General features: G+C 38.5%; 1 long non-coding RNA gene across 1 annotated transcript; it reads left to right on the forward strand.

The window, feature by feature from the left end:
* The first annotated feature begins 77,758 nt into the window (after positions 1-77,758).
* Positions 77,759-118,579, forward strand: LOC130593665 (uncharacterized). The gene is made up of 3 exons (XR_008970854.1): positions 77,759-77,997; positions 102,071-102,250; positions 118,212-118,579. It is a non-coding gene; the product is annotated as an uncharacterized LOC130593665 (long non-coding RNA).
* The last annotated feature ends 25,600 nt before the right edge of the window (positions 118,580-144,179 follow it).

Consider the following 144,179-nt stretch of genomic DNA (forward strand, 5'->3'; position numbering starts at 1 on the left):
GTTCTTGCATAAAGACACATTCAGATAACACACTTGTTTTGATTGGGAATGTTCTTAGCAAATAATTAATTGAAGTAGAGATTGTTTCAAAATGTTTGTTACTAAGAGAATTTGGACCTCTCAGTGGATAATCAAACCAAGAACATATTAGAGCAAAAGGACCTGCCCTCTGTCCAGGACTGAACTGAGATGTAAGCACCCACGGAGAACCTGCCCTGAGAGGAAGATGGAGAAAGGAGACAGAGGAAGCCAGAACAAAAAAAAATTGAGTCTACACTAGCATCTTTGCAGAATCATTTTGTTTTCTGCCTAGTTTCATCTTTCTGATTGGATGATAGAACTTATCCTAAAAACAAAAAAAAAAAAGAAAAAGAAAAAGAAAAAAAGAATTCAAGGGAATCTCAAGAGGACAATGAGACATTTCTGTTGCAAACTTCATTGTGCCAGAACCACATGGTACACGTACATTTGCGTCTGTTTCTCTGCTTACCTTTAACTGACCACTTTCTTACTACTCTCATTGTTAGTGACTCACCAACATAAGTGATAGACTGACCTGGTTAGGTTGTTCAGGAAGTCTTTCTGCTTTTAAAGAATGCCTTTTTAGCTTCATAAAGCCCTGTACTTCTCTGCTTAACACTAGTTTTATTCTCACCATTTTACTTTGGTTTTGTTCTCAATGATACACAAACCATCTGTGCCTCTAACACAATGTTCTTGAATAGCCTCCAGGCTGTTTCTGTGGTTTTAAGTTTTTTACTTTGCCCTTCAGCCTGCTGTTAACCATTTTCCTCATAGTTTTAAAATCTGCCCTTTTAAAGTTTTTCACTTTGTTACTCCTGGGGGGAACTGTGTACTGGGTCTGCATGACAAGCTTTTGTTAGCAGGGAGATTACAGGTGTGGCTTCTATGAGAAGCTGCTAGAAGCTTCCCCTGTGCCTGGTAGAGGCAATGACAGCCAGCTTCAATATGAACCTACCAGTGGCCAAGGCCAAGCACATCAGTGACAGTGGTAGTGCCTCTGAGATAATATGTTTAAGAAGCAGGAAAAGTTGCTGTGTCACTGGAATTACAGCTGGAGAGAGGAGTGAGAATATGTAAGAAAGACAACTTTGCAGGCATCAAGGTCACTGAGGAGGGAGGAGAAGAGGTGCTCCAAGCCCTGGAGCAGAGATTCCCCTGCAGCCTGTGGGACAGACCGTGGTGAGGCAGCTGTGCCCTGCAGCACATGAAGGTCTACGGTGGACCCCACACTGTAGTAGGGGAATGTGCCAGAAGGAGGCTGTGACCCTGTGGGAAGGCTGTGCCGGTGCAGGTTCTTGGCAGGACCTGTGGCCCCATGAAGAGAGGAGCCCACTCTGAAGCAGGTTTGCTGCAGGACTTGTGACTCCATGGGGGTCACACGCTGGAGCAGTCTGTTCCTGAAGGACTGCACCCAACGGAAGAGACCCGTGCTGGAGCAGGAGAAGAGTGTAAGGAGTCCTCACCTGAGGAGGGAGGTACGGCAGAGACAACATGTGATGGACTGACCACCACCCTCATCCACTGCTCCCCTGCCCTGCTGCAGGAGAGGAGGTAAGGAAATCAGGAGTAAAGTTAAGCCCAGGAAGAAGGGAGGGATAGGTCAAGGTGGCTGAAGTTTTTTGTTGCTGTTTGGTGGTTGTTTTTTTTTTTTATTATCCTACTGCGATTTGATTGGTAATAAATTAATTTTCCCAAGTTGAGTCTCTTTTACGCATGACAGTAATTGGTGAGTGATCTCTGTCTGTCCTTATCTTGACACATAAGCCTTTCATTATATTTTCTCTTCCATGTCCAGCTGAGGATAGAGTGGCTTTGGTGGGCACCTTGTGTTCAGTCAGGGTCAAACCACCACAAATTGCCTTCTATTATGCAACAAAAGCTAATTGTCCAATGTTTGCTGTTACCTAGTGGAGCTCAATTTTGTAGAATTAGAAAGATATTGAACTTGAGATACTTAAATAATTAATCCCATATTTAGAACTCAGTTCAGTTTGATGTAGACTCCATCTAAGTTTTGATGCACTTTGTGACCATCCAAGAGGTCACAGAAAGTGCCCACTTGCAAATAGTAACAAGCTTTTGCCTTTCCATCAACCCCAGTATCTCAATAATGTGATTGGACAAAAAAAAAAAAAAAAAAAGAAAAAAGAAAAAACTGTCTAATGTTTACAGCATTTAACCTAGAATTCAAGAGTTTAAAGCTCAGCTTTTTACCCTGATGGAGATTTCTGGGTGACTGAGCAAGCAATAACTTTGTGGTTGTGTATGAATACAACACCACTTACCTGAAGTGACTCCCGGAGTGAGCCCTGATGTGCTCCTGGACTTTGCTCTTCATTGCCATGTGTTCGCTGAAAGTAGATTTAGCTTGCTCCAGCTCATTTTGTCTACAAAATTCAACTGCCCTGTCAGTAAGCAACGTCTGGAACTTACTGGGAAGCACTGTATGAAGGATTCATCTGCTGATCTTAAGCCCCATAACCACATGGCAAGAACAAAGGCCTCTACTTGAGGTTATTGAATCAGACCCAAAATAAAGTGGCATAAAGTGTGTATTCAAATACAGGGTTTTCCTGCCCTTTTCCCTTAGGAGACCAATTTGCTTTAGTCCAGAGCTGGCTTTGAGAATTGCAGAAGTGAAGTGGCTACTTTTGCTGCAGAACAGCACAGAAACAGCCCCAGCGAACATATTAGAGCAAAAGGACACAGGCAGGAAGTGAGAGTTCTCTCTGGAAACAGAAATCATAAAAGTCCTACTAAATGCAGGGGTCTCTTCATCTGTTGCAATCATGTAAACTGCTTTCCAATTTTAATTGTTTTAATGGTACAAATATATTGCTTCACTAAATCACATTGTAATGTGCCATAAGCAACTAATTAACCCCTCCCTTTCTCATTGTCTCCAAGTTTTGAAACTTGTAAGAGCAGGTTTTGTAACTTTCTTCCTAATCCCTGTGGATATCTTGTGGTCCTTCTTTTTCCTTCTGATAAGAGTAGTTGGGTTAGGACATGCTGATGTTTCTAGTTATTACTCTGCCTAGCTGAGGAATGAATTCACTAAGACAGTAGATTTGAGCAGCAGCACTGCCCTACAAATGCCATTCATTTAGGGCAATAGCAGCATGTACACATTTGTGAATAAAAGTCACCATAATAAATAAAGATTTCCAGATCACATTTAAGATAAATAGATCCTACTAGTTCTCCTTTACCAGTCGACAGTAATTAACAGTAAGATATAAGGTATAAGTAGGAAGAATCTAAATTGCAAAGACACCTGAGGCTATGTGGCAGACTCAGGAATGTGAATAGGAAGGAGCAGTTGTGCACAGTTAAGCAGTGACCCCAGAATGTGTTGACCACTATTGCATGATAAAGCATAAGCCATTTGTGTTCTCAAAATCATGTTATGTGCCTGGAATAAGGCAGCAAGCACCTGTATTTTAACAGCTATCTTTATTTAAGCAGAAGACAGGGCTAGAAAGCAGGAGATGAGGTGACATGAAGAGAGTTAGCATCACTGTATAGGAATGCTGACAGAGACAGTTGCCTCTGTTTTAATCCCTAGAGAAAATGCATGTGGGGACACTTGATCCAATTTTCAGCTATAAATCACTATCAATCAATACCCTGTAGTCAACACGTTCGTCATTTTCACTTGCTTTTGGTGGTTACTGGGGAAATTGGCTCAGTTTTCTTCTGAAAGCTCTTTGCATGAACCTTCCTATAAAAGTCTGTGTGTTGCACAGAAACAAAATAATTAGACGTGAAATACAAATTGAGAAATTGGGAAGAGAAAGAAAGAAGGAAAGATAAAAGCTGAAACAAAAAAAAAAAAGAAAGAAAGAAAATAGATAAACCAGAGAAGACTGTGTAAGACAAATCTAAAAGAAGATGTGTTTCCCAGAATCTTTGGCCTTGTTACGGCTGCAGCCACAACAAAGAAATCTGTAGGTTCTTTTGGCTTGATATGCAAAGACAAACCCCAGCCACTCCAAGCAGCTGTTGTAATGATGTTCAGAATTTACTGGGGGATTGCAGCCTGGGATGAAGAGAATGTTAGCCAGAAAGGAAAGATGGAATAGAAAAGAGAGAAAGAAGGGAAAGAGAACCTAGGTGCTATTAAGAAGGGAAAGCAGCAACTGAGACAAAAAAAAAGAGATGCATTTTTTTTATGTTATAGCCAATTCAGTATCATCATCTTTGTCAAATCCATACATAAATCTTACAGTATTCTACAGTAAAGCCTCTCTGAGTATGTGTGTGCATACTTTTCTGCATGGCTCTCTAATGGTGCTTTAAAATGAGAGACAACAGGAAAACTAGGGCTAAATAGCTGTTTTCCAGTGATTTTGAGCAATATCCTTGTTAGATTTCATGCCAACCACACTAACTAGATCAAAGGATTTGGTACCTAGTGTGTGAAGAAGAGGACAATACACTTGAGATCTGGAGTATGTGGGAGAAAAAAAGGACAAAAGAGGAAAACAATGGTAGGTATGATGTCAAGAACAGGTGGAAGGAGGATCTGTGCTCTTTTTTTTTTTTTTTGAGGAAGACAGTCATTCACAGTATTGAACAGTGAATTTGAGCTACTTTTCTATGAAGTATTCTGAAGAAAGCAAATAATGCCTTAATCTTCAAAAGAAAACCCCTAAAAGGGCAGAGTTTTTGCAGTTCAATACTCAAAAGTATCACCTTGTGTTGTTTCTGGCTGTCTCTTTTCCAGGGCAGGACATACTGTAGGTCTGTATAAGCAAACCAATTTACAAATATGAAAACATTTGTATTCCACATGACTGACCTCTTCCTCACTACGAAGCCAAGTTAGAAACAGCTGGGTATCTGTGGCTGCTGCACAATGAATCAGTGGTGTCAGAAGAAGCCACTGATATTGAAAGAAGCAGCAGCAATATTGTCACTTGCTGGAGGAAGAATTGACAAAACAACTGAAAAAGCAAGAGAGGAAGATTCTGAGTATAGCAAATACATACTTAGAGCACCGTCACATTATTTCTATCACATCATATCTCTCTCCTGCAGTTTTATATATTAATGCTTCCTTAGGTTGGGATTTTTAATCTGTTCTGCTCCATTGCACAGTTATATCCATCCTGAACTCTTGAGAGTATCTCTGGTTCCCTTAATGCCTAGTTTAATTCTCCATTTCCTTGAGACATAGCCAAACTTCTTCTCTAGTCTGTAGCAAAGGATCATTTCATCCAACTGATTTATGTTTTCCCACCCTGACTCTGTAGTCAGTTATATCAGACCTCTTTCGCCAAGCTCTCTCATTTTAAGTTTTAAAATGCTGATGGTAATGTACAGATGATTTAATATTTTTATTTTACAGCTAATAGTGATTATTAGCCTTTTTTAGGTAAAACTCCAAGGACCTGTGTTCTCCACTCTGAGACTCAGGTGCTAGTGATGCGACCTTGGGTAAATTCTTTAATATTTCTGGATTCTAGACTGGATTTTTATACTGCCAGGGTAACTCAGAAGGAGATCCAGTGAAATCTATGGAATTTCAGCAGCAAGAAATTTGAAAGGGGGAGACTTGCTCCTCTGTACTTAATTTTTCATTCCTTAAGCAGTTGTCATTTTTTCCTTCCATGTTTAATTTGTTTATAAAACATTGAAATTCTCTTGTGAATGGTACTCTACTGATACAAATTACTTTGTAGCTCATTGTTTCTGGAAAGCCATTTCTGCACCCCTTACACTTTCCTGATAATAATGTCCTGGAAACCCAGCACAATTCAGAACTTGTCATGATACCATCTTACTGCCAATGCCTGAGAGTTTCCTTAAGGACAATGCTTAGACAGAGGGCAGAATGACAGCTGTGCACTCAATATATTGAACTCTTTGGTACTCTATGATTGTATATTACTGTGTCATACGAGATCCATGCTGAGGCAGAGAAGATTCCTCTTCTGTCATACACCCTTGTCCACTAGCAGACAGTCTTCAACCTTAACAAAGAAATAAAAGATGAATGACATTGCCTTGCATTCATTAATGGTAGCATGATGGAATGAAAATGCCTTCATGATTTCACAGAAGTAGAAAATTAAGTGCTCTAGCTGGTAGGTCTTTGAAACTAAGAGTAAAAATGGTGGTTTCTTTCCTTACGCCTAACCAATTTTTTAGGTGAAAAGTTTTCTTTCATTGCATTGAACTGGTTCACTGGCAGTCACATATACAGAACTGAAAGGTGAAGTTAGATTTTATTAAAGGGAGAAAGGTTCCTCCATATTGTCAGTGATAATGTGGAGACAAGCTGGTCTGGTGGGCACAGTTGGCCATAAAGATTATTGAGATTGGCACTTGAATTTCTGTTTTCTGGAAGAGCTGCCAATTTTTCAATTATACAAAAAAAAAAAAAAAAACACCAACAAAAACCCAAACCCAAACAAAAGAAAAATGGGGGGGGGAGGGGGCTGTGAAAAACTTGGAAGATTTTATTTAATTTATTTTATCTCAAATGAAGCCCCTTAAAAACCCTTTAGCTCTGAAATCATAAAATGAACACTTGGGAGCTGGGATGGTTTGGTGGGTTTTTTTTATTTGTGTGGTTGGCTGGGGAGGGGGGAGAGGAGGAGGTTTGGGTGCTTTTTGTGTTGGTTTGGGTTTTTTGTGTTGTTTTTTCTTCCTAAAGATGTCTAAATTATATCCAAGAAAAGCCAAGCCTCATTTTAAAAAAATAGTGTGAACAGCAGCCTTTCAAATTTATTCAGACTAATGAGCTAGTCTAAATTTTGAGAATACTAATTCACAGAAGTCGGTTCTGTGGTGGGAGAAACACAACAAGGTTGTCACAGCCTGGGAACAAAGTGAATTGGTTATATGACTGACAGTAAAGATTTCTTTTAACATCAGTAAAAGGAGGCTGAAGTGACAGGTAAGAGGACAGATGCAGAATTCTGCAGCACTCAGAGTTTGTGTACTAAGAGACAAGTTGACTTGATACCAACTTAATAGGCTCAGCAGGGGCTAACGGAAAAGGGATGGGGACTGTAAGTGGGTGTAATAGGGCATCTATACTGTATCAACCTTAGCATGAAATCTAGCTGGTTTTGGATGAGGAAATTAATCACATTACCTTTAAAGTCAAGCTTGTCTTTTAATCTAGGACCTGCTCAGTATACAATAATTCACAGGAAACATGCACATAATTTTAGTCACTTTTACTCATCTCAGAAATGAGTTTAGCATCATCACAAGGCAGCTTAAATTCAGCATCATCTCTGAGGAAATGAAATACTGGAGCAAAATTATAAATCGGAATTTTGAAACCAAAGGGGTATAAGCAGGCATACAGCATTTAACATGCTGTATAATCTGCTAACAAGGATGCTTGCATAAAAAAGGTGAAGCTGCCACCCTTTTCTTGTGCTTACCAGGTCCAGTCTAATGAGCCCCTAAGACAGTGTTGGCTATTGCATTCAGTACTAGATGAATTAAGACAGGAGATGTCTTGCCATCAGAAATAATTCAACAGTGGAAAGAAATCCTGCTGTACCGAAAGTTGACCTCTTGGACAAACACACTGTAATAAAAAGTGCTATTTGCTACGAGAGCATTGGGAGTTTTAAATCATCAAACTAAAGTACCCCAGGCTCTGACAGTAAAATTTTCATTCAAAGAAGGGCTCAGCTTCACAACACAATAAATTATATATGACTAGGACATATAAAACATTTAAAGATATACAGAATTTCACTGTATTTGTGTTCAGTAGACGAGTTCAGCTCTTGAAGTATTTTTTTATGTAAGTCATGCCTATTCAGATGAAGGAGGGGGGATTCTTTTACTCAAAACAAGTAGAAGCAAAAGGAAGTGGCCATTTTCCACCAAGAGTCTGAATTTAATTGCTATATGGGAATTTATTGTGTAAGGTGTACAACTGGACATGGAAATTGTGAATAATATACACCTGTATGGGGAGATTTCATTGCACATTGTTGTAATAATAAATGAATGATGTCCAGTAATATTTAGGAATGTCTTGGAATTAAAAAACATAATCACAGTGGTGCACAGGGCTTGGGATATTACTGGGTGGGATATGCATAAGGAAATGATTCTCCAGTAGCTGTTGCATGAACCCAGTGACCTCCAAGTGCAGCTGATTTTAAGCATAACTGCCAAAGGAAGCAGACTGCTGGAGTCACTAAACTGTCACACAACCACTGTTCCCCTCATAGACAAAAGAAAAAACGTACTTGATGCCAATTCCACCACACATTAAAAAAAAATATATAAATAAATAAAAAAGATCAGGTTATCTGATGCAGCAGGTTTGGGGAAATGTTCCCTCTCATCCCCCTAATAGCAGCACGTACCAGACCTCCCATCATGCTGGCATGGCAGAAATAATTGCCGCTGAGAAGCCTTGAATTTCTAGGGAAATTAAGAGATAAATGTAAGAAAATAAAAAGATTTAAATCAGAAAAGGGTTAGAAATAAAGTATATGCAGGAGAAGAAAACGGTTTGGGACCAGTTCTCCACACACTGCAAAAACTTTCCTGGAGAAAAACCAACAAGATTTGGACAATAGATTCTTTCAGAGTGTAGATGAGCTCATGACTTGATTATAAATCAAGGGCGTGGTCCCTCTCCACTGCAAGTTCATGCATGGCATGTCTACATAAGGAAATGAAATGTCTTCCCATCTCATGTCCTGTAAGCCAGAAGCAGCTAGGACCATAGTGTGCTTCACTGTGCAGGACACACTTGCTATTGTGTTCCCAGCTGGAAATGTACCCAACCAAAATTTTCAGATACACTCTAGCCCTCTCTGCTTGGAGCAAAAATGGGAGTAAAATGGCTTTAGGCTTACCCTGAAGATGTAGGGTTAATGTTCAGGTTCCAAATTGTTATTAAGATATGGAATATACATGAAAAGTACCAAAATATGAAGAAAAAAGCCCAGGAAATACATTCAGAGCATAAGCTCTTTCATAACAAGTAGTAACTTTTGCCCCCTGACTATACTGTGCCCCACACAATCACATGCAGCTTTAGATCAGGCTAATAGACACTAAGACATAATCATTGTCTAGCCTTCCTAAGCCCATCAGCTACCTCCCAGGATTAATTTACATTAGCATGAAATGTAATTTATAGCTAGGATTTTAAAAGGGGCTTGTGAGTGTGAGGGTGTGTCTACACTGATCACATAACTGCAGCAGAAACAGTCTTTTATCAGTGTGCTGGTCTATTTTTCCACTTAGACAAACTGTCAGGTGCTCAGAAACCACTCACTTTCAGCTCCCCTAGGCTCTTGAAAATTTTGGATTTATGTTTAAACCACTGCATGTGTTATATTCAGTTTATGTATTAAGTGTCATTAATATATAGCCAGTTCTTCACTGCTGGTGTTGTTGGATTTGAGATATAAACTCAGGTGAATTTACATCAATAGACATTCATCACTTTACATCAAGAAGATCCACCTCCATTTCCAGGACGACCACTGATTTTTAGGAAGAAAGTTTGTTAGCTGCCATGCAGCCGAACATCTCCTTGCCTGCTGCTTCTCCTCTTCTTCCCAATCTCTCTTATATGTGTAGTATACTTGATGCTTCACTCTTCTTCTGAGGATGAGGAGCTTAAATCAAAATAGGGTCAAAATATATCCAACAACTTTGGAAATAGCATTTTTTATAAATGAAAAAGAAGTTTAACTGCAGTGTCTAAGTATGCAGACAGATTCATTCATGTATGCATAACCTCCTGCCAAACCAGCATTCCAGGGCAGGTATTCAGTTAATCACAGTTTGCACAGGGACTTCAGCCAACCCCTCAGGTAGCTTTGTTATGTTTTAGTCTTTTATTTGCTATAATTCAGTATCCTCCACCTGTGGTCTCCAGAACCTATCAATAATCAAACTGGGAGGCACAGTAAGCAAACCAGCTATTTACTCTCTGTTTTTTTTTTCTTCCATTCACCACATGAAATTTAATATTGTGTCCAATCCATATAAAACATGGGACATTGTAAATGGAGGAGAAGATATAGCACTCCAAAGAGATGGAGTTCAAAAATCAATCTTTATGGTGCTACAAATGATTTTTTTTTTCCTTACTTATTCCTTTTTTTTTTTTTTTTCCCCTTTGGAAGGGGGTAAGGGGAGATGTTATCAGCAGGGATTTCTGCACCTTGAACACCTACATTAGAATAAGTTGTAAAAAAATGTCTATGGCTAGCAGTATTTCAGTTAAGTCTTCAATCTGTTTTGTGGACAATACAAATAACAGTATTCTGAAGGCAGAGCAGGAGATAGAACAGGACAGAAGGATCTTTACTGATTGTATACTTCACATGACAATAAATTGTAAGGGTGCAAAATTAAGATTTAAGAAAGTTAAGATCTAGGAAAATAATGAAGTATCATGGAGAGATCATTTCACACACACAAATACTGACACACAAAGAGATACAGAGAAGAATTAAGCTTGAAATCCACTCTACTCACATTAAACCCATATGTTTGGACTCTGTGCAAGTGGAGTGTGGAGCAGCTGCAAAGAGGAAATCCAGTCTGAACCTGCAGCCAAGCTGCATGTGGGGCCTTCATGGAGCTCCAGTACTATTTCCTTTCAGATGAGAGGGGCAAAGGTAGACTGTCCCCACAGCCTCCAACTGGCATCTGTCTTCGTCTCCTATCAGTGCTGTACCAATTCCCTGTAGCTGCAGACACTGCATGGGTTTCAAGAAATCTCATGTAGGATATGTTACTCTGAACTGACTGTTTTTACCAGAATTAATTTCCAACATATGCATTCAGACTCAACCTTCATAAAACAGAATGAAAAGTTGTTCCATAATAATTTATCAGAAAGCAGATTGTTTATAAAATGTAATGAAGTATTTATCCAGTTTTTGTTTTGCATCTGAATTCTGAAGCAACATTAAAAACATGTCTTGCATCTCTTTTGAAAGGTTCAGTGTCTCCCCTATAACACATTCCAGACTGACAGAAAAGGATAAGGATATTTGTATACATAGATATAGGTGATATTGATATACAGCTGTACACACACACACACATATTGCATTGTTTACATAATTTCTTTCTCAGCTGAATCTCTTAAGGGTCCTGATACAATGCAATAACTCCTTTATTCAGAATTCTGCACACAATTTCTGACAAGTACTTAAACATGCTTTAATTTTATTCCTGGAAATCTTAAAAGCATTTAGAAAGCTGTTACTCTCTCTTAGAAGAGCCCACAATATGAATATGAATACTGGATTAACTATTAAGGCTAATGTAATGTGTTAATAATACAGCAGGTTCACACTGCTAGTTGCTTTTAATAACACTGAAATTCATGCTACCTGGCAGAAATTGTGTCCATAGTCTCATATAATCATATTTAGAAACTGCTTTCAAACTGCATTGACTCAATTCAAATTTGAGGGGAAAGAAAAAGAAATGCTTTATAGTTACATAGTATCTTACATCTGAAGGTCTTAAAGTACTTTAATTTCACATAGTATTAACATAATACAATAGTCTTTTCATATTCTCTTTTATTCGTATTTGACTTCTACCTTGCCTTTTGTCTTCTCTTTCTTATCCATTGCCTATTTACAATTATTCCTGCTTCTTTTATCTATACCTGTATAAATTAATTCCTTTTGATATGTCCATACTGCATGCACTTGTGTATCTAGAATGAGTTGTTGCCTTCAGATTTATATCAACTAAAGAAAAACAAATTCTAGAATTAAAAGAAAATGCACAAAACCTAGCAACATTGTTCTATATCTTAAATATGCTTCTTTGTAGTTTAAAACATCAAACCTCATTACCGAACAATGGTTGAGATTGCTGGTAATTATGGCTTAGAAGAAACATTTTAACTTTCCTGACACAGAAAGCTCTCTCATGTTTTTTTCATGGCCCAAAATGCAATTGCTGTGGAGCCAAATGGTGGGGAAGTCCTGAGAACTGATTAGAGAGCAGAACTGACACCAGTTCTGGTTCTCCATTGAGCAGGGTCTTTCACTCAGGATGCTGTCTTCTGTAGCTGGGGATTTAGCTTATAGAAGATTCTCCATATCATCAGGCACCTGCCTGTGGTCAGAGGATTTGGACCCAACACTGAAGACACACCTGAATTGCCTGGAAGCGAAATGAAGCTCAAAAGGCAAGTTGCCCATTTTCAGTACAGAAGTACTAGGCAGTTCAGCTAGAAAAGCAATTGTCATTCTCAGCTGGTTATTTTATCAGGATAAAATAAACCCCCCAGATGTTAGAGGTTTTTAGAATAAGATCACACTGGAATAGTCTTGTTAGCTATATACATTGCATAATCATTTAAAAAAAATGTATTCTTGGCCGACTGTATCTCTAGTGGCATTAGATTTTGCTGTGTGATTGAGAATGATCTATTGTCAATTTTCTGTTGTCTCTCCTCAATAGCTTTGAAATAACTAACAAATAATAGCACTAAGACATTTTATTTGCTTTCGGTGGCAGGGAGTGTCATACACTATGTTACACAAGCAGTCACAGGTGTTGCATTAATTCCTATTAATGAAAAAAAAGGAATATGATGTCATTGAGAATCTGTTGTGAGAAGAATCTTAGAATTTGTCTTGAAATGAGAACCCATTTTGGAATGGTAAGCGAGGGGGCATAGCAAGGATACTTCAGATCAGAATATATATATTTAAATAAAGTATTAGGTTTTGTTGTGTGGTAGATCCAAAACCAAAAGAGGCCTATTTTTCTTATCCTGGTTTTCATATTGAAAAAATATTTCAATATTTTGAAATATTCTATTCTCATGAGGTTTTGGCCTAAGATGGCAGGAATCAGAATAAAAACAGATGATCTCACAAGACCTCTGACATCCAAAGTACAAAAAAATCTCACAAGTCAGTTTGTGCCACATGCCACTACTTAAGGCCAAAAATCTGCTAAGAACAGTACAGAAATGTGGTTTATTGAACCAAAAATAAAAATTCCAGACCTCTTTTAATCTCAGGCTTAATGTCTAAACCCAAATCTCACCACAGGATGGATATGGTCTTCTCAGAATAACTCTCACATCTGTTGCTGGTGACCAGCTCCCACATCTATTGTCAATGATCTCATCTAAGCAATCAATGAAAGAATATGTCAAAAGGAGCATCTTATTACAAGCAACTAGTATATTTTCATATCCTAATAGCTTTCATCATCAAATTACAAATGATGACATGAAGCACCCAGAATTTTATTGTGACAAGATGTCTGTGGAAGGAAGATGGCAGAAGACAGTTTGATTGTAGAGATACAGTGTGGTGGAGCTGACATTGAACAGCAGCTTTAGCTAGCTCAGAATACTACTATCTTGAGTTCTGTGATCAGTAAAGGTTGAAAGAATTAATAAATGCCACTTAATTTACATACCCACAATATTATGCACACAGTTGCATATGGATTCAGTTTAAACTATGTATTTACTTGTCTGTATTCATAAGTATAGTAGTTTTCATGTAGTTGACAATAAATACTATCACAGTTAGGTAGGTCTGAAAATTATAAAATGCTACAAAAGGCTTTTAGTACCATGTCCTCAAACCCAGAACTTCAATAGGTATAAACTGGCACATATCTGTTTATTTTAGTGTCAGTTTTATACCAGCTTTGAGCCTGGCTTTATACATTTATTATACACAATCACATTCCCTGATTATCTAAAAATAACACCTTATGATTGAGAGGCATTTTCAGTTTTGGAACAGGATTTTCTGTAACATTTTGAAATTTTACTAAGGTAAGGAAATAGAACATGGAATACTTTTTGCCAGATTTTTAACTTACGAGTAGATAGATGATCTTAGTAAAAAATAGTATATCAAGCTCATGAGTGCAAGACAGCTATTTATGACATGATTCACTTCAGCCTTGTAGAATGAAAGTGGGAGTAATAAAATGTGTGCAGAGGAGTGTGCAAACTGTTGCATCCTCTAATTCATTGACGATGACGTGAAAAAGTTGGATGCTTTATTATGTGTGGATATCCCATAAAAAATTCTAGTCTGGAAGTAAAAGTGGCTGGAGATAAAGATGAGCATGATGGCATTGACACTCCAATTAAACTTGAAAACCTCTTTTTATGTTACACATTAAAAATCATGTTTGAACCAATAAACAGAATGAATAAGCATAGTATCAATGTATGTGTATTATGCATCTATAAAAGTAGAACACAAGACTCAACCATAGTATTTCAGCAGTGTGTAGTTATTAGAAGAGATATGACTATTGCAGGAAAGCTTTGGGATAAGATAACCTTTAGGTTAACACGCACCATTAAATAAGTCAGTAGAGTCTCTAAAGTTCTCAGTTTAGCTTTATTAGGAGCACTTCATCCTCTTAAATGTATTACAAAAGAAAAAGAGATTAGGATGAAGAAAGGTCAATAAAGAACAGATAGACCTCTCCAGTAATTGAAGGAAAAACTCATTTGAGCTCCTGGGCACCACAGTCATTCAACCCTGTGTTGTCTGGTCCCCTTTTTTCTCCTATGACCTGCACAGAGTTCATTTGCTATCTCTCAGGACGTGTTTGCTCCACGCTTCTTTCCTGACTACCTAGGACATTGACACCGTTTCTCGAGAAGAAGCCAAAAGGGCAGTCTGAGAAGGACCTGGGCCTGAGACTTTAATATGGCTGAATTAAAGAGGGAAACACCCAACAGGACACAACCAAAATTACATGCAAAGTTATACTGCTTTGAATTACTTCAGGTGCAGTGTAGCCAGCATGTGAGATACTTAGCTGGGAAAACCCAGTTTAGTCCATGCAACAAAAAAGACATCTGCTTCCACCTTCTTCACCTGAAAGAACAGATGCCTCTGACTGCAACTCTGACTACAATTCTCTTTCAGTGGCATAAAAATATAGAGGCTGATTCTTTTATATAGCACAGACCAATTTTTCAGGTAGCCAACCTAATCTGGGACACCAGAAGGGCCAGTTTAGATTTTTTCCAGCTACAAATGTCCTGAGTGCAACAAAGATGGGAGCAGTATCCTCATTCTCCCTCTGCCCCCTGTCACTGCCCTGAGATGGTCAAATACCATGAGTTTCAGAATGGGGGCAGAATGTGATATACAATCAGGTATGTGTCTCTGTGTCATCATGGTCTTTTTGACCTACCAGAGTAAAAAAGGAATGTATGCAAACTTGGATAAGTGGGAGATACATTAAACTGCAGTACCAGAAGGCTGTGTAAATGAAATTATTTGCAAAGTTAATGGATTCATGCAATCTATTTTTGCATCTACTGCTCACATAATTTTGTCAGAAAATATTTTTTGTACCAACTGAAAATTATTAGTAAATTGTCTTTTTTTATTGTTTACTGTTTTCCTTTAAAATTTCTCCATCTGTATTGAAACTATCCTTAGTCTTTTAGCAGAATTTGGTAATTTTAAACAAAAAGCAATCTTATAAAACAAAACAAAGATCGAATTCAATGGAAATCTATCATCTGAGAGAGAAAAAAAAAATGCTTCAGCATCTCTTGACTGGCTTCAGCCATTACATGACTATTATTATTAATGCTTTAGTTATTATTAGTCTTCGTTGTTTCAAACAAGCAAACACTTCCTAAACCGATATCATAGAAAAATAATTTGTTAAATTACAATCACTAAAATCTCTGTTAAAAATCCTATAATTGGCAATTATGAGAGAACAGGAACGCTGGGAAGGCTCACACTGAATTTTAAAGCCCATCTGACTGTTGTGAGACATGTAAGCACATTGTGTTGTATGCAGCACTTTTACCTTACACAATGATTTAAAAATATTGTGTTTGAGCTTTTTTCTTCCATTAAAAATTTCATACAACGTCATGCACGTTATTTGAAGTGGCTGTGAGTGAAATGCAACCTTTGGATTTTATTATGTGAATTTAATTCTGGTAAAGGAGGGGGAGGGAGAGGGGAAAAAGACGGATCAACAAATTGTCGTGGATTTATTTTCTTCATTTATATTAGGTTACCCAGAATGAAAAGCTGCCCAATGGATGTTAGATATAATAGCTAGAGAGTTTAACATGATTTCTCTGGCAAGAAAAACTGGACTAGATAAAAAAATCTATATCTTAATGATAGGTAAATAATCCTTTAGTATCTCAGATATATACATGCTACAGGCAGGAACTCTCTGTTCATGAAAAGTCTTTTATTCTTGTATGCCATTGCTGCAGAGATATTGCTGTATTGGTAGATATATTCCTACACTGATAAATAGACTGCATAAACAATATGCCCCCCCATAAGCAAGATAATGCTAGTACATTCTAGCAATAATAGCTCCCCTGCAGGAGGCTAGATTTTTTTCCCTTTTTCTAAATGCTAACAAGAACTGCTCTAAGGTTATCCACGTAATGAAAAACAGGGGAAAAATAAGTGTGCTGTATAGAAGACTCTTTCCCTCACCTCTTCTCTCTCAGGTGATAATGTCATAGATTTCTTTGTCCCCATGTGCTCTGATGACATGTGTATGTGCATGTGTCCATGTCATGTGTATAAGACATTTTCTTATTTAATAAATAAATGCTTGCACTTCTCCAATGTCAATAAAGTTTTAGCTGCCTGTGAGATCCCTGTGTATATTGGATAGCTGCTTCATTTCAAACTCTGATGAAGTCCATAATCCAGGGGAATGTAGCACAAGTCCCTGCATGAGGTACTGTAGGGTAAGCTTCTAAAACTCACTTGCAGCTCTGCATGGAGCCACATAGTTCTCTTTGATAAGTTGCCTGACCTGAGAAAGCTGAAAATATGTCCATTATTGTGAAGACTGTTGAAAGAATATTGGATTATTAGTCTGGCTAGTGACAAGATCTTGGAGACTGATTTTGTTAATGCATGTTGATGATCACGCTCTTCAAAAGAAAGACTGTATAATTTTTTAAGTTATTAAAAGATTCAGATTTTTGGATGGTAGTTTTTTAGTATCAGAATTTACATCTTTTTCAGAATAATTATCTGGTTTCTGAAGGACCTGCCTTCAGACGCAATATATAGGTATAAAGAGTACCACATATACAGCTGTTTCTCTGTTCATATACACACAGGCTGTGACCCCACACCAAGCTAGCCCTGGCCCAGAGATACTCCTAGTATTTGTGTGAACTGATGAAGGGATAGTCAAAACTGTTGTTGTTTTATTGCTTCACCATTCTTTGTTCTGGAGAAGATGGGGTAGAAAAGCATGGTCCCATATGCAACTCTCACATTAGTTTAATGGCTGTATGGAGAATGACTTTGAGGGCCTGGGACAGGCAGAGGACTTCAATATAGTGTACTTGAACCATTGCTTGGCTTTGCATACCTGTATTGTTGCCTGAAAGATGTGGTTCTTGCTGTGTTGTGAAAGCCCAGTGCACAGCTCTCCTTTTTCCTTGTGGTAAACAGTCTCCATACTCAGTATTGCTTTGTGTTCACACCATGCAGATGGCTGTTAAGTCTGGATTTTACTGTGGGCTTTGAGACGTGTTTAATACATAGTGTAGCCATATCTAATCACACTCTGAGACCAATAAAATTTCGCAAGGTGGGAAAATTAGTTTTTTTCTGCTGTGGAGGGTCTCACATTTTGTCATGAATCAAGAGGAAAGAGGAAAGAGGAAGAGTTGGTGGAGAAAACAGCTACCAATCTCAGTATTGGTTTGGAAATGCTTTGCTTTAGGAGTGCTCACACTGCTGTCCATCTGCCTGTTCTCTCACAGAAACCACAGAAAGGAACATAACAATGCATTAGCTTAGAGGTTTTTAAGGAAATTAATCTCATTTTCCTTAAGCATTTTCCATTCTCTGCTCATAAAGAAACAGAGATTGAGAGGAATAATGCAGGCAAATAAGTCTTTTCAAGTGTCATCTTTCACAACACAATGTAACTTCATTTTTATAAGACCTATCACATAAAGGCTATCCTAAAAGGCTTTACTGTGTTAAATAACATATTTACACAGGAAAAATAATTAAGAACAGGTTGGAGAGGAAATTGATAAAGTTAGAAGACAAAGCTTTTTCCTTTTTTTTTTTTCAAGTTATTTTTTTCAGGAAAAAGGTGGAGATTCAGGTAGGCAAAGAAAGAGGGAGGTCTGCTCCAGATGGCAGCAGGTGGAAGGAGAAGGTTCTTTCACCCAGCCATGGGAAATGCACCAGTGTCGGGTACCACTACCAGAAAGGAGACCTAGAGGAAGACAAAGAGACAAGTGGAAAACCAAGGACAGCAAAATCAGACCTGATTAAATTCCACACAGTGTAAACAAATTTTTACCTCTGGGCTTAGAAACCAAAGCACCTGAATGGATATGGTATGTAATACAAAACTTGCTTTCACATAAACTTCTTATAAGGTTACAAAAGGAATCCAAAACTTGGACAGAGTTTGTCATAAAATGTGACCAAATTCATAAAATTTTTCATTGAGACAAATTTAAGTTCTCTTCTGTGCATCTCATTATCCTGACAAACAAGTTACAAAGGGTCTGGTATCCCCTACTTGAATGGCTCTCCACTGATAAAACTTCGGAAGCACAATTGCTCTGTTCTCCTATTCATCAGATTTTGACAATTCCCCTTTCGTAACATCAGCACCATGTAGAAAAATGACATTCTACTTCACAAAGAACTTTAAGAATCCAACATTGAGTTCTGTCTTTTAGTAAAAATTAAGTTGTTTTCAAGTCCTCTATAAAGTAGAATAATTAAAAAGTAATAAATTCAGGACATTCAAAATATTGGATTTTCTTAATATTAATCTTTAATATTGATACATTTAATATCTGAATTTAATAAAAGATACTACTTTTTCAAGTGAATAGTCTGAGTGCTTCATTCCAAAACCATAGGAATGGGATATTTTTACATCATCCAACAGTTTCCTGCTTTTTCCTCTAAATGAAATTACTGCAAAACCTGCCCAGTTTCTCAAAGCTTTTAACTTGTGAGAGAATCTTAGATTTCAAAATAACATAGTTCTGTTGAATTTTGTTCAGCGTGCAATGAGCCAACAGCGTATTTCAGAATTTTAATATTACCTTATAAAACAAACCAACAGAAATAAAGATCTGGCTGTTACTTCTGCTTCTTCCTGTGATTTTCCTCCCTATAGTTGTTAGCAGCAGCAGTGGTGAGATGTCTCTTCTTGCAGGGCTATATGCAGGACACCCTTGGATTTGCTAGCCCCCGCTCAGCCCAGTGGGTTGTTTGCATGTATAGTGTTATAGTGTTGATGGGAAAACTGGGTGAGATGTAGTTCACTGAAAATGAACCAGACGTGGGGTTTTGGGAAGTGAGAAGAGCATTTTTTGTCTCCTATTATTACAGGGAATAACAATCCTCAAGATGACATTATCTTTCTGAGATGTAAGTGGGACTTATTTCAGACAGGGCTGATGAAGAGAAACACAAGGTAGAATATGGCCTGGTATTTTTAATGAGAATCATGTATCTTCTGTATCTGTCAGCTTCCTCATCTGCTTAGTGCCTGTCTAGTGGCCAGCAGGAGTTGATAGTTGCCATAGGCATCAGGTTGACTTCCTTGCCTCCATCTAGTGAAAAATGCCTTTAGCAGGAAAACTGAAGTCCCATGGCTCAGCAACAGTTGTATGACCCTACACAGGGGCAGTGGAAAAGCAGTCACCCCAAAGCCAGTTTCACTGTTCTCCACAATCATTCAGAGCAGCGTTCTTGGCCAGTTCGTTTGTTTGTTCATTTTTCTCCTCTTTCTCAGGACTTTCTTTCAGTTATAACCTTCCACATCAGAAGGAGCAGGTTAGGGTTTTTCAGGTCTTTAATACCAGCGTATGGGTTTTAGTATATATAAAACACTGCAAACTGGAATAGGAGAATAAGGAAGTGTGAGGTGATGATGAGAGAGACAAGGATGTGCTTGTTTAGAGGCACAGAATGTAAAAGAGTTAGAAGTTTTCTTGAAATCCTTGATAAATTATATGACATTATTATTACTATACACTTTGGAAGGAAATATAATTTAGGATTCATGATCTGTAATCAGCTAATTACTTTTCATGAGATTTTCCTTTGGAGTCTATAAGTAGTACTATGCCATCCCATTTTACAGGATATGAAACCATGTAAAACTTTCTCTAGGCAGTGCAACAAACTGTTGTTAGAGTTCAGAGTAGCAACTGAAAATTCTTTCCCTGTGCACCAGCAAAAACCACAAATAAAAATAATAAAATTATGGAACTGATGTATAATGAAAATTATATTCTATACTGGTGATGAATAAAATGCAAAAATAAAGCTTGGGACTGCCATTTCAAGTGGCAGAGGTTGTGCAAGGTGTCCTGGGTTCATTTTTTCTCCTACTTAGTAGCTGACGCAGTGCTGTGTTTTTGACTTTCAGCCTGGGAACACTGCTGATAACACCAATGTTTTTAGTTACTGCTCAAATGCTTCTGACCAAGGACTTTGTGAGTCTCATGTTCTGCCAGGGAGGAGGGGAGGCCAGGAGGAAGCAGAGACAGGACACCTGACCCAAGCTAGCCAAAGAGGTATTCCATACCACAGCATATCATGCCCGGGATGTAACTGGGAGTTACCCCAAAGGGCTGGTTCACTGCTTAGTCAGGCTGGGTATTATCGGTCGGCAGGTGGTATCATATTATCTTCCCTTGTTATTTCGCTTATTATTATTATTGGTGGTAGCAGTAGTGATTTGTGTCATACCTTAGTTACTGGGCTGCTCTTATCTCAACCCATGGGAGTTACATTCTTTCAATTCTCCTCCCCATCCCTCCGGGAGGGGGGGGGGGAGGGAAGAAGGGGGGGAGTGAGTGAGTGAGACTGCGTGGCTGACAGAGTTTAAACCACGACACAAGGAGACTGGATTGTGGCAGATCTCAACAACTTTCAAGCCTTGAATAACCTGAGAAACATTGCATTCTGATACTGCTGACTTTGCAACTGAGATAGCCTCAAAGCTATAAGGGAAACTAGACCTACACTGGTTCTGTGTACTATCTTTTCACTACATCATTACTGAAAAGAGAAGTTATATAGGAACTGAATTCTAGTCACCCACTGCCTGTGGCATGCACCACATACAAATCTCAATTACAACCCATTCTGTTCTTGGAATTTGGAAGAATATGATCCATCAGAACTAATAAATGCAGAGAAAGAATTGTTTAATTTAGGTCATCAGGTTACCTATAATATATTTCAATACTCACAAGAATTCAACACCCTCGTGTTTTTGTGAATTGCTAGGTGTTCTCTGTATTCCTGATACATTCTTGTTAGCATTTGAACATTCCCGGGCTCTTGTACCTTCTGCCCTCAATTACTTCAACAAGGAATAGCTCTTTCTTTGCTCTGTTACTACTTCTGCCTGCTAAGAAGGAGGGAAAAATCATCACTGTATAGGTACATGGGAGCTCTGAGATGTTTTCATTTACTGAAGGCTGGAAAACATCACAAATCTCTGCTTCTTGAAAGGTCTTGAAAACGTGGTTGTAGAAATTGCATCAGATTTTGAGACATTCAGATTCCACATACAAAAGCTTATTAATTTTGAAACAGAGTAGACTGGTGCAGTAACCACATGGCTGGAGTCAGTAACTCCTGGGGTATCACCTGCTTTCCATCTCTGTCTCACTGATTGGTCTTGGGCAAAGCTTTGCTTCATGTTTGGGAAAGCTTCTGTCCCAGCTTCCACACCTGTAAAACAGGCTAGACTGATAAATACTTCTCCAGGGCAGCTCCTTGGGCTTTGTGGGGTTCTCTTGTTCATGCTTGTAAATGTAAATGAGTTCCGTGAATGTCAAAAGTTCTTACATGTCATAACTTTGCATACAGTTCAGGAGCTTTATTCACAGATCTTTTGGCAGGCCTCAGCATAGGTAATGGAAGAGCTGGAGGAAAAATTGGAGCAAGCAGGCAAAGATGCTTAAATGGGAAAAGGGAAATTACTTGTGGGGGAGAGAGCACCATGGAGAGTTTCTGCTGTCAGCAGTCTTACCCAAAATAACCTTCTGTACTGACATTCCAGCCAGAAACAGGTTGCAGACTCATACAAGCACGCAGAACTGGGGCTTAAAGAAAACAGAAATAGCACACAACTTTTGTGGGAAAGAGTCTAGCTGTTGGAAGCACTATTCACTTTATTGTGGAGAGGACACAGTGGAGTCTGGGAGAGCCATAGTGCCCTGTGTGGGAGTCCTCAAATTAAAAACCCCTTTACAATCTGTTTCATCTGAGTCATTCGTCTTTTGAATCATGAAGTTGATTGTATTTGCCTTTAGCACTTTACTAACCTGTGATAAAGATGTAGCTTGAAATCCCCTTGACTCCTCCTCTGGCTGGTTTTATTGAGCATATTTGAGTAGACAAAATCCTAAACTGCCCAAATGTATTCTTTGTTGCGGATTTAGACACTTACCCTGACTCAGACTGAAAGGACATTTCCAGACAGTGACTGTCCACTCTAAGTTGTCATTTTCCACAAGTCCCTCCTACCCTGGAAATGTCTCTGTAATGCCTCAAGACTCCTGCCTGATGTAACTGTGAGGGGACATACTGTAGGAAATGAAGCTGGAAGGACAGAAAGACTGACAATAGTTATATAGGTTTTATCTATTATTGTCAGTATAGCTTTATGAAAAAGCACCATCAGCCATGCCTCTCATTGCTGTTTTTTAACATTTGCTTGCTTATTTATAGAACCACCCCCCCTTTTTACCTGGATTCAGGAGTAAAAGAAGGGAGGAAATTTATAAAGCTGGAGTGTTCCCATAGATTTGCTATGGGAGAACTGATGTTTCTTTTTGCTGAAAATAAAGGTCCAATTAGAAAACAGTATCTACAGTGAGGTGTGCACAGTTGATGGAAATTTTTGATGGTTTCAGTGGGAATTGAGCACCTCTTAAAATCATTTTCATAAAACTGTAATCATATAAAAATGCATAAGATGTACACTTAACCTTGGAAATTTCCTTTTATATATCACCTGAGGAAAGGATTAATCTTAAATTTGAGACATATGCATCTCCCATCTGTAACCATGAGGATAATATTTAATATCTAAGGAGGAATTGAATATCTTACCATTTTTAATAAAGAATTAGAAAATGTTCTAACAAATATCTTCTACTTTGCTAAAAGAAAATGTGATTCTTACATAACAGAAGTGAAATAAAGCCAGATCAAGTATAATGATTTCAAATGTGGCAGAGAGCAGAGCATGCAAATACTCTGGGATGTGACAAGAGAGCTGCATGACCTTGTATCAGTAGGTTCATAGTACTGACAGCTATAGTTCAGGTTGTAAAACAATTTCCAGTGGAAATTTGGTTTCATTTTCTCACATCTTTTTTTGCCTCTTCCCCTTTCATGTAGAATTTTTAAAGTCTTGATTTGAAAATTTATATTCAAACAGAATTAAGACTAAAAATGAAATGTTTAAAAATAAGCATATGTTCATTGTCTGCAACATCAGTATCTGTGATTTTGTCATGAGTGAAAGGGCTTTGAACAGTACATATATGCCCACAGGCTGGTCTGTCTAGGTCATCTGCCATTTTACATTGTGGCCCAGATCAGCGTCCAAATCTTAGAGATGAGGCTTTAGACCAGGGACACAGGTATTCTCCTCTATAATTTCATTATTGTCTGCACAGCACCATGGTCATCAAATTTGGAACACCAGAGGTGGGGCTTTTGTCAGGAGTTGATACCCATCCTTCAGCATATTAGATATAGCAGACATAGGATCTTCTGGGGAAAAGCTTTCAGGGAGCTGGACCTGAACTACAGATCACATTAAAGACAGAAATAGAAAGCATGGAGGTCCTGCAGCTCAGCTCCTGAGATCTCTCTAAAAACCTGCTTTGAGCTCAGCACCATAGAAGTCAGTCAATGAATCTGATTGTGTTGTTTGATCACTTACTTATCCTGCATAAGTCATGGCCTGTTCAGAAGTCTGGAGGGTCCCAGAAATGCTTCCTTTCTGCAACAGATTTCCTAAATTTCCTCATTGTGCATAGTTCTTGCCTATTTGCAGAAGCTCTTAACTGGACAAAAATGAGGTTTCTTCCCTGTCCTGGGTTCAGCAGTAGCAGTCATGTTTCTCCTTCTTGGTGGCTGGTGCAGTGCTGTGTTTTGACTTTTGGCCTGGGAACAGAACTGATAGAGATGTTTTGGTTTGGCCAAGGACTTTGTGAGCCTCATGCTCTGCCAGGGAGGAGGGGAAGCCGGGAGGAAGCAGAGACAGGACACCTGACCCAAACTGACCAAAGAGGTATTCCATACCACAGCACGTCATGCCCAGGATGTAACTGGGAGTTAGCCGGAAGGGCTGGGAGACTGCAGGGTTGGAGGAGGTATCGGTCGGAGCTTGGTCGGGCTTGGGGGGCGAGTTGTCGGTCGGCTGGTGCTGAGGTGTTGTATTCTCTTCCCTTGTTATTTCCTTTATCATTATTATCATTGGTGGTAGCAGTAGTGATCTGTGTTATACCCTAGTTACTAAACTGTTCTTATCTCAACCCGTGGGAGTTGCATTCTTTTCGATTCTCCTCTCCGTCCCTCCGGGAGCAGGGGGAGGGCAAGAAAGGGGGGGAAGTGAGTGAACGAATTACCTGACTGGGTTTAAACCACGACATTCCCCAATGATAGTTTTAGGTTTCATCAAGTAACTTAATTTTTATATAGGATCTAAGAACGACATCATAAAAGACTAAAAAGTGTTCATGTACATGACCTGAAAGAGGATGCTTCTCAACAGATGACCATATTACACCTTCTAATCTAATTTGGAAGATTTTTGTATAATTTGGGAGAGAGGGAAAAGACATTATCTTGGTTTAAGACTTTTCTGTTCTGAGTGATTTTTATCTTTTGATGGCCTTTGTCATTTATGCTGCATTGGTTTAAGGATTTCTGATATTTGTTTCCTAATTGTCATTTTAAGACAATACTAGACGTTTTCCTTTCAATAGCTTTTGCTTTTAGTTTTTCCTTTCATTGATCATCTCTAGACAGAAGAAGCTTGATTATCTTACTCTGTTCTTTCTCATTCAGTTTATGACTGTTTTGTGGCTTGGGTACAATACTGAGACACACAAACATGAATGTACTTGACATCAGATGCTAACCATGCTTAGGTGTTCCTGATGGGCAGATGAATATCATCTTTATTTGTTTGAAGTGGTTTTTCTGAGGAGATCACCATAAGATAGATATATTCAAAATACAGCAGACATTAGTAAAAGAAGAAGGTAGAATAGCAAGTGGATATACCTTGATAAGTGAGCTGTTTTTTTTCTGTGACAGGAGTTTAAGCAAGTCACTAAATATCTGAATGAACATTTCAGTGCTTTCTATGTAACATCAATACAATTAATTGTCTGTTCACAGAGGCAAGTCTAAAGGCTTCATTAGGACTTACAGATATCTTTGAGACCCTTGAAACTAAAGTGAATTTTTATGGGTAGGTCAATGTATAATACAGAATCATAGAATCATAGAATGGTTAGAGTTGTAAAGGACCTTAAGATCATCTAGTTCCAATGCTCCTGCCATGGGCAGGGACACGTCACACTAAACCATGCCACCCAAGACTCTGTCCACCCTGGCCTTAAACACTGCTAGGGATGGAGAATTCACAGCCTCCTTGGGCAACCCATTCCACTCCCTCACCACCCTAACAGGTGTGAGGATTTCCTCCTTATAGACAACCTAAACTTCCCCTGTTTAAGTTTAACCCATTACCACTTGTCCTATCACTACAGTCTCTAATGAAGAGTCCCTCCCCAGCATCCTTATAGGCCCCCTTCAGATACTGGAAGGCTGCTATGAGGTCTCCACACAGCCTTCTCTTCTCCAGGCTGAACAGCCCCAACTTCCTCAGCCTATCTTCATACGGGAGGTGCTCCAGCCCCCTGACCATCCTCATGGCCCTCCTCTGGACTTGTTCCAACAGTTCCATGTCCTTTTTGTGTTGAGGACACCAGAACTGCACACAATACTCCAAGTGAGGTCTCACCAGAGCAGAGTAGAGGGGCAGGATCACCTCCTTCGACCTGCTGGTCATGCTCCTTTTGATGCAGCCCAAGATACAGTTGGCTTTCTGGGCTGCAAGTGCACACTGCTGGCTCGTGTTCATTTTCTCATTGACCAACATCCCCAAGTCCTTCTCTGCAGGGCTGCTCTGAATCTCTTCTTTGCCCAACCTGTAGCTGTGCCTGGGATTGCTCTGACCCAGGTGTAGGACCTTGCACTTGTCATGGTTAAACTCCATAAGATTAAATTAGCAGATAAATATTACCAGATCATTGTGGCAGGAACAAGCAAACATCATTTACCCAGAAAAACAAGGTCCTAATCCTCTTCAGAGTTTAAGATCAGCAAATAATAATAATAAAAACTCTAAAATTAAAATAAAAACTTAACCACATGGTTAAAACTAGAATTTAGTGTCTTGTCAACATTTTAAAAATTCAATTAAATATTTTTTGGGGGTTTGGAGGTTTTGGTTTTGGGGGTTGAGTTGGGTTGGTTTCTGGTGTTTTTTTTTCATGTTGTTTTTTAAAGTTTATGTAGTGTGGAGAACAATTTAAGAGTATGACAGTCTTATGAACACTTGTCTTTTTATTGCAATAGCATAGCTACCCTCTAGCAACCACAGCATTGCATACCTGTAAAAATAACATGACAAAAGTATTTAATGTATTTTTAGCCACCTTTTAATGTTACTCCATAATTAATTTGTAGCATGTATTCAATATTAGTACATTGAGTTTGTGTTCTGATTTTTAATGACTTTTGAAAAGAACGACTAATAACAGAAAAATAACACTGTTAATTAACAGCATCATTTCAGAATGAAGTTAATGGCACTTTTTGCGTTACTAATGCAAGTAGGATTTGGCCCTTAGGAAGTCATTTCATATGGCAGTTACATGTTTATCTCTGAAGTACCACTACCAGCTGCCAGGTGGGCGGCTGACGGTGAAAATATGTAGGATTTTGATTGTTATGCCAATGAAACTTTCTGACTTGATATTATAGGATATTTCTTGTAGATGACTGGAAGATTCAGTTATACCTAAAGAATGCTTCAGCCATCTTTACACCATAGAGAGACGAGTTGTACCAAATGACCTCAGGAGTAGAAAAACAAGTTGGAACAGAAAGACCTGAAAAGGGAGATAAGCCCCCAGACAGTAATAAAGCAGATGAGTGAGACATGAGGGATAATGAAAAGGCAAAGGGTTTAGATAAAAGCTAGAGCTGAAAGTTACAGCAGAGTCGTAAGTTAAGCAGGTTAAGCCGCTATTCCTCATATCCCCCTTCTTCCTAAGTCATTCTTTATCTTCGGTCACATAGCTCTCTGGTTTGTGTTTCTCCAGCCTTTACCTATATCCTCAGTTCAGTGTAACTCGTTCCACCCATGACGATGGGCTTCGAAACAGAGCTTCAAAAGCAAGAGCAGTTATCACCTCACTCAGGAGGAACAAATATTGCTTTCACTGTTCCTATTTAAGAGTCTAAATGCTGAGTTTGCTCTTTGCTTTAAAGCATTGCGATCATTAAAATGATTTCTCAGGGGTGTAGTAGATCTACACAGTCACTAGCATAATGTAATATTTAAAAAACAACTGTGTTCTTAAAAAAAGATTTTTCTTCTTTTTCCTTCTTGTATAACTTCTGCATTGTGCAACACTGGAAATGCTGAATCCTGAAAGGATACCCCTAGCTGACAAGCAATCTTTATTGAAGGAAATGTGATACTTTTACAATATTATCTAGCTAAAGATTTTGAGGTCTTTTGGTAATGCCAATTAAATAATTCTCTCAACACCTCGCCTGAGGTACATTATAAGTCCCACATTTTAGATGAGTAAACTGGGTCTGTCTCGTCCAACCTCGAATATCAATCCCATGAATGCAGTGAGCAAAGAATAATGCTAAACTTTTTCATGCTTTTCAACACTTCAACGTATTTACTTTCAACCATGTTTCGTCTCTGTGCTATACAACATTCCTTAGGCTAATGGGGCCTGAGGGGAACTTTACCTTTAATATATTGGAAATTTAAAAAAAAAAAAACAACACTGCAATTTGGGCATTAGTGTTCTGAGGCTAACATATGAACACTTTCAATAAAATTGTAACTTAAAATGTCCATCTTACTTCAGTAAGGGACAAAAGAGTTCTTGAGAAACTGCCTGCTCCCATACTTTTCCTTAATGCTTTGGGCCAGAAACACCTGGAGACATCTCTAGATGCAATTGGCAGTCCTTGCCAGTCACAAACAACAGCAATCCTCGCCTATCAGACAAGTGGATGTCTACATTCCTCAGTACACAGGGATGTCCCAGCAATTCTTTGAAAGATGTTGGTTTTCAGAAACTGCAGGTGACATGTACTTTCTCTCCCTCCAGCCTGTGTGAAACCCCTGAAAATCAGTGGAGTAGATGAAAAAGGTCTGTGAGTTCCTCAGCTGCAGCAAGATGCTTGTTTAATTAACTGCTTGAAAACTTTGATGCCTAAATATACGTAGCAACTGTAGAATAAGGCCAACAATTTCACAGAAATGTCATTTTATTGCTCTTCCTCTTCTTGGGTCATCAGGAGTACAGGTCTCCCCCTTGTTATCTGGTATATACACATATAAAGGTAGAATTTGTGAGTTTCTGCTGGCAATATATGTTAATTTTGTTTTGTTTTTTTTTGTATTAAGATGCCATATGAAATTAAAAAAAGAAACTGTTTTAGACCAGTGTACATCACAGAAATGAATGCAAGGCTTGGTCTAATTTCTGAAGTAAATAGGACTTTTCAGTTTTTTTCCTGCCATTAAGCCATAGTATCTTTTGGCTGCCATATGAACCTCTCATTCCCCAAAAGACACTTTTATCATTTTCTGTTCCAATAAAATCTGCCTACTTCGTGAGCTCATTTCACTGTTCTTCATCTCAATCAAAAATTTAGGATAGATGAGCTTTTGAGAAGACACAGGAAAGCAGCTCTGAAAGTCTCACACCTCCACAAAGCCTCTTTTCTATAGGAAATGACAGAAGTACTTTTATAAGGTATCTTAAAAGGTGAAGTGGTTTACATTTTGTGGTCCATATTTTTCTCCAAATAAGATGAAGGACTCTTCCTACTTTTTGCCACAATTTGGATGCTAACAGAATGGACAGTCATACAAAACTTGAAGAGATACTGGTTCAACTTTTGCAAGAATAGGATATACAGGAGGTTGAATTCTCATCTGCATCCATTCTAACTGGGATGCTTGTGTACTTCCCCATAAACTTACATGAGAATGCTGCAGCTAAACCCCTTCCAAAATTAAAGGCGCCTCATTAAAATACCAATAGACTACTGCTTTGACTCCTGGCTTCCTCTCAGTTTTGCTGCTGTAGATTTTACGTTTTCCTTAATGAACCACATTCCTGAATCACCACCTGGAAGTAACTGCTCACTCTCCCCATCTTTCCCCCTAAAGGCTGAGAATAAGGATGTGTCCTCAAAGTACTGTGAAGGCTACATGAGATATATGAGACTTAAACTGGTTCACTCTAAGCCCCTCCAGTGTGCTACCAGCCTACAAAGAAAAAGGATAGAGCGAGAGACTGTTAAATTTTCCCAGTAATCTGATGAGAAGAGAGAGAAACACAAAGAGAGTTCACTTGGCTAATTTTCCAGCCAGCAGCTACAACAGTGCTTCTATTGGGAGATATGAAAAGAGACAAAGAGATACAATAGCTATAGATTGGCTTTGTTGGCCAGAAGGAGTTTTAACTATGCTGGGGGGATGATGACGTAGAGAGGCATGCTCTCGGGATATTTTTTTACTTTAATATCTTAAATTTGGTGCATCTCTAACTGCACATTCACTTAACACTGACTGAAAATTTAGTTTTTAACACCTCACACTGCCTGCATACATAGCTGAAATGAAAGCTGGAAAAATGCATTGACCTTGTGTTTTTCTCCATTGCACTGACTTTGTGATATTCAGATTCAAATTCTGTTGGCCCAGTGTTTTGGACAGAAACCTTCCTTCAGCAGATACATTTGTTTCATCTTCACTCTGTTCCTCCCCATCCCTTATTAAAAATGATGGGCACATGCTATCTTGCTTTATAGTCCGCCCAGTCCACTGTCATTAGATTATTCTCAAATTTGTTTGTCATATCCTTACCCAAGCCTTTCTTCTTGTACTAAGTCATTCTGAACAAGAAACTACACATCACTTCTTTCGTTCATTCTTAAACTGAATCAGTAGTCTCCCAAAGCACAAGCATTTGAGAGTTATTCTTTTTCACATTTCTCATCCATGTTAAATCCAAGATCATTTTGTTCCCCCTTACCACCTCCCTCTTCTCCTGACTGCTTGCCTAGATAAAAATAAAAATGCCTTAATCAAATCCTTTCATAAGCTTATATACTGGGATAGGTAGACCAGAGCTCCTAACATGAGAGAACACATTTCTAGGAATGGGTGTGTGCCTGAAAGCAAGAAACTAAACAGGACTGGGTATCCTGTTTTCATAAGCTAACTGACCTCCCTTTAAAAGACTAAATAATTTGACTTTATTTCCATGAGGTTCTGACCTTTGGAGAGAGAAGCTTGTGCACATTTATGTGACACCCAATAACCATTGTGTCAGTGATGTTTCTCCTTTCTAGATACATGCACATAGCAAAGAAAGTGGGATAACATAAATGAAGATCAGAGAGATGCAAATAAAAGGGGACTGGTATGTATACAGTTTTTTGAAAGTTCCATGAAATTTTGTACAAATCATAATTTTCTCATACCTTAGTTTACCCAGCTATAATGTTTACATTACTGATATCTACAGTATTATAGCAAGAGTGATGATTTGCTAATTAGATAGGTATGCTAAATTCAGTGGTCATCTAAGATTTCATTGCTACACTGCAGAGCTCAGAGACCTTCATTGTTACAGCCACTCCAGAACTTAAATCTAGCTAATTACAGGCTCCAAATATTGTGCTTTCTCAGCGTTAGGTCCACAGACAGATTTGGGGGAAATCAATCCAATTTTTAAGCATTGCAGAGATTCTTAACATCCCACTCATCTGCTGCCAAATTCTGAATCTTTAATCATATATATAGAGTGTTTAACTACACCAGGAGCAACGAAAACTCCATCCAGAATGCCAGATAACCAACTGGTTTGGCCACTGTTCCTGGATGAAAGGGGGAGGTAAGATGGGGGTGGACAAAAAAAGAAAAATACTTCAATCCCTGCTTCAGAACAAAAAAGATTAAAACTTAATACTGCTCCCTGGCTTTCTGGAGAGCAGTCTGAATGAAAGTGCTTAGTTTGCAGGTATATTTGTTCCTATAAACACAACTCATGAGGAGAGCCTAAACCAGAGCTAGGTGCCCAGCCCTACTGTGATTAAGAATCTCAAGAGACCACAGTCTCTGAGGGAGGAAGTTAGCTGCTTTTTGTGTGGTGTGAGCTTTATGACATGTCTAAAGCTTCCTGGTTTTTGAGCCTCCAGCCTCTATGATCCTCAGTCATTTTACGTGTCACCTGTGACACTTTGCATGGGAGCTTTGAGTTTAACTGAACTGCTACCCACCTAAAAATTATATGTTGTGAGACCCAGGTCCTTTTATGGATCCAGCCACCAGTTCACTGCATATTCCTATCTTAAGACTAAGTTCATCCTCACATACCTGGGCTCACTGCTTACAGTTTATTACATACAGCTGAGGTCATTCTAATTCCCTCTAGTAAAAAGTATGGGATACACATGCAGGAGGTAGTTCATTATGGTATGATAATCATGCACTGCTTATACCCCAAAGTCACTCACTTCCATTAAAGGTCAGGAGAGCAACTGTGAACTGAATCCCAAAGTGAGTAAGTAGCACTGTTTGGAGATAAGGTCGATGAGGTCATGGTGGTATTCATGGTGATGGCAGCCCTCATGAATTTGTCTGATATTTTTTATTTCATTGCTTTCCTAGAAATTTTTCTAAGCTTTAAATAATTACAACTTGTGACATTATTTGTTTAGGATTTTGTTTTGTTAACCAGAACATATTCCTACTCATTCTTAATTTTTCATAAATACAAATATTCGGTATTACATACAGGCTAAGAAGCTGGGCTAAGCTAGACTAGCAAAACAAGTGGATCTGAAAGAATGTCACAGTTTTTGCAAATCTTTTTGTACCATCAATACGGTAATGACTGCAAGGACTACCCAGTATGATCATTAGTATTTTCTTCTTTAGCTTGGGAAAAGGTGTATCTATGATTTCTGAAGGATATTGCCTGAAAGATATGAAAGTAGAAAAGACAATCACATGGACAAGTAAATATTAACATTTTAATACCTAGCTGTTTATTGTGTTGGTGGTTTGCACTGAACAATTTTTTTGCAGTTTGTGCAGGACAGAGGCCTTCCTTGTGGCTGTGTGCACCAGTGGGTACTCCCACATTTTCCTGAACTGGGGACTCACCAGTCACACTTCAGGTCATCAAGTGGAGAACCACCAAAGAAACAGCACAGAAAATCCAAACAGCCCTTATTCATCTGCTCAGGCTCAACTTGGTCTAGTTGACCAGGATATAAATTTGGGTCTGAATTCTTTCCTGAACTCATTGTCAAGGCCTAAAGAAAACCAAACTGAACTTAAAATCAGATTTTCTTCCTTTGGTATGAAAGAGAAAGCAAAGAAGGATTTCCTAAGAAGGAAATGTTTGGAAAGACTGTCCTATTTTTTATCCTCATCATGCTTTCTTCATGAGAAACACTGTAAAAGAGGAATAAAGTAGATGAAGTCTTTTAAATTACTATTGGCAGTTACACAAGTCAAGAATCAAAATGAAAAGTAAAAATCAAATACGTCACTCCCCTTCTGGCAGGATACATGTTTTTAAGTCGCAGATCCATTTCAAATACTTTGATATCTGCAATTCAGCATTTCCCCTGGGAAAACCAGGCAACCAACTCCTGAATATAGAGGCCAGAAGAACATTGTACTGTTTAACTTAACTGTCATATCTGTACATAGGAAGATAACACCACTCGCTATTAAAAAAGAAAACAACAAAGTGACATGCAGGATCTGTTTAGGGACACTACAGAGAAATGTTGTTTAATGGTGTAACACACAAGGTGAAAAGGAACCTTACCCAGGGACACTAGAGAAGCAGACCTGGCAGAGAGAATCTCCAAGATTGACTTGGCTGATATCAATCAGATTCAGTGACCACCAGTCAGAAGTATTCTTTTTACAGATTACAGTCAGCACTGCAGTCAGGCCTTGTGGCTAGTGTATTTATTTTTATGATATTTAATTTTTATGGCTGTAAGTGGTCAAGACCTCAATTTTATATCTGGTGGAACCTGGTACAACACAATGTCCTTAACATCATGCCTGGGCACTTGTTCAGTACCATCTGTTAAACAGAAGTGTTCCCTGACAGCCTGCCATTTAACTATTGGACTAGTCCAACACTGCTTAACTCATGAGTGTTGACAAGATCACAGTATAAACTGATATCATTTATTTATTATTATTAATATTGTTATCCCACCACTCTACATCCCCAATCACAAATAGAGCCACATTGTGCTGGGCACTGTAGAAACATTACATAAGATAATGTCCATAACTCAAGGGCATTACAAATGCAGAAATTAGGCAGGCATTGAAAATACTCTAGTTAGTGCCAAAAATATGAAGTGGTACCATAACTGTTATCTGCATCCCTGTTTGTCATTAAAATGTCAGCATTTGCCAACAATAATCTTACTGTATTATTCAACACAATCCTACAATGATCTTAGAGTATGAAATTATTAGAATTGCTGTAATTTGGGGAAGTAGGTCCTGTTATACCAGCCAGCTATTTCCATTTCCGCATATAGCCCCATTCTCAGTTTAGTCAGCCCAAGCTATTTGAATTAATGGACCAAACTCAACAAGGACAGACTTCACAGGAGCAAATCCACAAGCCCCAAGGAACTCTAGATTTCCCCAAGCACAAGATATGGGCCATCATACTCCTTCTCATTTTAAATCAAAACAAATCACAAAAAGCTGCAACCTGACTTTGTAAGAAAGTAATTCCGGATCATGTAGTGATGCATGTCAGAAAGACCAACTTGCCACCAGCCTATTATAGCAAAAGCAATAAGAACAACAATTTATAACAGAAGCAAAAATGAAGCTCTTCTCTTGTGTATGGTTTGATTCTTTAGTTTTTGGAGAGGGATTTTTTTTTTTTTTTTTTTGGTTTGGGTTTAAATCCTTTCTTTGGGACACACACACACAAACAGTTTAGCATTCTGAAATCTGTTTTGCTGAAAATAGGGACAGGAAAAGGGAAACTTACATCTTTAATTACTATCTTATTGTTGGTAGAATTTATAAATTATGATATGTTACCTGAGGGCTTGCTGACAGACTGCATCAGTTCTCCTCAGTCTGGCTCTAATCCCAGCTTTTTTTTTTTTTAAATCTTGGAATGCAGACAAAAAAAAGTTTCCCTTTAATAAACCAACTGTCTGAACCCAGATTACTGTGCTGTGTCACCAAAATAAAGGATCTAGCATTAATCTTCTCAGCTTTTAAAAACAATATAAAATATCTACAGTATTTGCTAGTTTCTTCCCCAGGTAATGGATTTTATTTGATACATCAATCTTTGTAAAACCAGAGTACAGCTCAGACTGAGACTGAAACAATTGATTTGCCTGAATATTTTTATCTACCCACCATCAGTTAGCTCTTTAAACCCTAGTCAGTAATTAGCCAAGCTTTGCCTGTCCAGCACTCAGTAAGATGGACAATTAAAGACTGGATGTTTAATGCTTGAGAAATGCATTGTAAAACCTACTTATCATAAGTCAGTTACAAGCCAGTGCTTTAAGAAAAGTACAAACACCTAAACATGAATGACTGGAACTACTGTCAGGAAAAAAGATGTTTTTCAGGGTAGGTTGAGAAGTAAGCAGAAGCCATTAAGGGAATCTTCTTCGAGTTCTTTCTTTTTTTGGCCTTCTGTACAGTCATCCATCTGCACTGCAGGGAAATAAATTCCGCCCCATAATGCAGTTCTGCTATTATGGATAACCCACAGGAGTCTCCAGATGTTGAGCTGAAGGAGTATGCAGAGCATGCAATTGTGGCTCCACTGTCGGAGCAGCATGAGACTTCCTGGTGGTTGACAGGAGATGCTTCACTTCAGCTTGGAGAATGACATTGTCCATGTACACACAATAAATATATTGGGTTTGGTTAGTGCTTGGATGACAAAATAGGAGTAAACCACATGTGCTTAAAGGCGTTCACACCTTTTGTTTGGCAAACAACTTATTTCATTCTAATTCAGTACTGTGGTAACCCAACATCAACCACCAGTTCTGTTAGAGATGTCTTCATTCAGATGAACTAAAACCAGCGACACATAGTCATTGAAGATGACATTGCTGTCAGTGGTAAGCCGAATAAAAAATTAAGAGAAATACTGCTTCCAACTATTTGCTGCAATCCTTCTTTTTACACAGAATGGAAAATATTAGTAACAAAGCCCCTTTTTTCACAGAAAACAATTCTATGGCACAGCAAAAAACTATGCAATGTGGCCCAAATTTTATGCTCTGGTCTTTGCTTTCCTACATTCGAATTTTAAACCTGGATGAAATCAAACTTGTTTAAAAGAACTAAGCAGCCAAATCAGTTAAACAGAGACAGAATCTGAACCTCACATTTACAGCATCACTTCATTCAATGCAGAGGAAATTAACTATATGCCTTTACAATTAAAAGTATCAACCTGACAAATTCAGAAAAAATTAGTTCCTCAGGGAAAAGTGAATGTAACTGTCTCTAGCTATATAGAAGCCACCATTTTCAGAAGATACAAAACAGTGGGGGGGGGGGGGAAATGTTCTTTTTTTTTTTTTTTTTTTTAATGGTCTTTGTTGCTACAAGCAGAGAGATGGGAATTTGGAATTCCCTGGGCCCCCGTGGAACTCAAATGTATCCATATTTCTGTAATGCAGTTGCTCTGTATAAATGTACTAACCTCCCACTAAGAAAATTAGCTCTTTAATCACTTGAATCCAAATAAAGCATTGTTATGTCCTAAAGGCGGTAAAGTTCTGCACTTTTTAAAAGAGTGTCTGAACATTTCCCAAACACACTTAGAAAGGGGGGTGGGGGGGAAGTTCTTTTATTTAATTTTCTGTAATTAAAGAACAAGTCAGGTAGAAACTAAAGCAGTATTTGTGATGTCGCTTGCTAAAAGCAGGCAGCCTGCCTTCCACAACTCTTATATTGAGTATAATAAACAACATCAAAAAGCAGGAAGGAAAGAGAACAAAAGACTGAGAACTCCCCAGTGTTATCCCAGATGAAGGAAACAATCTAGATGAAGACAGCAAAACATATCATACTCTGTCCACATTCAGTGATTTACAGGACTTCAGGTTACAAGTTTAGAGTTTTAGGTTTGTGTTGAATGCCTGGATTTTCCACAGAATAACTTTAATCAAATGGCTCCCTCATTCATAGTTAGAATGTGCTGACAGAAGCAATAAATTAGGCATGCAAAAGTGAGATACAAAGAGTAGTTTTCGAAGTCCTTAAGTGACCGCCTTCATTACCTACAAGCTCTGGAAGATCCTGCCATCAAATCATCTTCTTACCTCTCTTAAAATAATCACCCTGCTCAGAAAAGCATACCAGAGAGAGCATCCATTGTCCTTATATATTGATATGAAACTAGTAATGCAGGCACTGTCTTTTTTGATGGGTCCCTCACAAGTTCAGCTAGTGACAGAATTCACCACAATCTATTGTTTCCCACCCTTAATTTGACTTGATTCTCTTGGATTTTATTATCTCCTTGCTCCTACAATAGAAGCCTTCATCTTTTGAGCCTACTACATGAAAAATATCCCCCCAAGTCAGTGGACACAAAAGATTAATGCAATTTTGCTAACTTTGAGGCAGGCTGATTTCCTGCTGAATTGTTGCATGCATACTGCACAGACAACCCTGCAAGTCACCTCAGTTCAGAACAGCTTGGCAAGTTTAGTATGATTACAGTTAGGATCAAGGTTTCAATAAAGCATACTTAGTCTGCCAGGTGATTAATTCATTGTGCATATTAGACTATCCAAATTATCTTCATTAAGGTTGTATTTCACTAACCTGAAGCTTAATTTTTAAGCGTATGACTAGTATCCTTGAAATCTTGGGGCTCTTCATATACATAATGTTAAGCACATGCATAAGTGCTGTAATGAATGGGAGGACTGGCTCTTTCTTTTATACTTTTTTTTGTTTTAACTATGTCATTGTTTAAAACCTATTTGCAGACCATTTTAATTTGCCTTTTTTTTTTTTTGCTACACTGTTATTTGTGTCTTTGCTTTACTACCTTTATACTCTCTTTAGGCACTAACGCGAGGGCCCCTAATAAGAGAGAATAGGGCCTCATTCAGTGTCAGATGCTGTAGAAACACAGAACAAAAAAGTCCATGTTGAAGAGAGATTCTATCTAAATGCAACACATGGCTATAGCCAGATTATGAGCACAAGGCAACAATAAGAAAATGCACAATAACTGTCTTAAGAGCAATAAAATATTTCAGTCAGGAGCCCATGGTACATGACAGGATTGTTTGTTATATTAGACTGCAAAGTTAGGTTCTTCCTACCTGATGCCTGGATTACACTGTATTTAGAAACATAACATGTAAATATGTCACACAGCATATCCTGTGATAAAGACAACAAACTGGGGCTAAAAATCCTGGTTCACTTCTTAGTTCACCCAAATGTAACTGTAACTGTGTGATGCTACAAGCTGCAACAGACATAGTTATTTGGAAATAGAGTGGTACATAGCATGCACAGACCTGTGTACATGTGTACAGACTACAGCAACATACGTATTTAGTAGGGATAATAAAACAAATGAATGTTGTATGTTCATGTCTGCACACTTGAGACTCTTTAATCACAGTCTACCCAGTAGATGTATGCACCTTTATCACATGAGATTTCACCTGGTATCAGAAAGGCTTACATATCATGAGAGGATGATCAAAAGGAGCTTGTTACACTGGGTGAAGGTTAATTAAATGTCATACTCTATTTCCATATTGCAGAAATACCAGCTTACACCCTATGTACAGAGAACTAGAAGTTAATATCAAGTGAAGCCACCAGAAAGACTGACATTAGCTTCACTGGGATCTGGATGTACACCTTCAAGGGGCAGCTGAAAGTTCACTGCATGTGTTCTCAGATGTCACAGAGTAACAAGCAGCTGAGTATCCAACATAAAGGAATAAAAGTGTAAATATATACATACCACATTCACATACACACATACTTAGAATTGCCTACCACAATTGTTGATCTACCTTTTCCTTCCTTAACTTACAAAGGAGCCTAATTTCTTTATCTGGGTTTAGTTAAACATCCTACACTGGTTCTGGCATTTGTCAAAAATAAAAGAGTCAAATAGAAGGGGTGGAAATGCTAATTAGCCCTTGTCACAATTCATGCTGCTGTTGGAAGAACTCACAGTATGCAAAGCAGGTTCAACTATCCTAAGTGTCAGGCCCTTCTACAGCTAATAGAAATTGACAGTTCTTGGGTTGAAAGGCAAGAAAAATGCTTCATAGTCTCCATTTTACAGATAGAGTGTTTTTGCTTAGTCAGGCTTAAATTGCCTATTACAATAAGAAAAACAGGTGAAGGGTTATCTTAATAAGTGACTATAGTAGTAACAATAACAGGATACCTTTTGCACCACAGCAAAAATATAGTCTGCTATATTCAGGAAAAAAATAAGTACGTACCTAATGAAACTGCAATGCAACTTAGTATAAATGTCACAGAAGCAAATACAATATGGAGTTAATTCCACAATAAATGAGCAATTTAAGCATATCATCATTTAATCTAACAAGTTGCTGCTTATATAAATCAAGAGTAATTTAGAAATCCGAAGTAGAACAAAAAAAAATGAAAATTACTTTTTTTTGTAGTTACCTTTTAGCAATAGTTGTACACTCCTAACTACAGATAATTTTCCAAAGAACAGCTTGTTGCACATACTACAAAAAGTGCAATCTTTATTATACTCACTTATGCATTGCTCCATAAAGAAGTAACCTTAAAGTACTGAACGTAGTGTACTGGTTCACACAAACATATACTGAACCTTTACTGCTTACAGTGCTCATTCAAATGGAGAGGAACAAAGGCCTGACCATTTGTCCACACGAATGCTAAGAAGTTTGAGGGTAAACAGGAATTATTACTGGCAAGTAAATAAATATCTTCATCCAAGCCCAAGATTTTACATTTCCTTGGTCTTTCATAGAACTTCTTTTATTTCCAGAATGAGAACAGCAAGTGGCTTGGGAAATGGTGCTTAAAAGAAATTGATGCTCACAACTTTGTCGCCAGCAGGCGTGATTACCCTGCATAGGGCTTTCATAGACTCATAGAATAGCTAGGGTTGGAAAGGACCTTAAGATAATCTAGTTCCAACCCCCCTGCCATGGGCAGGAACACCTCACACTAAACCATCTCACCCAAGGCTCTGTCCAACCTGGCCTTAAACACTGCTAGGGATGGAGAATTCACAGCTTCCTTGGGCAACCCATTCCACTCCCTCACCACCTTAACAGGAAAGAACTTCTTCCTTAAATCCAATCTAAACTTCCCCTGTTGAAGTTTTAACCCATTACCCCTTGTCCTGTCACTACAGTCTCTAATGAAGAGTCCCTCCCCAGCATCCCTATAGCCCCTCTTCAGATACTGGAAGGCTGCTATGAGGTCTCCATGCAGCCTTCTCTTCTCCAGGCTGAACAGCCCCAACTTCCTCAGCCTATCTTCATACGGGAGGTGCACCAGTCCCTTGATCATCCTCGTGGCCCTCCTCTGGGCTTGTTCCAGCAGTTCCATGTCCTTTTTGTGTTGAGGACACCAGAACTGTACACAATACTCCAAGTGAGGTCTCACAAGAGCAGAGTAGAGGGGCAGGATCACCTCCTTCGACCTGCTGGTCACGCTCCTTTTGATGAAGCCTAGGATACAGTTGGCTTTCTGGGCTGCAAGTGCACACTGTGGCTCATGTTCATTTTCTCATTGACCAGCACCCCCAAGTCCTTCTCTGCAGGGCTGCTTTGAATCTCTTTTCTGCCCAACCTGTAGCTGTGCCTGGAATTGCTCCTACCCAGGTGTAGGGCCTTGCACTTGTCATGGCTAAACTTCATGAGGTTGGCATCAGCCCACCTCACAAGCGTGTCAAGGTCCCTCTGGATGGCATTCCTTCCCTCCAGCTTATCAACCGAAACACACAGCTTGGTGTCATTGGCAAACTTGCTGAGGGCACACTCAATCCCACTGTCCATGTCAGCGACAAAGATGTTAAACAAGACCGATCCCAACACTGATCCCTGAGGGACACCACTCATTACTGGTCTCCAGCCGGACATTGAGCCATTGACGACAACTCTTTGTGTTCGGCCATCCAGCCAGTTCTTTATCCACTGAGTGGTCCATCCATCAAATTGATGTCGCTCCAATTTAGAGACAAGGATTTCGTGTGGGACAGCATTGAACGCTTTGCACAAGTCCAGGCAGATGACATCAACTTCTCTACCCCTGTCCATCAGTTCTGTAGCCCCATCATAGAAGGCCAGGGATATATGTGTTATAACTGCATCACCACTGAGAGTGTACAAAATGACATCCTCCATTTTGAAAAGTGAGCATCTGGATTCCTGAATAAAAAACAAATTGGTGGGCTGAAACACACTACAATGTGTTACTGTTCTATTTATAAAAGCATTACATCAAATTAATGCAGCAGGTGAATATAAGCTTAGTATATGGCTTTAGAAGATGGCTGAAAAACTATTGATTTTTAAAATAGAGAACTTTGAAATCTTGCTGTAGGCTTCAGCGTTTTTAAATTTATGAACCTGTACTGCCTGCTCTACAAAATTATTTCTTTTGATTGGCTTCACTGAGTCTTACTTCATTTGGATCGACCTATAGGGGGAGACATATAACAGACTGGAAAAAATTACAGTGACCTGAGGTGTAGTTTAGGGAAAATTTTGGACTGGCACTATTCCCTCTCTGCAGATTTCTCAATGTATTATACTGAAAGGAGAGAATAGATTTCTTTACATTAGATGTTTCTACTGATGCCTCCCAGAACAATTACTGTCTTTGTATTAATTATGGAGCCACAACTCCTACCATAACCTACCCACACTGTTACTGCTCTCTCACTCCCTTCAGTGCACTGCTATCCAAGGTAAATTGGACCATCAATGCACAAACCAAAAATGTCTCAGAAGCTTTTACTGTACAAAGAGCCAAAGAGTTCAAAAAAAAATCAAGATAGACAAACTTTCTTAATATGTGGCTAAAACATCCTCATCACTTCTGGAGCTATTTTGCTGCTCAAGGATTTTCAATATGATGCTCTGATGATAGAAGAAGCACTTCTATCAAATATTAAGCTACTGTAATTTTGCTATAATTGAATAATTTGCCTCTTAGCTTTGGTTCACTAAAACTGTAGCAAGGTTCTCATCTCTAAGTGATCGTTCCACAGTCTGTTTCAATATATGTCATGTCAGACAAGGATCATATATAGTACCATTTGAGATTAGTAATTCCATAGCCAAGGGACCTTGTAAAAGATCTGGATGATTGACCATTAAGTATGTAAGTATTTAGTGAAATTAAATTGCAATTAAGTTTTTGAACTCCATATTTAAACACAAAATAGTTGGATAAATCCTTGCTACTTTAAAGAAGTGCTATCAATGAATTCAAATGAATAGAGCAAGTTCTACAGAGATTTTCACAAAAGGAATTAGGGGAATATTTGCAATTTACTGTGACCCCTTCTGTACAACAAAAGCATTTGTGTAGATTCTTCCATCCCTGAAGAAGAGAATAGTGAGTGGAGAGTAACTCCATAAGATCTCTTTCTCCATGAACTTGATATTGATTTTGAGTACCTTTTTAGTCTAATTTAACTCTATGAAAGTGAAGGGCTTGCATTTCCAGGAGCTGCTAGGCAAGACAGAAATGAGCCCAGGTTTTCCACAGATAACTTTTTCAGTACAAAGGTCAGCTGTTATCCTCACTCTCTGCAGAGTAAAAACTTTGAAATGCAGGTTCTTGAAGAGTCCAAGCATGCCAAGTAAACACCTAAAGACTCCGTGATCCCAGAGAGTTTCAGGTGTGCTATTGTTCTCCCTTATGCCCATTTTCTGATGAATCCTCAAGGCTAGACACTAACGCTCTTCCTATCCTGGTTTGGTTTAGGAGTGTTTTCGTTTTGGCTTTGTTTTCTTTTGTGGTTTTTTTTGTCTCAGTGAGTTTATGTAAAGGAAATAGTGTATAATGTTTCATAGAAACATAGAATAAGAGGTTGGAAAGCCCCTCAAGAATCACCTGGTCCAACCTTTCTTGGCAGAGCGTGACCTAGACTAGATGTCCCAGCACCCTGTCCAGCTGAATCTTAAAAGTGTCCAGTGCTGCGAAATCCACCACTTCCCTGGAGAGATTATTCCAATGAATGATTGTTCTCACTGCAAAAACATTTCTTTTACTCTCCGGCCAGAATCACCCCAGCAGTAACTTGTGCTACTGCTGGGTGTAACTACCCCTCATTTTTTCCATGTGAATCCTTGTAAAAAAGGAGTTTTCATCTTCTTTGTAGCCACCCTTTAAATACTGGGAGATAGTGATAAGGTCTCTCCTGATTCTTCTTTTCTCAAGGCTGAAAAAATCCAGCTCTCTTAGCCTTTACTTATCTGACAGGCTTCCTAGTCCTTTGGTAATCTTTGTGCCCCTTCTCTGGACCTTTTCTTCCTCCTGTCCATAACTTTTTTATATAGCAGGGACAAAAACTGAGCAAAGTAATCCAGGTGTGACCTGCCAAGAACTGAGTAGAGTGGGATGATGACTTCTGTATCTCTTCTGGTGATGCCCTGACAAATGCAACCCAGCATCCTGTTGGCTTTCTTTGCACACTGTTCACTCATGTTGAGTTTTTTGGCAACCAGAACCCACAGGTCCCTTTCCACAGAACTGCTTCCTAGCAGGGTAGATCCCAGCCTGTGCTGCACTCTTGGATTGTGGTTACCCTTGTGCATGACCTTACAATGTCCTTGTTGAACTTCATAAGGCTCTTGCTGGACCATTCAGGGTGGCTTTGCCTTCAAAATTGTCCACTTCCACACTCAGTTTGATAAACTTGGTCAGGTATACTTGATTCCATCTTCCAAATAATTTATGAAGATACTAAACAGTGGTGCACCCAGTATTGATCCCTGGAGGACCCCATTAGTGACAGGCTGCCAGTTATTAGAAATCATTAATAAGTAGCTTTTTTCAGGTGAATTTTTCATTCCAGGATGAAAAGAAGGGGCTTAAAATGTCAGAGAGGCTGTGTGGTATGTACCTACATACATACACAGCTTGTGTTCCCAAGAGGTCGTTTTAGAGGCTGAAGTGTAGGGACAGGAAAAGATCTCCCATTTCTCACAAGCATACCCCTACAACACATGGAATTCCTGCAGCTGTGCAAGCAGAATCTGTATCTTCAATTTGAGTCATTCCTGGAAGTTATTGCAGAACAGCTCCACAAATACTCACTTGGAGTTTTATATTAATTCATTCTGAAAGTCTGCATATCCCATATCTGCATATCCACATGCACTGTTAGGAGAACCGAACCAATACCAGCAAATTAATGTGAGTATTAGGAACATATTTGGAAAAGTCACTGCTGAATTGGTTAATAAGTGCGTAACACAAAGTTGGAAAGCATTTGCTCTTCCAATCAGAAAAACGGACTGTGTCCAATCAAAGATCACAATTTAAATACTGAAATGCAATCCAGCTGTAATCATGATCATTCTTTTCTGTGCCAGATCCATAAACTTTAAATGTTTTCATACTCTTGGGATATAAAGTAGTTTATTACTACTCTCGATCTCTTTTTATTTATCATAAACAGAATTGCTGTATTTAACTCCTAATCCTTCCAGTCTGAGGGTTAAATGAAGCTTATTCTACTACTAACATGTCAGGTTGGACAGAGTACAGCTGAGTACTGGAGAAAGTTCATTTACCAATGATGTCAATGACCTTTTTATTAGATTATAATTTTCTGACTGCTATTCAGTGATGTTAAACAGTTATCAGGTTATTTGCTTTGCTTTAGAAAAATATTTTTACATTTACCCATTCAAATTCTGCTTTTCACTTACTGCAGTTTCTTATAACCCATTTCTTGCTTCCTTTTTATCTTTACCTTTTTTAATGCAGGAGACTGGTTTTAAATGAGGTCATGGAGAGCACCAGTGCTGTTTCCATCAGAATCTTTCAGATCTCACAGCTGTGTTAAGTCAATGAAGCAGTCAGTCTTGTCTTAAGCAATTCTTGATGTAATCAAGAACTATGCTCTAACACCCTTGGCTGCACTTGTGCTTCTATCATGGCAACATTATGACTTTTTTTCTTTTGAAATATCCCATATGCTACTATGCACTGGAAAAGTCTTAAAAAAGCAGACAAAGTCCAAATTCTGCTGCCAGTGATGCTGCTGTAAATCTGGAATCACATCCATTGACTTCCAATAAAGTATGTCCAGATTCACACTAAGGTTCCTGAGAGCAGAAATTGGTGATATATGTACAGCATTTTGATAGGATGCAAGGTCCTGCTGACAGAGCCATTTCACTGAATTTTTACAGCAGGCAGATGGGACCATAGCCTCACATTATCAAAAAGAGGTAAATCCAGCACATTACTCTTAAGAGTGCCAAGTTCTTTTCTCATGCCTGTTAGAAAAAATCTGAAGCAACTGAAGTTATTGGACTTTTTTATTTTTTTCTGCAATTGGCAGTCCAAAAGACTAGAGGCTGCATACTAAATTTATCATTCCTAGGGGTTTAGAAAGAATCAAAGTGTTTGGACCCTGGCTTTTGGATCTTTCCCTGTACTTCCTTCCTTTTGGAATAAAGTGGAACAGAACACGGAGAACATCCATGTCCAACAGTGCACAGCCCAGTCTGCAGAACTCCCAAGAGTCCCATGCACCTGTGTGTAGACCTCAAAGCTCCTGATTCAGATCTTCATCTCTATTGTGAAAAATCTTGTGGTCAGACTCAAAAATGAACATAAGGGACTGACACAGGACTCAGCATTGAAGAACTGGAATTGTGATCTGAAAAGTTCTAGCTGAGCTATCACAGCCTTGACCTTAGAGACCTTGAGGCATTCTGAAACTTCTATTCTTCTATATATTTATAAATCCTTCCAGATATTATCTAGGAAAGATCACAGATCTGTGGGTGTCTATGGGTCTGGAGTCCTTCCCATCAGGCAAATACTAACACGTATCTCATTGTCTAACTTTAAAATAGTTAAACTCATTTCTTTAAAACATTTAAATCTTAGATTTAGTATTTTTTAATGTATATATTAGAATGGTTGCTTGATTAAGGATAAATATAACTCCGAAACTTTTCATAAACTGCAACGTACATAAATAAACATTTCTAACAAAAAAAACCCTTTTTCATTGAGTGATATTCTGCCTTCACTCTCCCTGTGAAACTCCTTTATTTTATGTGGGAATAATTAGACCACCAAAATTCCTGCTGCAGATCTTAGAAGAGCTTGTACTAAGATCTTGTTTGCTAGGCTTGTGTATTGTACTTCCACCAAGAAACTTACAACAGTAGCACCCATACTTGGTGTAATTCTGACCTGACACTGCAAAAATACCAGAATCTTCTTAGGTATAGTAAGTATAAAATATCAGAATCGTCTTAGGTATAATAAATATAAAATATCAGAATCTTCTTAGATATAATACTTAGAAGAAGTATTGTTGTATTCTGACCTGACACTGCAAAAATATCAGAATCTTCTTAGATATAATTTGGGGGTCAAATAGCTTCCATCAGCTGTGGGTAGGGGAGTTTCATAGGCAAAATCACACTTTGGGTTGCAGGTTATCACTGTAGTGTAATGAGTAAGCTGAAAACCATGTTCTGTTTTCAGTTGCACCAGTGCCAACCCAGTGCAATTCCATTTGAAACTATGGAGACAGCCCAGATTTCAACATGGTGTAACAGAGTTTTACTCTCTCCTTTTGTCCTATAATAAATATATACAGCTTTTACATGGTCATTCCTTTGGCTACTTACTTTGAGCCTTCTTAAAAAAAAAGTGGAGACAGGCAGGAAGGAAGGAAGGAAAGAAGGAAGGAAGGAAAAAAGGAAGGGAGAGAAAAGAAGAGAGGGAGGGGCAGAAAGCGGGAGAGAGTGGGGGAGAGAGAGAGAACTGACTGTAGGTACACACTGTACGTTTTAAAGGCTTAAGATTTTTGCATTTTCTCAAATGATCATTAGGTTTAAGTAGAGATCAGTATAAAAATCAAATATAAAAAATCTTTTAAGTCATCATTATAAAAAATTACAGATTAGAATTTAATTCTCCCACAAAGTGAAGCTATAATATTCAATTCTATTTTGATGTTGTGCAGAAGGACCATTGAGAAAGGATACTATTCTTTAGTATTTAAATTCTTGCACTGAAAAGGGTTAATTACCTATTTTATAAAGTTTTTGAGAGAATGTCATTCTTCTGTGTCAAATCTTATTTTCATTGCACTCAACCTTATTTTAATGACATAGAACTGGACAAATGGGGAAAAACACCCATGGCACAATTTCTGCCAATGAATATTTCAGCAGGTGCCTCTTGGCTAAAAGTCTAGATAAAAGCCTTGCTCCAGGCAAATTAAGAGTGGAAGAGAAGACTTCTAAGTACTGAGAGCTTATGAGAAAAGAACAAGCATAGAACCCGAGACATGATCCTTTCAATCAAAAATCTAGAGATCACAGCAAAAGGCAATTACAGTGGCTCCTCCCTTGTGTTATAGTCTATGTTTTGCTGCTGTGTACAGCAAAAGTTTCCAGCTAGGAAAAGTGCTTAGTTTCCTCTTTCATTGTAGTTGTTTAGTTTTAGCTGTTAACATAATTTCCTCTTTTTTTTGGAGCACAAGCAAATCTCTTACAGGACTCCCTATAAACACAGAGTGTAGGCTTGCACTTTTAAGCTACTCCGAGTTGGTTTATTCAGGAGACTATAGAAAGGATTGTGTAGCTGTAACACATTGACATGATAAAATGAATCCTGATAGGAACTAAAAAGCAGGCTTGAACCTGAAAACGCATAGCCCTAGGTAGCCTTTCTTCTCTCTGCTTTCTTTTGAACTCTGGCTTTGAGGAGTTTCTGAGCGCTGCCAAAAAGCACAAAGGTAGGATCAGAACTGGGGTAGCAGAGGATAGCTGATACAAAGGACAGCTGAAAGGGGCACGAGTTACATGTGAGGTAGCGGTGGGGTTCTCAAGGAAAACAAAAAGGAAAGGCACAGAAGGGTGGCAGCACCATAAAAAACTGTAGAGCAAAGCATGGTGAAGTTGGGAAAGTTTGGGCATGTGGTTACAACTTTTGAGTAAAACAAAAAAAAAACTCCTCAGCTTCAGGATTTCCCCTAGGCTTACAACTGCTCTGTAACTGTCTTCCCATGCCTTGTCTTGCTTCCTTGTACAGACTAAAATTTTGAAGGCCATGGTAAACTTCACATCCCCCAGGAGAGTGGGCATACACTGCATCCCAACTGTGCCTCAACTCTACTGAGCACCTGCTTTCTTCTTGACATTTTATATGCAGCCGTTAACTCTTTATTGACTTCAAAGATGGCTCCATTACAAAAAGCATAAATTGAAGCAAAACGATGAGCAGGATTAGCTGAAATTCTGAGTTTCTTGGCAGACTTAAATGTCAAAACCAAAACTTCTACTATATTCACCTGAAGGCACAAGAAAGACGACTTTTTGTTCATGTGTTTTTGCACAATCTTTTTTATTTATTTGCTTTTCTTGCTTCTTATTGTTTGTTCACAATATATCTACCTTTAGACTTTTTTTCATTGATCACTTTCCCATCCATGAAAATTTTCCTCTACATATTTCATCTCTCTTTTTCATATTTTCCTTTCCACCTCTGTACTCTGTCTTATTGTTCATCTTTTTAGCACCCTTCCCATTTTGTTTTTATCCTAACAAATAACAATAAATTATTTTGAAGTGAATAATCTTTTATTCCCATAAAAAGGTCTTTCTAAGAATTACATTATCTCCTTAAAACTGTCTTGCAGAAAAAAAAAAAAAAAGTTCAAATTTTCAGCTACCAAAATCTCTGTAGTTTGTTTTGTTGAAGTACATCAGCCATCTAAAATGTTCCCCCAAGTGACAAATCTTCTCATGAAAATTGTTGTTCTGTCAAAAGGTCATTGTCTCGGGAAGAAGATACTTGAGTGTGACATCTTTGACCAGCTCTATGGAAATACTCTTTCCACATCTCCCTATTTCAGGGTTCTTTCCCTTGCTTTAAATTTCTATCATACCCTTGGTATTCTCTGCATTTTGTCACATTCTTCTGTAACTCCATCATCCCCACATGAGCTTCTTTTCTATGCTGTCCTCTCAGCACTGATCTGCCACTCTGCAGTGGAATTGGGTAGGAATGGCTGTCTGAAAAAGAGAAAGGTCATGCATTCTTGTCTGATGACAGGGAGTATAAGCCTATTTTTCTTTATACTGCATTAACTTTGTGTTATCAAAGTTAAAACTTTCACACAAACAATGTCCAGTGAAACCTTTTGGCAGTGTTTTAATTCCTAAGGAATAAAGCTAGATTACAGAAGTTGTGTTATGATAGGTAGTGTGAGTCAGCTTTGGAGGAAACTTGATTTTTCTGGAAGCTGCTGATGCCAACATCATTTAGATGGACATTTAGCACTGCATAGCTGTAAGAATCAAAACAGTCCTTACTATTTTACTTTTAACAAAAGTCGAGATTATAACATCATTTTCAATGAAACATAACTAGGAACTAACCCACTGGGAGACAGTAGAGTAGCTGTTCTCAAATTTTAATTAGTTGAAAATGGTATTGTTGCTATTGTTAATATTCCACAAAAGAATCACTGAAGCTTCAAGACCAAGCTAAGGAGTGTCTACTTTAGCTTCCTCAGCAGTGCTCTTCAATTATGTCTTTATGAAAGTGAACCATAAAGTCTCCAGGAGTGTAGAAAACAACTGATGTTTCTAACTGTTATCAATAGCTTCTTTAATCACTTCCATAATAAATGGCCCCAAGATAGATAGCATGAGGGAAGTGTGCTAAGGAACAAAAAAAAAAAAACATTGCTAAACTTTAGCTGATATGAAGAATACTGATTTTTATAGATGTTTGTTTTTCAGAATTCCTTTTATTTTTAATAAGGTTATATACACTTAGAGGCTTGACCTTCAGCAGGAGGAGTAGTCTTGTTAACTTGTTAGTAGAGATACTAGCACAAGAATGAAGTTAAGCATTTCACTGACAGGTATTATTTGACATCTAGCCATTTCACTGGCAAACTATAGACTGCAGTGCTATAATAAAACTCCAGTCTCTTCATGACCACTCAGTCTACAGATCCGTGTGTATTCCATCAGCAACTGTGGATGTCTTTCCATTGACTATTAATATGCCCAAATAGAAACGCACAGGTTATCACCTGAAAATCGAGCCATGTACAGTCTGGCCCCTAAAGTAGTTTTGGTGCCATTGCCTCAGTCTGGGCATATTATTTGCCCCAGATGAAAAGCACTACCCACTGGCTATGAAACACTTCTCTGAGAATCGTGGTCTCCTCTCACAGCTCCAAAAGCATAAAGCTTCGCTATATCTCGTAACTGCTGCCTCAGGTCATCATCATATACTTTATGACACTATACTGAAACAAGCCAGAATGCATACATTAATTAACTGAGAGCAATCAGCACAGAGACAGCACAGTGCAAGCTCATGAGGGCAGAGCAGTTGTTGACTACATGGAGAACAGCTGCAATCAGAATTAAGACCTTAGTCAGTGACTATGCAAAGCAAAAACTGCAAATGGTTTGTGATGGAATTGCATGTATGACATATCAAGGTAGTATTGCAGTTTGTACTGCAGCTTTAAACGTGCAAAGCTTCCATTCCAGAATCAAAACGGTAAAAGGCATAATTTGAAACAGAATAACAAGTGATGGCTCTTGAGACAGAAAAATGATCAGAGATTTGAATATTTTTCTGGGTGCAATAAAAACTTCTGCTGTTGATGGAACTACCTTACATATAATAAAGAATAATGTCTTATTTCTTGGAAATAGATATAACTGGTCTTTCAGGTCCAGAAACAGAATGATAATTAGTGTTTGATTTCACAGAAGGCATTCCAAGCTAAATTTTCCACGTATGTAGGTACCTAAATTTTTAGTTAGATGCCTAAGCTGGTTAGGTATTTAGCATCAACTGATTACCATGCAATTTATGTATAAACTTTGAACAGGCACCTTTGCGATTCCTTCAATGTACTTGGCTGGATCTTTAATTCCTTTGAAACAAACAAAACAAACAAGAAAGATATTTTAAATACGTTCCTGTTTTAATTAGAAATAAAGATGCTTTATTGTCCAGTGTGCTAACATGCCTTGGCCATTCAAGGGTTAAAAGCTCTATCTACTGTCAGGTGTCCCTGCAGATGCTGTTGGGACTAAACACAGGAAATAGTCATGTTACCTTCTTCATGTAACTAGAGAGCAAGACTTCTGAAAGGAGAGTGTTAACAAGCCTAATTGTCAGCACCAGCCTGATTACCTACAAGGTGAGGTGATATAAAACAGAAGCAGAAAAATAAGTAGGAGAAATTGCAAAGGAAGGTTTAAATGAGGCTGGTAAGGTTGTTTCTAATATTTTTTTTCTTGCTACTATTTCCTCTATCAGTGCTGTTTGATGAGAGAAATGTTGTATTATTGGGGAATGGAGAGCATTAGCTGAGAAACCAAGCTTTGCCTTAAGACGTTTGACAGTTTGAACTAAAACTCATCTTTATCTTGTCAGGCAGCTGACAAGTGCTTGACCTGAAACCCCATTGTCCTGCTTGCATTCCTAGCATGAGTCAGCAACAGAGACTATAACTGGTGACTAATAATAATGGTATTGGAAAAACCTACTGAGAAGAATTTTCATTAATACTTTCTCATTATCTCTTCTCCTACCATTATGATTGCACAAATCAGCCCTCGCTTACCCCTGAGATTGGTGAAATGCATGACATGACTGCTTTCCTCTTACTGTCTCTACCTCAGCTGTAGAAACAGAGCATCACAGCCTCAGATAGGTATAATTTTTTTTCCTTAAACAAAGTCAGGTGAAACTTTTTCTGCGCTGTTTACTAAATCTGCTAAATGACAAAACGGTTCTGACACTCCAGCATACTTGTTCTGCAGCTGCGCACTACAGAAGCAATTACACTTAGGGGATAGAATAATTCTCTGATATTATGTATCTGGTCCATATGAGAAAGTTCCAGCTCTTCCTGTGGTGGAGGAGTCCGCAACAGTGTCCATTTCACTATTGTCTGCTCCACACTGTGAGTTAGATGAAGACTCAGAGTTTTTGATGAACCAATGTTTCTTATTCTGGCCTGTGTTACAGTAGCCAATGTAAGCTGTGATCAGCCATCTTTATGAAGTAATTTCTTTTGTTTATCCCAAAACAAGGAGCTTGTTTTCTTCATCTTATTTCCTATACCACTTCAGTTAAATCAGATTGCTTCAGCTGTCACATGTGAGTACTGTGGATCTTGGAACTCATTTGTGGTGAGCTGATGAAATGATGGGAATAGCTTGGGACCATGCAGGGCCAGGTACCTTACCTGCAGGAGGATACCTCCTCAGCCGCTCCATCACACTGAAATAAGTTGTAATGACCGTTTCTTGGCCAGTCATATGACAAGTAGGGAAATGGCTGTCCAGACAGGACAGCTGTTCCTTACCTCTTCAGTGGAAAAATCAGCAAACTGATTTTTGAGAAGTTGCCGTCTGGACCGTATTTGCTTAGAGTTTTTCCTCTTTGGTACTAACCCCAGCAGTGTGTATTTACAGGCACTAATCCTATCTTTCTTGGTCCTTCCTTGACTACATTCATTTCTTTTATTTTTTTTTCCCCTCCCCCAAGATGCTGTCATGGGGTTAGCTCTAGACTCTCTCTTCCACATCTGTTATGACTAAAACTGAACAGTGATGTTCCTACACTCTTGGAAAGGATCATCAGAATTCAGCACTGTATGTTGGACTGAGGTGTCTCAAAGGCAATGAAATCTCATGAAAAACTTAATACTTTCTTAGCTTTATTGGTTATACTTTTCCTGATTTATACCAGAACTGTACAAATGACCCTCATGGAGAGATTCAAGCCAGCCTGATTCATTGTCGGGGAAGGCAAAACCATTTTGGTCAACTGATCAGTGTCTGGTATGCTGAGTGAGGACTGGTTTGTGTGTGCCAAATGTAAACTTGTTTTGAATTAGACCAGTTGAAGAACAAGAAAGCAAGCAAAAATGTTGAAAAATGCCAGTTATTAGAGCTGGACAAATTTCTGCTATTAGATAATGTAATTATTCCCCAAACTATACTTAATTATCAGGTACACGGATAAATCAACATTTTTATTCCTTTTTTAAATATTGAAAATTAATTGAAAAAAGCTTTTTAAGAAAGATAATTAAACAAATATGCTATGAAACAAGGCCATGTGCAGTTTCATTTTATGTGTAAATTACATGTAGGCCCAAAGGGGATGCAGTCTTATTATACAGTTTATTCCTCTATTAGCATTTCAATAGAAAGACTTTTCCTCCTGGTTCAGAGGAAAACAAGGAAAGCAAAAGCTATATGCTGGAGCTACATACAGATAGAGGGCCTGGAAAAGCTCCATTATTTCTCCTCTCACCCCCAAAAAAGAATGAAAGAGAATAGGGTTGTGATCTCTACAGATGAGAGGAGATTGCAGAAGTGTGAAGTGCAACTTATTTCATTCTGTAGTAGACTGGACTGTAACTTGAATCAGGTCCTAAGTCTTGATACTGTAATGTTAGTTCCCTGTTGGAATCTGTTCATGGCAGGACCTCAGTACAGAGTACAAAAACCCAGCAGAAACAGTTATATTCAACTTCTTTGCTTTCCCAGCACTTACCTTCTTCTCATAAATAAATGCAGAAGTTGAGGAACTGTGGCTACTAATCTGAAATATTTCAATGCAGTGCGGAGCATTTGTATTTATAGAAAATCTGAGAAAATGAGCTTCTGAGGTTTTCAGCTTTTTCCCTCTCACTAGGAAGTTCCTGACATCTTCCCCAACCAACTGTAGTGTGTTTACCCACATAATCATTATCCCTTTGCTTTTTGTGCATTTGAGCTTCAAATATATAAATACTGTTATCTACAGAAACTAGCTATGTTGTGTTCTTTTTAAATTCACGCTGTCAAAGGGACATGCTGTGTGTGTGTGTCATGATGGAGACCTTATTTTGATCCTTGTTGTCTGTATGCTTTCTTAATGTTTGAGTAAGTAAACCCAAGAGAAATTGTCTACAACACTTGCCTAATATGACTTGGATGCCCTCTTTGTGAAATTAGAAATTGGACTGAAAATGTGTGATTGACATAGCATATCTTGACACCTGATAAACAACATAATACCAGGAGATGCAATTTAAAACTTTTCACAATACAGTGCAAATTGAGTATATATTGAGCATACCAAGCACAGCATATTGACAGGTCTGACAGGGTAGTTGTTAATATGAAACATCAGATGATTTTTAATATGAATTCAAGGTGATGTTTGCAGGCCTAAAGTTTTTCATATTTTTTATCAATGACCTGGAAATAAAGAAAAATAATTACTACTGAAAAAAGTAGCACCTTTGGGTTAATGATAAGAAGAGGACAAAGCAAGATATGCTCATTTGAGCAGTTTGTATTTTAACATAACAAAGCATGCTATAATCTAGAACAATGGGCATCATGCTGAGAAATGATCAGTGTATCCTGAGCCTAGTTTCTCACAAACAGACTTAGGAATCAGAGTGGGGAAGCAAGTTAAATTACATATATGATGCCATGGCAAAAAGGACTGAAGCATTCCTTGGTAAATAGCAACAAGCTAAAAAAAAGAGAGCATGGTGCAAGGTGGTGGTTATGTATCTGCATAACACATTGGTGAAAAGGATGATGGGGTATTGCATTATGCTCTCATGCTGCTGTCAGAGGGAAAAGTTGCCCAAAAGCTGAGGAGATATGAAAAATAAAATATATTCTGAAGCTAGGAAAAGTGTTCTTAACTGAGAATCTATTTATCCAAAAGCCAATTTAGAACTGCCCAGAATTACCTTCCTGGAAAATGATTCCAACATTTAAATCTAGCAGATTAGATCATAGCAATGACTAATGACTAGCAAGTGAGACAAGGTAAACTTAAACTAGAAAGTTTAAGAAACTGGAAGATAGCAAAATATTTAGCAGTCAGGATAGTTAGCCAGAACAATAAACTAGTGAAGGAAAATGAAGGATACTTCATGTACCAACCTCTGTGGATCAAAGGAGGATGACTCTTTGCTTTAATGGTATTAATGCAAAGATAACTGAAAGAAAATAAATTGCTGGAGATGTTTGGGAGGTCAGCCTAGGTGATCTGCTTGGCCCTTCCAGGCCCTAATATGTTGAAATATGTGAATTATTTTTGTTTATTTTTTTTCCTGCAGACAAAATATGAATTTTTCTATGTTTTTTGCATTGGGGAAAAACATTTTCCAAGTAGCTGTAAAGGACGCTGCTAGTTTACAGAAACTAAGACAGATCTAAAGCTAATGATTACTAGCCTTCCAGTTGTATTATATTTTACAAAGGTGTCTAAACAATGACTAAGTAATTGGTGACTGCTGTTTACTGCAATAATAATCACTGTCACACATCTCCTCTGCTCACATTTTATCTGCCTGTTGTCTTTCACTTTATATTTGGATTGAGAAGGGAATCTTTTTGCTATTTCATTTTTTTTTTAACTAAAATGTAGTCTTGATCTTTGCCTGCAACCTCTTGCCATTGTAAAAGTATAAACAATAATAAAAAAGTATATGATAATAGAGGAGAAAATTAGGTGTGAGGTCTCTTTTATACATAGCCTTAGATGTTGTTTCCTTTCCAATGTTTGAGGTTGCAGCCAGCAGCTGAATGATCTAAAAAGTACCGTTATATATTTGAGCCACCAAAGCTATTCAACTCTCAATTCTTTTCAAGTCCCCAGATCATCTTAATATGATTTACAGTTTGCTTGGCACCTTCTAGGAATACCTGTGCTCTCCAAACTTTGTCATTTGTAGCATTTATGTAATAACATAAAATGCAATAAAGTGAGGTAATATAATGTCCTGTCAAAAAGCAAAAGTGGCAGTAATGACACTTATAATAACAATAATGATGCCAAAAGTTTCTCCCTTCCCCAAGCATATAACAAAGAGCTGTATGAGAAAGCAGAACTTCTGTGACATCTTTCAACTTCACAAGGCACCGCAATTCAGTGATTTTTTTTTTCAATATAAAAATGAAGCATATTTTTCCATTGTTCAATTAGAATTTCACGTAGTTCTCTGCAACTAATTTGTGTGTATAAAGGTGGTTTATCTGGGTGTATATAAGCTGGCATATTTTTCCCTATCTCACTTTCCATTCGCCAAAGACTGAATTTAGCCCTTTATTTCAAAGGCTTTGTGATTTCAAACATGGAAATAAAGTACGGAATAAAGTCCCAGTGTATACATCCCTTCTCACTAACTACTATAATTTAAAGATCTAATAATTTTGCCTCACTAACTATTATAATTTAAAGATGTAATAATTTTGCATATAATGGATGACTGATTGAAGTCATACACCTTCTTTAGCTGAATAGTCAGGTACCTGCAATTCCACTCACTTTGTGGGTGTTTTCTTCATGAGGTATTTCACTGATCCAGATTCCGTCGTTTGTCACCTCTCTGGAGAAGGGTCATGTGTTAAAGATCTCAGATCCCCTATTCTCCCACATACACCTTTCTGTGGGCTTCTGAAAAAGGACAATGGTAGTAGACATGTTCATTTGTCAGTCTCACCGAAAGGTCCAAAGTTATTTCCTCCATTCTTTTTCTTTCCCTGTCTATCACAGGGTAGTGAAAGCTACAGGGTTTCCTTCATGATCAGGCTTCTAAAGAGTGAGAATGTGAGTTTGAGGCCAGTTCTTGTCAACATGCAAAATTAATCTTTTCATTATAAAATAAAAATTCAGAGTGAAGCATAATTAAAAAAAAGATATATGATAGTATTAAAGCTGAAAAGAGTAATAGAACACCTCCAGATATATATGTATACATATGCACATAGAGTTTGTTATAGTCTTTTCAGTGGAGAATCTGCCACTCCACGCCACATTATTAATTATAAATAGATCTTAACCAAAGGATGTATGTTGTGTCTAGTTTTAAAAGCATATGAAGTTCAGATATTTATGGGCAGAAGTTTCCACAGTCTGTGTGAGCAAGACAAAGCACTTTCAAACTGGGATTTGACACCTGCAATATGCATGTATGTCTCAGTTGCACAATAGTCAGGGGGGTAGGCATGCAGAGAGAGAATATTTTATAAGTCGATATCAGTAAACTTCAAAAGCAGACCCAATGATGGAAGGGAAAACTGTTCATAAGGTACAGTGAGCAAGAGCACACCTTTAAAATCTTGGCAAGCAAAAGCCAGAATGTGATAGATGCTGTAATTCAGAACCAGAGGCCAATGCAGCAGAGAGATAGCTGGAGTGATGTACTGCCTGTTTGTGCTGCCAAGGTCTCTGTGAATAAGATGAAGTTTGAAGATCACATTTCTAGGAGCTAGTTCAGCAATCACTTCTGGATCCCAGGCCAGATTAAACTGCCAAATAAATAAGTGATCTCTAGGTCTATTTTAATTTGAGTTTATTCTGTGCAAGACTCTAAAACAATTTAATTTATATTTTCATTTTATGTTATAGGACGCAAAAGCTACTTTTTGCCCCTTGAAACACTTACTATGAGAGATTGTTTTTCTGAATGTCCCCCAGGGCAAGTTACAGGTTGATTTAAGGGCATATGATTAAGAATACAGTCCATAGGAAAGGCTAGTTATGTGCAGTGTAGGGAGTGAATCAGGTAAATGTCCCATTATCTGACATTACCAATAGCAGAAAGTCACCAAAGAGCAAGGTTTCCTAAAGTTTCTAGATAAAATGAGTATACTTCAGTTGGAAATTTACCTAGCAATGTTAGAGGAAACGACAATGTGTTAGCCATTTTCAGAGGTGTAGTCACTGCAGTTCAATAGGAAGCTTGGTATCAATCATCCCCAAAAGAATGGATTCAAATCATTCTTACACAGGGAGATTTGTTTGCCTGCTGAAAGTTTCTTAGCGCAGTAGCTTCACTTTTTCTTCATTCTGTATACCACTGAATGTAAGCAGAAGGTCATCATCTTTAAGGACTATATCCTTGTTGTGTGAGGAAACCCAGATGGATGACTAACATTACATTAATTTTCATAAGAGCACTTCATATGACATTACTGGAAAGACTATGTTATTCATTCAGTAGATTTTTGGTGGTTTGATTTTCTTTATTTGTTTGGTTTTGTTGTTTTTTTTTTTCATCCAGCTTCTCATTTGTACTCAGGGCAGAAGTCTTTTAATCTAACTGTGTTTAACATCATAATATAAGTGGAAGAAACCAACAAGAGAATCATCCCCTTCTAAGACTGGTGGGATGAATCTTGCTCTAGAGGTGCCTGTCTCCCTTCACTGAATGCAGAGACAGCTGAGATAATTGGCTTAGACCAGGTGCCCAATTTTTAAATTATTAATGTTAGATGAGGTGAATCTTACCTTAAGAGGGTGTTTTTAAGGGCAGTCAGTGTATATACAAATGTAATCAGTAATGCCATTATGAAAGTCCTCCATTTAAACAGAGAGATTCAAATGTGATGCTTTTCAATAATAATCAGCGTTCAAAATCAAATACATTTTTTAGTATGCCAGATACTTTTTGCAGGGAAGTATGGACTGGGATCCGGTGTCAAGTCTTTCAACATTTTATTTACAGATAAAGAGATTCTTGTGTTCCACTGTTCCACTTCATCCAGCAGTGCCTTAAATGTAGCCATCAGTTGGTCTCCCAAGCTACAGTCTGATATCCAGGACTGTTTTACAAACCACAACTTTGAGAAAAGTAAATTGCTATATGCTGCAGCTGTATTAGAAAACATGCTCTGGTATTATGAATGAAACAGCTCATTCATCCTCTATTCAAGTTAATGCACCAAAGTGGTTGCTGTAAGAAAGGTGTAGTCTGAGGGCATTTTGAAAAAAATAGGTAACTGAGTACCTTTCACTGAAAAGAAACTAAAATTTATAACAGTTCCAAATACTCCCAAGCGTTAGGCTAGGACCCATGAGGATTTTAGTTTGCCCATCTTTCATGACGTAAATTGTATATCAACTGATCAGAATACCTCTACTAAGTTTTCCATCAGTTTATTTTACTGAGGATTAATCAAGTACACACGTACTTAAGAACTAAGAAGGCATTAGTCTTTCTTTTGATTCAATTTATTCAATTTACTCAATTACTGAATAGTGCAAAAAGTAATTTTGAAGTGATCAGGTTAAAAACCATGTGAGCTAAAACAAAAAGGTGGCTTAACTGAATAAGCACACTTAACTCATTAACCCTGTGCCACTGGGACTAATCAGTATGAACTCAGGGCTGTTAATAATCACAAAGGTAGTAAAGTTCTGCTTCTTGCTCTTGCACAGAAAAGAAGAGGTGTAGGAACAGGCAAAGGAAAACAAATGTGGTCTGTAGGTATTTCTGGAGTAAGAGAAGAGAAAAGGGCACAATATAAAGTTATTAGTTCTTTGTTTTCCAACAGAAAATCCTGCACTATTATAAAGCTTGTTTTCCCTCCCACTAAGAACTGAAGTTATTAGGAAGTGGAGCAGACAGCTGCTGCTTTCATCGTCATGAGTTATGGGAATGTGAGAAAGGCTGGGTAGTTTCAAACAAGAATAAAGAAATACAGTAGATCAAAGACCAGTGATCCCATCTGGCCTGGCTTAATATAGTGAGGCATTGGAAAAGGCTGGTGTGACAGGAGTCTCAGTTTCCACCATTGCTCAGGGTGCAGCAACTTGAGGGCTGAAGGAAGCAGTAGTGGGTCATCTGTAAATATTTGGAATTCTCAAGGGGATATTTAATGGGTTGGGAATAGGTCATATCTGCTCCTTGAAGCACCAGTAGGACCAAATAATTTCTTAACTCTCCCAAAACAGAGAATGCCTTACAAAGATCATCCCCTCTATTAAAGATGGAGGCAACATTATGAAATATTTCATAAGCTCTCCAAAGCTGCAAATGGGGATTGGTCTCAGTGGTATAACATTCATAGTCTGCAAAATAGTTTGGAATGCTGGGAGAAAAGGTATTATTTAAAGGATACATTTGAATATCTTCTACAGTCAAAGGAGTATTTTTTGTGTGTAGGGATGCTTAATGCTGATAACATCATTATCTCCTTGCTGTTCCAGGGCCTAAATGAGACCAGTGTTCACATGAACACTCTCTGGCTCAAGCTAAGTCTAAGCAAGATATTAGCAATGCTATTAGAAAAAGAGGTGGTTGCTAAAACCAAATCATTCTAGTCAGGTTAAAGGTTCTACTTCAGATTCTTAGAGGCCTCAGTAATCCATAAACTCAGTCCCTCTATGTGTGTGCTATACATACACAGGAGTAGGTTGTATGAATCCTAGATGAAAAGGCCCTATACTTTGTCACTGAATCCACTGAAATTCTGTATTCTGCAGTGATTAATATTAATTGTTATTTTACTAATTATGCACTTTATCTCACAATGTTTGATTGAATCAGATGTCATTCCTGGGAAAGAAATATTTTTGATAAACAATTTGACTTGAAAATATTTTAGGAAAAGATTTTGAAGTTGACCAGGTTCTATATTTTCTAAGAGAGAAATTGGGTGCTTAGAAAAATAATAAGAATTATAGAACTATTTTATGTCAAGATTAATTGAACATTTTAATTTTGAAAACAAAGCACTTGGAATGAATTAATTTTTCCAATTTTTTTTTAACAAAATCATTGTGATTTTCTTCTTTCACCTGGAGACACGACTGCAAAATCAGCACTGATATGCAGAGTTGCAGTACTAGTGAGTCACAAGAGATTGCCCTGTCCAAGATCATAGCTGACATACAGTCAGCTATGCCTATGCTATCCATTATTGTGATTTACTCTGAAAGACCAAGTAAGAAAGTCTGTAAACCATGAGTATGTGACCTGTTATTACATACCAGCAGACAAGTTTGTTGGGTTTGGGAGCTTTCTCCTAATGTTCACATCCCGCCTCCACTGTTGCAAAAGGAGCTGCTTGTTTCTTTCCCATCTCTAGTTCTGGAGCTATAGCTAAGGTAGGTTGAGAGGGGGTCAAAACAGTAATAAGGATTCTGCTAACATTGCTGTTGCTGAAGCCCAGGAAAAGGACAGTCCGGCAGCTGGTGTTCCAGATGCTAGGGTGGGTAAGTTGCTTTAGGTTGGACATGACCTACAAAACATGCCCTGTGATTGCTTTAAACTAGGAACTAAACATAAACTGAATTAGGAATAGAATGAATGCATTATGTTCCCCCTCTGCTCTCTCTTACCTAAGCAAACTTGCTTCCTACAAACTTTCTTCATGGGTAAAAATACCTTCAGTCTGTCTGTGTACTCCTGAAGTCTACATACTTTGATACACTCTCAAAAGTCGAGAAGCATCACTAATCTCAACCATAATCAAAGAATTACCTTCTGTGCCTTACACAGAGTAGATGCTAAAAAAAAATTCTCTTTGCAATGACATCACATTGTTAATTTTTTTTTTTTTGGATATCAGTTCTTAGTGCCATAAGAATATTCAGAACTCAAAAATAATTTCGTACCCAACTTCAGTCTAATTATCCAAGTATTTCTGCTGGCAGAACACAAGATTGATTAACTACAGCTTTTCCTGGACAGAATTGTACCTATGGTATATGGGTAAGAAATAGCTAGGGTAAGACTGATGAATTCAGTAAAGGGATATCACTTGATGTGTGACCTATGAGTTGCCATCCTCTAAGACTGGTCACAATTGCATCATCTTCAAGATGTAAGACTGTTCTGATCCCAGTGGTTTACTAATAAAGACAGTGAAATTATATTATTTTTAGATAATACTTGACATAGCACCAATAAGGGGACATATATTGCAGTAGAGAAACATGATAATTTCAAAAAGTCCTCAATAAAATACATTCCTTAAAGTGATTAAATTCATATGTTTCTTTGGATTAGAAGTAGAACAGTGTTTCTTGGACACTGCAGTACTCCATATTCTGGAGAATGACTGACAAGATATAAATAAGCCCAAATGTAGCGGAAAAAAATCCACCTGATTTTAAATTTGTGGAATATGTGCGTTAGTGCCTTTAATGGTCATTAGTAACTGAAAATATGGAATGTGATAATTCCTTATTCAGTAGAAGATGCATGTTACAAGTCAGATGCTGAATGAATGAGTGTGTGCAAAGAGAGTCCAGATAGATACAGTTGCATTTTAAAATTTTAAAGGAAAACATGCCATTAGTTATTTATTATCTTATTATTGAAAAATGTCAAGTGCATATTTCAGTAAAACTATTTTTTTGTTTTAAGACTGGCATGTTTAAAGAGACTCATCTTTGGCCAGTGTCAGTAAGTGTGCTAATAGGATGGTTGACAGCTCCTGTGGAACATTTTCAGGGCAGCTGCATTATTGGTTCATGAAGCATTCCCTCAAATATTATGAGTGACAACAAACCTGGAAACGGTGCAAGAAAGGCGCTTCCAATTTAGGAAGACAGCTCACGTTTGAATTCTGCAACACCAGACCATTATGCAATCTATCAGCACTCCATCTGTACTGTAACTGCATGTAACAGAACTGCATTGTCTTCCTGGAAAGTGAAATGCATAACTTCTTAGGACAAAAATAAACTGCCTTGAAACTAAGATGTTTGTTTTGTAGCTGGTATATCTTAAAGACAACATGGTGCGGGTTAATTAATTTTCCTTAGCTTACATGCCCTTGAGCTACACTGGACTTACTGAGCAGAATACCCAGAGGTCAAATCTGAGTTAGTTTCTCAATTTTCTTCAATTAATTCTAATATTAAAGTTATAACAGACTGTACTGAGCTTTCAAAGCAACTGCAGGCATAATGCACTGGAGTTGTTCTTAGTGTTGGCTGAATCTCTGGCATTTAATCTTTGCTAAGGAAACCTAGGTGGGTGCTTTATTCTTCTTCAGTACTTTGCATCTCCCACCCTTCTGCTTTCCTTGCAGAAAAACTGTTTAATGCTATATAACCCACCTGGTTTGTGAATCTGAGGGGGAATACTGTTTTCCTCAAATGGGATGACAAAATTAAAGTGAGCCCTGAACTGATGTGGTGTGGCAGTTTAGCACCTTAAGGCAGCTGTAGGAGGATTTGTGCCACCTATCAGTTACCATTACACAAGTGCCTTTAGGCACTCCAGTAAGGCAACAATTTTAGGGATTGAATCCATTTACCTTAGATTCCCTCTGGAGCTGGTGAGAGAGCAAGGCACCTTAGGAGGTCATCAGGAATGTGGGAGTAGTTACTCTGCTTAATATGCTGGAGTGCATCAGTATGTCAGCTGTACACCAAACAGGGAATCGCATCTTACTTTCAGAGCATACTATAGTGTACATCTCAAAACTGGACATAAACTGATCAGTCTCGGGAACCAGCAGTCCTCTTGCAGCTCTGCAGTTCATGTGAATGTTTATTTTCCTGCCTCTTTCAACTGCCATCTGCCCTTTAAACATTCAACATCAAAAGTTGTTACAGAAACAACTCTTCTGTCTTTATCTTACAGTGATCATTTTTACCACCAGAGTAACAGTGGGAGAGAGACAGAAACTATACATCGTGTATGATCTGTCCTCACAGCTGGTATATTTGCCCTTGAGAAAGTACCAAAGCAGAGGGTCACCCATGGAATCAAAATAACAGAGTAGCTAAGGTTGGCAAGGACCCTAGAGACCAGCTTGACCGTACCATTCAGAGCAGGATCAACTAGAACAGGTTGCCTAGAACCATGTTCATCTTTGAATCTCTCCAAGGATGGAGGCTACACCACCCCTCTGAGTAACTTGTTCCTGTGTTAGACCATCCTCAAGGTAGAAAATCTGCTTCTTGGGTTTAAATGTAATTTCATGTATTGTAATTTGTGCCTAGGATTTCACCATATTACCCAAACTCAGTTTCCCAGAAGATGTTTCTACAAGCAATAATGCACTGAAGAATGCATTTATCCACAGGTTTGTCCATAAGTCCATTTGTATACAGCTTCATAAACAATTATTTTGACTGAGATTGGTTACTTGCTCTGGGTACAGTTGGTTGGTGGCCCACTATCCCATTTAGGCTATTGATGCAGACAGACTATGTGCATTGTGGGCAGAGTAGACAAGGGACAGCTGATTACTGTAGAGTTAGTAAACTAAATCACAGTTATTACCTTGCTAGTATAATTTTGGGGGTGGCACCACCAGTAGGTACTCTCAGATTCATCCCTTGAAGAATCTATCTGATCTTCTGGCAAGAAAATCCCCTTTACCTTGTAGCTACAAATCTACAAATATAAGGTGGAGAGACACAAACTTTGGTAGGGTAGTTCTCCTTCTTCTCTGTAGAAGCCAAGGTTAAGATTCTTGGTTCTTTCTTCCTATTCTATGTGCTCCTGATTATTCAATGCCAACAACAAATGGGATTGTTCTGGGCTAACAGCGTACAAATTCTTCTTAATTCAGTAGGGACTCTCATAAAAGAAGAAAAAACCCAAACAACTATGTCCAAGAGTTAGTTATTTGTATGAGAGGACAGTATGCCTGTGCGCTTTTCTTTTGGAGGCTTGAGAAGGTGGTTATTGTGTGGTATCAGAGCCAAGGGTGTGGTGCTGAGCTCTGGCAAGGTTAAATAAGGAGAGAAATGATTCTCAGCCTAGAGGATAGGTGTGTGATGAAGGTTTCTGAGAAGCTGTTTGGCATAACTTAGAGGGAGATTTTGAACCATTTTAGGTTGGCAGAGTTTTAATTCAGGAAAGGAATGGAGACAACTGGTAAATGAGTTTGTGGGCGAATAGATGATATACTGGTGGTAAAAGGGCAATGGTAGACAGATTGGAAGAAGATTGATTGACTAGAGCTTCTTAGAAAAAATGGTAAGAGCCATGGCAGATTAATTACTGTTTTCTCACAACCTTTTTCATTCTCAAGGAACCATTTGTTCATCTGCCATTTTCATATACACTTCCTACCTTTCTCTGGAAAGAGAAAGAAGAAAAAACAAAAGCAGGAACTTGTAATGTCTGTTTGAAAAACAAGCATGTGTATGATTTAATAATCTATTTTCATGTCGTATATGTTCCAGAGGCAGGGAGGAGCAGGGCAGTCCATGGAAACAAGTGTGATTTACAGCCAACATGGGGTCATGTCTCCCGAGGATTCTATTACACTCAGAGAACAATTAAGATGCTTTAAAGATTGCCTGGCTCTTTATTCTTCCAGTAAATTGCTGAAAGGTTCATATAATGCTGAAAGTAGTTGAATAGGCATTTTCAGGTTTCTAAGTGTATTTTTCTTTTTTTATTTTCCCTTAGTGGAGGACTGAAGACTGGGAAAAAACAAGGGTCCAAAATAAAATGACAGAAGGGAAGAAAGGGTTTATAAATACCATCTGGGTGGCAGATAACATCAGTGTATTTTAAATAGATAATGTATGGTCTGAAAGGTAGCCTTTACAATTTCAAGGCAAGTTATATTGCTGAACTTGTTTCCTTACATATTTTCCTTTGGATTATTTGTATTGAAAGGAATGTGGTTAATGATTTAAAGCAAATATACAGCTTTTCCTTCACTTCGTCTTTTGTACTTTGTTATTCCGAAAGAATTTTAACTTACTGTTTCTCTTTAAAAGAGGTATTCAAGAGAGCTTTAACCACATAGGCACCTGGTGTGTGTATTCTGTTATTTACTGCATTTTTTCTTCATTTGGCAGTTTGCATTCTTGTCCCTTATTTCTCATTCATGGTTTGCATTTGAGAACTAGAATAACAAGATGAAAGAACAATATGGAATTGTTATAAAACAGTTCACCATTGAATTTTCATAAGAACTGAACCTTAGCTAATTTTTCTTTTTTGATTTTTCTGTTTGAAAAATGTTCAGGTTTTTGTCTCAGAGATTGTGTGTATCTTCTTGTTCATGCAAACACTTCTTCAAATGTTAAATGTCACTGTGAAAGTACAGTACATATATGTGTACATATTTTCCTTATTAAAAGTCCTGAAACAAGATTTTGATTAGTCCTTTTTTACTGTGGTCTACTGTCCAAAGCCCAATCCAAATAAATGGCTAGATATTCAGGTTAATTTTAAATGCAGCACACTGCTGTAACAGATCAAAAGATGCTGTGGAGGACTGGCCTTCTGTAGAAAAGACCTTAAACGTCTTGAACCCACATTGCCATATTTATGGTGGCTTTCTATATTACCTCATGTAGAGATAGTAATGGAGAGTCTGAAGCCAAATAAGATGAGAAATAAAGTTCTCAAAAATGAAAACTTTTGAGATCAAAATGAAATTAAGGAATAAGAACAGAAATATAAAAAGCATTCTCAATTTTAATGAAAAAATGTGAATTTGTCAATCAAAAGTTTTCTTTCAACAATTCCTTTAATAATTTTGTTTTGATTTTATATTTTAAATTCTTTATTCTTCCAAATTATTAAGATCCCAAAACAGATGGAAGATTTTGAAAATAATTGTACTTTTTTTTCTAACTTTGAGGTTGAAATGATTCAAGAATTATTCCTCACAAATTCCTTCATTTTCTGCAAAGCTTCTATAGAAACAACACGGACAAGTATATCTCCTCTGAGGTATTCTTAGACCAGCTTGCAGATAAAAATTATAATTCTGAAAAGATGACATAGACCATTCCTGTGCCATTTTCTAAAAAGCTGGACCATGACCTTCAAATTTTCACCATTTTACCACTGTGCTATGCAACCCCAAACAGGTTCTTATGTTGTCCACATGACTGTAGAATCTGAAAGTCCCAGAGCAGTGCATTAAGCAACATGACTGACATTGTCACATGTGATATGCTCTTCCATTCTCTCCCCTGGGGGAGAAACAGGGTGTGCTATTTTGTTTTGGTGTGTCATTTTCACACATCCATCATCATGTAATACTCCTCCTTCTATTAGCTAACCCAGCAGTAGTTTTTGTCCTGAGAGAAACAGACTTCCCATGAAACTGGTACAGCTCCTGAAACGAACCCTTAAAACAAGTCACCTTCATTATCACTCACTCTCCAGTCATGCTTGCCTCAGCAGCACCCCTCTGGTTGAAGTCATGCCAGAAGCTGGCATATTCCTGTGGCATGGTTTTGCAGTACTGAAAGCCACCAGGCTAATCTACTATATGCTTATGAGAATTCACCATAGAGATGGTCATACAAGATTTTCACTGGTGGCCTTTCACCTTTATTGCTAATGAATTGGCTAAATAATAAAAGAAGCAGCCCTTCTACCCCCACAGCTGCAATTGTGGCATCAGCTTTATTGCATCTGCCCAAAACTGCATCTCATTTGGGGTTGAAGGAATACCACTGCTATTAATCTAGGTCACAGGTACACATACTTTTTCCAATAAAGACAGTGTTTGGCCTGGCCTATGAAGTAATTATTGACCCTTTGGGATGAAAAGAGAGAAAGAGGCCTTGCTGGGTTGTTTGTATTTCTTCATGATCATAGAATCATAGAATATTTAGGGTTGGAAAGCACCCTAAGATCATCTAATTTCTACCCCCTGCCATGGGTAGGGGCACCTCACCCTAGACCATGTCACCCAAAGTTTTGTCTAACCTGGTCTTGAACACTGCCAGGGATGGAGCATTTACCGCCTCTTTGCGTGACCTTTTCCAGTGTCTCACCACCCTCACATGAAAGAGCTTCTTCCTTATAGCTAACCTAACCTTCCCCTGTTTAAGATTAAACCCACTATCCCTTGTCCGGTCACTATAGTTCCTGATGAAGAGTCCTTCTCTGGTGTCCTTGTAGGCTTCCATCAGATACTGAAAGGCTGCTATGAGGTATCCACAGAGCCTTCTTTTCTCCAAGCTGAACAGCCCTAACTTTCTTAGCCTGTCTTCATGCAGGAGGTGCCCTAGCCCTTTCATGGCCCTCCTCTGGCCCTCACTGGAGGGAAGGAATGCCATCCAGAGGGACCTCAACACCCTTGTGAGGTGGGCTGATGCCAACCTCATGAAGTTTAACCATGACAAGCGCAAGGTCCTACACCTGGGTCACAGCAATCCCAGGCACAGCTACAGGTTGGGCAGAGAAGAGATTCAGAGCAGCCCTGTGGAGAAGGACTCGGGGGTGTTGGTTGATGAGAAAATGAACATAAGCTGGCTTCAGTGTGTGCTTGCAGCCCAGAAAGCCAGCCGTATCCTGGGCTGCATCAAAAGGAGCATGACCAGCAGGTCGAAGGAGGGGATCCTGCCCCTCTACTCTGCTCTGGTGAGACCTCACTTGGAGTATTGTGTGCAGTTCTGGTGTTCTCAACATAAAAAGGACATGGAACTGTTGGAGCAAGTCCAGAGGAGGGCCACGAGGATGATCAGGGGACTGGAGTACCCCCTGTATGAAGACAGGCTGAGGAAGTTGGGGCTGTTCAGCCTGGAGAAGAGAAGGTTGCGTGGAGACCTCATAGCAGCCTTCCAGTATCTGAAGAGGGCCTGTAGGGATGCTGGGGAGGGACTCTTCATTAGGGACTGTAGTGACAGGACAAGGGGTAATGGGTTAAAACTTAAACAGGGGAAGTTTAGATTGGATATAAGGAAGAAATTCTTTCCTGTTAGGGTGGTGAGGCACTGGAATGGGTTGCCCAAGGAAGCTGTGAATTCTCCATCCCTGGCAGTGTTCAAGACCAGGCTGGACGAAGCCTTGGGTGAGATGGTTTAGTGTGAGGTGTTCCTGCCCATGGCAGGGGGCTGGAACTATATGATGTTAGGGTCCTTTCCAACCCTAACTATTCTATGATTCTATGCTTCTATTCTATACATATATATATATATATATATATATATATATATATATATATATACACACACATATATTACCAGTCACTTCCTTTCTCTGGAAAAGGAACTAATGAAACTAGTTCCTGGCTGAGTTTTCCACACTGCTATAACAGTATGTCTACTTTTTTCTTTTCTTTTAATTTTCATTAAATGGTTCCTCCTCATTAGGACAGGGACACAAATAGAGCATTACCTTACACAGTATTCTCCCTTACATTAGTGGCACTGGTCATGGATTAGAGGTGTTATTTACTGTGACTATAACAATAGCTGGTTTACTTTCTCTACCAACATCCCATTCAGACGCATCAGACACATATGGAGTGAAAGATCTTATCTGTTTGCAAGTAAGGAATGAGGCTGGAAGTAGAGAGGCAAAGAAGTCAAGTGATTTCCTAAGGAGACCAAGAAGGGAAGCTGGAGGTGGAGTCCAGATCTTCTCTTGGTCAGGTTATTGTCCTGTGTAATAAAGCAAAACAAAGAGATCAAACCTGAACCTCGGAGAGATGTAGAAAATGAGAACAGGAGGGTGAGACACAAAACATGGTGCATAGTATTTTCAAATTCAAATGACAGTACGTAATTGTGTGGTTTCTTAAGAAGGTGACACAAGTAAGTAGGACAGTTGTGAGTTAAGCAAAATGCCCATGTCAAAACTCTCAAACTGCACAAGCCTGGCCTCACTTCAGGTTTTGCTGTCATCTCAGAGTCAGCTTGGATCACTAGAGGGTTCCTACTGTTTCTTGTCTTAGATGCAGCCAGGGCACAATTTCTAAGAAAACTGCACACGGTATGCTTAATTTTAGTTGAAAAATCACATTAACTCTGTTCCAAGAAAGTGCTTGTAAACAACAAAATTTCTGTATTTAGAAATGACAATATTGAGTAGAAATGGAGCAAAAAAGAGAGGTGATTAATGCAGTAAATGTCTAGAGGCTATTCAGGGCAAATTTATGAGGCAGTAGCAAATAGGTCAAGCTTTTCCCTATAAAACCAGGCTACCTTGCTACTGGAGGGACTGCAGTGTTGTCAGAGATGCTTTGACCAAATATCTGATCTGTCATGTAAGGAGTGAAGAATGCTGGAGTCAAGCTCAGCAAATTATGTATCAGCCTTCCTGTGCTTGTTGCTGCTTGCACCTGGGACTTTGCCAAGGAAGAAAGAAATGAAAACATCTTCCCTTTTCATGGGCATTTCATAAATGAGGGAACCTTGCTCTGGTTGTGGTTAGGAGAATATTTGCAGTTGCCCTTTGTGAAACAGCATTTGGAGCATGAAAAGTGCATACTGGTTTCAGTATGTTGTGGCTCATGGCTGAAGGGAAATCTTAGGAAGTTTAGCTGGCAGAATGAGTACCTTTGGGATGGAAGTGGGATGGGATATTTTTTCTGCTTGTCGGTGGAAAGCAGGCTGAGTTTGAAATGAGTAGCTGTTGCAATGATTAGTTTGCATGCTTCTGCTCCTACGTTTTGGCAATGAGATATTCACTTTAGTCAGTGGTGTCTGTGTGGTAGCATTAGTGTGTGCTCAACACCTGTTCAGTTTTATAGAATATCTGGAACTGGCATCTGAGGTAACTCTAAGAAACTTATTCAGCAGAGAAAAAGGTGAGGCAGGCTGAACTAAGCTTGTCCCAACTGACTTCTTTTGAACCCAGCTAGATTTCATCAACAGACATATTTGTGATAAAGGGCAGTGCTCTGACCGCTGAACCCGCTGTCCCTGTCCTTGGTCACTGACTCCTCTTCTAAACTCAAATTAAAAGAAGAGAAAGAAGAGGGGTAAAGGGAGAAGAAAGGGAAGAAACCTAAATATAAGTTTCCAGTGCAATGTTGTGGCCAAAAAGTCTAAGGTGATACTCTGATCTATAAACAAGAGACTATGGAGAGAGAAATCTTGGCCTGTCTGAGGTCAGAGGTAAATTTTCAATGACTGCAACGGGATTTTTGATTTTTCCCTCTCAGCCTCCAGTGCACTGATGCAGTCTTTAGGACAGAATAAAGGGGAAGTCTAAAATCAGATATTCCTAGTTAAACTGAAATAAAGGCACACTAAATTCTTTGCAGTACTTCTGGATGGGAAGAAAGAAACCAAAACCAAAACCACCACACGGACTGTATTTTCAAAATGTCAGACTTATAGCAGGAAAGTCCCTGTTTTTTTTTCCCCAGTTTTTAGTAAGTTAATGATGACAGGATTTCTGGGGAAGGCTGGGGTGAGGCATTGCTTGCATGCATCAAGAAATAAGATTCTTGTGTCCATTTTATTTGTTTAGGAATTTATTTCTGCAATTCCAGTCCTACAAGATTGAAGTGAATGGAGTTTTATTATTGTGACTTCCATGAGAGCAAGTTTAGCTTTTGACTATGTTAAACCTGATTTAAGGAAAAATAATCTTCCTGACCCTGGACCACCACATGTTCATGGTATATAATGCACAAAATGGTGTGTATAGCACCTTTACTGAAGAAGTAGTAGCAGTGTATATTGGAACATTTTACAGCTGCTAACATAATTACTTTATTTTTAACTGTAGTAAATTTTCTTGCTAAAATGGGGTTGTTTAGAACTTTTTTGCTGACAAAAATGAGGACAATATGAATATATGTTAGCTATTAAAAAACATGATTTCTTTAAAATAACAAAACAGAAGTTAATATTTAAATTATTTTATTTTGTCAAGAAAATGCATGTGATTTTTTTTTTTGTCTGTAAAACACAAGACATCTGCAAAGTCTGACAGTAAACCAGATATCATTTCTCATATATTTTAATTGGATTCAGTGCTGTTGATTTAAAGTAGTGTATTTTTTTGTCCCATTAAAAGATGAAAGAGACCCAGAAAGCTGCCTCTCTACTTTAAAAGAAATACTTCCTGGACATGCCTTCTTAGGTGGAGCAGCACAGGGAAATAAACATGATTTGACTGAGATTTCAGAGCCAAAAAATCTTTCCTGCAATTTAGCATTGCATTGCAATGGGTAAGCACACCATTAAAATTTTGGGGACAAGTATGAGTTGCACTTGCAATTGCAGAGTTTTTCAGGTCACAAATCTGACCTCTCCAGTGCAACAGGACCAAGCAGTGCCTGGGAAGGGCTCTTAGGCAGGACCTCAGTGATGTGCTCCCTCCTGAGTACTGCTGTCATAAGATCTGGTATATAGGCTGCCTTCCTGACGGGGTTTAGGAAGGATGGATTGTAACAACGGGAGGATGTACCAAACTTTACCTGTCCTTCAGCTAGTTTTGTGAGTAGATATCAAAGAAGGACTGATTAGTGGCTGAGTCAAAGGAGAGAATCCCTAAACCAGATTTATGGCTGCATAAATGCCTTTTTGTAAAAAAAATTGCCTTTTTGCTTTGTTTCTCCCCATCATTCATTTTCAGTTCTGGAAAGGGTGAACACTGAAATAGGGTTGTGTTTGGGTCCTGGGAGGTCAGATTTCACTTATAGTTTTCTGACAATGGCTTACAGCCAGACATGCATACCCTATGCCCATTTGCCAAACCTCATAGGTACAATCAGCTCTGAACCAAATGTTTTATGCTTGAAGTTTTGCATGTCATGCTCAGGCACATAATCTCTGCAGGGAAAGATGTTGAGAGGCACCACTGTGCTGCACTATTCAGTTTCAGATAGTTCAAAACATCAGCAGAATAACTTCTCCAATCTGCCTGCAGAACAGTTGAAGGCCAGGTCTATGTAGTCATACTTGACTGGTTTAGGTATGGGAGGTTGGTGGTGGGTACAAACACAAGCCCTCATTGGTTCTTTTCTCTTAGGGCTGACCTAAGGCTTGCTGGAGTTGATGGAAATATTTTCACCAGTGTGCATGAACTCTGGCTTAGGTCTTTCTATATCCGCAGAGGCATGACTCATTCTGGAAAGGTCAAAATCACACCCATCTACCCCATCTTTCTTAAAAGCTTGCTGCATGGATCTGATGCATCAAAAGGCTGTACACAGAAACCTCTTAGCACTGATGACAGCAAAGTCTGTAAGTTTATCAAAGTTCCCACCAGTGATATGGAGATGGAGTAGATGATTTAAACAGGATTTACCAGCCTTGATTTTGCTTGTCCATTTGTATTCTGAAAGCTGTGAACTAAACTGTTAATAGCCAGAGGCCTGGTAAATCGGCAGGTCTGAAAGAAGCAGGTGTGGGTAAGCCTGCATGGGCAGACCGCAGATTTGACATCCAAGTTTTGATCAGATCTGAACAAGAATTTTAATGAATCAGCACATGTATTTATCACTGTTGGACAGTTATACCAAACATTCTTGGGGCTGGTTAGTATAAAATAGGTACCTTCTAGAGAAAAATAAGGAAGGGGGCTGGAGGGTGGGAGGGGGGAGAACAAGAGAGGCACCATTCTTTCTTTTGAATCTCTGACAAATTAAAGCCCAAACTTCATTAAAGAATAAACCTCTGTTAAAAAGTCTTCTTCAAGATAAGATACATGTAACCGATCATTTGTATTAATTACATTGAAACTCACCTACCTAATCCTGATACAGCTCACACAGAAGATATTAACAATATGGTTTTACTATCAAAGCAAACTATGTTTTATACCGTAGCTAATAATGAGAAACAGTATTACTAGTACTATTATTAGCAGATGTTATTTCTGCGTCTGTACCTGTGAAATATTAATTCTTGAGCTTCTGGCAAAATGGTAGTTTGGTCAAAAACTGGGGTTAATTTGCTGAGCAGGTTCTTTAATCATCTTTTTGTAAAATCTTTTTTTGCTTTTCCTTTCTTTTTGACTTCAACATAAATAGTTCTTGTAGAATCTGCCCCTGAAAAGAGCACTGTATTGCTAACAACAGCAACACTGATGAGAGGATCAGATATTTTTATATTTATTTGTATATTTTTGACTTTATTCCTCCACTTATATGCTGACAGCACAAAGCAAGACAGCAGTCTTATTTTTGTAAACATTTTACGAATGTAAAAAAAAACCCTCACACAATGATTTAGCAGCCTTGACTTATATCTTACTTATCAACCTTATGAATTTATAATGTGAAAGGTCTGCAGCAGCCCAGTCCACCTCCAGTTAAAATTGTCAATGAAATGCCTTTTAGCAAATGAGGCTCTGAATTTCTGGCAAGACATTGGGATGCTTCCTGTCCCTTTGGCTGCTCTGTGGAGCATCCAGGCATTTTGCAGGAATACTCTGTTGGACCTAAGGAGGAATAAAAAAAAGACAAGCCCAAGAAAGGTTAAAGCTGAACATTTCCCCTATATTCTGAGGAGGGAACTACCTCAAGAAGACCTGCTTCTGCATAGCCCAAGGTCCAGCCTCCTCTTTAGGCACTGCCCCTGTTTCCATTCGTAAGGGATATTTCCTATACATTCACTTCCTTGGTGTGGAGCATGTCCATAATAAGGGAGATGAAAAGCTCCTGGGACGTGAAGGTTTAGAGCAGTTTTGCTGGTAATGGTCATGGATCCTGTGTGTTGAAATGTGTACCATGGACCTGACATACAAAAGGGCTGGGTTACTCTATGCTCCTCAGTTTGTGGTGAAGTACAGAGGAGAAACCCAGGAGAAGTTAGATACAGCAAAGTTTAACTTATATAGAACAAAACAACGAGGATGACACGAACAATTTTCCAAATATCCAGAATGGAGACACTGAGGTTTGCACATTCAGAGTTAACTGGCAGTGTGCGGCTAACACAGTTTGGAATAAATGGGAAATGTAAAATATACATGATCTGTTGGTTTCTCTGCACAGCAATTTCTTTGATGTTTGTTGTAGTGTCTATTTATAAAATTTGTGCTTGCAGGCGGGACAACATGTGATTCCTTTCCCCCCTGCAGCATTTCAAGGATTTTGTTTCCTTATTAGATTTTCTTTAAACTTAGGAGAAATGCAAGAAGAAAACCTCCTGGGCCAGTTGCAAAGATCCTTTATGCATGTTTTTATGCTGCAGGTTGATCATACAGCTACAGTTTCTATTCTGAATAAAATGTTTAGACTGTATAACAAAGGAGACAAGAGACAATACTTTAAGTGTCACTGTCCCTGGACAGAACCCTATGCATTGGACTGCCCTATATCAGGATGTCAAGTGCCAATATAAAATGCGTTTGTTATATGTCTTTATTGCTGTAGGTCTCACCAGTGTCAGATGAGAAAAAAATGATGAGTGGCAGAGGATGTAATAGTTAATAGGGAAAAAAAAGAAAAAAGAATTAATTAAACTAGCAACCAAGATTTACCATTACTTTGAGGGAGAAAGCACAACAGGAGAGTCAGGAAGAAAGAAAGAGTCAGGAAGAACTGAACTCGGAAAATATCTTTCCAGAAATTAATAAAAAAACAAATAAAAGGGTTTTGATTATATCAAGGTGTGCTTAGAAAATAGTAACAACAGCACAAGGGGAAAAATAGTTTTAAACAACAACATCATAGCAAGATACACACTTAAGAATACTTAGAGCTTGAACGTATAGCTCTTCTGGGAAATTACACACCGGAGTTACTGCCAATAATGCCCTCTTCTGGCGATGCTGTTGCAACTAAATTGGTGTGTCAATAATCTCAGGACCCTGCATTTTCAATGCGCAGGGTGAATACACTGTAGTCAGGGGGAGAGTTTTATCTGAGTTAAATGTCACACCCCCTTTTTCTTCTCCCCTCAGTTCCAAAGACTAGCTGCAGGTAAATAATTTTAATAAAGTAAGAGATACCACAGTACAGTGTTCTTTCCTTTTTTTTTCCTTACCCCAAATAATGCTCTCTATGTCATCTGTATATTTATGATAGCTCAAAGACATGGGTGTGTGGATCTAATTAAAAATGTGAAAGGGTTTAGCAGCCTGCTGCTTCCCTGTGAGTCTCTTGTTGCCAACTCTTGGCAGCTCTGCTGTCACTGAGCCAAATGTTTAGTCTTCAGCTGAACTACTGCCAGTGAGCTGCACTGCATTCTGGGACCATAGAGCCTCGAGGTACTGTGTTAAACTATCTCACATAAGGATGTGCAGTGAGCTGGACTTCATATTCAATCACCCAAAAGAAAAGTGAAGGAGAAAGCCCACTTTTGCCTGGTGAGCCTCAACAGTGTCTAAGACACAATGACCAATTCCTTCAGGATTTTGCATCAGGGAAAGTAAACAGTTTCTTGAGGTGGATCAACCCATACATTTGTTTAATGTGCCTATGCAGCAATAGCACTAGTTATATTTAGCAAATTTAGTTTAAATCTGTCTGCTCTGGATATGGAATTAAAAAAAAAAGAGATATTAAAAACATGTCTTTCTGCAATGAGAGTCTGGCCTCCAAGCCAATGGCTTGTGCTAAATAAATATATTCTAACTCCAATACTCCTTAGCACATATAGGGCAGTTTGGTCCAGAGTAAAAAAAAAAAAAAAAAAAAAAAAAAAAAATACAGATAAATTTGATACATGTGCATTCCAGCCAGCACTGGGAAAGCCACATTGATAGAAACATGCTTAGCACAGTTGCATTGCTTAATAAATCCAGGTATAATGTGGAGATAGATGGAGTTATAGGCTAAGCTGGCCTGTAGGCTTTGATCAGTGCTCCAACTCACTTAGGGCTTAGAGTGGACTGGAAGAATTGCCAGGTCTCATGAGTCAGTGATGGATTTCCAGCAGATCACAATTAAATTCTCCCTTTAGCTGTTCTCCCTGCACTCTTTTCTGTAAGGGAAATTGCTTCTACCGACAGCAAAGCTGTGCGCGTCTTCCTGTTATTTTCTTTCTCTTTTTCTCCACTGTCCCATTTCTATGTTTCGTTTCCCTGCTCTTCTCACCTTCACACCATTTTATTTCCTTTCCATCCCATCTTTCATTTTTGCTCCTCTCCTAAAATTTTTTGTCTTGTTTGCCTGGATTTCACATCAACCTTTTTTTCTTAACTTTTACTATCCTTCCTTTACGACACCTTCCCTTCACTGTCATAATGTTCTACCTGGGAGAATGAATGAGCCACCTCTAATGTTAGTCCAGGGACTCAACAAACTGATTCTGCTGCACTTGATTTCTGGAAATATTTTCTTTGTATGTTTCTGAAACCAGCACAGTGGTGAAATAATAACTAGATACTTCTGATTGAACTGTTTCTCCAACTTTTGACACTGGGTATTTAAGAATGAAACTACAGAAAACAATTGTTGGCTTCATATCAAATACTTGTCTGCGTTCATTCATAATGCTAACTACATATTAGACACACAGCACTAAAGGTGCAAAGAGAGAGAAAAAAAATAAACATTTACACTAATGATCACTCATTTTTTGTAAAATTGCATTTAAAGAAATAGAAGCAGGCACAAGTGTGCAACACACCTGAACTCCCCCACTTTGATCTTTCCCCTGGGGTCCTTTTAGTTGCAGTGGGCCAGCTCTGGTAAGGAGGCAGGACTCAGAAGCCGCTTGGCATCCAGCCCAGTCTTTGTGGGCCACTGGAGAGATGGATAGCTAGGTGCAGAAGTGCCCTGAGGCAGGTGTTAAAATGTTGTTCTTAGTTCCTTGGTGGTAATCATTGCAAAACAATCCTGTCTGCTCTATTCGTATCAACAAGCTGCTTTCCCTGGCTTGTTGCTAAGAGACAGGACTGTTGCTTACAAGTTGCTTAGTGCCTTAGACTTTCATAATTTATAATTTATTATCTTAGCATAAAAATTTGTGGGTTTTTTTTTTAATTTTGTTTTTCCACCAACACAATAATTGTCACGTAAAACAAAGGTCATGTATCTACCAGAGTAGCAGTTGCTCTTATAATATACTTCACTTTTGTATGGTTTAGGATTCTGTGAAAAGAAAATGCTATTATAAACTGAAGATGAATATCATTTTTGTCCATTAACTTCTTGCGTTATATGACTGGTTAGGTCAATGGATTCCCTCAAGATTTCTTCACTATTGAAAACATGTTTCTGTCCAACCAAGAAGGAAATGAATTGAAATTATTTCAGTTATCACATGAAAGACATCGGCTCTTTTTGCTCTACACTTCAGCACCTAATAGTTGAACTCATCAGTCCTACTTTCATGAAGTTCAGTGATAGAGATGTTTAACCAATGCCAGAAATTACTCTTGTGCATTAATCTAGCTTTGTGAATATACAAACCTTGCCTTGCTAAAGTGTTTTATACCTAACACTAGTTAAATCAGCTCAGTGAGGAGTAATGACAAAGTGGAAATGAGAATAATTTGCAGACTTGTTAAGTTGCAAAATAACTCTGTCACAGTTCACCAGTTTAAAGAAAAAAAAAGAAAAAAAAAAGAAAAAAAAAAAGATGAACTTATTGTTATACACCCTCGTGGAAATTAAGTATACTGACCTCAGGTTAGGATTTACTTGACTGTTTAACAGAAGAGCTGTACATACAGCTGGTGTTGTGGTATTAAACTAAAGCATATTTAAGAGCTTTACCAATACGCAACCATCAGCTACATTGCCACTGTCAATGCTTTAAAAAAATGAAAGAAAAGTTACTTTTCCACCCTGATTTCAGTGAGCTGTTTAAGCCAGTTAGAACCAAGAACAGCATCATACACAGCTGTAGAAATGGTTATGGAAATGTCCTGATGCAAATAGTGCTTCCCCTGCAAGGCTTGTGAGGGAGTGTCTATCCAGCAAAATCAAGGTTTGTTTTCCACCATAGCTGATCTTTTCCATTCAGCAACACCAGGTTATGCTTGCAAGCGCAGAGCAATATAGCAAGGGTTAATGCATGTATCAGCACACCTTGTTGTCCTAGTTGGCTAATGTAAGCAAAAAAAAAAACATCTCCTATGGTAACACTTACATTTTGTGTTGGATATGTGTTCTTGAATGCTTCAGTAGCTTAATCCCCTATTGGCTATGTAATATGCATGCCAGCCAAGTGTATTTTAGTCAGTCTAAATGTATTCAGGAGTTGGACCTCTTACAATTTAAGGTAACTCATGGGGTGGCCATGCTGATCAATGCCTGAGATCCCTCTCAAAAGCTCATCCAACCTACAGTGAGAAATTTTCCATGTCTTCCAGAAGTTATAAGAAGTACAGTTTTTCTTAATCGTGTAATGAAAGTTACTACCTTCAGTTTTAAAAGACAATAAAACTGCAGCTTAAATAAATGGGATGCCAAGAACTTCTTGTATATTCTTGCAAATCCCTGAAACCCTGCTCACTGATTATGATGTAAGTATCTCCCCCCTCACATAGTTAAGAAAAATGAAATCCAAACCAACAACAAAAACCTTAGTGAGTTGCTATTCTGTTATATGTGGAATTTCAGTGACATGGAGTTAATTTGAACAATCTGAGTGAAGAGGACACCATCCTCTTATTTTCTTGTTTGCTAATATCTTTAGCACGTAATTTCCTATAAAACTGTGACACTTTATAACCATGCTGGTGTAATGTCATGCTACATGCCTCCTTTATATAAGTTCATGTTAAGTAATTATTACTGCTGCAACCATTCACTCAAACATCAGAAGAGATGAACAGGGAGGAGGAATGTAATTTATTCATTAACTTTCCAAGCAGGGCAATCCTGCTGACTCTGTACATGCGTCACAGCACTCTAGAGAACCAGCTGGAGGATACTGAGTCCAGTGAAAGGGTGGACTCACATACCTACAACCTAAGGAAAAACTCTGATGAAAAATCTCCCCTTGAAACCAATATATATCTAGAATCATAGAGCAGTTACGGTTGGAAAGGACCTTAAGATCATCTAGTTCCAGCCCCCCTGCCATGGGCAGGGACACCTCACACTAAACCATCTCACCCAAGGCTCTGTCCAACCTGGCTTTGAACGCTGCCAGGGATGGAGAATTCACAGCTTCCTTGGGCAACCCATTCCACTCCCTCACCACCCTAACAGGAAAGAACTTCTTCCTTATATCTAATCTAAACTTCCCCTGTGTAAGTTTTAACCCATTACCCCTTGTCCTGTCACTACAGTCTCTAATTGAAGTGTCCCTCTCCAGCATCCTTGTAGCCTCCTTTCAGATACTGGAAGGCTGCTATGAGGTCTCCACAAAGCTTTCTCTTCTCCAGGCTGAACAGTCCCAACTTTCTCAGCCTGCCTTCATACGGGAGGTGCTCCAGTCCCCTGATCATCCCCGTGGCCCTCCTCTGGACTTGTTCCAACAGTTCCATGTCCTTTTTATGTTGAGAACACCAGAACTGCACACAATACTCCAAGTGAGGTCTCACCAGAGCAGAGTAGAGGGGCAGGATCCCCTCCTTCGACCTGCTGGTCACGCTCCTTTTGATGCAGCCTAGGATATGGTTGGCTTTCTGGGCTGTGAGCGCACACTGCGGCTCATGTTCATTTTCTCATCAACCAACACCCCCAAGTCTTTCTCCGCAGGGCTGCTTTGAATCTCTTCTTTGCCCAACCTGTAGCTGTGCCTGGGATTGCTGTGACCCAGGTGTAGGACCTTGCACTTATCATGGTTAAACTTCATGAGGTTGGCATCAGCCCACCTCACAAGGGTGTTGAGGTCCCTCTGGATGGCATTCCTTCCCTCCAGTGTATCAAATGAACCACACAGCTTGGTGTCATTGGCAAACTTGATGAGGGTGCACTCAATCCCACTGTCCATGTCAGCGACAAAGATGTTGAACAAGACCGATCCCAACACCGATCCCTGAGGGACACCACTCGTTACTGGTCTCCAGCTGGATATTGAGCCATTGACCACAACACTTTTCCTGCAGCCATCCAGCCAGTTCTTTATCCACCGAGTGGTCCATCCATCAAATTGATGTATCTCCAATTTAGAGACAAGGATGTCGTGTGGGTCAGTGTTGAACACTTTGCACAAGTCCAGGCAGATGTCATCAACTGCTCTACCCTTGTCCATCAGTTCTGTAGCCCCATCATGGAAGAACACCAAATTGGTCAGGCAGGATTTCCCCCTAGTGAAGCCATGCTGGCTTTCACCAAGCACCTTGTTGTTTTTCATGTGCCTTAGACATGCATTCCGGGAGAATTTATCCTGGTTTGTCTGGCAGGTGGTGGAGATGATAATTAAGCGGCAACAGCCACTCATAATTTCTTAGGTAGCATGAATTGGAAAATGCATCACCAGCAGTATGTCTAGAGCTGGTGACGACCTTCTGAAAGAGTCATTAAAAACTTTGAAGGAGGATTTCCTGGTTTTAAACTCTTGTGGCTATTGGGAAAAGAAACAGATTTATGGCTGACTGCTACTGTTTAGGTTCTTGGGTGAGCAGCAAGCACCAAAGGTTTGGAAATCATTGTAAAAGCACAGAAGAAATAAACTGGAAAGAGTGTAGTGAAGTCTCAAATCGACCATTTTAGTCCTTATGTTAAGTCTGGTGGGAGAAAGAATCAGAGACATAATCTTAGGACTAATTTTGCTGAAACCCATGTGTGAAAACATTCAAATGTTCTTGAGGGATTGTTATCAGTTGTTCACTCAGGTATGTCAAGTTCATAATCTAATCTAGAGTTTCATCTCTGGAGCTCTGCCAGAAATCTGATAAATTATTCTGTCATACAAAATCAATGTGCATTCATCAGGTCAGATATTGGGGTTCAAAAGGAAGGGCTGATGGATCATTATCTAGGTACAGTTCGTGCATTAATAGGTTCATTTGTATTTTATGAGGATTGTAATAACTGATCAAACAAGTCATGTGAACATTTTAGATTAAACAATTAGCAGAAAGTGAAAATACCCTGAGTTTTCAACAGGTCAGTTTGAATATCCCTCAGTTACCGGCACTTTTTAAAAGCTTTGATTTCCCTCCCACCTCCCACCCCCAACCTATCACTTGCCCTGTTTGAACTAAAATCTCATTATAAACTGGAGAGAGGAAACTGGTCTGAAGGACGGTAGCACAAACACGCTGCTGTTTCAGGATGACTTCCTGGCACCTTGCAGCTTTTGGGCGAACAAAAAAAATGTTTCTCTGTTGTTTTTAGATGCTCTGCTTTCAGAATCAACTAGTAGTATTTATCTAAAGTCAATAAAAACCTTGAAAATCAAAACAGTTTATAAAAGGAAGCATTTGGTTGAAGCTCTGCTTTAATGGATTAACAAAAAAAAACCAAACCTGAAACCACAGTTTCTTAGTCACCTGATTAATTTTTCCTAGGGGTTACGGGAGCTCTCCTGAGAAGATACATGGACCTGTGTTGCCCAGTGAGAATTCAGCATCATGAATGTTTACACCTCTTTTCAAGGAAATGCCTGAAAAAAAGACAAGGGAGAGCTCTTCACTGCTCCCCTCTCAGGCAAAATGCCCGCTGAATTCAATGGGATTTTTTCATGAGTAAATCAAGCAGGATTTGGCTCTGGAAGTACATAACAAGATTGAACAGACTTGGTTCACAGTAATGGCGCCCTATTGTGCTGTGGTATGGTAGAACATGCAGTGCTGGAGTGCATTCTGTCAGTGCCTCCGACTTCCAGAGGTTATTGTAATATCACATTATTGTAAACTAGAAGAAAGGGATCTGGTAGAATTAGGACTGGAGATTATTGTAGGGTTTTTCAGTAGTACAAGAAAAGTGAAGAAATGTAGCCATTATGAATACAGGATATTAATAGCTTACATTTGCTCTGTGAACTGTCTAATTCCCAGCAAGTTGAGGCAGATGACATGTTCCACAGTGGTGCCTAGTGGCTCCATTCTAATTTACAGATACATTACCAAAAGTCTGACTAAAAAGGCCCAGCTTGCAAGTTGTTGATTGTTTCTCCTCCTTGATTTCACTGGCTCTACAAAGCTGTCATCTTGTGCTGGATTTAGGAAGTGAGGCATCTGAAACAGGCCTTTACAAAGCACTCTGAAGTCTTGGCTTAGGCAACAGGGTAAAGCTTGGTGTATTCCCTGGCTCAGCACTGCACATTCCCATCAGCAGACACTGGACACATCTATCACAGAATGGTGCAGTCCAAGGGTGATCCAAGCTCAGGTGACACATAAATACTACATTCCTTGCAGCCTTCAACCTCCAAACCATTTCTGGAAGGGCACCAGAGCTGACATAGCTGCTGTGAACCGCAGGTTATGTATGCTGTATGAAGGAGCCCTGCACATTCATAGAGCAGGCTGTGGTTTGCCTTGGGCCCATGCCAGGAAGTAGATCAGGCCATGCTTTCTCCTGGGTATGGCTCAAACCTTCTGCTTGGTCAAAGATTTTTGCCTGTGTGATAGAGTTAGAAGGTGAATATGAACAGCGGCTGGACCTTGAGTGAAAAATGTTTTCTCAGAATTTGGTTTAAACATGCCCAATTTGTACCTACAAACACACAAGTCTTACTTGCTCATATAAGTTCTAGAGTGAATCATTCAAAAATTTGAAGAAGGTGACACAGGCATAGGAGTTGCACCAGCCCTCAGAAAGCTGGAACTTGCCTGGAAGAAATATCTCTAAATGCTGTAGACTGGGGGAATCTATGTGATTTTTATGTTGTCCTGGTACAAACAAAAATCAATGATTGCCAGTTGATACAGCTGTTGCTGTTCTCTGCTCCAAAAGAATTCCATTTGTAAGTCCTTTGACACACACCGAGATTTTTTTTTCTGAAAAACACTCTGAAAAGTAGAGTTTATATGATGTATATGGGATGTGTACTGTGTGTGTACACACACACACTGATAAAATATTGGTAAGCTGAAAAGTGGAAAGTACCAAGTATGCAGTGAAAACCACAAGGGCCAATATGACTTTGTGGTATTATTTTAAAAATTTACAAAGTCTCTGAGACTGTCAGTGGTACCTGGAAGGCATAACATGAACTTTTATTTAACACAGACCTATCTCTGATGAGCATTATTAATTGATATTTATAGAGAAGTGCATTGAGAGTTATCTGGGTATGGGCACTGCTATAAAGCCATAAATATATTTAGCTAGTTTTTATAGTTCCTTAAGATCAGTCACCAGAGACAGAGAATAATATATATTTGATATGAATAACATCTGTATTTGTGTCTAAATAGAAGAGGAAATGCATCTGCCTTCAGTAGAACTCTCTTTTTAATGTTTCAGCCTGCAAGAAATGCACATTAATAGCAGCTTCTTCCCTGAGGAAGGTTTTGAGCTAGAGTACTTGAGAAGAAACTTACAACAGAGAAGCCTAAAGTGCCACCCAGTCCCTTTTAATTAGCACATATATGTCCCCCTACATCCAAGATATGATTGAGAATTTCTGCCATTTCATTTTAATATCAGTGTTATATGCTAACGTTTGTCAGACTAAGCTAAAAAGCCACTTCTTTTTATGTTGTTTCCCACATGCAGAGCAGACCTCTTACATTTTTGTTGGCTGCTAACATACTAAGCGTTTTTTGGCAGCGTGTGGTTCTGGATTGAAGCCATGCATGCAAGTCTTCCACAGTAAGTATGGCCCAAAGGATTAAAGATCAATGGATTTAGTTATCTGGTGAAGTTCCCCTGCCTCTCTGGTGCTATTAAAAGGTTTTGCTATTGTAACAAGCACCAGAACTTTTCATTTTAAACTTGCCCAACTGAGGCTTCCACTTAGGCTGCAGAGCATAAGAAAGTTACTGGACTTCTGTAGGCAGCCTTACTGTGATGCCACTGAAATGCAAGTCCAAGAAAAAACCCAAGCAGATATTACATATGTTTGAAGACAAAAAATTCTGCATAAAGGGAGGGGGGAAAACCCCAACATTGCAGTGTGTTTTCACAGTGTAATCAAAGGATACTGCCTTAGAGAAAATTGCCTTCTAATTAGTTCATAATCAAATCCTGAGAAATGGGGTAGAGACTGAAAAGCTCTGTTGTCTGAAGCACCGCAAGCTGGAGAGAAAGGAATCCTAAGTCCCTAGAGCTTGGGGGCCTCCAAACCACAAACCTGGCCCATGGCTTAGCTGCCACAGCCTGTGGGCTGAGGACTAGTGGACACTACCTGTTGCTCCCCACTCCGCCACTGACTCCAGTGCTTTCGTGTGCTGTTCAAAGCTACTGGTTCAAGCCCCAAAATGCTTCCCTTTGTGAGACAATGCAAACAGCTGCCACAGAGATTTTCTCTGCAGTGCATGTGTGGAGATTCGTCCCGTGTTTGGTGTCCCCATGCAGCAAAAGCATATCATAAAAACCTTCAGGATTTGGCCCATGCTGTGTGTGAATATCTTGGCTTTCAGGTTTGAGGGACTAAGCAGTTTTTTATTTTCTTTTTTTAACCATGGAACTTCCTGAGGGGAGAAAAAGCCTGAACCCAGCTGATTTAGTCTTGTCATTCTTTTAGGTGAACAGAATAAACCATTCCAGGCATTTTCCTTCAGAGTGGACTCTTCTCAGGAGGCAAAAATACAATTCAAGTTTGCGTCCACCCTGTCTTGTAGGGAGTGGGAAGGCAGAACTCCTCTGCACTTTCCCACTATCTTCATCCACAACCCTGTACAGCTTCAGGCACTACTCCTGTATCTACTGAGCTCATAGGGCTAATCTTTCCAAGAAGGGAAATAAAAAAAAACTATAGAAGAGTAAATCCTACCTTCCTACCTTTGTATTAGCAAGCTGAAATTATTGATACATATTGCACTGCTGCAAGACTGGATGGTAAAAGCCAATAAAAAGTCTTTCAGTGCACAGGACATATTCTAGCCTGAGCCATATGTTGACACAGTATTAATTCCATCTAAAAACATTTTAATGTCCGGAGCTGGAATTCACATTGCACTGTATATTTATGAAATTCTTTGCTGTTGAAGTGACCAACGCACATCAAAAGAACCCCAGATCTTACCAAGATGACCCTCCCACCCTGTGTTTAAAGCAAGAATAACCTATCTCAAACTACTGGGTTAACAACTGTTAACTCTAAGTCTTACCAGGGTGACAGCCAGGTTAGCTCTAACATTAGCATCTCTGCCACCCTAAACTAAAATAAAAACCTGACAAGGATTTTCCAGCATATAGCGGAAGAAGGCACCAGTCAAAGAGATGATCTGCTTTTGATAAAAAGCTCACTATTGATTTCAGGATTTTGTTGTCCATGAAAACTGCCCTCAATTGCCAGCTATCCAGAAAAGCTCTTCAAAAATACTAAGTGTGCCCAGAGACAGACTATCAGGCTACCAGGCTCCCTAGTGAAGCCACATAGTTCTGTAGTGCAGAGAAAAAATTGTAAATGTATTTTTCATAAGGGCAGCCAGATAAAATAAGAACTAATCCAAATACCAAACTAAGTCAAAACCATTGTGAGAGCTCAGGTAAACACTGCCTCACTTACGCAAGTAAAGGATCATTCAGCATAAAAAAGATCCTCTCCTTTTGCTGCTAATGCAGACTCAAAAAAATCCTATCCTGCAAGTATCTGTCATGCTAGGTTGACACAGATATTTTGGAGCTTCCATTCACATGAGCTGAATTTTTAGAGCTATATCCAAACCGAATTTATGAAACCTCCACGGTTTTAGGGATTCACCCTTCAATGCTTTTTAAGTGCTACTAGATTTGCCATTTATCAATAAAAAACACACCTAGAAGTCTTCATATTAATTCTAATTTTTAGACCTTTCTGAGGCTCTGAAAATTGTTGCACACATACAGGATGCTAAATTAGCTGGTTTTCCCATAGCTAGAGTGCACTAAAACAGTTCTCCTCATGACAGTCTCTGTTATTGTGGATAGTTTGAAGCCAGGAAGGCAAATGGGGATCTGAACTTTCTCAAAATTGGAACTGGTCTGTATCTGAAGTTTACCCCAGTGCAGTATAGACGTAGGAGCCAGCCAAATACCTCACATCTGAATGCTATCTGCCTGGGGGAGCAAGTGTGCCCTGAAGTCTCTATTCCCGGCCATGACCCTTTCCCATTTGTGTTTCCATTTCCAAGGCAGCACCCAGCTCATTACACTGCTCTCATTGTAAGAATCTGCAGGTGTTTCCAGATAGAGCTCATCTTGGTTTGGTTTTTTTTTGCTGGTTTGTTTGTCTTTTTTTTTTTTGTTTTGCTTTTGTTTTCCCTTCTACTTCATCTCTATTTTAAAAACAAAAATACCCTTTGTTTTAATAATCTTTCCACCACCCTTTTGTTAGGTGGTTGGTTTTAGCCTGCCTAACCAAGCTCACCAACACCTATATTTACTTTACTTTTTTTCTTTTTTTGTACTTGCCCTTTTCCTCTTGCCTGTACTGCAGTGATGTCAAGAGTCCTAAACCATGCAAACAGGCTTAAGAGATGAGCAGCACTGTCAAGGGTTGCAGACAGTGACAAAAGAAAGTTAGTCAAAGTCAGCCTGCCAACCACTTGCTCCAGACAGGTGCTGCTAGAGGAAGAAGAGCAGAATTAGGGCCACAACATGGTGGCCAGAAGTGGGGTTGTTATACGATCTGTACAAGCATAAAGGTTTCCTCCTACTCCTCATTAGGGTGGGAAATGGTGTCTAAAAAAACAAAACAAAAATAGAGCACATATAGCATCATCTAAGGCAAAGGATTTAGTCAAAAGGGGTTGTCTGGTCCTTAACTAAACGGCATCAAGAACTTTCAGTTTTCTTATGCTTCTTACTTATCAGTGGGAGTATTGCATTTAATTTAAAATATTTCCCAACAGCTTGCAAAGAAAACAAATCTAGAGGAAAATGTTTTCTTCCAGTAAGTTACTCATACTGATATTATTCTGTCTGTTTATATGTTAATGCAATCATACCTGTGTCCTTCCCCTCATTTCTCAGCATGTCTTCTTTCACTACTCGTCTTGTAGCACTCCCCAAAGGTTTGCTGTATCAGTCCACAGTGACTGATTTACACACTAGAAAGTCTCTGAAAGCATAAAGATGCATCATGCATATAGCACTGCCTCACTTTAGAGCAGGGACATGAACAAATTAATTCCCATGATATTTATGGGAACTTAAACACAGAGGGGCAGAGAATTAAAAACAGGGATGCTCTCTAGCAGGCAAGGAGACTGCTGGCTAGTATACTCCATTGGATGAAATCTCACCAGGAAAGTGTTTGGAGCCTAACCCTAGACTTCACATGCCAAGTTCTTCAGCCTGGTGCTATTCTAGATGTACCAGTCCAATCTGTGGCAGTGCGTGACTCAGCCAGACCTCACACAGCTGAACAGAGCTTGGAAGCCTCTGCCTATGAATTCCTGGTTTAGACTTCACTTTCTCTGTCTGTTTTCTATTAGCTCTGTGGGTTTTCAGGCTTTTATGGCAATCCTCTGACTGAAAATTACTGCTGCCCAAGACAGCCTGACTGCCAACAAGGTTGCAAACACAGAAGATCTTTTTCAGTAACTGTTTGGGGCATGAAAAGTTGGTAATTTTCAAACTTTTCATTAAATGTACATTTCTGAAAGCTGAAACGTTAATTTCCATACACTTCTCTCTCTCTTTCTCTCTCCCTCTCACTTACTCTCCTTTTTAAGCTGACATCAAGAATTCAGGCACAGAGAGAAAGGCAGTGAGTACAAATCTATTTTTCATGTAACTCTACTGAAGTTGGGGAACTTACACTAAGGAAAATCTGGGGCCATTCTGTTTATTTTCTTACTCTTGGTTTGCTTAATTTCATGCCACTTAAAATTATATTTAATTGCAGCAGTTCTCTATTTCATTTTCAGTTACACTTGTTTCCCAGCATGTTCCCCAGGGCATTGGAAGAAGATAAAGGCTGTATCAGTTTGGAAAAATGAGAATATTTCTGCATGTATGGACACTTCTCAAGTGTGGGAGGAATATTTTACTGCCCACCTACCCATCACTCAAATGTCCTGGTCAGTTTACTGAAATAAATTAACCTTAAGAATAATTATCTGAAAAGAATTCTCTTCCTGCCTCAAAAGCACATCTACTGCCATGTAAGCTTTTTTTACATAGATATCATAAACCCAAGCTGGTTTCAGAAAATAAACTGAGGAATGCCCAAACCGTCTGAGGCACTCATTTCTCAGTACTTGATTGATCTGAAGTTGCATTACTGGCAAATAAAACTACTCACGCAAAACCCTCATTCTGCTGTAGCTGCATTTGAAACAACAGCTTATATCAAATGAAACATTTGTACTCTGAAAACCAAGGCTCCTACCTGCTGCCAGCTCTGCTGGGGCTGGGGGAAAACACAAATTGAGGATTTTGCTAAAAAGCCTCTTGGTGAGGTTCCTTGTCACTCATCAGCTCAACCTCTTGGACCACGTTCATTCTCACTTTTGTTTGCAAATTTAGTAAACAATCACATGGTGGAGCTTAATTTTCTTGAAAGTTCATGGCCAGCAAATTTCAAAGTAAGTCACATGCAGGCATTCACGTGCATGAGTAGTCCCATAGGAGATTGCTCATTCACCAAGGAGCAATACAGTACCATGTAACTTATGGAAGCACTCATAACTCAGTTACACATCTTGAATACTGTATATGGAATATTTGGAGACAGCTGTTCATGATTAACCCAGAATGGTTTTAAAATATTTACATTTTTCCTTGTGGCCCTTGTTCAGCAAGGTACACAGACATATGTATAACTAAGCAAATAAATAGCAGAGCATGGTAAGAAAGCATAGTGTGAGAATAACCAAGATGTTTTACTTCTCCTGTCAATGGATATTCGCTTTAAGTAGATAGATGGTAATAAGTTTGGTTATATAAAAGATATGAGTAAGGACAAGACAGTGTCATGGAGTGGTGTGACCTGTTTATTGCTGGTCCTTAGAAATGTGGAAGTCCCACAAGAGTAGAAAACACATGGGGTAACTGAAAGAAGTCCCAGTTTGGTATATTTTTAACACCAAAACCTTTTGTTGCAAGTAAGCTTTGCTTGTGGATTTTTCATGAGCAGAAAAAGAAGATATATTCATTGGATGATTTATGTATTTCAAATTATTTGCTCAGCTCACTGCAGAATGAATTGATACGCTGCAGAAATCCATATTACATCTATTTCACCTTCCTGTAGCTTTGAGGATACATGGCAAAACAGCTTTGCTTAATGCCGTATTCATGCGTCCTGTGGGAGAAATTTTTTTTTTTTTTTTGTTCTTTTTCTGCATCTGTGTATTCATTAAACACACACAAACACACAGAAGCACTGAAATACAAAGAGATCCCCAAAAGCAAAGCAAGCTGAGTTGGAACATCTTTCTGAATTTGTTTTCAAACTCAAGACAGTGAACAAGTTTCAAAAAATAGTACAGGTGAGACTGCAAAGTTTTGGGGAAATACTTTGAACACTTGTAAACATGATGTGTGTAGGCAAATGTTTAATTTGCCTTTTTTACTTCTACGAATTATATTATGAAATCAGACATCTCTGACTTCTTTGGAACGTCAAATCAATGTATTCCTTCAAAACACATAATTGCAGGGAGCTGCTCTGCTGCTCAGCTTCTGATTGTTCCACTTTCAGACTGATAATGATCAGACACTTCAGTTGTTTTAGCAGTTCATTTACATAATATAGGTAGTTTGGGAAACATCACCTGCAGCCCCAAATATAGTGTGTTAGACACTGCAGAGTCTGAACAAAAAAGAAGCAAACACATTGAGTTCATGCAATTAGAGGACAGAGACAAGTCTCACACTTTCATTCACTGTCCTTTGATCACAAGGCCCAACATTTTAATCCATCCTAGGTAGAGCCATGGAAAATGCATTTGAGCTGATACCTGTATCAGCACTACTTTAATGCGCTTCTCTCTCAGATTCAGGATTGAAGCATCTAGATTTAAAATGTTCTTCTAGTGCCAAAAGAGGTTGAATTTGAGAGATTAGGATTTATGAGTACAGCTAACATGTAGTAGAGGTCACTTGATCTGGTCACTCATCTATTGTTCCTATGAGAGAATGCATTGTAGTGGTTTGGAAGTAGCAATATGGAAGATATAGTGTGTGTCTTGTTACCACACACATAATTAGGATCTTAATGAGAAGCTTTCTATTAACATCATATTAGATCTAGTGACCTAGAGTGATACAAAGTCAATGGACCCATAACGTTGCGTGCCATACTGTACAAAGTCCCACAGAAAGCCACAGACTATTGAAGGGCCGTCCGTATGATTCCCTCAGGGTCTATTCTCCCTTCAATGAATATGTATAACTCTCATTAATGTTAATAGAAGTTACATCTAAATAGTTAGGGGAGAACAGACCCTCTTTTTAATATGAAAGTGTACTTGGAGGTGATTCCACAGGAGCTTTGGCATCCAAAACAATGTCAATGAAGTTATTACAAATCAATAGGTGAGCAGCAAGGGAAATCAACAGGACATGGCACACATGCTCAAAATGCATGGGGCACACAATGTTCCCCCCCTACAATACCTATGGTATATTTTAAAATGGAGGCAACCTAAGCTAAACCTGTCATATTCCTTATTAATCACTTCTTATTATGTAATAGGCTCAGGAAATTATCCCCATTTTACAGAGGAGAAACTGTCTCACCTAACTTTCATAATCTAAAGATCAGTTTAATCTACTTTTCTAGACTCTTTTTATGATTCTCAAGGGCCATCAGCCACCTAAACTGGGTAATAGATTCTGGTTCTGTTGAGACAAGATGATTCTTCCTTTAGGGGTGCAGATTTCCCTTTGCTGACTGCATGGGAAGTATAGACTTAGCTGACTCACATTACATGAAGTGATTGCAACCACCTCAAGGTCATAGAGTAGTATGTAGTTACATGAAGTCTTGAACTTTGGTTTTCAAGGGTCAGCCCAACTGCTCCAGTCACTGTACAGATTTTCTTTCTTGATAATGATTCTAAATCCCTGAAAATCTTCCTGTCTTTGAAATAGTAGTATTTGCATTAAAATGACCTCTGATATTCAGCAGGTTTTCTCTGGAGAGCAGCATATGTAGGCGTAGCTTCAGAGGCACTGCCTAGCACATGTAATATTACAATCATTCTCTGTATGTATACTATGAAGCAATGGTTTAGATTTTTTTAATTAAAGAGTATAACTCTAAAACTCCTAAAGTTCTCAGCACTGGCCTAAAGGGTCCCACTGAAACCCCTGTGCAGACCCTCTTTGACCTCCAAGCAGCAACAAGAGCAGGCCACTCTGATAGCAGAGGGGAGCTGGGAGCTGGGACCTGATTCAACACAGGTGGGGCAGAAGCCTCGTCAATGTGGGGGGCAGTCTTACAGCATCCAAGCAAGAACAGCTTCAGGTAAGGCTGCTGGGTCCAACTAAAGTCCGGTAATCTTCCTCAAGTCCCTATAGTGAGGCAGGTCCAAAGTCAAGCCAGAAAGTCAAGTCAGTATAGCTCAGGAAGGAGCCAAAGGTGAGGGCCTGAGCTTAAAGGTGGTTCTCAAATAAGGAGGAACTGGCCTCCACTAAGACTGCAGAACAGACATTGCACCATATCTACACTGATCATGAGACTAGGGGAACCAAGCTCCCAGGTAGGAGTGAGGACCTGCAATATTGAGCACCCAGGACCCTGTAATATTGAGCACTCAGGACCCTGCAATAGTACAACAGGAGTGGGAGTGCAATAGCATTTAGAACCCTGATAGCTATTGCTTCAAAGTGGAAACTTCTAACTTAAATTTCTAAAGTGTTCATGCTGCTCCAATCGGCTTTGTATTTTCAATGAATTGTTTGAAGTCATTCTAAACTTTTAAAGAAGATGTGGGTCATGTTTCTTACTGTAGCTAGAGGACAGCCTTATGAAACGTGCATCAGCCAAGGCAGTTTTGAATTGCAGTGAGCATGAGTCAGCAAGCCCTGGATCCCCAAAGCTTTATGCTATAGCTCTCTTCTGCTAACGCCTAGGCTGGCAATGAGGCACTGTATATTGTGTCATTAGACCACCTTGGATCTAGGACAGATGCAGGGATAGATTAGAATTAGTGAAGGATGACAGAGTGGGAAGGTACTCTATTGTCATGCCTTCTCCTTACCTCACCAACAGATCTGGCTACAATCACTTCGTTTAAGTATCTTCCCATCCCTCAGGCAATAATTTATCTGTGATTACTCCATGACCATTTTATCTTTTATCAGACCACTCTCTGACTCATCTACCCTGTTCTGTGCCCAGAAGCATGTTCCCAGGAAGTGGGGACTAATCATCAGCTTCAGCACACCTAGGTTCAAACAAAAGGTTAACACCCTTGGGTGAGATCCTCTTACTGCTTCGTGTAGCCTCTGCGCATGAGAGCAGCCATCAAGTCTGCCACTGTTGTCAGACTGAACCCCTAGACATTAAAATAGTCACTACAATCTCTAACATGGCTGTGAGGACTAAATAAGTTGTTACCTTATTGTCACACTATACCTTTACTTTTTCTAGTGCAAATACAAATATTTGTGAAAATGCAGTCTATTTATCCAACAGATGACAATGACTATGACGGAGGATTAAAACCCTAGAAACAAGAATTTCCACTACAGTTAAAAAAAGAAATCTGTGGTTTGGAGTTTTTCAGTGTTTCATGTAATCGCAGTTCTAGTGCTTGTACTGAAAAACATGCGAGACTGAAATCTTTTTGAACAAAAAAACAGTTGAGAAGAAAAGGACTATGTGTGTATAGGTATCTGTGCACAGTCATACCTAAATTGTTCAGTGTATGTTTGTAGATATGTCCTTCTAACTCTTAGTATGACTATACATTTAGATACATGCAGCCAGTGTGTGTACATACTACATTTAGTTAAAAAACAGACTTCTATTCATATTTGCCTTGATAAATGCATAAATGTACAGACAGTTTCTTGGCCACAACTACTGCATGCTTGACAGATATGGTCACCTCATACCAGACCTCACCTAGACCTGGGGCAAAGACAAATCCAGTTTGATTGATTGGGATATTGTGTATTCATTCATTAGTCCAGGCTTTGGCAGACAAGACCTGGCAGGTATCTTCTTGTAAGCAGACGGCTTTCCTGGTGTGGTCTTGGCTTTTCTGGCAGCTTAGCTGTGAAATTTTATACACTTTTGTGGCAGGGATTAAGGCTATCAGGACTCCAAGATTTCTCATATATTAGACAACATATGCAGACTGAACTCTTGTGCTATCTTCCATGTCCCTAAGAAAATGAAGTCTGCACTGCTGCTTCTGGGATTTCCTATGTAGGGTGGGCCTGGGGCCCATTTTTCAGTCTCTTTTTATGAAGAGAGCACCTAGAATTTGCAGCAAGTTTCATATAAGTATCTCTTCCAATTGATTTTAGCACAGTCTCCCAAACCTAAATTGTTTTAATATTCTCTCCAGAGAGAGAATTAAAATGAAAAAGAGAACCAGAAGAGAGAACCTGAAACCAACTCAAAACTTTCAGTGGTAATGCCTGGTTTATAAGCCAATTATGTGTCAGAAGTACAAGTTTTCAGGCTTGAGAGATATCTCATCCTTAAGGTTAGTGTTAAGATGTGCAAGCTGAAATACTTTGGCTACTGAAGCAGGCAGAAGAGGAAAACACAGCTCATACTGGCCATTTAAATTCTTTTTTAATTTATTATTTTCCCTAGATCAAAAATCCACCACTTTGTAAACTCACCAAGAAAAATGTAAATTTTATCACACTGCATAGGACAGGATTTGTCCAAAGCGGGCAAAGTTCATTAGTTAAAAAGGGCCAATGAGACCAAATTAAAATAAGTGTTCTCAACTCATATTCAGAAAACACATTCTATAGTACTTAGCTGCTAAAAAAATACATTCACATTCACTAGAAGTCTCTTTATGTATTGCCAGAGTGGAATAAAATGCCTTATTATAAGTAAAAATCAGTCCCAGAGTTTTGAGGTGCGTTTCTATAGGTATAGATTTCTGATGTGTGAAGGGCAATAAATTTGGCCCTTCCTTTTAAAGAAACAGTAAAATTTATGCATTTACACTTTCATAGTGTTCAGATATATTAGGCTTTGAGAAGGAAAGCAAAGCATGTAAATACTGCTGAGCTGCTTCTTTTTTATTATTCAGTCAATACGTAGCCATTGTTCTTAATTGTTCTAAATAAAGCTGACAATATTAAAGTCTCTTCACTCCTACCCATCCAGTGCCAGAACAGAACTAAGCACAGTTTTAGGCTTTGAACCTGGAAAAGCTTAGATTCATGCTTGACTTTATGAATATGATTTGTCCCATTGTCTTCAGTGGTTTGTCTTTAATACACCTTCTCATTCTGCAAGGGGTTAAGCAGGTCTGTAAGTAATTACAAGCACAAAAAATGAATACATTTATTGAGGTCACTATGACATGGCAGAGGAGAGAGATCAATATTCTTTTGAGGAGACCCAGTCGTATTATCATTAAATAATTAAAAATTACTAAATGATTCATGCTTTGTTTTCCTTTATACATTCAATGTTTAACAGGTAGGATTTTCTGTTACTTGATTAAAGATAACTACATTTCCTGTGAGACCATAAATAAAATTATATTGTAGTTTTATCAAATAAAAGATTTTGTAAAATAGACCTTTTGGAACTGAACATACCTGATTTCTATCAGGGGGATGTTTATTCCTTTTTTTTTGTCTAGTAGCTTGGATGAATAGTCTTCCCACTGTACTAGCAGTGGCTGTTCTATAACTACTTACCATTTTGTTTAAGTAACTTTTGATGTATGATTAGTTACATGCTATTCTTTTTTTTTGTTTTTTGTTTGTTTGTTTGTTTGCATGTTTGTTTGTTTTTTTACATCACATGCCTTATCTTTTATAGTTGAAAGAGGAAATCTTCCATTAGCTGTGACTGGTGCTGGATCACACATCTAGAAAAAACTTAATGGAGTCTACTATAATTCATACATAAATGTGTTAACTGAAAATTTTGCCAGTTGCTGAGGATAGCACCCATCCCAGGCACTATGTATATTAAAAAAGCTTCCAAAATACAATACTGTCGCACACATACAATTTAATACCAAACCATACAAGGGTTGTCATAAGAATCTCTAGCATTAAGGCAGCTAGGATTATTTGTTAATTTATTATTATAATAATATATATCAATATTTATTTAGCAAAGAAAAATTGAGAAAATGGCTACCTCAGATAGCAACAAATTAAAAAATTAGTGCAATTCATTATTTATTATAACTATCTTAATTTAAGGAATACCACCTTCATGCTGTAGCTGTGTTAAGGTAACAGTATGTACAATTGACTATTTACACATAAAGGACATTTTAAAAAATAGCTAGAGCTTTTGCCTGTGTAGGTAATCTGCATCAAAGAACAGACAAGGCCACAAATTAAATGTAGCTGTATAGATAGCAAGAGAGATAAGTATAACATGCTCTGTTTATTAAATACTTCTTTGGTAGATAAATGTTTCATCCTGAAGTCAGATTTATGTAAAGCCCATAGAAGAATTCTTTTACAAACCAGATAAAAGTACTCTAGTGTGCTTGTTTAACATTTTAGCTTTTCTAAGATGACTAGCACAAAAGCCTTGCTTTTCAGTGCTGCACTAGGGTATGTGTAGCTAGCATGGAAAATGCTATGTAAATAATGGTATAACAAGGATGTGTTTCCACAGTAAAATTGGACTCCCTGCTATATGTTTGTATTTAACGTGGTTCATTCTGGGCACATGTTTTTAAAAAAACAGCAATTCCAGGGAATGGATGTTTGATAGGCAGGACTGTTCTTAGAATTGGCTACCCCTTGGAGTAGTGAAATGAGAAAGCTCTGGTTAGTGAATGTCATTGCATTGCCAGTTCATCACCTATTATTATGTGAGTGACTTATCTAAGCAAGGCTGCACTGTAAGACAGCCCCCATAGAGAAAAATAACATCCTGAGCAGAATGGTTTATTGTGTACCCAATCTAAATAAACAAAGTTGAAGAGAAATCAGAGATCTCCTCTCCTTCCTCTACCACCACAAAATATATAGAGCCAGCAGTGCTGACTTTTTTATCTTCATTGCTTTTCTAAAGAACAGAGGCTTTTCTGCAAGACAGTAGGGTAAGAGGACAACATAGGTCTTTTTCACCTTGTGAATACAGGTGAGAACCAAGCAGACCAGTTATATGGGACGTTGAAACCTGCTAATTCTGCCTAGCTGCCAATGCTAGCTCATTCTAGAAGCAGGAATGGACCCTGATCAGCAGAGCTAGCACAAGCACAATCCTGTTTTTGGTGGTGGCATGGCAGCTATGCCCTGGCAGAGTGTCAGTACATCATGCCTTCCATAAGCACTGTGTCTGCAGGAGGTCCTGTTACTGTGTATCTCCTCCTTCTTCCTCCCCAATCTGCCTAGTTCCCAGTTATGTGGACTATGAGTTAGTGCCATATTTGACCCTACCTAATTAATCCTCTAAACACCTCTCTCTTAAGTGCATTAGTAGCCCTATATTGCAGCTGGTGAAAATGAAATAAAGTGATTTGCCTGTAGCCTCTGAAGACTTCTCTACTGGATGGGATCAGTCACAGTCAGACATGCAGAACTGACTCCAAATGTCTGGGATACTGCTTACTCAAACAGTTCTGTAAGCACAGATGAGACCTTAACTTTGTTCTGATATCAGCTTTTTGGTGTTTCTTCCTCAGCTAAAATTTCCTGTTGAAATGGGAGCAGGGAAGAAACTTGGGAAGACTTTATGTAAAAAAAACTTGATGTAGTATTAGTGAGCCCTGTAAACAGAGTGTCAGGCCATCATTATTTAGCAAAGATAGTAACTTCCCAAGGCAAAGGCTAATTCTGGACTGAGAAATGAGGTACAAAGAGATTTAATGGCATACCTTAAAGAGTCTGTGGCATTACTGGGAACTGAACCCAGAATTTCTGAATCCCAGTCAAGTTCCATAACCACAAGATGACTCCAGGACTACCTGTAACCTACAATTGCCCCTGCCCAAGAATTCAGCCAGGTGCCTCAGAATCAACAAGAGGTAGTTTATTGCTCTTTATGAAGCACAGATAAATCGCTAAATACATGAGTCAGTAGGAACCAAGTAGTTTTTCTCCAGTGAGACACAACCTGGCATGTAATGTATTACATTGTCTTCTCATCCAGAGCAGTTTGCTTCCTTTTCTAAACCTCTGTGAGTTTTTGAAGCTCTGTAGAGTCTTGAAGGCATAGGGAGAAAATCAGTCCCCCTTGAATCAAGACAGAGATTAATCTTCTTTAGAGAATGACTATTTATGTTTTCTTCTGACAGAAATTATTTTTCCAGAATTGTGAATATGTCAAGATATTTTTAGGAAACATCAGCATTTGCCTGTGTGCTTTATGACCTTATGGTGAGGCCTTCTTAAGGTGCAAAACATTAGCAAAGAATGGTGTAGGTTTCTGCTAGAGAAGTATAAAAAAGTATACATGGTTAAGTATTGTGTCAGTAGAGAGCAAATCAATGCATCATTAATAAGAGTAGTATACCTGGGGAAAAAAAAAACCAAAACAACACACACACAAAGAAACTTAATAATTTTCCGGCAATGGATTTTATAGGAGTGCTTGCCTCTACAGAAGATTTCTTAATCTTCAACTGCATCTGATACAGTTCCCGGCTTCCTTACAATAAACTAAGGTGATACAGCCCCAGTGGAACCAACTACTACAGCAAATGCCTGGCCTTGAACTCATGAGTACTCCCATCCATTAAATAACATGCTAAATTATTAAATACCATGCTCAACTGAGTCTGAGTAAAAAGCAGCAGCAAGAACAGGGAAAACAAACAAACAAAAAAAAAAAAGACACCAAAAATGCAAAGGGACACACTGAAACCCTGATTTTAATATAGAGCTTTGAGGTTGGGCAGGTTGGATGAGGCTTTGAGGAAACTCATTTAGTAGAAGGTGTCCCTGCCCATGGTGGAAGGGTTGGAACCAGAGGATCTTTAAGGTCCCTCCCAGCCCAAACCATTATATGATTCTGTGATTCCATGAATTTTCATGAAGAATCTTTTTCCTTTCTTTTGGAAAAAAGAAGTTGCCTTTAGGCATGACAGAATTGAAACTAAATAAAATAATTCCATGGTTCAGGTACAATAGGAATGCTCCAGGCCTTTTTTGTCCTTCAGATCCATTTTCTTGGGAAATAGAATTGGAGGAATAGGAACCTCCAGTAAAAAATCATTGATGAATCTTATTGAGTCAACTTACTTTATTTTTCACTTTTATGTGCACTAACTCTTCTGTGCATAAAAGATAGAATCTGTTTAAGGGACCTCTTTGAATACATAAGGCAAGGTCAAGCTTCACAAAAGAGGTTGCAGGTACCAATTCTCTCAAGTGGTATAAGACAGTACCAGGCAAAAACCAGCCATTGTTTAGTGCTGTAGATGAAATATGAATTAGAAAATAAGCTCAATTTCCCCTAAATCACTTTCCATGCATAATATAGTGGAGACGTTTACATCAATAGTGATGCTTCCAATACTAAAAATTAATATGGGAAGCTTTGAGGAAAAGTAACTGGAGGGAGTAAGAGAGGAACTAAAGGGGAAGGAAGAAAGAATGAAAGAAAATTATTATATTCTCCAGTCCAGGAAGCACTGTTTCACTGAGATACTTAAGCACTTGTTTAGCTTTCACTGCATATGTGTTTCTATTAAATTCAGTACACTGCTAAATAAGACAGCTTGTTTCCACAACTTCAATTTGTGATGCACTGTAAGACAGAAACATTGAAATTCAGGTTTGCCTGGCACACCAGTCTGTCATTATTCTCACATTGCAAGGCCACAGTGTCTTTAATTAATAGAATATCATATGACTAAAGTTAAGAATGAAAATTATAGCTTTTTGACTTAACTTTCATATGACACCTGACCACTGCTACAGGGAATACTTAACTGGCAATGAGTTCACATAATAGTCATAGATTCAAGAGATGAAACAAATATTTGATCAGATGAGTATGAAATATGCTTACCAAAACATATTTGCAATATTTTTAATAACACCGAGTGTTCATGAATAATCAATTGACATTAAAGAAGACAGGATAAATTCAGTACATACTCATTCTACAAAATAGTGTACTTGAGTGTCTAGATGCAATTGAATTTTCACCAGTGCTTTGCATAAGAAACTGTACTGTCATATAGTCAAGGTTACTTAATGGCAATGTTGTCATATTTCCTCTATTTAGTGTAGGTTCTATGTATATGCATATGGGGCTTATCAAAATCTACTGTGGAGTGACATCCACATTTTGGCTGAATACAGGAGCAACTGAACTTCTCCTGTGATGGTGTAAAACGGAATGAGTAATGTCACAGTCAAAAGTAATTTACGGTCTGCAGATTTAAGCCTTGTTTATATACATAGTCTCTGCAGTTTAATTAAACTGGTGCCAACCTCCATTTGGACATCCTTCTGTTTTAGTTAGTTTAGTTTAAGCCTATTTTAAGTGATTTACAAATAATCCAAAATATGACTGTCCACACAGAGCCTTCTGTACTATCTTAACCAAATGTCTTTAAAGTCAGATTTTTAATTGACACCAGTAAAACTCAACAAATGGTCTAGTCTCAAATACAGAAGGGATTATATGAAATGCTGCAAAAGATGAAGTCCACCTGATATCTATTAGTGGTAAGTGCAATGCAATAATTTAGAAGCAAGTGCTAAAAGGAGTACAGATGGAACACATTAAGTGAAACTAACAATAATTGCAAAGGCTAATAATGAGAACAGAAAAACTCAAATGAGACTGAACTAGACTCATGGCTTCATGTGTGTCTTCCGTATGCTGGTAGGTATGTTGGGGTGTCTTCTCCAGACTTACATCACTGCCTTCCATGCTGATAAAAGACAATTTGGAAGATGGGAGCCTGTGATAGGAGCAGCCAGCACTGGGATGACATTTCACTAGGCTCCACTTTGTTATCCGTGTTTAGCACAGCAACAGCACCTGCTGGTAGGAGAAGTAAAAAAAGCCTTTACAGAGAGGAAGCTTTTGTTTCTTGCTATCTCACAGTTCCCCTGGGGTGGGATGGAGGACAAGTATGTATAACAGGCAATTATGAGTACATATAAGTCTGTCTGGGGCAGGCCAAATATATTTTATTGAATCAAATTACTTTGGATTTCCCTGAGAAATCTGTGACTCTGGCTTCCCTTAGCATATCATCACAAATTCTTCATCTTGATGGCAATAAGGTTGTTCTATGTATGGCTGCACAGGAAGCTACTGAAAGGTTCCTACAAGCTATTACTTCTCGTAAGCCCATTCACTCCCCTCATCTCATCATCCCTAACTGTGGGAGAAGGATGCCAGAACATGATGTCAGAATTTTCCAGAAATATAAGGACTGGTGCACTTTCTACTCCCATCTAATTCAACAGTCATGGTTTGCATTTGCTGCCAGATGGCAAACACACTAATTTCCATTGACGTTAGGGGGAAATCATGCAGGCTCAGAATGCAAGAGAAAGGAGCTACTGAGGCATGGACTGAGATGTATTCCAACAGGGCCTTTCAGAGGCTGATCAAACCAGAGGATCTTTTCAAACCATTAGGAAAGCGAATTCAACCAGCTGGACTGTCCTGATAATTTATGATATTACATCCATCCTTTAGGCTTATACATTTTATTTTAAATGGTAGCAATTAAGAAGTTGAAGAGTTGTAATATGGGTACTTCATATCATCATTTATACACTATAGGGTGCTCAGCATGCCTTGTTTCACAAAGGCTGTACAAAATATGAAAACATTAGATTGTATCAGTAAGGCTTATATGAGCTTACATTCATCCACATTGATGTAAAAATTTAAACATCTACATAAATTAAAGCATTTACTTAAGAATGATTCTTAGATGTTTTCCTAGGAAATACCCTATACACTTGGAACAGAATGTCTATATCATATATATATATATATATATATGTTTCTAAAGACACAAAACATCCTGCAGATTATCACTGAATGGTAACTGAAAGGGCACACTATCTTATTAGTTTTGAAAGTTGCTGGTTAGACAAGCATTTCTGTAGTAAAGATTTCTAAGGAAAGTGGTCAATTACCATTACATGATTGAGAATCATGTTGAGATCTGTATGAAATCAGACCCTGATACTGTCTTCCTTGCCCTACTGTAATTTATGTATTTGGTAGCCTGGCCCACTACTGAATACATGCTTAGAGCACATAGCAGTGGTGTCAGAAGCAAAGAAAAAAATTAACCCAGGTTTTGTAAGTATTTTGTTTTCTTTCCTAAGCAACAAAAAAAAGGTGATCAAATCCTATCATTGTATTGACCTTAACAATAAATATGCCAGTGTATTCACATATTGTTTGCATGTAATGAATAACAGAATGCCCTGCTTTAAATAGATAAACAAGTAATGTTTAATGTCTCCTATGGAAAGTCATATGTTATACAAACACAGTCATAAAACAATATTGGAGGCTTTATTTTAATCAAGACTAATGTTAAGCCATACGCACTCTTTTTTCAAGACTGCTTCTTACAGTCTTCAGGCAATTACATTTTTACACTTGGAAGAAAAGGAACAAAAAGGATATTGAACTGATTAAAGTTTCTTCCCTAATATTATTCTTTCAGGCATATTCAGTACATGCAATCCACTGCGCTGCAAAACTAAAAATAATCCTATGTTAAAGCAGGACTGAACCAAGACCAGTTAATATATGCCAATAAATAGAAGTCTGGAAAGGTCTTAGTTCTAGATGCTTATGTCCATTTCTACAAACGCTTATGTAATCTAAAACAGAACATGGCTGTGAGTGTCCAGACTGAAGAGGTCATTTTATTCCATTGGCAAAGGAGATAATCTGTTTTGTGTCTGGCTCAAACCTTGCAGTGCATGTATCTGTTTTATAGAACAGAAGACTGTGGTGCACATCTTCTTGGCCATGTGGATGCCTACTTCAATCCAAAGCAGGATTCCTAAGGATTATATTATTGTTCCTCTTTGGCCACAACAGCAGTGAAACTGCTGATTCCCTCCAAATCTGGCACCAGAGAAGTGTTAGCCCAGAGACAATACTTCAAGAATGTAAGGTGAGGAATATTGAGAAGTGGGTGCAAATCATTTTACCTGAGAGGATTTGCATTCATGGTTTTGGGCTTGTCCTGAAGCAACCAGCAACATCCAGGAAAAAAATAGATGGGCACATTGTCAGTCATGCTGACTCACCCTGGGGTGTGGTTTTCTATGATTCCCTCTATAAGTCTGTTTTACTGTGTCTTATATTTAGATTGCAAGATTTGGGGGGGTAGAGGCGGGGTTGGAGGAACTGACTGTTCCGTGTTTGCACATTGCCCAGGACAAGGACAGTGGGGTACCACATTAGGTCACCCAGGGGGCTACTCCACCATTATCTCTGTTGATACTAAGGCCAACAACAGTGACATTATGAGCAGGTGATTAAAACACAGAAAGATCCAAAAGCCTGTGGAGCGGGTCATTTTTGTTCCTCTTGATTTGAATGAGAATGTTACAATGAACCAAAGGAACTCTCAGCCTGCAAGCTTAAAATATGCAAAAGGGAATGTTTGTTTTCTCACAGCACAATAAGTTGTGAAACTCATCGTCATATTGGGGATACCTAATGTATCCCCAATATTGGGGATACCTAGTGTAGGGATACCTAAAAGTAAAAATGAAGATAAGAACAGATTAGACAAATTTATGGATGATAGGACTGTTGGTGTCTATTAAGCTCAGTGGGGCAGATGCAAACCCAGCCTCATAAAAATCCTCAGATTATGTCTGTGAGAAGGTTGTCAGGAATACCTCAGGAACAATCCCTTTCTACAGATCCTGAGGTTTTTTTTTTTCTTTCTTATGTATCCTCTACTCACCACTGTTGTAGACAGAACAGCAGGCCTAATAGACTATGTTCAGACTTTACTCTGAATCAGTGTGGTCTTATATACTTAAATGCATGTACCTAAGATCTAGTCGGATAGGACCAAGAAACGGATTTGTGGGTTTTAAAACTGGATTATTTGCTTACTTGCCATAATCTTGATCTTTTTTTTTTCTTCATACTTGTGAGTATTGTACCATAAGGGTCCTAGAATCCCAGTATAGCAGAACAGTTGAGGTAGGAAAGGATGTCTAGAGGTTACCTTGTCCAATGCTCCTGCTCAAGCAGGGTCATCTGGAGCCAGTTGTCCAAGACTATGTGCAGACAGCTTTTGAGTATCTCTAAAGATGGAGACTCCATAATTTCTCTGTGCAATCTGTGCCAGTGTTTGGTCACCCTCACAATGAAAAATAATTTTCTGATGTTCAGAGCAAAATTTCTGTTTCAGTCTGTGCCCACTACCCCTGGTCCTCTCACTGGGAATCACTAAAAAGAGCCTGGTTCTGCCTTCTTTACACCCTCTCTTCAGATATTTGTACACATTGATAAGGTCCCTCTGATACTTCTCCAAGCTGAACAGTCCCAGGTCTCTCAGCCTTTGCTCATGAGAGATGCTCCAGTCCCTTAAACACTTTCATGGCCCTTTACTGGACTCCCTCCAGTAGCTCCATGACTCTCTTTTATGTTGGATTTCTCTGGTACTTGGGAGCCCAGAACTGGACACAGCGCTCCAGTGGCTTCTTAAGTGCTGAGTAGAGGGGAAGGATTACCTCCTCGAGAATGCTGGAAATATTTTGTCTAATGCAGCCAAGGATAACTTTAGCCTTCTTTGTGGCAAGGACATATTGCTGGCTTATGCGTCAAATGATATACATAACATGTAGGAGAGCACAAATGACATAGATAACGTGCAGGAGAACACACATGGTCTTAAACATTCAAGTTGGCTTTTTCTTTCTGTGTATGACCAACAGTGTTTTTGCAGTGATAATGCAAATATGTGCTGTGCTATGCTAAGTCATCAGCTCAGCTACAGGAGGTGTGCAGAATGGTCAAATATTGCCCAAGGGCATAATTTCAGGGATACAGTGAGCTGCCCCTTTGCATATATTTAATCCTTGGCCTCTACGAGGATACTGCCAGCAGGGCTGACAATTAGTGCGAATTGTGGTGGACTTTTGAAGTTAGCCAGTAATTTAATTGCTGGCTAAGAGGTGCAACTTGGAAGTCTGGGAATTTTGTGGTCTCATAACTCTCCCTTTTGTCCCCCTTCTAGCCCTGCCATTTCACTGGGTTGTTTCATCAAGTGAAGCAATTATAAAAGCTGATAGCAGTTTTCTCTAAATTGTTGGCAGGGAGCCAGCATTCTGTTACAGAGGTGCGATGCACTGCATCAAGTGGTTGCACTGAGTGATGCTCTGTAATGATGTGATGTGGCTATGTGATTAAATACTTGCTTCCTGCCAAATCATTCTCCCTGGGAAACAATTGTCACTGCACTTAGCATCTCTCCACATTTGAGAGCAATGTGTTGTGCTTTCCTTAGAAGCGAAAGGCTGTTATTGCTAAGGGTGAAAACCTGATGTCTTTGGTACCTTCATTAGATACACTTCCTGAGGCCAAGAACGTGAAGGTTTGGTCTCAGAAAAGTTTTGTCTTTCAATAGGATACTATTAAACATAGTGAAGAAAACCTACAGCAGGGAAAACACAATTTGAGCTTTTTCCTAACTAGCTTTTCCACACATTTTCCTCTTCCACCCTCTGTATGCTTTCCACCATCCTTAGTCCAGAGCCTACTCCACACACTGAGAAAGACCCTTTTTTAAGACCTGCTTCCGTACTTTCTAGGTCTCAAAGGAACCATCCAAATCAGCTCCAAGCAACTGCACAAAGTATGAGGCAAAGCCCACTCCTCTGAGAGGCAGTGTTCCCCTTTCCACTTCTCCTATCACCAGTCACTCTCAGTCTCCTAGTCCTCTGCCAGGCTGGCTTTGAAACATCAAGGTAGGAGATTCCTGTGTTGGTGAGAAAGAGCAGACTTGGTAAAGGGCAAATCTCCTTCTGGGCAAAGGTGAGAGAATGCCAAAATAAAAACAGTGATCCTCTGCTTATCTTAAAATCCCTTGAAAATACTGCCAGAACAAAAGATCTACTTTGGTTTTGTAAGAAATATATATATATGTGCAAGGTAAATCCAAACCTCTGGCAAAGCAGCTACTCTGGACTCCCAGGACTCAGTGGAAACACACCTCTTGCACTGAGCCAAAACACCCTGGGTCCTTGACAGAGCGAGGTCTGAACTGGAGGTGGAAAAGAGGGGGACCCCTCTCTAATACAGCTAGCACCATCTAGTGACAGCTACCAAAGGGACCTCCAGTAGGCTATAACATTAGAACGTAACAGTATCCATAAGAGCCTATTTACGGAAATAAAAGAAATGCAAAAGTTTTTAGAAAATATGAAAGTTTCTATCTGCCTGCATTGTCCTACCTGTATTAAAACAAGCCCCACATGCAGAGTTTTATGCACATCTTCTGCAGTCATGAGGTTCATATGTGATCAGTGAAGCCTCCCCACAAATGCACAGTGACCATATGCTTCCAGTGTTGTCAGGCAGGTCAAAATTGCAATGCACACTGCTCACGTATTGAGCAGTGCAATAATTCCTGGAGGCACTGATAGGTATGTGTAAATGTACAGTACAAAGAAAAGATCTGAAACAGAGCCATAAGAAAAACCTCTGAGGCTTACACTCTATGGCATGAAAATCTACATTTGCACAGGCTCAGAAATGTGCACAAAACTGTACTCCATCAGTGTCCTTTTAGGATACTGTACTCTTGTAGATCAGTTAAAAAGCACATTTATATGAACACACATGATTTCTGATTCTCAGTGAAGAGTATCTCTTTCATCAAAGGGCAATGGTGAAACGTGATGGAACATAACAATCTAGCGGGGTCATATTACTAACTGTTGCCTTTGAAAATTATAGGTACAGTAGATATTGAGTTGATGTTTTTCTTGGCAAGTTGTTTTATCCTTGCAGTACTCTCCTGAATACTCTTTACTGAACCTGCCATGATAACAATAGCGAGGAGGTTTTTCATGCAGTGAAACAAGCAACACTTTCCTAGAGACTTCCTTCACAAATAAACCTAACTTCTTTCTGTTAAACTGATATGACTCTTATGAAATTCTGTGTTTATTTGAAAAATCATCCTTATATCATCTTAGAATTCTTTTCCTCATGCTACTTCAGGAATTAAAAGGCACAGTGCCCCTACCCATTAAGAAAGTTTGGAACATTGTAGTTTGCTTCACATTTATGGTGAAAAATGTGGAATATATTCTATTGTTGTAAGCTTCATACTTACAATATCTGAAAGAAAACTTAATAAGTAGAAAATATGTACATTACATATATTATTTTTTTGTTTCTTCTTACTTTACCCCTTTCAGACAAATTCATTGCTTATGAAAAATATCCATCCAGACAAAAGATATTGCCCACTTCTTTAAAATGGGTCAGATCCTCAAATAGTGTTAACTGACATAAGATGCCCCATATGAGAATCTGACTTCATTTTCCCAGATTTGAGAATAAAGCATTCACTATGAAAAGATCACTATTTTCACGACATGTATTTATTTTCATGCAGGCTCTAAATAAATGATTATGTGATTTTTTTCAAACTTTTGAGATTGTTGTACAGTTTTTATATATAAAAATAAATTGATAAATATGTAACATCTGAATAGGATGCCCTAACACACCTTAGGACATATATGCTCAGAAGAGCCCCAGAAACTTTAAGATTAGCTTTATAGCCTGCAATCAGTTTCCTGACGGCTTATGATGCATATAGGATCTAGCCAGTACACCTTATTAGAGATAGGTGTTCACTCATTTCTAATGCAGACTTTTGTAGACTTCCTCTGAATTCTGCATGCTATTTTTTTTAGCAGAAGGAGATGCCCATCCACCAGAAACTTGAGACAGACATACCAAAATAACCATTTGTGAAAAACTCCCACATTCTGGATTGCTGTGATTTTTCTGTCTTAAAAGGACCTCTGGAGAGAGGGAGTACCTTCATTTTTTGAACTTGATCCTTGTAATTCCAAATTAATGGCCTTACCAAACTGAGAAATATGACTCAGCTTCTATCAGGACTTTGCAAGTACATGCAGGGATGATTCTGAAGACAGAAAAACAGAGGTGAGCCTCCAGCTCTAATATTCTCTCACATTGTAATTCTTTGCCATGCATTTACATCACTCCATGCATTGTGCATGAGCAGGATTGTCATTCCCTTTGAAGCATTAAAAATACCCCTTGGTCCTAAGCATTTAAACCAGGTGTCAATGAAAAAAAAAAAAAAAAAAAGGGTAAGAATATTCTATCCTATTTGACGCTGGATCAGAATATACAATAAACACATTTGCTATTGATTCCGTTATTCAGAACCTTGATCTTCCTTATTAATTTCTCATACATAAATGGGAACCAATATGCCTATTCTGCATTAAAAAAAAAAAAATTAATCCAAATCAGATAAATGAGGCAAAAAGCTCAACCCTGCTCTTGTGCTTAACAAATTATTTTGAACAGCTCTGGTCTGTTCACCTCTGCGCTGAGTTGGCAATGTATCCCCCTTTGGTCAACTCTAGATCTCTAGCAACACCTATGGGAGAGTATTTAATTAATCCTCTGTTACAGTTGTAATTGCATTATCCTGAGGGAAAGCCTGACTAGCCAGGAATATTATTTTAAATGGATACTGTAAACAACATATGTCCTCAGGAGAGTTCAGTTAATACAACCATTTTGACCCTTTCACTGCTGAGTGCTTAACAATTTATTCTCATAACCACTAAAAAGGACTTTTTCCTTTTCATGTGGGGTTATTTAGACTTCATGCTTAAAACCTGCATAGTGCAATTACATACCTACTCATCAAATAAAATAATTGCTTACAGGCTGCTCAAAATATTTCCAGCTAAATGAAGAAGGTATTGACATTTTGCTCTGTCCTAGTCTACAGTCCCATTATGAAATGCAGCTCTTTCTTTGTGAAAACATACTTCTCTAACAGTGGCATAACCTCTGCTTCTGCTGTACCTTCCCTGTATGCTGAAAAGTATGATACAGCCCAGCAGGTTTACCTCATTCTCCACATTTCTCTTACATATTTGATATAAAGGCAGGAGCAGGAGAGAGGGAGCCTGGAGTGACACTCCTGGTTCATGGTTCCTCCATGAATTTTGTCAATTGTAAAAATTTAGTCAAATTTCATATATCTATGTCTAAATATTTTGATTTCTAAAAATGTAAAAACTTCTTAAATAGTCCAAAATTTAAGTAAAATTATAAAGGAATTCGTTTTCATTGAGCTTTCCAATGCTTCATTTCACAAGCTTTCTGTTGTCAAATGAGAGACATACAACTTTATTTGCTTTCATCTACTCAAGGCAGAAATGGCAAGAGCATTGCCTGCTATTTCACCAGCACTCTGTGAGGCTATGCTCAAATACGTGAAGTCTCAGAGATTCTCCTGTGGAAAGTGTTATGTAAGTGCAATGTATTTTTAGGAAGGACATGAATAGAATAGTAAAAGAGGACTTTGAGGCTTTTTTTATTAGAATGCCTTGACCTTTTTTTTAAACTGCCTTTTTTACTTCCTGGGTCCACAGATAGCATGTATGACAAGTGCAGTGTACTGAGATCAACAGATTAAAAGCACAAGCTTGTGGAAGCTCAGTCTCTGGCACAATTTTTAAAGCCTTCTCTTAATTTAGGAACTATCCAATGACATAGCTAAAAGTATGGGTGGATTTACCTTGCTTTCTGTTTTCAAGGAATGATATGACAGCCACAGCTGGTCACTGGTTTGTGCACATTTCTCCTCCTAAATATATATCTTTCTGGTTTGTGATTCAACTGCCCTATAAACAGCAGCTATCTTGTGCAGCTGTTGCACCAGCTCAGTTTATACTCTTCTTTTGCACTTTGAAATCTCAGCTTGTCCCAGGACCTGAAGAGTTTCCTAAGATGTATATTTGAATGAATGCTCAAGCAAACCTCTTCTCTTCTCTTCTCTTGCTCATTTTTTTTTTCTTTCCTAAAGTGTTTCAAACTTCAGAATGAATATTGTTTGCAGGACAAACACAATGAAATAAATCTTCTCACTGGACCAGTTTGGGAATTTGAACATTGATTGTATTACACTCAGAAAAGCATGAGGAAAACATACAATTAGATATAAACAACACAAGTGGCACAAACTCATTACCTAGAATGAGCGGATTAAAGGCTCTTAAATTCAATAGGACTAAATTGAGCCCTTCCTCATGAGTGTCCCTACACAAGTAGTATCTGACCAAGAAAAACAATGACAAAAAGCAAATAACTTCAATGACTTGTATACTGCCAGAAAGACACAGTATATCAGAAGAAAATAATCACATTTTCCACAGTGTGAGAAAAAGAGCATGACCACAGTAAAATCATACAGGATTAGACCATAATGTATGAAAAAACCTCTTTAGAAACAGAAATATTTTCTCCGGATTTAATAGAATGTTCAACTGTAATTAATTTATAAAAGAAAAAAGCAAACAACAAATTTCTTGAACTAACAGTCCTGAGAATATAGTGTGTGTATCTTGCTTCTGGAAAATTTATTAAGCATAGGGCAGAGGGATACATTGAGAGAGAGAAAGAGACAGACCAAATTTAATCTCTCTGTTCTTGCCAGTGTTTGCTGCTGTAGTGAATTATCGCAAACTTCATAAATGTAAGTAAAATGGGACCCTTGAAGTCTCAGTCACTTTATTTCAACAGAATGTAACCATATTCCAATTTGCACTTGAATTAATGGGAGACTACATAGCTTTGAAAGTCTTAAAGTGCATGTCTCACCTATTATAACACATTTTATTAATCAGTGACTTATATTAAGAAAGACCATCCAGCCCAGCTTTCTGCAACTCTTTCAGTTGAAAAAAAAAAGAAGGAAAAAACCCCAAACAAAAAAACCACCCTTATTTGTTCTTTGCATACAGTACCTTAACAAAATTACAAACTGGTTCTAAGTAGACACATTAGGAATGTGCTATCTTGAACATTCAGCTTTACTTAAATCAACTTCACTAATAGTTCATGTTAGAATTTTTTTTTTAAGAACACTAAATGTTAGTCTTCTGGTATGAAGGGCTTTTTTCTTCCACTCCTTTTTTCTATACATCATCCCTCATGTCCAAGTTTCACCACAGCAAACACATCCTATCTCCCTTTGATGTTGTCAAATATTAGGATTGGCTTTTGATAATGTTGATATAGTGCTGTTAGTCAATATTCATAGATGTCACATGAAATGTTTGGGAAGCCCCTGATACATAATGGGAACACTACTGATACACAGTGTGTACTAAATGAAAAAAAAAAAAAATTCACATACAACTCAGAGCAATCCAAGCATCATCACTTTGGGTGCCGTGATGCTGGTATATTTTCATGAAGTAGAGAAACATAAACAGTTTCTTCTTGTTCTTTCCATCTGAGTGCCTGGAAGATCAGGACCATGCAATTTCTATGCACGTAATGGCAATAGTATTAATAACTTCTGTGAGTATATATTATCCATATTCATTATAACAAATATAGAATAGAGAAACTATAAATAGAAATTTCTGCTTCGCTGGAGTGCAGTGGGAATATTGGATCTACATAAGGAAAAGAGCAATATAAAGGGATTTAAATTGGCAACAAGTCCAAGTCTGGGAATATTTATACACAAGAGCTTTGTCTGATAATATTTATGCACATAAGGCACAACAGTCCACAGAACTCTTCAGAAACTTTAGTGAGCCATTCAACATCACTTCCAAATGAAAAATAAGTCCTATTACCTGGCCTTTTCCTATAGGTTTCTCATTTTCTAAGACACACCAGCAGCATTCTTTGCAAAATGATTCAATGGGTTTTGTCTGAATGTTTGTCTACAACCATCAGGTTAAATTCTACCCTCCCAAATACATGAGTGGTGAGGACTCATAGATGCTAGCCTATAGAAATTAGAGCTGGAAAAGTCTCAACAGCATGAATGTCCCAGTACTATACATTTGAATGTTACATTCACTTCAAGTTTAATTTGAATACTCCTCCTTTGGGACAATTTTCAAAAGAGTTGAACAGACTTGTCTATAAAAGGGCCTCCTGATACTATTTCTAAACCTTCCTATTCTCAGGTTCTTTCCACAACCCAGAGTAGTATCAATAAACAACATAATACACAAAGAACCTGACCTTCCAAAACTGTAATTTATAGCACTTTCCACAATACAGAGTGCCAAACAAACAGACAGAGACGGGAATAGATGTTTTTAATTTTGTTTATTATTCGTTTGCTCAATTTGTGAGGCCTCACATAATGTCTGTGGCTGACCTCAAATTAAATCACATTCTCACTCTGCTTACATTTCCCTGATACGCCAAACAGAAGAACAGGGAGCATGGCATTTCGGCATGTTACTTCTACATACAGCATCAACTGAACCATTACTTCTTGTGGAACATTGACAAGACGTTGAAATCCCTTACATCAGACAAATGGACTTTATTATACAAGAGAGAGCTTCATAACTGCAGACCTTTTGGGATGACAAAAACCCACTGAATTCTCCACTTTCCACCAAAGCTGCCAGCAATTTACTGGTTTTGGCAGACTTACTAAGAAAATTCTGTTAGTGAAGGCAGAAACTCTAAGCCTAGGTCCAGTTGCTGCCAGTCTGCCACACACAGAAAACAGATCTCAACTTTCCACATCTGATCATTGTTTGAAAGGGGCATTTAAAAGCTTACATTCTGGGGAATATCTTTCTATAGTCAGAACATTTAATCCTACTGATATCCAAACCATTCTGAAAGAGAAATAGGTTTATGGCAAAGTCACTTCAAATTAAACTGATGTGTTATTTCATTTCTTGGGTGAAAAATTAGGACCTAATCCTAAAATATGTCAATCATCCTCAAAACTGAGGGCTCAAAACACACTGCTGAAAATACTTAGCAACTTCCAGGTTAGATTTCTTAATGTTATTAAAAATGTTTTCACTTGCCACACATACAGGAATATCAGTGCTTTAACCAGTCTTAGACTTTCCAGGAAAATATTCAGTACAGATTTAAAGTGATTTATAGTGAATAAATTACTCTGTTCAACTTGAATTGCAAAACTGATGCCAGTGAGTGAGGTTGGAGATGGAGATCATGGCAAAATCATAGACAGAACAGATCTCTAAACACTCTTTTCTACCCAGGGCCCTCACCTTTAATATGTAAACAGTGTCTTTTAAATGGTCAGGTAGTTCTTATGTGCTCAGACATATCAATGATGTCATGCATGTCAGAAGACAACAAAAAAATATGAATTTCCAAGAAGAAATGTAAGAATCATTTGGAGAGAAGATGTCTTTATTTGTTACCTAGAAAACCACTCAGTAGGTTGGTTTGTTTACTTGCTGAGGTAAGTTACAGAATATCTACACTCTTCATGAAGAAGTTATGTTTTTTGAAAGAAAGTGACATATGTCGTGGAAGGTTCTCTACATGTAGAGGTCAGGGTACGTAGCAGCTACTCTAGTCCTAACCCACTATTTTTCTAGACAGCTTATGGCATTTCCCTATGAAGTAGGCATGCCAAATTTTGTTCGTTAAAGACTGTCAGTCTTTTTGTGACACAACACACAAGGTGTATTACTGCACCCATGCTTCATGCACTGCTATTGATTGCACTAAATGTAGATATAAACTGTGATATGAATGAGTTCTGCCACTAACTGGGTTCAAAATCAATGCCATATCACAAGTTATTCAATGCCTAAACCAACTGATAGCTAAAGATGCAAGAGGACAGAAAGAGTTCCAGGGTTAAAAATAAATCCTAAGGTGTCTCTGGCAACAGGAAACTTGAGTAGAGCAGCCTAAAGAGACATAAAGTGTCTGCAGAAGGAGAATGGCCTGGAATAAAAATGCAAGATAAATATTTATAATATCAGGGAAAACATAATGTAAGGTATTTGAGTTAGTACCTTAACATATCTGCCAAGGTTAATTTTTCTTTCTTGAATTCAAAAATGTGTTGCTGCCTAGTTATGCAGAGAGGTATGTAGCTCTCCAAATGTGTGTAAAAGTGTAAGCGACAAATAGTAAGAGTTTGAATACAAAAGACAAGTGTATTAACTAAACATCTCCCAGACTGTTACATTTTGGATTTTTTTAAAGGATGAAAGAAAACTCCAAGTTCAAATTGTTTAAGGCTCAGTGAATGGGGTCCTCAGGAAGATCTGTCAACTATTTGGCTGATGGATCACTAAAGTTTATTTTGTTTGGGCTCAGGATTTGAAGAAGGTTTGGGTTTTGGTTTTTTTTTTTTTTGCAGTCTTCCTGATACACTAGAATTTGTGCTGGATTCTCTATATCTAAAACTCAGATAAACCCCCCCTTCCTTTTTTCACCTATCAGTTCACATGGAGAAATGAAAATGTAAAATAAAGACCAGGATGCATGTAAAATCTCAGGGTTTATACTTTCTAAGATGCTTCTATCTAAATGCAGATTTCTGGGAAAATATCCTAGAAAATTTACATCTAGCATGCAAATCTGTGCTGTATGGAGAATTTCCAGTCAGAGTTCTTTTAAACAGAGTGAAACTTGCATTATGTTTTGATTTGAATACCCAGGAGATTGAGAAATATCCTGTTCTCTAGTTATCTGTGGCTCAAGTTCAGTGTAGCCAGTACTGAGCTTTTCTGTAATAGCCATGACTTCTATACTGGTTTAGAAATAATTAGTCCCATTCTTAACATGGTGATAAATCTGTTTCCATACTTATCCCATTCAAAAGTGGAACTATCAGTCACAGAAAAAAATTAGTAAAGAAATAATCAGTAAAAGTTATTCTTGTCATAAATACATTGGCTTCAAAGCACTTAGACCAGGTTCAAAATTTATCCAAGGGAATTTTATTATTTAATATTAATAGCGCAGCACCCTATTTCAACATTAAAGGCTGGAGAAGCAGTACCAGAATACCTGGCAATGTGTGAAACCAATGGACTTCATGGTGTGCTCATTTGTATAGTAATACCTACAGTGCCTTTTCTGCTGATACCTCTTATAGGCTACTGCAACTACTGGTCACTTCCTTGGTGTCTTGAAAGCATGAATTATGTTCCCAAACTTTCCTTACTTTTTTATCCATCACATCTAATTCAAGGTAATATTTAGTGGTCTGGGCACTGTCTTGGGCACAGGAGTTTCCTGGGTTCTATTTGCTTTGATAGCTACGATTTATTTGCTGGCTTTAGCTATTTCATAAAATGACATCAATATCTACAACAAGTTGTGGGTGTGTTGTTGCCAGTGGGCTTCTACATTTGTTCATATGAAAGGCCACTCATCTACAAAGCAAGATGGGAATATCTAGTCTTGAAACCCCAGCTGTCCTCCACAAACAGTTGCAAGAAAAAAGGAGGAGGGGGGGACGTGCTAAATATGCTGAAATACTTATGGTGAAGGACTGTAGAGAACAAATCCTAAACTGGAGGAGTCTTCATAGAGAATGGATCTAGAGCTGGTCATGCTTGTTTTCAGTTGTGGCTTGTTTGAAAGGCAGTTTAACTGAACTGACATTGTAAAGATAGTCACAAAATTTCACTGAAACACTTTTAATACTACCTCACAATGTTCAAGTAAGTTAATCTCACTCTGTTAGAAAATGTCTGATGTACACAAGTCAAGCAAGAGCAACATCTAGCAGAAATACCGGTGGGCTGGGGTAAAATATGTTGTCCAGTTAATCTCCAAATAGTAGGTTAAAGGTTCTGATTTTTAATAAAATTTGGTTAATATGCCAAAAAAAACCCTGTGAAGTTAATAAAGGTTGGCTCCCTAAAAGTGTCTGTAATCATTAGATCTTTCTCTGATCATGCTATGAGCTACTGCTCAAGTGCCCCCAAAAGCCCGAATATCTTCACAACTTGTAAGATACACAGAAAAACTTGCTTGGCCAGTGCTGACTCAGAAACAAGTTGAATATTCAGACAAAATGGAAAGAAAAAAAAAAGATGCTATATCAAAGCATCTTTAGTTTAAATGGTTGAAGCTTTCAAGCTTAAATTAAACAAAGCACTTAAGCATGACTTTACTGGGTCATAAGCATATGCTTACATGGTTTTGTTCAGCATAGGTTTATAGTACAGTGCAATATTCATCTTCAAAGTTCTCAAATAAGAGCAACAATTTTATTAATTTCCTTTTTTTCTCCCCTGCCTCTTTAATTAAGGGTTGTGTGACTCTGCAACCAGTACAGCTTGTGGTACTGCAGTGATATACTAAGAAATCCATGCCCAATTGGACACGATAACTTGACAATTTTGCTTTGAGTGTGAAAGTGTTCATACAGTTCTACCATCTAACACCACTGACACTTGCTTATTCTATCTCACACTGCAGCTGTTTGCATGCTGTTTCTTCTCAGCTTCACTCCTGTTCTCTACTTTCTGACTAGCTAACTGGTGTTGGACCCAACTGCCACTCGAACACTTTTCCCTTCCCTCCACTGGCAACAAAGGCAGCACAACCCAGCTTCCAGTTTCACATTTAGTATATAAGTCTGAAAAATTCCAGTCTGACTATATCAGTCACTAAATGAAAATGATGAGTGGGCTTGATTCCTGGCATCTTGTGCAACTGCTTCTGAAGTTGAAGGAACAATGTGTTGTAACTGAGCACCCTGTTTGTCCCTTACTGCTTAATAAATATATCTGATCTGATACCAACTCCAAGACTGACCCTCTTTCTGAAAATTGAATTGTTCCTCTTCAGTGCACTATGGGCATTTATTAGGCTAAATACATGAAACTGCTGTATACTTATGTGGGAAAGAGAGTGTGATCATCACGTCAGTATTTGCAGTAGAGCATCTACTACCTGCACAGTTTATACCTCTTCTGCTTCTGAAAACTGAGAATCAATAGAATATATTTTGTTTCCCTTTTGGATCTTCTGCAGTGGGTACAAGCAGTCATTTTTTAAAATGGCACTCACCAACTGTCATCTTTTAATATTCCCACCTCCACTCCATTTCCACACAATACACGCACATGTACACACATACACACACTCTGCAGCCCTTGGAATCCACAGTGAGATTTGGTTTTACTTACAGAGGATACTCTGCCATGACTGTCACCAAAGTTATATAATTGGAAGGAAACAATAAGATGACAGATTGCTTGTTCTAAATAATTGGATAGACAGGGTAGCAAACAGTGGGTTATGAAAAATATTCCTCAAAGGATGTCAAACTTCAATAACTCACATAACAAAAAGACACTGATATCTGTCCTCCTGTCACAATGGAATATATTTAAGATCGAATTATAAATTTCTACCTCAATTTTTAAATCTTTTTTAAGAAATAGAGAGTGAAAAGCCTGAGGATTGCTGCTGAACTTCTATTAAAAAAATGACACAAAAATGCTCAACTGTGTGTTTAGGGCAGAAAGTTTCTAACCTTTAAACAATGTGAAAATATCAAGCTCAATACTATTAGTTTTCAGTCAGCAGAGCACACAGACTGAAACTGAGCACACCCTGACTGAAATCACAATTCTGGTGTGAGAGGTGCTATCCGCATACTTTGCAAAAGATAGTCCTTTATTACAAGAGATTTTATCTTCTACACTGTTGTAGAGGTCAAAGAAAAATAAGTGTTGTATGCCACTCAACTGTATTGGTGAAAGCTTACAATAAAACCCAGTTTTGCAGTTGCCCTATCAGCTAAACCACACTCACTAGCTGTCACTGGTTGCTTATTTTTGTATATCCTAAAAACAAGGACTTATACAATACCCCAGGATAAAAGGTGGCATAGTTGAAAGGAGTAAGGTATATCCATCATCCAATTTTACTGTTCACATTTTAGAAACAAGCCACACAGGTTTGCATTTTCAGTGACATCCTTCCAAGCACTACAGAAAAAATCTGGAAGCAGATTTCACATTCAAAAGCTGCTCTGCATGGTTATTTGTGGCAGCATGACCAACTGGCTTGTTACTGGGAGCACTTGCTGATCCTGGACACATTTACCTTCCTTAGCTGGAAGCTTATCCCCTTTCTGATTGCTCCATAATAGATTAGCAGTTGTCTCCATTTACATACACACAAAACAAGAGTCACTTCACTGAATCCATGCTCAAGAGTTAGAAAATGTAAAATCTGAATTAAGATTTTATCTGTGATTTTACCTGTGATTTTACCTGGATCACAAACCCACAGGAAGGTATGCAAAGATTTCCACTGACATCAGTATTCTCCAGATCAGTTCCTACTCCAGCCTCTGTGTAGCATCAGCCTTTTCACCAGTACAAGCTTACTTATTCACCAGAAAAATGTTATTTCAGCACATTGGTGGGCTCTAGTGTTGTTCATTTACTATTACTCTTCAGTTTGAAAGTGGTACAGGCTTTGAGACCATGTCCCCATGTTCTTTACTTCTTCATTAATATTTTCTGTAACTGTATAGAGTCTTACTCTACATTCATTTCAGCAGTAAATGAGCACGGGAAGTGCAGAGTCTCTCACTGTCATCTTTCTCTCCCACACATTCACTCCTTGAGTAAATCTAACTTGAGTTGAAATTTGATATGATCAAAGATTATACACAGTGTTTCCTGTAAGCAGCTGTTTCATATAAATTTTGTTTTTCTTTGCTTCTTTTGTTTTGTGCCATGCTGTGTGATTATCTCTAAAAACGTGTATGCTGGAGAAGTTTTATTTGCAGCTCTACATCTTCTTATTTGAACAGACTCTACAAGAAAACAATGTAAATGGTGGGAAAAATTACAAAATACTGGTTTTCAATAGGTTTTCAAGTTCAGCCTAATTAAGGCTGAAGGTTGTCCAAAGAACATATGGGAGAATAGTTTTCAAAATTGCATCAAATTAATAATAATTTACAAATCAGTGAAAATAAACTTTTATTATGCCAACTCTTAGAAAAAGCCAAGAATCATAGAATATCTCAGGCTGGAAGACATCCATAAGGATCATTGAGTCCAACTACTTGCTCCTTGCAGGACTAACTAAAACTAAACCATATCATTAAGAACATCATCCAGACACTCCTGGAAGTCTTACATGTTTGGTGCCATGACCACTCCCCTGGGGAGCCTGTTCCAGTGGCTGACCACCTGCTCAGTAGAGAACCTTCTCCTAATGTCCAAACCTACTACCTTATTCTGCTGCACTACTTTTTACCTGTAAAATTCTGTACTTTTCATGGCTTGGAGTCTTTGAATCAAAATTGTACATTGATGTAAAAGTTACACTGTAAGTTCTACACAAGTTATAAGCATTATACAGAAATTCTCTGGTGTGGTTCTAAAGCCTGTGTGATTCCAAATTGTGGACAATGTAATTGATATTACACTATGTGTAACCCAAAGCAGCAGCAACTTCTTGTAGAAGAGTTCTTTAGGCAACATTTTACCAGAGAATCACTTTGTGGGTGACCACAAAGCAAGAAAGTCAAAATCCTGCTGGATTTAAAAGCAATGAAACTCAGAATCTTAGTCTATTGTTTGCTGTTTGGAGATTCTAGTAAGGGATTCCATTAAGGGAAATAGATAGTTCCATTGCACCCTGCTATTTATAATACAATCTACCATCACTGCAAAGCAACCTCTAGAAAGAGGAAAAAAAAAAGAAAAATAAAAGAAAAAAAGAAAGGAAAGGAAAGGAGAGGAGAGAAGAGAAGAGAAGAGAAGAGAAGAGAAGAGAAGAGAAGAGAAGAGAAGAGAAGAGGAAAAGAAAAAAAAAAGAAAAGAAAAAAGAAAAAGAAAAGAAAAAGAAAAAAAAGAAACTTTCCAGGCAGAAAGTAAGGCTTCAACAGTCTGAATATGTTTAAACTGCTGCTGTATGGTAGCATGAATGATGTAAGGTGAAGCATATGAATTGCTCATCCCTCTACAAATAAAGTGCAGTTTCTGCCAAGATATCATGCTAGTTTGTGTTAACTGCCAACCATAGTTGTCTCCAATAGGTTACAAAAAACATTCATGTTTAAGATATATTAATGGCACTGCGTTATCTCATAATAAAGTACTTGCAAATATGTGTCATTGCTGCACACCCACATGGCACCTTATTATAGGGCATATGGTACTGTATGCTTTTACTAGGCAGTAAGTGGACTAATTAGACTGTGCCTTAAATAGGTATTTAATTTTAAAGGGCTTCATGATATTTAAGTATACATTTGGTTTAGTGAACAGAAGATGCATTTTCCTAACTGAGTTCCAGACAAGTAATTCATATTTCTGACCGTGTATTTTGATAAGCATCTCAGAAAAACGAGGTGTTAATTTTTAGAAACAATTATCATCCTGACCTTGATGATTAAGTATGATAATTAAAAGACGTTGTGAGTAATATGTTTTATATCATAAACATTCCTTTCTGATTTACTTACTGAAAAAAATGCCATTTTAGAAAAGGAATGAGTATTTTTTAACATGATTAGCAAGCCATCTGTTGACATTTCAGTACAGTCTCTTATGAAAGTCCCTAGCTTACTGCTTCAGTTTTAACATAGGAAGAACCCAAAATAGTAATGCCTTTTGCAGTTAAATCAGAATAAGGTGATTTTGAAAGGGCAGATTTAAGAGAACAATAAAATGCATAGTTCTTTAAGTTCTCTAAAACTTTCATAATGAAGGCTGAAGGCAGGGGGAATTTACCCCATTTGGTTATTTTGGGATTGATTTTTTATTTTTTTTTTTAGGTACTGGAAACTGGTCCAGATTCCACAAAAAGATTAGCTGATGCTGGCAGGCTTTTCAGCTAACCTCATCAGAGTTTCAAGACATCTTTGCTAAGTTAGTTTCAACCTGGGTGACACTTGGGTGAAACCCATGCGATTAGAGACTTACACTAGGCTTTTTTCTCTTCAGAATAACCCATGCTGAAGGGAAGACAAAGGTGCTTTATGCTTCTCTTTGAAAGCAGGACAAGCTACCTCACATTTCATGCTTGTTGAAAATGTCCTCATGAAGCACTTGCACAATAGCTGTATTGCAATTCACAACCTCACTTAGCACACACAGACTTCTCTCTAAACACATGCTGAAGATGAATGAAAAAAGACAGAAGTCAGTACATTCTTATTCATCTCATAATTACAGACCAGTATTATCACAGTGAAATTAATTGGAAATTCCTCAACTCTGATTCACCACTGTGCTAGTCCACTTATGGAAATAGGGACTGTCCCTATCAAATCTCTGTCAAAGACAGAGGATTTAGCTGTTTTACTTTGAAATTTGGGGTTTATCTGAACCTGAATCTCAGTAATATCTAAACAGGTGTATATTATGTCCCACATGCTACTGGTGTCTGCACAACCCCAGCAAGCACAATTTTATAGGTCTAGTATTTAGCATTTGGGAATGAACTCAAGAAGATCAGTCAGAACTGACTGATGTGAAACAATCCAAGTTTGATACACCCCACCACCGAATAGCAGGTTTCCAGTGACACAGTTCTTTGTTCTGGGGAAGGGCAGCAAATACATCCACAGAACTGAGAGTCCTCTACAGAGCTTGGATCAGGAATATATGGCTTGTTTCACACCTGCAGGGACAAAGATTTTTCTAAGGACCCACAAGACGAAAGCAAACATGGGAGCAAAATCCACTTTCATGTATTTCAAGCCCATCTCCAAAACTGACCCAATTCCAGTTTAACTTTCAATAAACACTTTCTTTTTTAATATTTTTTATACAATTTATCTTCTCCCACCTGCTTTCAATCTCCCCTCCCCACTACTGTTTCCTATTTATAAGAAGTTATGCAGGAAAGGGAAAAGGCAGTAACCAGCTAGCCACAACTGGGAAAGGAAAATAAAAAGGAACTGGTGATATTTTTTTATTTATTTACTCATCCGAATTTTTCTCAAAAGCATCAGTTAAGCAGAGCTTTGCAAAGACACTGTTGACTTCCCTATTGTCTGTGAGGCTTTTGCAGATAGAAAATAGCTCCAGGGATACTCTAATCTCCCCAAGCCACCCAATTAGCATTCGACCCATTGCGAGAAGTCTGTGCATTGAATTTTCAGTCACCTGGGCCTGGTGGACAGCTGTGAATGATGAATGTTTGCTTGTTCTCAGGATATAGGGGTCCTAAGCAAGTGGACAGCATATGTACCATAATTTCCTGGCTAAACACTCCAGTTCTTTGCTAATTATTAAAGATACAGAAGCCTTTTCCTCTCTCCCACTCTGTCACTTCCTCTGCCTTTCTCTCTTTATGTCTTTGTTCTGAGCAGCAGCTTCAGCAATGGAAGAACAACAGTTTAGACCCACAGTGTCTTGTTTGATTGAAGTCAGTTGAGTACAAAAACTTTTGGTTCTGTTATATCATCATATATATGTTCTTCATCACAGAGAAGCCAGAACATTTCTTCTGTCACTTCGCAGGCACTATCTCACCAATATCTTCTTGCATAAAGTAAGCAATTAAGATTGCACCGAACTCCTCTGAAACACTGATACCTCTACTTTGGGCTTCAGTGTCTCTTAAAGCAAATCATGCACTGAGCTCCTCTAAAATACTGACACACCTACTTTGGGCTTCAGCATATCTTAGATCAAATCATCTTAATCTAATCAATTCTGTGTGTTTGTGTTTGTGTTTTGCTTTATATATTTATATATAATCTTAAACTAATTAAGTTTGATTTATTTCTGGTTACTTTTATAATTGAATGTACCTGGGTAGAATGGGATTTTAAAAAATGTTAGACAGACTAGGGCAAAAAGATGAGAGGACTTTGACCCAATGCATCATTTCAGTCATATCCCACTTTTAATCTTTTCTTCTGTGCTCTTACAAGCAAGAAATATACCCCAAAATATAAAATGAAGTAAGCATTAAGGGCTCATTTATAATCCCCAATGCACAACCAACAGAAAATCTAACTTGCCCTTCTTCCCATGTGTGGCTTATTAGAATCATGACATCTTGCAGGATGGCAGTGAGATCAGTCACCCCCTCGAAGGAATGGGGAAACGACAGACAGTGGATGAGCTGTAAACCCACCCCACTCCACCTCACTGCTCTGGTCCTTAGCCAAGAGCTAGGTTATGGCGTTTTAATCTGGTTGCCACTCTTTACCTCCCTGCTGGTATAAGATTGCTGTGCTCACTCCTATCTGGCTTCCATGAGATCTGTGTGAGCTCTGCCTACTCTCAACCTGAGGGGATGGCAGCACCCACATTGCCACCAGGGAACGGGCATCATACCTCCCTGGACCATGGCAGGGACTCACAGCAAGTGCTGACTTTGTTCAGATTTTAAGTCAACTCATTGCTTAAATCTTTGTAACGAGTAGACCCATGTTTTAGCATATTCCACATGTACACCGATGTTTCAAACCCAGAAGACTGTAAAGAGTGAATTCCACTGAACTCCTTTTAATGTGGTCTTTTGGCTGTGGCCAGAAGTAATGCACTCCATTTAGAAAATGTTTTGAATGCTTTCCATGGTCATTGTGAAATAACAATGTCCTTTGATTAAAAAGCCATATCAAAGCTGAAGGGGTGGGTAGCACAGCTATCTCCAAATAATGTTTCAATTAGATTTTAAATGCTATCAATAAGAGAAAAGAAATTACTCATGCACAGAGATCTTCCCCTCTGCCTGATCGCTTGCTGAACCTATGCAGTTACACAACCCAGAGAGACTTTCTTCATTCAGAAGGATTTGTGTTTGTGTGTATGTGTGCATGGGGCTGGGAGTGAGGAGGGAGAGGTTAAACTGCACGGAAACTTAGCCACTGACTGAGCTCCTTTGAGGAATTTAAATGATCTTCTCTATTTAAATGAGTTTTTAAAATGAGTTTTTAAAATTACCCACTTAACTTTTTTGAGGTCTAACAGCATGTTTTATTCTTAAAACAATAACTTTCGAAAGGAAATGCTATAGTGTCTTTCTCTGTATCTGTGAAAAAATGCTAGTAGCTGGCTTCAAACCAGCAGGGTTTATGCATATGACTGTGGGCACAATTACCGCTGTTTCCACAAAAACACAGTGATCTGTCCCTTACCTTTCAACTGACCACAACAAACAATGCATCAATCAGAAAGCAGATATGTCTATGTACTTACTTGTCTGGCTCTTATTGCTTCATGGCTCTGATCATCACAGTAGTATGAAACCTTTCCTAATCCACCTACTGTCCCTTCTCTTTTCTTATTAATTTTGACAGTGGTAACTGCTTGAGCCTTTTGTGTCATCATTTGCCCTTGACTCTATGGAAGAGTTTGGAGATCTTTCAAAGGCTTGGCCTGTTAGCATCAGACTGTGGCAAGGAAGTGGATGATAACAACATAGAGAAAGGTCTGCCCTCTGGAACTTGCTTTGCAATTAATTCATCTATTCTGCCTGAAAATTAATAATCTGTCTAGGAGCAGAAGCATTTCTGAAAATGCACATGATATTGAATGGACTTAAAAAATGTCTCTAGGACCTAACCATCAAGTAATGAATTCTGTTTGTCTGGAGATTATTACAGCTTATTAAATATTTTTCTTTGCGATATACCATACAATCCTATAAGTTCACCTTTGTTTAGAATCTTTGACTTTTTTTTTAGATGACATTGCAGGTTATTGCTGTTTGATGCAGTTGGAGTTGGCGTTTTAAAATATTCATTTCAGATCAGAAGTGATGTATTTGCTTAAGACGTGAATGGTTTATAACTGCCAGCATTGACTTTAAATTTAATGACACAAAGAATGTCACGTACATGTGACACAGTCATCATTCCCTTCATTGTAATGCAACTTTGTGGCACAGACGACATCATTTGTATGCGAGTTTCCATGCAAATAATGTCATTTGAATCCTTTTAACAGGAGATAATGACACAAAATTCCAGGAGAACAGGGAACAGGCCATGAAATAAGGACTTTCAAGTGACAAATGGCAAGTTACCTTCCTTATTTACATTTCTCTAATTTTTCTCCTTTTTCTTATTGCTCCAGGCCAGTTGCACCCAAAGGAATGGTCAGGCAGGGAATTAGAGCTACAAACACCTTCATGTCCCCACTAATACATAATCTGGATAGAGGGGCACTCCCACTGGGCTGCACTCAAAAGTTGCTCTGATAGTTTTATTCCATTCAAAGTTTAAATAAAACCTAAAAATCCCCCCACTTTTCACCTTTCACAACAGAAATGTCACCACTCTCTACCAACACAAGCTCAATGCACACAGCCAGGATCTCAGCCCACCTAGTAGAGGCAGTAAGTACCTCAACATGCGGTAGTTCTCCCCTCTTTGTCTCTTCTTTTTCTCATCGTTCACAACACAGCCAGATTTCTTGGGCTTCTCTAACATCCCGACCCCCACATTACCCTATGACCTTTCCCAGGAAGCAAGTGACTCCTGGCCCTGTTTTGTACACCCATACCCCTGCTGCAGTGAACTGAAGACTTGGCCCGTCCAGACTGATCCTCTCCGCTTGCCTTGCAAAGCAGCCTGCAGCTATCATTCCAAGGTTGTCACATATAAATAAATACCTGCAATGACCTGGACTCCTTACCCCAACACTGAGAAGCAGAGCTCTCTGTGCCATCATGCTTAGACAGTGCCTTTTGGATAGACTGTGTTCAGTTAGTTCTTTTTTATTCATTCAAGTGTGTCTCTTCTGAGTGAACTGAAGTGAATGAAAAAATAACACGTAAAAGCACAGGTTTTTTTTTTTTTTTATTTGGTTGGTTTGTTTTCTTTTTCCCTGTAATTATGTCACCTTTAAGCACAGAGATTTGTAGCTAATACTAGTGAACAGAAGTACTATTTTGGAATTTTTCTCCACCTTCCTCTTTAATTTATACACACATCTTTCTATCCTTAGTTATCTTAAAAGCAGAAGGCTGGTCATATTGACTCTCTTGCACTCTGCATCCTGAGATGGGATTTGACACTAGGAATCAAACAGTTGATCTATCATGCCCCTCACAATGTTTCCAGGGGTGCTTGATGTGTCAGTGCTTGCAACAGAAGATGAAGCTGCTCCTTTTGTCCAACAGCTGCATGTTTAAACACCGTGCCCCTCTATGGACACATATATTGTCCATAAGGAGCCACATTAGGGGCTCGACACGGCAAGTCTCAGCATTCAATTTGCATATCTTTCTCGCACAAGAATTAGCTTTTCCTGTGGAAAGCGAAGGGGTCAGAGGATTACATGGGAAAGGCCATTACTCACGAAAATGGGTTTGTCTGTTATGTGGTGTCTTTCACTGCTTTAGGCTCCAAAACTTCAAAAGTAGTGAGAAACAGCCCTCTTGAGGTAAAAGACAAGGGTCAGCACTGTCTCTTCACTTGATGAGAGAATAAATCACTTTCCTCAAAGCGGTACCAACATTCCCAAACTTGAAGCTGAGTGTTTACCTGTTATTTTTGCTGAACTTTTCACATCCTTGCAAGAAACATCTCATGTTGTCTGCACTGTTTGAATAATTACCTGCACAGCACTGACAATGTATGTGGGTAGCTTGTCCTCCCTCTGCCTCACACAAGTGTGCATGGGAAGAGATTAGACATGGGGTGCCCAGAATTGGCGCAGGCAACATCAGTGCCACTGCTCAGGTGCTTGTAACTTCCAAGATATCAAGCACCCCTGGAAACACCACGCCAAGCAGAACAGAACAGTTTTTGAATCCCTGTGGCAACTGACATCTCAGGGTACAGAATGCAGAACAGGCAGCATCACCCTGTTGGGGAAGGAATGGCTGCAGCACACTGCAGTTCGGGTGTTGGAAGCTTCCAGTTTTCTCACCACGTGTGCTAAGGTGATGTTCAGGGCTGGGCAGAAGAGGAAGGAGGTATAACCTGACAGTGCCTGACCTTGCTGCACTAAACTGCTGGCCGCCTCTAAGCTGTGCCTTGCAATGTGCACCAAACCGCAAATATTCAGTGGAGAAACCTGGCAAGATTGCAATGGACCATTTGGTCTATTAATTTAGGTTTTCTTCCTGAGGAGGTCATGGATAAGTGTAACCAAGAGCTAGGGTTGCCACATTAAAATAACTTATGCACAATCAGATTCCGTAAGCACAATCTTCTTTAAATTGGAAGCATATGAAATGCACAGATTTCAAGGCAGAGCAGTGAATTCCCAATTTTAGCTTGTAGCACTGGGGCAAGTGCTGTAAATTTTGAAATCTGTATAACCTGTGAAATACATCCATTTTTGCTGTGGAGATAACCGCAGAGCAGCTCATATGCACCAATCTACAGTAGCGTAAGGCAAACTCATCCTTAACCTACAAGTCTAGGATTTTCCCCAGCTGCTGCCAGCACCAGCCTGTACGCATAGGCTTCTCACCAAAATGCAATTAAAAGGGCCCTTTTTGAGCTCCATATGAAACAGAGATATACGTTGCCTCTCAATTTTTTCCAGACTTCAGGGTCAGACAGTGACCAGACACACAAATAACAGTCAAATTATACAGGAAGTTGTCAAAAGGGTCCTAGTGCAGGCAGAAAGGACTTTTGACCTTCCTGGGTGTCAAAGGTCTGGTTCAAGTTTCTTTATAGGAATCTGTAGCTATGGCTATGAAAACAGACCCTTTGAATGAATCAGTTTGTAGATTTTGCTTTGAAAGTTTCTTTGACTTTCATATTTGAATTGAATTTTAATTAAAAAGAATGCTTAAAGCTATAACCCAAGAAAAGCTTTATTTACAATAGAGAAAGAGCTGAGGCTGACAGCTGGAGGGTGGGCTCAGAGAAAAAAAAAAAAGGAAACAAAAAAAAAGCACAATGATGCCTCCCCACACCAGAATAAGACTGAGGTTTCTTTTTTTGTGTGTCTTTCTCCTTCTGTCCATCTTCCCAACCACCTAAGGAACAGGTTACCTGCCTTACACTTCCATAGACCCTAAAAATATTTTCAGAGATGTAAGTAGCCTGTGAGAAAATCAGACAATGTTTAAAGTCAGACAGAAAAAAGAGAAGGCTAAAGGCAAATTAAAATGGTTTGAAAAGAGCAAGAAAAGGGCTGGCTTTTTCCTCCTCCACGACCACTTGTCATAATCGGAGCCATTTTTTTCTTTTTTGCTGTTGCTGTAGTAGTAGTTGTTGGCTTGCAGATTCATTAATGCAAGCATAGGGAAAGATTAAAAGAGTTTAGATTGTGACACCACTATCGATATTGGTGCCTGACAGCAATATTATCACCTCATTGATATAAATGCTGAGCATAGATGATTTTAAAAGTGTGACTGATTAAAGCAACATAAATAGTGATCCTGGCATTAATGCTGTCAAACATAAATTTGGGACCTTGACAGTATCATGTAAACCCAGGCTTTGACTGGCCTGAAACTCTCCATTTATGCCTCATTGAGAACATGCCTGTCATCTCTCTTTTTTCCCTGTTTTTAACTGAGGACAGCAAAAATATTTTTTCCCTTTCAAGAGGACAGTATCAGAAGACTGTCCCCTGGCATCTACTATGTCTTGCCTGGTGATTTTATTTTAATTTATTTTATTTTTTAAGAAAAAAGGAAAAATTGTAGCAAATGTTCTCAGGAGTTTCCAAGACCATGCTGGGGAAAGACTGAGGAAGAATTTGATGCTGCCATGTTTTGTAATCAAGGCAATGCTCATCATTAGATTACTACATGTCTTTTTTTTGTGAGATGTCTTTCTTTATCCTCCTTGGAATTTCCCTGCAGATGGCTACCTGAGCATGTACAGATCATCTCAATAGTGTACATGGCCTGTGTACAGTGCATCATGTCCTTGACCCATTAAATATGTTAGGTTCATGTAAGCCCTCTCTACAGCACATGTAACCATCTCAGGAATATCAGGATCACAGTGCATGATTTTCCAAGAAGAAATTTAGGAATATGCTGTACTGAAGACACCCAGGTTTCCCTCCACAGCTGTCATTACTCTCCAGCTACAAGAAGCTCAGGTGCACAGGGAGAACCTCGGTGAGTGCTGATGGGGATGGTGGGGACAATAGGGAGCACCCTGTGCTCTCCTTGCTTCGTACCTTGGACTCAGCAGCTGCTTGCCAAGTGCTGGGTGAAATCCATTTTCAAGACCAAGTATATCCACAAAATATATCACATACTGACATGGAAGGGAAGCATTCAATGGCCAGATGGCAATAACATTTCTCCCATTTGGTCCAGGACACTTGGCCAGGTTTGAGTTCACCCTGAGTAGGGAAAGGATGCTTTGAGCCAGAGGTAGACATGGGCCTCAGACAGCCATGGGGAGAGAAAGAGATAAGTTAGTATTTCTACATCTGCTTTTGTGCTCTTTCTCACCTCTGTAGATACAGAAACGGAGACCCACAGTGTCACCTGTAGCATGCCTGAGATGATAGGGTTGGAGTGGAAATTAGGAGGATAGTTTTCTATAAAATAATCATCCAAAGTTGTCCAATAATATATTATAATATATTTATATATATTATATATATATAATATATATATATATTATAACAGGCCCTGTTCTTTATTTCCCATTGCTTTTAAGACCGGGTTATGGTCCTACTCTCTATCACATTCACCCTACAAAGATAGCCAAACAATTGAATCAGACATCCAGATTACAACAAATACTGGAAACCGCAATATCCATGCACCATGTGGCACAGAGGAAATGGTATTCCTGAGATTACTAGCTCTAATAAGAAGGAAAATGTCATGTTAAAGTAATATATACACACAATAGGTTCTTTATAGTGCAAACATGCCATCGGGTATCTAAACACACTCTGCTCTATTCCATGTAAAGATTTAGTAAAGTTCCCACTTATATTTTACAATAACTTTTGCTTGAATATCTCCTTATAACATTGCAATTGCAAATGAAATCGTGTGCCCACACACCCTGGAATGGTCATTGTTATTCCTTCTTTTGCATATAGAGGAAAGGCTTCTGACCTCTGTTATGCACTTGAATTATATTAATGGAATAACAGATCTGGTAGTGATGGAGACTAGGCTCTGATGAAATAAAAGGCAAACTAATTTTTTTTTTCTTTTTTCCACCTTTCCAGCTGAAATGTAATACTCTGTGTGTGTGCCAAATACACATAGTCTTGGAAGACACCATCCCAAAGTACCAAGTTTTCATTAAAAACAAATAACAGAGAAAAATATCGTCATCAGAACTAGCCAAAATTTATAGATATTTTTTATCAAAAGAAAGGAAGAAAAAGAGCACACTAAGACTGCCTTTACATTCTCCCCCCAGTTCAGAATATCCTTCCATTACAGAGCTCACTTGGGACACTGCAGATTGTTGTTCAGATCTCCTTAGTGCCTGATATAGTGAGCTGATTTTAATCTAAGTCTGTTCCACTTTGGTGAATAACTGCTAAGTTACAGATTATTGTAGGACAAGTCTCTGAAATCTTCTTCCCACAAATTCTATCCAGAGGAGAGAAACCTTTTCAGCCAATCAGTATTTTGGGAGGCAGCAGAGGAGGAAATATTGAAAAAATCCTGACCAGCTCCACTTTCAATGTTTGAGAAGATTAAAAAAACCCTCCAAACAAAGCACCATTCATATCTAAAAATCAAAGGATATCATTGCAAATCATGGAATACAGAAAAAAACCAAACCAAAACAAACTTTTCGTAGATGAACACTTAGACCACTGTTTTTAAAACTTAGATCTGTGCTTTTTAAAAATACTGTATTTTGCTTTCTGTTTTGTAATGTCACTGAACAAGGAAAAGAGAAAACTTAAAATATAACACATGACCAATGTACAAGTATATGACTGACTTCATTTTTTATTCAATTGATTCATTTTGGCCTTTATTTAAGCATCATTCCTGATTTTCCTAATTCTAATGCAAACAAGCATGGCTGTCGCTTTTCAGACTCTTTGTGGCCTTTTATTCCAGAACACAGTGAATGAGAGATTAGCAGGAGCTAACTTTGGTCTAGGTAGGTGAATTGCATCATAGTAGCTTTGGACTGAGAGGATACTCAAGAGCTCTCATGTTTCTCTCCCTTCTATTTTTCTCATGTCTCCAAATTTTAGAAGCAAGTTATGTGTTGCATCGTGGGATTTTAATAACTGATAGTGGCAATGTGATTATACATATTTGGTTGGAAATTCATTATAGTTCTTCCTGGTTCCTCTCAGTCATGCAGTCCCAACATTTTTGCCACTGCAAGAAGTAACCTGTAGTTGATAAATCGGAAGGAAAGTACCTGTTTACACCAGGAAGAAAGTTAATGAGAGTAAGCAGAAGAAACTGACTGTGTTTTGTTTTTTTGGGGTTTTGGTTTTTGTTTAGTTTTCTTTTTTTTGTCAGGGTGGATGTTTGTTTAGGAGTTTTCTGTTTGTTTTGTTTTTCTTTTTTTTTTTTATCCCCCTTCACCCCCTTTTTCCATGTACAGTGGATAATTGCAATTTTGGCAGGCAGTATGTGATGGTACAGACCTTATTTAAAGTGCCCCAAACATCCTTCCACTGAGCAAACAGTAACTGGGATTAATGGAAATATTTTGGTCCTTGTGCCAAAGTAGAGAACTGATCATATTAAACTTATCTGAGGTACTAAACAGTGCTTGGCCTGGTGGATTTGTCTGCTGCTGTTTTGCAGGAGGAGAGCTGTCAAGTACAACCTGGGCTGCTACAACTGCAAGAATCATCTTTTGAAAGGATGGTTAAAGGCAAACACACACTGATTAATATCAGGCAGAGAGCCCAAATCCTTAAAGTACTAATTTTGCAGCTTGAGGAGTAGAAGTGGTGCTATGTGTAGTTCCTGTAAAGTGGAGGAGAGAGTGAAGCCTTTTAATTTCAAACTTAAGAGCCTAGAATCTAAAATTCCTGCCCTCCCATTAACCTTCATTATAAGAATGTACAATGTACATTAAGCAAGAGTGTACATAGCTTACAAGTTCCCAACCATCTAATGTCAACAAAATCATCAAGTAGGACACTATTTAAAAAAAATCTCAAGTCAGTGTTTTAATTTGAATCTTGAGAAAAGCGTGTCAGGCACCTTGCAGTCTTCTTGGTCTGTTAAATATTATAAGTGTACAGAAGGATTCATTTAAAGAGAGGTGTCGTGAAAAACAGACCAGTAGGCAGACATTAAAACTGAGGGGACTAAAGGGTTTGTGGCAGTGCTGAAACTCTTTCCTCATTTGATTTTACTTTTTCCTTTTTTTATAAATAACTGTTAATATGAGGGTGAAAACTGATAGCAAAATTTTCAGTGTAGGCCTGATTCTGCACTGGTGCTTTCTGTGGGAGAAACCTTTAGTGCTTTGGGACAAACCTAAACCCTACTGAAGTCATCAGAAAATTTTGACTTTGGTGTGTAAAAGATCACTTAGTTTGATTAAGTTTGCCATTGTATGGGTTTACCTGTACAGGTCTCCGAGGTCAGTGTCTTCCTCTTTCTGTGCATCTGTCAGTTTACAGCACTCTCATTATGTAGTATCTAAGCATATTTTCACTGTCTTCCAACACAGCTCAGTCTTCTTTTAGTTTTCATTTCTTTCTCCATCTGCATGACTTTTTTTTTTTTTTTTTTTCCCCCAGTTCTTAATAGCTGTGAGATCTGTACTTTCCAAGACTCCTGCAGGAGGCTCTTGGTAATATCTCACTGCAGTAACTTAGTAAGAGCACTAATACACCAGCTGAACCATCAGAGAGGTCTGACCTTCTCCTCTTAACAGGAATGTACTTTTGATCAGTTGTCCTTGTTTCAGTCAGAAATTTAAAACTGTGGAGATGAAAGTGAGTATCTTTTCTGAGGAAAGGCAGTAAAGGAGTTATTAAAATGATACCTGCTAGGGAAAGGGAAAGATTTATATTTAACAATCAACAGATTAAAGTTAATGTTTTCAGTAGCTAGAACTGGAGAAGTACTTTTCAGTTCTTCTCCATGCCAGTGTAGATCCTACTCTCTTTATGTTAAGGGCTTGCCAAGAAAGTTAAGGTAAGTCACTAAAAGGCTTAAATAAGTACACAATAGTTTAATGTTTTAGACTTCTGTGTGGATGTTTTTATTCAGAAGCAAGCTGTGTTTGTGTGAGATTCATACTGAAGCTAAGCTACCTTACTCAAAGACCCTTGTACAATGCACAAGCTGTCTAGTTCTTCTTGAAGAAATAGGAAACATCAGAGGGCTAACTGTGAGCATTTCAAAGTTCTGTACAGGCTTTGGCTAGCTAATGTTAAAATAATATGACATTGTAAAAAATTGAGATCTAGACAGTTACAGAATCACTTTGTTCTTACTAGAAACTGGTTTTTCACTTGGGCTAAGGGTGGTGTAAACTGAAAAAATTATATGTTGATATTTGGGGGGCTTGTACTGAAGAAATCCTTTTTCTTGCAGGACAACCTTTCTAGTTGCTTTAACTTTCTTTTCTGAGAAAGAGATATGCACTGCCCAATCTCTTCTGCTGGCTACTTCCCTGTTCTGCCTCTATCTTCTTCCAGTTCTCCACTTCTGCTCTTCTCCACTGTTTCTTTCTCTTCTGTTTACATTTTCTGGTCAAGGTGCGTTTACCTTAGCAGTATAACACAATGATAAGAAGTGGGCGCCACATTACCCCTTGCTTCAATCTGAAACTTTTAATACTTCCAGAGTTCATTCCAAAGCTTCATACCTTTGCTTACTGGAATCAATATTTATTCATTCCTTCTACCATACAATGGGATCGATGGGGTTCAGGAACCACACTGAATACAGAGTTTGTGTGTTTGATGTGGACAGAAGCAGCATGAAGCAGATGTGAGAGGCGTGATTTTAGCAGTGCTTAACAGCTGTTCATCTAAATGCCACAGCTACTTTTCACTAGGCCATTAAGTGTCTGTGAGATGAGGGTCTTTGTCCAACGTCTGGCCAAATGGGCAGAAACTGATCTTCCAAACCATTCTCCTGGGGTTTCTTTGCTCAGACCTTCTTGGAAGAAATCTTATCGAATACACAAAGCAGAAAGGTGAGGAGGAACTTCCTAGCCACCTCTCAAACTGCAGCCTATTTGTTTTTAGAAATAATTTTCCAGCCTGTCCTCATGACAGCCCAAAGATTTTATATTACTACAGCTGCACAGTTTGTGGCAGACCACTTACAAGATGTCCTTTGTCACCCAAGAGTTACCCATAGTGGGAAGGAGAGGGATCAACAGCATCTTACTTTGTGCACAAAGAAACAGAGTTTGAGGAGCACCACAGAGCTGGGATTTCTTCCCTGAGCAAGGTGTCAGTAAGAGTACATGATCAGGTTAACCTTGAACCACCCATGAATAATTCAGGCCCTTCACATTTAATATTCATCCACATAACCTCAGTTGTCACTCACCAAGGGTCATGACTTCCTATCCATGTCCAATTTTATTTGTTCCTGAATCTTTCCCTCATATCTTTATTAAGTAGGTGATTACCACATGTGGCAGAGATGCACATGGTCTCTTTTGCAAGTTCAGTCACCGAAGTGGATATTACTGTGTCAGGTCATTGGGAATGTGATTTGTGCGTGTATTCATTCTTTAACGTTAGGATATAAAATCTACAGAAAACACATCCTAAAACTGGCCGTGAACATATATATATATATATATACCTCTTGTGGCAGCCTTTGTGTTACTCTTCTCGTGTTTCTCTGGAAAGAGACTTCTGGAAAATTAGCTTAAGAGAGAGAACTGACTCAGTCTGTTGGGTTTACAGACTGTTCTTTCTGGTTTAGCAGGAGTCAATTGTTCCCAGAATATCAGGCCAGAATTTCTACTCTTACAAGTGAAGATTTTCACAAATACATTTCATAGACACTAGATTATTTTCATTCAGAAATCAGCTAAAGGGAAATCCAAATGGTAAAACACTTGTACTTCCAAACATGCAAAGTTACCTGACTCTGCTGACTATGTAAGTGAGATTATCTCTTATCTAGTTAAAGCACCCTTGGGGACAGAGATAGTGGTGCAAACTAGAGCAGCCACTAGCTTAGTAGTGGAATAAATTAATGTTGCAAAAGCTTAAGGAAAAGCTCAGCTCACAGCAAGGTAATACACTTCTTACAGGCCACAAAATGGCTGCTAAACCCAAAGAATTTTAACCAGCTATTTGCTAAGTACTCACAAAAGTTATATCCTTCAACATTAACTTAACTCATTAATTGCCCTCATTCCAGCTGAATCTTTTAACTTGCATGAAAGTGACATGACAATGATGACTATTAGCAGTCATTCCATTTGCCAAAGAACACAGCTAGATCACAAAAACCTCATTCTTCATCTGCCAAGCTTTTCAGACCATAAATTTGCCTAGAACCTCACACAGATTTTCCCATCAGTTTCCTTCAACATCAACAGGTCACTTCATACCAATGACTGCAGAAGCTATTGACATTCCCTTGAATAGTCATTTGTTTCATGTGTGAAACATGATGTGAAATTTCTTACTCAAGAAGAAACTGTCCTAAAAGTTTCCATGGCACACTTGCCGATACAAAAATTCTCATATCAGGAGCATGCAATTATGAAAGCAAGGCTGCAAGTCAGACCATTGTCAGACCAGATTGCAGGTATGGTTTTGTCCAAAAGTTTCCCTCTTTTTCTCCTCCCTGCCCCCTCCTTCCTTTGCCCCCATGATGTTGTCATTGATTCTTTTAGAAACATATAGTTTCCAGGTATTTTACTGTGCACCCTTTTTTACTGTCTTTATTCTCTTTCTTTGTTGTTGTTTTGGTTTGGGATTTTTTTTTTGGTTGTAAAATATTTCAAGGCTGTTATATCCTTATGCAGAGAAAAACAAAGGAGATATGATATTCAGGTGACCCAAGACTGAAGAAAAATAGCAAGTCTAGAAAGATGGAGCTCTGATGTTACACTGTAATTACAACTTTGAGGCAGAGTGACCTTGTGTGATATTCTGGGAAATTCTTCCTTGCCAGTCTTTCTGTCTGTAACAATAAATATGTCTCATTTACTAATAAATACTATGTCATAAATTGGTAAAGTTGATGAAATTGCAGTCATTTAGATTATTATTTTCAGTGGCGTAAACTGGGTTGGTGCAACATAGGGAGTGGAAAACTGCAGGACTCCTAGACTTGATTTTGACCCACATGCACGAGCCCACTCTGGCAGGTGGGACAGACCATGAAAAAACAAAGATGCATGTTGAGGCTTTTATCATTGCTTTGATCTAGGCACTTAAAACTAAGATATTTTCAGGCATAATGGTCTTTTTGCATGTTAAGAAAGTTGCACATCTCGAATACCTCCATAACAGTATCCATGAAAGATCCCAAAGTTTTTCTTCAGTAGCCATTTACAATAGACCCCCACAAGTGGCCTCACTGAATTGCTCATACCAAGATGAATGTGAATGAGATACAGCAAAAAGAGAGATACAGCCTTGCTGAACCAGACAATAGCGTGCTTAAGTGACAAATAAAACCCAAGAAAATACAGCTTTAACAGTTACATGAATTTTTATCCCAAACTCTATCCCAGACCGGCTGGGAATACTCACTGACAGTTCATTGTGGCATTTAAAAGAGAGCAGACAAAATTGATGAGTAAGAAAGTGTACCCATAACTAGTTTACAGCTGCAATATATCATAACAATGGAAAGGGTTGAAAGCAGGACAGGATTTGCCTTCCCTCCATGAGAAAGAAATGTCCTCTGAAAATAGCACCAGAACCAGCGAATTTGCAGCCTTACAGTTCTCCCACTTCCGCTCCCACTAGCAATAGCAAGGGCAGGAGTTCCCAAAAAAAAAAGCAGTGTTGTCAGACAGAAAAGTCTGATTGAACTCCCCCAAAAGTTATTTGATTGGATCTACTTTTAAAATATGAGCAAGGTTTTGTACTGAGTCAGACCTTGCATTTTCTGGACTGCTCTTAATTTAATTGAGATATGTGTGAGGGGTATATAGTGAGAAGGAGATCTTACTGCACTGAAGCTGTTCTCAGAAATAGCTAGCTGTGTAAAGGTATTCCTGTAGTAAAGGTTAAGTATATGCTGTATATTATCGTCTCTCTGTCTTTACTTTCTTTCCTTTTTTTCTTTTTCTTTTTTTTATAACAAGAAGAATAAAGGGAAAATAAAAAAAAAAGTTGTGAAAGTTTAAGTGTGACCTACAGAACCAGACATGCTGAGACTGGGCAATATTAGAGCCAGAAACAGAAGGGGTTGGATAAAAGGCTTTGTGATATGAATCTGTCTCTCCTGCCCTCAGCAGAAAGGCTTAAATACCTCCTTCTTGGACAAACAGATCAATACAAGCTTTTTAATATCTTCAGTGAGAGCTCATTAATGCTCTCATAGTGTCCTCTTTTGTGCCCTGATGACCTGGTGGGAGCCAGGGAAACTTGGTAATTATCACAGGAATAACACTTCATATCATCTCCTAGTGAAATGTGAATTGTTTTCCTAATTATTCAGGACAGCAGCGAGTGAAAGTGCAAACTAATTGAAAAGGCATTATGATTTGAGTATGTGAGATTGTACCTATTAGTTTGGGTTAAATGTTAACCAATGGAATATTTGCTATCTCTTTGAAGAAATGAATGCTAGAAAAGCACAAGAACAGAAAACTCCATTTCCTACAATGAGTTCTTCATGATATGTAGTTTATGGGTTTTCTTTTGCCACTAGAAGCGTCTAGAAGTTTCCCCTTATAATGCTGGTATCCAGGCTGGGCTCAGGATCTTGAAATCTTTTGAGGATCTGAGCAATAGGGGTGATATGTAGGGTGATGACTTTTGTTAAGAAAAATCATGAAAGAAGTGAGAGTATTATGTGATCAATATACTGAATAATTGAATAAATAACATCTAACATTATTCAACACCAGGCGTGATTTTATGAGAAAGGTGTCCTGTTTGTTTTATACAGGTCCGCTGAGTTCTTCATGTGATTTTACATTAGTTTTAGTCTATAGTGCATTTCTACATCACAGTTTGAGAATAAAGGTCTTTATTCTTTATTTAAAGAATAAAGAATTAAAGGTAATGAAGTGACACAAAGAAATTTTCAGTTTAGTATATTTTCCCTTAGACTAAAGAAAGTACAACTCACACACAAAAATAACAGATTAACAAAGTAAAAAATGTTTCATGTAAAAGAGTCTCTGAGGTTACTGAGTGCATAGGTATGACCTAACGTTCAAAATGATCTCTTTGATTGAATTCCTGAGTGGCAGGGGATGAAAAGAGATGCTCAGACACTTTGATGAAGTTGGATCTTCCATAAACATTGAAAATTAGAAAATCAGACCCCCTGCATATGTCTGATTTTGAGCCCTGAAAAACTAGAATACTTAGAATCACTCACTGCTTTTGAAAATCAAAACCATGTAGCTGAAAATAGGTATTTGACTTATGTAAGATGTTTGCTCTTTCAAGCACCTGTCTCGAGCAGTTTATTATTGATGATGAAGGTTGCTATAGTGTCAAGCTTTTACTACTGTATATTAGCCTGAAAATAACACTGTACTCATTTCATCTTCACAAACTGTGTAGTTTTTGGGGTGACCCATCTGTTAGCCCAGGCATGTAACAACTATCCAGATACAGTGCAAAGATACCAGAACCCACAATTTTTAATTAAAATAAAAATATAGGAAAAAAAAAAGGAACAGCAACAAAAAAGCTACCCTGATCTATTTTAGTCATACTCCATAATCCTGTTTTAGTGAAAGAATTTAATTATACATATTTTCATCATTTCTTATAGTCTGACATATTAATTAAGGATGCTCTAATTCAATTCCTGTGGCACTATTGGCCTATCCTGTAAAAACATTTTCTTGTTTTTCTACAAATATAAAAATGAAGAGGATGATAACTGCAGCACCTCAGTTTGCTGCCTACATGCTGCCATTCCTTCTTGTCATTGAAATAGTGAGCTAATTATTTTGTAAAGTGATAGATTCCCCCATCTGTACAGTGCTCAGTGGCACTAATATTTAATAAAATATACGTGGGAAAACAGCAGTCTCGTGAAGATTCCTGGTCTGAAATGTGTGTCTGTCTCTGATGGCAGAGCCAAAAAAACAAGGTGAAGTGCCTCACACTTTCATTATGACTCCATGTGGCCTCCATGATATGCTCTTTATACTCTTACTTCATAAGTAGTAGGTAAGGTTTATGAACTCATTTGCCTTCTCACGCCCTCCTGAGCACTCTTGGCAAATAGAAGGCATCACCCTGGGGATAACGTAAATGGCTAAACTTTGTTTGTATTGGTTTTGTCCTAAAGATTTAGTCTTTCAGCTCTATGAGTATTGCAGATTTGGTATACACAGGTGAATGTCAGCAGTGGCTAATGAAAAGATATGACAGTAAACAGCACACAAGCTGCAGTGAAATAAATATAAAAATCAAAGTTGCCATTCATGATTCACAAATGCCAATAGCTATTGGGCCTTTAGAAGCAAAGTGCCTAGTGTAAGATCCAGACACCTGAGACTGCAGCTGAAGTGATGAGGTTCCCATAGAAAGTGTGGTAAGTAGACTTGCCTCATATTACAAGCCAAGAGCAGAGCCCAGACTCATTCCGTCAAGTTGGCAATGTACAAGTGGTTTTGTACTCATGAGCACAGCCTGAGGATGATGCTTAATCTGGATTTATGTTGTTTATCTGGTTCAGGTCAGTTTGCATTGAGGAGGTAGGGAAGGGAGAAGGGAGAAGTGTGCTGCTTTTCCATTTTGACAATTAACCACCCCTATTACTGTTCTGGTATGTGTCAAGTTAAATGCATGCTGGGTCTAAGTCCAGCCACCTCAAAATGCACAAAAGGATTATGGGAGCACCAGTGACTAATGAGGGGTGTAGGACAGTTTGGAAATTAAAATCAAAAAATACTCTGACAAGCACCAAAGGGGACAACAAGTCTCACATAAACGCTGACACAGACACACAAGACAGAGAACAGAATAGCCTTGGACTCTTCAGTACTGGCAGGTGAATTAATGTCTGTAAAAGTTGCTTAGGCTATCATTAACATATACCTGGTAAGTATGGCAGTAAGATCTCAAGGTCTCCACTGTAATCCTGCCTTCTTTTAATTCAAAGGAAAGTGTTGTACCTTAAAGCAATGCAGACATGCAACAATCATTTAGCTGTCCCCTGTTCCTGTCAGAGGGACATGAGCTGGTTGTGAATCATTCCCCCAAGAAATCTTGGTAATCTTGACTATTTTTGAATTTCTTAATATATTTTGATTTAAAGCCTAAATTAGACTTAAACCAGTGATAGTGTGCCTTGAACCATTTTTGAAAATAAATGAGATATGCTGATGCCGAAATGTTGGTAAAAGGGGATTAAGAAGACTAGGCTGCTTTCCACCCCAGTGGCTTTGCGTTACTATTAAGAGGGATGGATTAATATCAGATTTCTGGTATCTGGTTCCTCAGTGATACTGCTTAATTATCCAGATAAGTGATCAGAGTCAAAGCATGAGTGACAGCATAAATATAAAAAACACCATCTTGTATTTTTTTCCCTTAAAAAACATGTATATTAGTTTTAGTATCATAAAGATACATTTTTAAAGTGCTCATTAAATTTTAAATTTTAAGTAGTTTTTAGATGCTCAGTTTTGGTTAGTCACCCTTTAAAAAGAAAAGTTGTAGTTTATTTATTCATTAGTCAGCACAGACAAGTGGCTCACACTGAAAGACTGCCAAAACCACTGGGTTCCTTGCCCCTGCATTAAAGAGCTTCCGTCACACATTCTGCCCCAGCTGATTATTCCATTTTCTTCCTTTTCACTCACAAAGCGCTGTCGCAGAGACCTCATCCTTGCTGAAAAGGGTGGGCCAACAGGCTTCTCCTGCCTCACATCAGAGGCTGAAAACATCTGGTTTCTTTGCTTAAGCTGTGAAGGGGAAGACCGTGAATCCCCATGTTGTTTCTGAGCCCAGACCTTCTTTACAGTTCTAGTCTCTGTTGGCTGGTAATTTTATCCAGTAACACGTTTGATAAGTGCAAGTGTGTGAATGTGGCTTGTGTGACAACCTCTGGACTTTTAATGTAGACAAGAAGTTAGACTGATCATGATATTAGGATGGGAAAAAAGATTCGATACCTAGAATTGGTTCAAATGGAGTCACTTTGGCTGTGTTTTTTTGTCCTTCATTAGGTACTTTGTTCAAGAATCTGAGGTTGGTGTCAGACAAGAAAAAAAGGAATAATCAACACTTGCACACCTAGTAGGCAGCCAAAACTGAATAAACCTGAATCAAGAACTAGAGCTCCATTTGCTATCCTGAATTCCTAAACTTCTTCAGCCATATAAATTTTAGACTTTATTTGTTCTTAATAAAATTTGCATGCCTGTACTATGCATTTTAACACACACACAGAAGAGAGCTAGATTTCATTGCACAGAGCAAATGTTTTAATTTTCTTTTCTAGTGTTCCGCGTTTAAGACACTGCAACTACTGTAACTTCATAGCCTTTTCCTCCAGTTTACCAAGAAGCTGGAGAAGCTGAAAGTAAATCCCTAATTTGCATTTGCACTCCACCGTTGCAAGTGAATAGTAATGTAAACGGTGCAAACAGAAACCACTGATTCAGAAAAATACCTCCCTCTTTTTCCTTCCTCTGCCCCCTCCAGGAAGGGTGCTAAAACCTGCGGTGAGTTGCAGATGCAAAAGAGAATTGAAAATTGTGGACTTGAAAACTCCATACATTTTGATAACACTCTAGATCTCCCTCATACAGTTCATTCTCATACCTCCTTCTGTAGGTGGAGAGACTACTTGACAATGACTCAGAAACAAGAAAGACTCATTATGACACTGGTTCAAATCTGAGTCTGCAGTGGGAGGATTATTGCTGTGAGTCTAGCACCTTCATTTTTGAGGTAAACTGGAGGCTCAAGAAAACATCTTTTAATATACTCAGTGCTTTGCGTGGTTTTGATGCAAACAGGTGAAAGGCAATGTTTACACACTACAGAAAATGACCCCTGTGTGCTGGACAGGTCAGCATGTTGGTAAGTGAACCTAACAGAAAATGCAAAAACAAAAAGAGAAAGAGAATCATAGAATCATAAAAAGTGTGTGTTAACTATTTCTGATAATGGTCTACAACGGATATTTAAGCGAAGAGTAATTGTTTAGGATTTCTTCTTTGTGACATATTTTTCTCCATTATCTATCTTGCTAAGGATGGATAATCTTGTCAGAACACAGATTCCTCATCAGATAGGTCTGGTCATCCGGTGCATTACACAAAGCTGAAGAAAAGCCCTTTAAACTGTTGTTATTCACTGACACTCACCTGAGTTAATAATATCCTAGCATTGTGTTACAGACTTTTCTAGTGTGGGAGGTGACATCTTTTAAAGAGGATGTGATTAGTCCTTGGACATCCTCTGCCATTCATCCCCCTGTGTTCTCTAGAGTGACTCTTCATATGTCATAACGTAATTGCAGCTAACTATTACTCTCAGTGCCTACCTACACATGCTTTTCACTTCCAATTCAACCTACAGTGCATTTTTTCTTTTTCCCTGTGGATAAAGCAACATTACTTCATACTGAAAACTGTGGATTTCAGTGGTAGGAAAATGGTTTGGAAAATGAAATGATTTCCTATGGGTCAGCCCTTATCTCTTCCTGGATCTTGTATGATTTAACCTTGTGAGGAAAGTGTTGAAACTTTCTTAGATTTTCAGAGGTGCTGCAAGGGCTGGTGTAGCTGACCAGGACACCTAAGTGCTCACAGTGCACATTCTTCATTCTCAGCAGCAGAAGAGCATGTGATCCATTGAGTACCCGTCCTCAGTTTCAACACAAGGACAAAACCATATGGCTTTATAACACTCCTGAGTCACCAAAATGCAATAATAAAAAATCAGATAATGAAAGCACAAAACATTGTCTACAGCAGGATTTCATGTACTTTCCTATGAATCAATGGGGACTGTCCATCATGCAAGAGAAGTGGTGACCTAGGTAAATTTTCCTGAGTACTGCAAAACCCAGCTTCATATAGCTTACCTATAAGCTTGGTGAAGCTTGCTTCCAAGCATAAGAAGGAGTCAAATGTGAAAAAAGAGTTGTAGGTGTCCCTACCCACTTTGGAAAGTTCTCCACTAAGCTAAATAGGACTTTTCCATTGCACAGTTACCCATATGAAAGTCCAGTCTTCCTAGTCTTTCTTAAACTGCCCCACTCTGTAAAGGAAAAACTGTCCCAGCTTACAATGTTTTTATCTCTTTCCTTAAACACAGGTTTGAGAATTGCCTTGCTAATCCCAACTGCTTAATTGTTAACATCGTCCTTGGTAAAGTTTTAAACTGCACCAATTAACACTCACTAAGCAATGTCTAGGTATGGAAGTATTACACAGTACAGGATACAGGAGGGATATCAAGGTAGCTTGTTCACCAGAAACTGTTTAACAGGGGTAATGTGTAATTCTGTATCACCCAGTTGTCCTGCTTTTCATCAAATTTACTACACTGCACTGTCAAGACATTTTCTGGACCTGAGCAAGTTTATCTCAATTTTAGGTAGAGACAGAAAAGAACATTTAATGTCTGAAGGGTAAGTTAAGTAATGGTTAGACCTTACTTCACATAAATAAGAACAGCAGAAAATGAATAAAATTAACTGCACTATCTTTAATTCTTTGTCTGTGTAGATATAAAGAATAAAGACAAATTGTGTCAAGTATATTGCCTTGGCCACTAATATAAAACCCAGTACGCATATCATGTATCTGTAAGCACTTTGTTCCTTACTTTACTAACAGAATGTATGTTGACAGTGCTGTGCATGTACACTGATATATTCAATACACAGACACAAAAACTACACTAATAATATAAAAAATATCAAATAAAAACTGGGGACATACTATTAAAGGCAGTCTCATCAATGAAATACTCTCCTAGTATTAACCACCTGTGACGCAAAAGATTAAATACATTATTTCTTCCTGAGCAGACTAGCTACAAAGGAGACAATTTCCCTCATCATTTATACAGTTGTTTGTTTCACTGATAATTTTACCAAGGCCAGGAAATAGAAGGAACATTTTCAAGTAGTATCACATAATATTTTTGCACTTTATTTTAAGCTATGTCCAACTCAACATAATGCTGGTTTTTGAACAGTTTTAAGGATTGTTAGTTTCAGCTAAGTACCAAGATTTATATCTGCAGTCCAAAGCCTGTCTGTATGTTGTTTTCATTGGCTTTGTTGCAATATTTATTTATTCTTTTATTTTGCATTCAACAAAACACTATGGCAGAAATTTTAGGCAGTCACAGCTTTTGTAGGGGAGACGTAAGAAGGAGCAACCTATTGCAATTCCTACCTCTATGGTGTATCTATATAGAGAAAGAAAGAATACAAGGGTAGCTGCTCAGTGTGAGAACCTGATTTTAGTGGAGATGTGCCTTATTATACCACCTCAAAGCCTAGAGTGTCCAGGATGCTTTTGTCATCAGAAATAGCAATGAGATTTCAGATAGAGTCTATGCTTCTACGATAACCCAAAGATTTGGTCAGGGCTCAGTGCTGAATTACTGAGGTGTCTAGCAGAAAAACTGAAGCATTGAGCTATATTTCCCTTATGCTAATTTACAGCCCAGATTTTATGCTGTGTTCTCCCATTAATCTGGGGCTGTTGGCTTCAGAAACAGCAATTTAGAAGAGGAAGCTCACATCGTGGGTACTTACTATGCTCTGTTACATCAAACAACATTTCGATCTCCAGGACTATTTGCCTAGCAACTTTCACAAGCTCTAAAAGGAAATTAAACCAAAATAGACAGATCCAGGGAAGTCTGATAAGAAAAGTGAAGAGCACTCTTTTATTTCTTTTTTTCTCCTGAAGAATTTAGGGTGTCAAGGAGTGTCAGAAATATTTTAGAAAAGGCAGAATTGCTTCAAACACAAGTACTGAGCCTCTGCCAAACAGGCATCAAAAAATTCTTATAAATTCCAAGCTCTCAGTAAATTTGTTTCCTTTCCTTTTTTCTTTTTTTTCTTTTTAACAG

This window comes from Pezoporus wallicus, unplaced genomic scaffold (genome assembly GCF_028554395.1).
Source record: "Pezoporus wallicus isolate ANWC-B61680 ecotype Strahan unplaced genomic scaffold, APGP_CSIRO_Pwel_v1 contig_8218, whole genome shotgun sequence".
In the NCBI taxonomy this organism is placed as follows: domain Eukaryota; kingdom Metazoa; phylum Chordata; class Aves; order Psittaciformes; family Psittacidae; genus Pezoporus; species Pezoporus wallicus.